The 121,896-nt window shown below is 35.6% G+C and overlaps 1 protein-coding gene across 2 annotated transcripts; it reads left to right on the forward strand.

Annotated features, from left to right (window-relative positions):
- The first annotated feature begins 25,915 nt into the window (after positions 1-25,915).
- On the forward strand, positions 25,916-121,693 carry PKIA (cAMP-dependent protein kinase inhibitor alpha). 2 transcript variants are annotated; one of them, XM_068526010.1, is made up of 4 exons: positions 25,916-26,058; positions 88,257-88,383; positions 114,692-114,869; positions 118,219-121,693. In XM_068526010.1, the coding sequence occupies exons 3-4, from the start codon at positions 114,719-114,721 to the stop codon at positions 118,296-118,298; spliced, it is 231 nt and encodes a 76-aa protein (XP_068382111.1). In that variant the 5' UTR covers positions 25,916-26,058; positions 88,257-88,383; positions 114,692-114,718; the 3' UTR covers positions 118,299-121,693. The 2 variants fall into 2 exon arrangements, with proteins under 2 accessions (XP_068382111.1, XP_068382112.1); XM_068526011.1 differs by lacking the exon at positions 88,257-88,383.
- Positions 121,694-121,896: the final 203 nt, after the last annotated feature.

Below are 121,896 nucleotides of genomic sequence, written 5' to 3' on the forward strand. Positions count from 1 at the left end.
AGGTTTAATATAATAGTCACATTTAAATGGCCCATAGTCTTTTTCCAGGTTTATTGAGATATTATTGACATATAGGGTAAGCAAATTTAAGATGTGAAATGTGATTTGATGCATGTATATATGGCAAAATGATTACCACAATAAGGTTAACACCTCTATCCCCTCACATAATTACCATTTTTTTTGCGTGTGTATGTGTGTGTGTGGTGATAACATTTAAGTTCTACTCTCTTAAGTTTCAAGTATATAATACAGTACTGTTCATTATAGTCACCATGTTGTAATTAGATCCCCAGAAATAACTGGAAGTTTGTACCCTTCCACCAACATCTTTCCATTTCCACCCCACACCAAGCCACTAGCAACCACTATTCTACCCTCTATTTATTTGTGATTTCCACCTTTTAGATTCTGCATATAAGTGATATCATACAGTATTTGTCTTTCTCTGTCTTATTTCAGTTCCCATAATACCCTCAAGGTCCATCCATGATGTCACAAAAGGCAGGACTTCCTTCTTTTTGATGGCTGAATGATATTCACATTTTCTCTATCCTTTTAGATGACATGTAGGTAGTTTCCCTATCTTGGCTATTGTGAATAATGTTGCACTGAACATGGGGTTGCAGACGCCTCTTCAAGACAGTGTTTTCATTTCCTTCAGCTATATGCCCAGAAGTGGAATTGGTGGACTCTATGGCAGGAGTCAGCCTGGTGCTGGGCAGCCAGCTCTGGGGCTCAGGGTAATGTCTGGCACTCACTTCACTCTTCTTCTCTCTGGGTGGTATCTCTCTCCTCACTGGCTGCTGGGGCTTGGGAGAGAGGTAACGTGAGTCGTGAACCCATCTTTCCTACCACCTTCATTGTATCCTTTCATATTTCTGTGCTTCACCCAGGTGCTGTAATCCCTTACCTGGAATCCTTGGCTCTTGTGAAGGTATTTTCTTGAGCAGATAGTTACTCAAACTGATGTTTCTGTCAGGGGAGAGGGGAACTTTGGAGGGATGGGGACAGGTAAATGAGTGGTAGAAATTCCTACCCCACCAGTTTTTAGCCCACACTTTTAAATAGTCCTCGTTTTGAAAGCTGGAGAACTAAGGTAGCAGCTAGAACACAAACTACTTCCCGCTGCCTAACCAAACTCTAACACTTTATTCAATTCAAGATATATTCAATTTCAAAAGCTTTTTTTTAATATGACAAGAATTTTGAAGTGAGATCTTGCTTTTCATCAAGCTTGTCTCTTCACCATGAAGTTTTGGCTTATTCATTCTAACTCCATATTCCTTTTAGTCTCGGTTTTCAACCTGTGAGTTTGTCTTACGTTATCCAATTCTGAGTGGGCAATAGCCTGCTTTATCAGGTTTACTGAATTGAAAAATCAATAAAATACACAGTGGTAAATCTTCCCAGACAGGATAAATTCATAAACCATCATAGACTCTCTGCCCCATGAGACAGCCCCAGCACAGGTCAGTAATAAGAACCACTTATACCTGAATGCAATAAAAACATTTTTACTGACCCTACACAGCTCAAGGCCCTTCTATTTCTTCCACTATAAGTGAGGGTAAAAACCTGAGCCAGATAAATTCATAGGAATTGAGAATTTCAACACATCTTAGAAATCATTAATTCCAGCCCGTTCATTTAAAACAGAAAAAAAAAAAAAAAAAAAAAGAAAACAGTATCCAAGAAATTAAGCCACTTGTTCAGTTCTGCCAAATAATTAGTGATAGAATGGAATCAGACTGCAAGTCTCTCAGTTTCCGGGCAAGCACATTTTACTTTTTCTGGGTTTCCTCTCCACAAAAACCTCTTTTACAATAAATAAATAAATAACAAATTTGTTTTTTTTTAACTTATATTTGCTTGTGTGTTTTTTCTTGACTTGTATATATATTTTTCATACATTCACAACAATTCCCTCACCAGTGATAAAAAGGTTCACTTGCCATGGAATTATTTTATTAATTGCTCTTCAAATAACTCCTCTAAAATTGCTTTAAAGCCATTTCTGCTATTAGAAGGTGTATACCTCTGACTATAAAATAGTTTTTTTTATTCATTTATTTGACATTATTGAGAACCTACTCTATGCTACATATTGCAATTGGTGCTTGGTGTTCAGGTAGAAACAGAGAAGTGGTGTTCACCCTTATAGTAATGCAGGTCAAGTGAGGGAAACAGATAGATACCAAAATAATTATCATAAAAGTAAATACATGTAATAAAGAGTCTGACTCCATTTTTGATGTTTGATTGCTGGCAGCTTTCAAGACGACCACTTCCTCTTCCCTTTATGTCCCACATCTGGGCAAACAGATATGAAAGCTCCAGTATTTCCTCCTTTCTTTGATGCCAGTGTGTGTGTGTATATATATACATATGTATATACATATATATGAACCAGTGAAAAATATATACATATATACATGTATATGACTCTATAGAGGCATCTATATTATTTATAAGTATTTATATAGAATAAAAAGTGTCAAAAAGAGAAATGGATTTAATTTTTAGCAACCACTCAATTATTCCAGAATATTTACTGAGTACCTTTTATGTGCTAGAGACAGTACTAGATATTTTCAATTAAACAATAAACAAGACAGATGTTGCCCATACCCTTACACCCATTCCCACACATTTTCCCCAGATTTCCACTTGTATAAATTAGAAAACTCAAGTAGTTCTTTTGGAGTGTAGCTACCTTTTCGTGGGTCACACTCTACCTCACCACTAAGGGCCTGTTGGGACTCGAGTCTAGTTATAGGTCTAGAAGCAAAGAGGGACGGTGAGGGTGGGTTTGAGGAGAATCAGCATTGTCTTGGATGGCAACTGTCTCAGGGAGGCCATTACGTTCCCTCAGGCAATGCAGAATTAATCCCCTCAGACAGAGGTGGAAAGATGCAAACCACTGGGGGAGGGATGCCCCTTGCCATTGAGGATGGGGAGGCCTCTCCCACTGGCACAGAAGACTAATCATAATTTAGGGCTCAGCTTCACGAGGGTCTTCCCACAGATCCCCAACACAACTTGAAGAATCCCATTTTTTCCCAATCAATGCCCTAACTTTAACAGTAGACACCTTAGGAGGCTGGGAGCTCAACTTGAATTTCAGCAATTTCAGCCCTGTGGTTGTAGGAGATAAGGGTCTCCTTCAGAGCACTCATGGAAGCTCTTAGGTCATTTCTGTGGCTTGAGTTGGGAAGTCAAATACCTGAACTCATTCTTTTGTTTCACCACTTTGTCCAGTGGCATTAGTAGCAACCAACTAATGTCACTGTATTACTTAGTTTTCCAAAATGCTCAAAAGTATCATATATGGAGTTACTTAGCTCCTTGCTTCTTATAAGTGGTTGATTAGGAGTAACCAAAGCAGATATTTTGCATATCCCTAAACAATTCAAGCCAAGGACTCTCAGTGCTCTCTGCTACTGGAGATAGAGTCATTAGCATCTAATCAGATTAGAGAGCCAATATATCATACTATTACTGAATGTCTTACTCTTTGTGGGTATATTACATTCCTCCATGTGTCTTCAAAAGATTCTTAATTATAACAGAGTCAATAAAATTTTGCAAACCTATTTCACAAGGTCATCAGGAAGTATTTATTTAGTTATTTATTTATTTGGGGCTGTGTTGGGTCTTCGTTGCTGCGTGCGGGCTTTCTCTAGTTGCAGTGAGCGGGGGCTACACTTTGTTGCGGTGCGCGGGCTTCTCATTGCAGTAGCTTCTCTTCGTTGTGGATCACGGGCTCTAGGTGCGCGCGCTTCAGTAGTTTTGACACGTGGGCTCAGTAGTTGTGGCTCACGGGCTCCAGAGCGCAGGCTCAGTAGTTGTGGTGCACGGGCTTAGTTGCTCCTCCGCATGTGGGATCTTCCCAGACCAGGGATCGAGCCGGTGTCCCCTGCATTGGCAGGAGGATTCTCAACCACTGCGCCACCAGGGAAGCCCCAAGAAGTATTTAAATTACAGTAAAACTATAGACAATCAAAGGGCATGATAAGAAGTTTGATAAAAATGTTAAACTCTGTTTTCTGTTGAATCAACAAAGATTTGTACAATTGTTTGTTGTATTGTTTACTTTGCTGGTCCAGTGAATTTGGCAGAGAAACAGTAAACAAGAGATTTTTATTCATCTATTTATCAAGACAGTAATGAATTCCCTTATTGCTTCAGGATGTAAAGCACGTTTCCTGTGAAGGATTCATTAACAAACACATGTATGCTTTTCTGCTCTATTGACAAGCTTTTAAACGTAAAGTAAGAATTGTCCTCTAACATTTATGCTTTGATTTGACAAAGAAAAATAAGCTATTTCAGGTTAAAATTTAAACTTATTTTCAATGATCTTAAGGTCAGCACACATATCCATCTAAATGATACTGTGCTTGTCCATTAGGATAAGTAGGAATAAAATATAATATATGCAAATATTCACAATTAAATCATATATATTTTATATAGATGAGCACAGTTTGAAACAGCATAATAAAGGAAAGATAGATAAAAGATGGTAAAAATTATTTGTCTACAATAATGCTATGAGTTTTATTTTCCATTAATTGTTTCATGTTAAATAGGAAAGTGTTTTAAAGTTTTTAAGTTTGTTAAAAAAGCAAGTCAATACAAGAAAACAATCTTAATGTAAACCCCAGATGGCAATATAGATAATAAAAATATAAATAAGAATATAAAAAAAGTATAATATGAACCTCATAAAAATTTAACAACATACAAATTTATCATATAGAGTCTGTTCTATACCAAAAAATTTTAATGATTGGAAATTGAATAAACATGAATTTGAATCCATCAGGACATATAGTTAAACATCCCTTGGGCAGAACAATAAACTTTTCTTAACTTTATTTATTTTCATCATCCATACAGTGATATTAATCACTCCAACCTTAAAAGATTGATGATTAAAATACATAATATATATCAAACACCTGATTGATAGTAGTCACCTAACAGGCATGGTTCCTTTTCATTAATGAGGATACAGCATGACTCAAATATTTTAAAGTAGAGAGTCCATTCTCTCTTGTATTCATAGTCATTCATTCTTTTTATCATCCATTCATGTACTTATTTACTTATGCACAGGTGTTTCTAGAGTGCCTATTATGTGTCAAGTCCTATCAAAGACACTGTGGAACCCTGCAGTGTAGAAATGCATTCAATATAAAATTTGTTGACATATCCTAACATGCCCTAAAATCACATTGTGGTAACCCTCTAGAACTAGAAAAGAGGAGGAAAAAGAATAAAATTATTCAGATGAATATAAGATTTTAATAAATGAGATTCATATAATATGCTTTTTAAAAATATTTGTCTCCAAAAGATATCAAAACTCTTTAAAATATAATAACATAGTACAAATAATTTTAGTGGTGTGAAAAATGCATAATATCAGCTGAAAATATTAGGGAAACTACAGAGCCAACATAACCTCATGTATTTTCATATATTTCTGTATAAAATTTAGTATAGATTCAGCCACAAATTGTAGAAACCTCAACTCAAACTATCTTAAATTATAAGGAAATTAATTACTTTACATAAGAGGAAATCCAGAAATATGGCAGCCTTCTAATTTGATTGACATATTGGATTAACAATGCGATCGAAGAACGTAGTTATTTCCATTTTTTGACTCTGTCATTCAGCCAGTTTTTACCTGTTGACTGTCAGCAGACCTCTGCACTACCTTGGTACTCCACTCTGTGTTGCAGGGGCCTGGAGGCCTCAAACTACATTTCTAAGGTACCTATGTCAATTGGAGCCCCTGATGGGAGATTGTAAAATGGGAAGAGAAGGAAATTGATGTGTCTTCTGACGTTGTTTTTTGCTGTAGCAACATCCGTGAGTGTGCTTTGAAGACAACTGACCAGTGCAGAGAATTCCAGGCTTTATTGGCATTTGTGGGGTTTTCAGCAGTGAGGTCAACAGCACAGGCTCTTGTGTTACTGCTCTGTGGCATTAGCACTGCCTTCAGCAAATGGCTGGGAGGTGTAGGGTCGAGGGCTTCAGCCAAAGGGTGAGAGCAGCATTCTGATATGCGTTCCCACTTTCTTCTTCCTTTTGCTCCTCCAGCCTTGCTCTTTCTTTCTTTGCTATTCCAGTCTTTCCAATGACTTGCTAATTAATTTCCTGCATTAAATCCTCCTCTGTTTGAACACCTTGAGTCACTTCCGTTTTCCTGACTGGACTCTGATTCACAGAGCCAGCTTCAGGGATGACTTTGTCCTTAGGCTGCAGCAAGATGACGAGAGCAGTTCCAGGCATCACTCCGGATATGACAATCTTCACAGTTAAAAAAAAAAAAAAGCTCTTCCTGCAGCTCTCTTAGGATCTTAGGAGTGAGGACCTTTTTCCCAGAATATTCATACCAGATGGCCCTTCATGACACACTGGACTGGACTGAGTCTCAAGCTGTGTGAGAGTAAATTATGCTTCATATAACAGACCCAAAATACATAATATGTCTCTAGAGGCAGATTTTTTTCTCTCTCTCACTTAAGCATTCAGATGTGGACAGTTCAAGACTAGTACAGTGGCTCTGATGTTGTACAAGACAGACTCTAGTTCAGCTTCTTACTTCACTGTGCCTAGGATGTGACTCTGATCATCATAATCTGACATGACACTCCAACCTTCATAACCATATTGCACCAGGAGAGAGGAAGTGGAGAGAAAAGAGCATCGTCCTCACTTTAAGGACACATCCCAGAACTTGCACAAGTCATTTCTGCTTATGCGCTATTGGCCAGAACATAGGAAAAGATCTTTATTATGAGTATATTTGTGCCTGGGTAAAAATGGGGAATTCTATTAAGGTATAAGAAGAGAAGAGATATTGTGGGAAAACTATTAGTCTCAGCCAATCTTCCTCTTTAGCCATTCAAATATCAATATGCATCCTTCTTTCTACCAAAAAGAACATTTTCAGGGCTTCCCTGGTGGTGCAGTGGTTGAGAGTCTGCCTGCCAATGCAGGGGACACGGGTTCGAGCCCTGGTCTGGGAAGATCCCACATGCCGCGGAGCAACTAGGCCCGTGAGCCACAATTACTGAGCCTGCGCGTCTGGAGTCTGTGCTCCGCAACAAGAGAGGCCGCGATAGTGAGAGGCCCGCGCACCGCGATGAAGAGTGGCCCCCGCTTGCCACAACTAGAGAAAGCCCTCGCACAGAAACGAAGACCCTACACAGCCATAAATAAAATAAATAAATAAACATAGAACAAAACCTGTTTTAAAAAAAAAAAAAAAGAACATTTTCACTCCTTTCCTGAGAGAAACAAGCACCAAGCCCTATGACAGTAGTGCATTCACCAAGAAATCCAGGATCCCTTCGTGATTCAGTCATCTCCACAAAGTGCAAATGTAACTACTCACGGGCCAGTAATCTGTAAACTAAAGCTATCTGCTGCCAAAACAAATAATGCACAGTAAAAGTTCACATTTGGAAAAGTTCCACAGTAATTTTAACCCTGCTGGGCAGTGATAACAAACACGCTCTTCTCTGTTAAGTAGAATCAATTCCTTCATTGACTCCTTTCTCTGCAAAGAACTTTTTGTTCATTATCCTCCATAGTCCTACTTGACATGAACTTTAAAGAGAAGGGTATCCTAGAGACTTTCATGGGCCATTTCCTGCTGGTGCAAGTTTAGGGACCAGACAGTATTTCAAGTCAGGCTTGGGGGTTCTTTGTGAAACAAGCCCATCAAAAACTCGGTAGAGTTGAGGTTTGTTTCCTGCCAGCCCCATGTGTGAGTTACCACTGCCAAAGTTTTCATCTAGTTATAACTATTCAGCCTCACAGCTGTGGTTGTGCGCTGACTGATCTCTGTGTGGTGCTCATTCCATCCTATCTCAGCTCTCGGGGAGCCCTCTCAGGGTACGGGTTTGGGTGGTGCTTTAGATGAGGTCACCCTTATACTTAACACAGAGCCCACAAGATTCTTCTGTGTGCCAGTAGTTTATTTGGGAGGTCTGTTGGCAAGGAGCAGACATGAGGGGTTGGAGACTGAACAGGGGAGAAAGGAAAGTGGTTTCACTAGAGGCAAGGCCAATGACTGGTTTTATGTGTGACTTTCTAAAGAACCTCATGAAATGATTCTCAAAACTTTTCAGTCTGAGGAGACATGGAGAAGCATTCAACAACTGGCTCACATCTCCTATTAGTTTAAGGTCACCCAAATTTCCCCAAGTTGTAAGGCTGAAGGGGCTGCCGCTAGGGTCTCATGCCAAAGAGTTAGAAAAGCCCTGGGGCAGGAAAAGAAAAATACCCTGTACATGCTTTGAGGTAGGGTACTGTCAGGCAAAGAGAGTTAAAGCCTGCACAGGATTTTTCACTATAGCTTTGGCTATAGTCAGAGGTGAAGTTGAGAGGAGGTAAGGCGAAGTATAGGAGATGACTGGGCACGTGGGAATGTATTGTCCTTAATCTAGTCTTTGACGCTGGAGTGGCTTCCACTGTGTAAAATATAATAAAATATAAAGAAAGATGCTTGAAAGAGACTCGCGGTCACAGTCAAATCTCCTGTAATGGCTGCTGCTTTGCAGCCATGTCTTGTCACCACTTCCGTTTCAAGCAGAGAAACAGTTGGATTTTTCTACCCTGCATGGTCCTAATTTACCATAGTCTCAATCAGTTTAGATTACAGGCCACAGGAAATAGCACCTCCATTATTAAAGCAACATTTCCTTTCATCTCTGTTTGCAGGTTGGCTAACTCTAGCCTGAGTTCATCTCTCTTCTAAAGACTATACTGATAGCAGCAAGAAACAGCATTCCGAAATTTCCTTCCATATAGGAAATGCGGGTTAAGCCGGTCCATGGCTGCCCTTCAAAATATGGGTAGCAATAGTTTTACCAAGAACGTTGCCTCAGCACAGCAAATCTTACCAACTGTCCAGGAGACCGCACGGGTTACGCAGAGCAGGATCGCCGGGTAAAGAGAAGAGGTCTTAACGTCTGGAAGAGGAAGAATGTCCAGTATACGAGACTCAGATAAAATGATTAGTGAGGCCAGAGGAAAACTAGGAATGGGGGTTGTATCAAAGCAAGTGCTTCAAGGAGGGAGTGATTGTGTCCAGTGCTCATAAGAGGTTGTAAATTAAGTACTGAAAACTATTGGGCACAGACGAACATGAGGGATAGTGATGGGAAATACTTCTTCTGAAAATAGGTGCCTAGACTTCATGTTTTTCAGAGAATTTCCATCTTTCCCATAGAAACTTTCTACACAGTCTCCTTAAAAATAGAAAAAAAAGAGCCCTTGCTTTTTAGCATAAAGGGGATGATTTGGAACAAACAGCACTAACTGACAAGATTAGTGAAAAAATAGGTCAATCCTCAACCCTAATGGCCTTATTTACTTAAAATATAATTTCAAAAGTTTCATATATTTAAAATAAAACTATTGTTTACTGAAGCGTTTTGAAAAATAAATATGTGCAAATAATGGGAAAGAGCATCAACTTCTAACTGTTAAAATTATAAAATCATTAATGTAATCTAAATAAATGTCACAAGAACCTTGTCAATACTCAGAAAATAGGAGTTTTAGTAATAAGTAATTTTGACAACTTCATGAAGAAAGTCAATGAGTCATCATGATCCTAAATTCTAATTTTCTAATATTCCTCTAAGTTCCTCAACCGTATTGTGATATGCACAATCATTTATTTCACTTCAATTAAAAATGACTATCACCACTCAGTATTTGGAAAGGAAGGAGAAATATGTCACTACAGGGAGCCTAATCAAAGAAGTATAGATAAGATTTCTTGTTGATGTTATATACATATATAACTGTACATTACATTCAAAAATTACATATATAATAACAAATTATGGCAGACTTTGAACTGGACCTTTAAATGAGTATGATTTAGACAGTAGAGCTTCCCTACCAAATGCAAATAACTCACTTGAACTCTCTTTTTTGTAAAGGACAGACCAATTCTTCCAAGGGGAAATCTTGAACTCATTAGATATGTGATATTCATTATAATTAGTTTCATTTAACACCACAAAAAGGACTTGATCAAAGGCTATTTTACTCTCTTCTTCCTCACTGGATGATTAGATAGGTTCATTTTTAAATGGAAGGTATACTCTAGATATTTAAATGTAGGGCATCTCTTCCTTTCAAATCTCAGAAAGAAAGGTGTGCTTCAGTTTCCCTACAGAAAGCTCTAGTATCTTGCCCCTCTTTTGAAAGAGGAACTAATCCTTCTTTCTCTATTCTTCTTTGTCTTCTTCCCTTCATCAGCAATGAGCCTCTTTGTCATTTTTGTCAGCCCAAAGAATATTTTTTCTCTTTCCAGGCCATTCAAATATTGTACACTACAAAGTAAATGGAAATAGCTTTATTTATAAAAATAAAACAGCTATGGCATTAGTTCTTAAAGAGTATAAAATTTTGATCCCTCATTCCAACAAAAAGTCTTCTTAGCATTTAGGGTTCAATGAGAGGCAATAAACAAAAATGTTTTGGTGACTCATTTGACATCTTTACTAATAGGTTTTAATTCATAATGGTGAATATCAGACATATTTGTGTTAGGCAATTAAAATTAAATTATATCTAGACATATTTTAAATTACCATATTAACATTAACAATTAATCTTAGAACTCATCTTGAAGGTAAAAGGTACTTTTATACTTTATAATGAAAAAATCAATAAAATGTGCCTTTATGCAGAGAAAATGTAATTATAATACCAATTAATGTTAACTGGTCACTTTTTTATTGAAGTATAGTTGACATACAATATTATGTTAGTTTCAAGTGTTCAACATAGTGATCCAACCTCTAAATACATTTGAATTGGTCACCATGATAAGTCTAGTAACCATATATCACCATACAAAATTATTACAGTATTATTGACTATATTCCTTATGTGGTATATTGCATCCCCATGACATTTATTTTATAACTGGAAATGTGTACCACTTAATCCCCTTCATCTATTTCTCCCAATCCCCTATCCCCCTTCCCCTCTAGTAATCACCGGTTTGTTCTCTGTATCTACAAGTTTGTTTCTGTTTTGTTTTCTTTGTTTTATTTTTTAGATTTCGCATATAAGTGAAATCATACAGTATTTGTTCTTCTCTGTCTGACTTATTTCACTTAGCACACCTAGTACTCTAGGTCAATCCATGTTGTTGCAAGTGAAGATATTTCATTCTTTTTTATGACTAAGTAATATTTCATTATATATATGTGTATATATATACACCACATCTTCTTTATCCATTCATCTAGTTATGGACACTAGTTTCTTCCTTATCTTGGCTATTATAAGTAATGCTCCAATGAACAGAGGGGTGCATACATCCTGTCTTATTAATGTTTTTGTTTTCTTTGGATAGATACCCAGAAGTTGAATTGTTGGATCATATGGTACTTCTATTTTTAACTTTTGGGGGAACCTCTGTACTGTTTTCCATAGTGGCTGCACCAATTTACATTCCCACTAACAGTGCACAAGGGTTCCCTTTCCTTCACATTCTTTTCAACACGTGTTACTTGTTGTCTTTTTGATGATACCCATTCTGACAGGTGTAAGCTGATATTTCATTGTGGTTTTGATTTGCATTTCCCAGATGATTAGTGATATTGAGCATCTTTTCATGTGTCTTTTGGTCATTTGTATGTATTCCCAAAGCAATGTAACCCCTATCAAAATACCAATGGTATTTTTCACAGAATTAGAACAAATAATCCTAAAATTTGTATAGAATCATCCAAACAAACAAACAAAAAACCTCCAATAGCCAAAGCTATATTGAGAAAGAAAAACAAAGCTGGTGGTATCACATGCACTGATCTCAGACTATACTACAAAGCTATAGTAATCAAAACAGTATGGTATTAGCATAACAACAGACACATAGGTCAATGGAATAGAATAGAGAGCCCAGAAATAAACCCACAGTTATGTGATCAATTAATCTACGACAAAGGAGGCAAGTACATACAATGAAAAAAAGACAGCCTCTTTAATAAATGGTGTTGGAAAAACTGGACAACTACTTGCAAAAGAATGAAACTGAATTATTTCCTTATACCATACATAAAAATAAATTTAAAATGGATTAAAGACTCACATTTAAGACCTGAAACCATAAAACCCCTAGGAAAAATACATTGGCATCGGCCTTAGCAATATTTTTGGGGGGTCTATGTCCTCAGGCAAGGCCAACAAAAGTAAAATTAAACAAGTGTGATTATAGCAAACTGAAAAGCTTTTGCAGAGAGGAGAAAACCATCACAAAATGAAAAGGTAACTTACTGAATGGAAGATTTTTGCAAACGATATATCTGATAAGGGGTTAATATCCAAATTAACTAAAGAAATCATACAATTTAATATCAAAAAACCCCAAATATTCCAATTTAAAAATGGGCAGAGAACCTGAACTGGTCACTTTTTAAAGTGTTTGATACAGTATTTAGATGCATTCTTTTTTCATTAGCCTTGAATATCAATACTCTTAACATCTCCATTTATAAATGAAGAAATTAAGGAATGGAGAGATAAATGACTTGTCTAAGGTACAAAGCTTATAAAAAACAAGATTATATTAAACCAGACCTCTGATTCAGATTCCTATACTTTAATCATTATGGCATACTGAAGAAGATTAGAGACAGAATTTGACATTGAAAGCTTAGATTCCAGTTTCTAATGAGACTTCTTCACCATGCCTTTATGCCTAAGGGAAAAAATCTGGTCTGTACTGCCATTAATGATAATACTACTTTAGAGAAATGTTCTGGAGGGAAAGGATATTATTCAAATTTATTAAAAAAAAAATTTTGTTTTTGGTTTGACTTTGTGTCTTAATTTTCTCATGCTAGGATGGGAGGGCAAACAAAGCCTAAACTAACAATACCAAATGTACGTGTGTGTGTGTGAGTGTGTATGTACTTATAAGTATGAAAATACAACTTACAAGAAAAGGCAAGGCCAGAATCCATAAGGCTAAAGATTTTGACTTTATCTTAGATGCAAGAGAAAGCAATTAAATGAAAAGATAGTTTCATTTAAAAGATAGTTATGTAGATACTAGGCTGTTCAAGTAGAACAAAGGAGAAATGGTAGTGGCTAAGATGGTGGAAATGAAGATAAAGAGAAACATTATATATGTGATGAGAGAGAGAGAGAGAGAGAGATGAGATTCCAGAGGACCTAATGATGCAGTCTATGCAGAAAGTGAAGAAAAGTAAGGAATTGAGGATCATTCCCAGGTTTTTGCATTGAGTTAGTTATTGTGTGAATCATGGCACCATTCACTGAGGAAGAAAAGATTTGCAGGATGGAACAGTTTGGAAGAAGGAATAATTGAAGTTTCATTTTAGACATCTTAATTGTAGAGACGTCAAGCAGTGTTCCTCAAATTTCTCCAATGAAAAGAATCACCTGGGGATCTTATTGCACATATGTATTATCACCTTTTCTGCTAGAAATTCTGGTTCGGTAGTCTGAGTTGAACACAAAGTACTGGATTTTCTCACACTGCAGAAGAAAAAAAACCACACTGAAGGAGGTGGGAAAGAGCTAACTTAAGTCACTTTGGAGAACAGTATTTTAATATACTGTAATTAACCATGCACAATATATACTGAAAGGCTAAAGACAAAAAGAAATGTACACAAATATTGAACTTGTTAGTAAATTTATTTTTCACACGTGTACAGGTTAATGATTTTTATATATTTTATGTGTATTCCAGAATTGAGCAAATGAATAAATAGACTGCAAATAATGAGAATCAGGTTTCTAATTGTTAAAGAAAAGAGTTACAAATAAGGAAAGGGTAAGGGAGGCTAGAATAAACCCTGTGGTGTTGGATTGGAATCAAGGTATCAATTTGAATTCATATATCAATTTGAAGTTATATATATATGTAGGTAGATAGATAGATGATAGATAATGTGTGTGTGCACACGTGTGTGTGTATGTATACACACACACACAGATAGATAATATGAAAATAGAGATATTTGTATATTTGTATGTATTGGTATATATATTTTTAGCTCTCTCTGCTGAAAATGCAATGAGGTAGCTTGGATAGCAATGGGTCCACCTCATACCAAGATTCTGGTTTCTGAATACCATTATTAATGCAACAAGAACTCCATGGAGAAATGACTGATTCAAGGCTGAGACAGAGGAAAGTAAAAGATGGGTCTGGAGCATTTTGTGGTGCCAGAAAGTAAGATATTACTCCAAAAATTGTATGGCCATGTAGGAAAAATATAGGAGACAGCTTGAAGGAAAACCAATGACCAAATACAGAACACTTTGAGAAACAAAATAATTAATGATAGTAATAAATTTTAACCCATAGAATAAAATAAATATCCACAAGTTCACACTGATATATGTATATATATATAAACAAATAACCAGATAAATACATAAATGAAGGAGAAGAACAGCTCTTTCTTATAGTCAAATTATAGTTAATAAATGTAGAGGGAATGATGGGAATAGAAAATGAACAATCATCAAACACCACAGTAATTGGTGGAGCCAAAAATTATTGATGGTTGCTAAAATTAGTATGGGAAAATTAAACAAGAAGCAGAATATTTGAACAATCTCAAATAATTACAAAAGGAAAAATAGTAGTTTTGCAGCTATCATTATAACTAAGTCATCAAAGTTAGCATCACCAGTAGTGAGACATACAGATATTTTTGTAACTCTAATATGTACTGAAAATGGCATAACATCTCTCCTGAAGTGTTCTTGTCAAGAAATACATATCCTCAGTCTAACCATGAGAAAATATCAAACAAACCTATTTGAGAAAAATTCTACAAAATGACTGGCTAGGATTTCCCATTAGTTCAAGGTCATAAAGGACAAAAAAAGACTGAAGAACTATCCTAGATTAGAGAAGAATGGGGAGATAAGACAAGCAAATGCAATAAGGGATCCTAGATTTGAATCTGGACCACAAGACAATAGGCAATAGTTGAATACGAGTCTATAAATCGTTAGTAGCATTGTGACAATGTAAACTTTCTGGGTTTCAATAATTATACTCCAGTAATATAAAATGTTGACATTTGGGGAAGCTGAGTAAAGGGTATATGGGAACTCATACTGCTATGTTTGAAGTTTTTTTGATAAATAAGATTTGATAACACAGTTTTATAAAAACTTAGTTTGGGCATTTCTGAACCTCTTTTTTGTTTCCTTATGGAAGAAAGCTGCTTGTTTAGGGTTAATACTAATTCAATGGGGGTAAGATTTACACAGGACCAACCCTAACATTCATAGTGTGTGGCACAGGAAACAACTTTGAATGGCCATTTCAAGGAACAATATACTTAAGTGTATACAATGAGTAAAATGGACGAACTACACAAATTTATGAGTTGAAAAACCATAGAATCATAGACTTTTCTCACTGTAGAAGGCTCTTACTTTTCCAACTGCTTAACTTCAACCTCTGTTAAAGCACTTCAGTAACAGGGAGTTCTTGAGTTTAAAATGCAGTCGGTGGGCCTCCCTGGTGGCGCAGTGGTTGAGAATCTGCCTGCTAATGCAGGGGACACGGGTTCCAGCCCTGGTCTGGGAAGATCCCACATGCCGCGGAGCGACTAGGCCCGTGAGCCACAATTGCTGAGCCTGCGCGTCTGGAGCCTGTGCTCCGCAACAAGAGAGGCCACGATAGTGAGAGGCCCGCGCACCGCGATGAAGAGTGGCCCCCGCTTGCTGCAACTGGAGAAAGCCCTCGCACAGAAACGAAGACCCAACACAGCCATAAATAAATAAATAAATAAAATTAAAATGCAGTCGGTCCATTTTATAGTTGAAAGGTTCTACTTGTCAAAATATTTATCCTTTTATCAACCTAAGCCTGTCTACTTGGTCTAAAATCTTCAGTGTGGGACAGTCTAATCCCTTTTTCATAGGACAACTCCTAAAATAGTTTAGAGCGACCACCTACTTCTCTCCTGGTCTTGCTTCATCTCATCTATTCCCAGTTCCTTCAGTTACTTCTTATATAACAATATTTTAGATTCCAGACACTTTACTGAATTCATCACTTTCTTCAGTATAACTCATTTGCTGAATGTGATACTTTAAGCCTAAAAGGATTTGTTTACTGTTTTCTGTAAAGAATTAAAACATAAAATGTCCAATCAACCAATAATTCTTCACCTAACATGATTCATATACACCAATTGATAAGGAAAATTTAAAAATTCAAATTACTTCATTCTTAAAGAGTGATCATAGTATATACTTATTTATAATGTGCAGGAAATATGAATTTTCTTTCTGTGCCTCTATAACATTGCCCTCTTGCAGGGTACAGAGGATACTCCATTGATGCTGCCTAATGATGTGTATGTGATATCCTAATATTTACTAAGAAGTTAGACATTCAAGAGGATTTTTTGTTCCCAACAGACATACATATATGAATCTTTATTCTCTATTTTTTGTTTGTTTCTCACTTTTATTATTCATCTATTGGCACTTAAGTGCATTCACCAAACTGCATCATAAACATCAAAGCAGATTACTTCACTTCACCTTTTATGAGATTATTATACTTATCAACCAATATTTGAGCCCTTAATATGGGCAAATCATCTTAGCCTGTTAAGCACAGAGGTACAGAGCATGGAGTTGAAAGGGCACACATCAAGATTTGAACAAATTACTTAATCTCTCTAAGTCTTCATTTTTGTATGTGAAAAATGAGAATAATTACAATGATTGAACTCATAAGGTGGATGGTAGAAAACATCTAGGTGCTACATGTAAAGAGCTTGTTTGACTACCTGGCAAAAATATCCATTCTTTATTAACATGATGGTGATGATGATGATGGTGATGATGATGATGATGAAGCTACCAGCAGGTGCCCTTATTAGGTCAGTAAGAATGGTGAATAAGCCACAAGATCATGTCTGTGAACATTTGCGTTCTAAGACTACACTGCCTTTGCCTTCCCAACTCCGGCTCCACTCCTCATTTGTTTAAACATCTCCCAAGATAGCTCAGGTCTTCTCCTCTCTGAAGCTATTCTGAACTACTCTTCTAGAATGAACTTAAAATACATTGCTTGCACTTATATTAATTTATATCAAGTACAAACTTCTGCAGTGGAATGTATTACGCTTTACTGCAATTTTTGTCTCTATATCAACTTGCAACTCTTTTGAGGAAAGAAACTGGGTCTTATTCCTAGAAACTAAAACAGTGCCAAGCACATAAGTCATAAATGTCTAGTTCAGCACATTGAAGTTATTTTCTCTAGAATGTTAGGGAAAACACTTAAGGGAAAGTCAGATTCATTGTTGTTCACACAGTCCTAAGAATGGATTTTCTCATAACTTGTATAATTCTGTATGACGCAAGTGAAGATTAATCAATGGCAGGTTTTCCTTTATTTATATTTATATAGTCTTAAACTAATTTAAGAAAAGCCATCTCATCCTTCTGAGTTAAGTTACAAACATTAAGCATTGTAATATTTAAGTAAGAGTGAGACTAGCTTTCTTCACAATACTGTGTTCTCATATTTTAAAAGGATATCAAAATTTAAACTTTTTTGACTATCATCTTCTTCCAGATTCAGTTAAAGTGTGGTTCTTAACATAATCCCAAGTTTTGAAGCTAATGGAAGAAGGTTAAACATCTAGTGATTTCAACCTCTTTTGGTCAGCCTCAACATTTCTTCAAAAATAATTCCCATTGACCACAATATCTACACTTTCAGTCTATTTTTCCCTAATAAACACAAGGAAAAATTCATGGTGACAGTTCCAGATTCATCCATGAGGGGGCAAACATGTCTCATACACACAATGAAGGGAAAACTAGTAATAAACTAGTTACACTGGGAAAAAAATGGACATGGTGTCAATAGCAAGATTTGGCCCATATTAGAAAGAAAACAGTGATACATATCTGTTTGAAGATAATATGTTTGTTTAATTTTTACATTTTACTCCTATTTTCAATGCCAGAGGAAGAACACCTGAAGGATGGAGCTAGGTGTAATAGTCAAACAAATGTCTCTTTAGAGAAAAGCAAAGCACTTGAAAACATTGCAAGCTCTGTTAAACTTATTTGTAGTCTAACAACTTTAAAATTAAAAGTAGTCTTGTAAAATGCATTTCTGAAAGACTTTATCAAAAATACATACCTCTAAAAAAAAAAAAATGCATACCTCACCTCAGATAATGTCACTGAATTCAGGATCAAGAAATTACAGACAGGAATTCAGCTGAAAGAAACATGGAGAATTCCTGTGTAACAGGGTGAAATGTGGAGGTTCTAGCTGTGTTTGCTCTTACCATACCATTATCAGTCAAGATTTTGAGTTTTGTGTTCCAACATACAGTTAAAATCAAGTGCAGTGCTCAAGGAGTAATTCCTCAGTTCTCTGCTTACCCTGATTAGAGCCCATGGTCTGTCATTAGAATCACTCTTGCATAGACACTGTGAAGTCCCTTGGCCCTCACTCTCAGTCATATTGGCGGTACAAAATGCCAGCCCTAGTGAAATAGAACTTATGCCGATTCAGCATCTGGGCCAAACAACTAAACATGGCTGGAGAAAAAAACGAGCAACCTTTCTAATTTGCCTCATTTAAATTCATAATCATTTTACCCCATGTGAACTCTTAGTACTTACTCGAAAACCGATCGCTTAATCAATTCTCTTTTCTTCTGTCCTAGAGAACAATTTCATAACTCCCCTTTCTTTACATCTATAACATGTCTTCCTTTAAATTCTCAGCTGCTTCCTATTTCACTGAGAATACAGGAGGGATCAAAATAGAATATCTGTGAACTCCAAACACCAAGTCTACCATCCTACCTGAAACCACATGTTCTGCCTTCCTTCTTCCTTTGGCAGAAGAAATGTTTGTCCTCTGTTCTAAGGCCAAACCCTCTACTCTGCACTGGATACCTCCCCTCTTGCCTAATCAGGGATTTCTCTTCTACTGTGTCTCCTCTTCCCTGTATCTTCCATTATTTGCTCTCTACCAGATGTTCTCATTATCATGCAAAGATCGAATACCTCCCATCTTAAAGGGAAAATTTCTTCCCATATGCAATTCTAATCTTTGCCCCATTGCTCTGCTCCTCTTTATAGCAAAACTACTCAAAAAATATAGCTCTACTTAATGTTTCATTTCTTTATCTCCCACTTACCTATTTTTGTCCTCTCCACCTCATAGAAACTATTCTTCTTAAGGTTATTAGTGATATCTATTATATGTTGCCAAGTCCTATATTAAATTATCAGTTCTCATCTTAATCTACTAGTAGGATTAATAATAACTCCTTCTTCCTTCTAACACCTACCACTTCGCTCATGAGACAATTCCTCTTATCTCCCTGCTCACTTCTTATATCCTTTGCCACATCCTCTAGATAATGGAGTGTCTCCTGGCTCAGTCCTTCAACGTCATGTATTCTCTGCCTACACCTACTTATAAAGTGATTTCACCTTTAAATCTAAAGACTTTAAATACCATGATGATTACCTATTTTCATCTACAGCCATGATAATCTCTTGCTGCTGAATTTCAGACTAGTATATCCAGTTGTCTATTTCACATGTCCACATATGCCATCACAAATTTAGTATGTCCAAAAACAAATTCTTAATCCTCTAAAGTTCTCTCTTGACCATTGCCTAAAAGACCCTAAGTGATTTTTCGCTAACCTAGCTTTCTAACCATATCTTCTAACAATTTCCCCTTTGATCATTTCACTACAAACAAACTAACCTCCTAGTCTCTGGAACACATAAAGTATAAGCCCACCCACCTGCATACACCAAGCCTCTTTTTCAGTGTATTCATACCGTTTGCTCCCACGCTTGTTTCAAATCTCTGCTCAAATGTCCCCTGACCACCCTATATACTTGCCCTAAACCTTGCATCATTACGCTGCTCCTTCATGGTCCTTCCACTAACTAACATGCTATGTTTATGTATTTATGGTGGTCTCCTTCCACTGGAACATAAGATCCATAAAGAAGAGATTTATTTGTTCACTCCTAGAGCCTAGTGCTCTAGTGCCTAGAACAGTAGCACATATTAGACACTCCATCAATATCTGCTGAATGAATGAACATCAACTTGCCTGATGACCAAACACAGTTCATTGAAACTTACTTTTTAATCAAATTTAAATTTCTTCTTCTTATTAGCTTAAATTTGATTTGAAAAGTTGAATATTCATTTTTATAAAAAATGAATAATTATAGAGACATAATTCTTTATAAATACTATTTAATAATCTCTTCATTACAATACAAAAGTTTTCTTCAAAGTATACCTTTCTCCAGAAGGGATTTTTTGGTTTTCTTAGATTCTTTAAAAACTTAAGGTTAAAAAATTTAAAGAGCAATCCTTAAGTACATTGTTTTATTTCATGACTTTCACATGATGATTTTTTTAAAAAAGGGTTTATTTGAGAATTACTTACACCACACTATTGAATGTATCATATGCCATTTACCAAGCATCTCACTTAAGTAAACATACATTTCGCAATTAAATCTAGAGTTCCAATTATAGACTACTACCTACATTATATAGATCTGGTATTATATGTCAACTCCTTACCAGTTAAAACAAGGTGAATTCTTAGTGATGTCTAAAGAAACAGTTACTATTCTGTTTGTAGTCATTTCCCTTCTTCCATTTTTGTATTTCTGTTACAGATATTCAATATGAAATATCAATCTTCATATGAATGATCATTTTTTGTACTCTTGTATCTGTGCTTTCATATTAATGCAGGAAATTTTTAGTCCAGCTATAATTACTTGAACGCAATTCTATTTCTATTACTATAGCTTTGCCATCCCTGGACTACATTTGTGCATATTTTACATGATATACTTTCTGGCCTCATTGAAAGGGTAGATGTTTGTCATAAAATTTTAAGATTTCTGTAGAGTATGATTAATCAACCTAAGCTGAGCAGCTACCACTCACACACACACATACACACACACACACACACACACACACACACACACACAGGTACTATTATTATAGAAATTCTCCTCCTACCCTTTCTCATAAGTCAAAATTATGTAAAACAATATTGATTGTCATGCAGTAAGTGCCCAATTCTTTCCTAGTAAACTAAGTTCAGCTTTAGGCAGACCCCTATGTAGTGAAGAGGGCAGGAGACCTGGCAGTCAGTGGATGACAGATGCCTGGGCCAAATCACCCTGACAACTCCTCTCCATAATAAATCTGAGAAGCTAATCTCTGCTAAATTGTTAATGGCTGCTAATCAGATACTGGATACATGGTTACCCTTCTTGATAGTATATTTGCATTTAAATGAGTCCTTTCTGGAAGGACTCCTTAACCCAAAGGAGTGGTTCTAATGCTGACAGCTTCAGGCACCCAGGGCCTTTTCATATTGTCCTTTGCAGAGACCCATGGTATCATTAGGCCATTTGATCTCTAATTCCAGAATATCAGAAAGGAATTACGGCCGACCTCAAAGTCATGATCCGAAGATAGTTTTTTAAAAAAGGGCTGTTCAATGAAAAGTCATAGATTAAAAAACTGACCTAGTTCACCTCACCCTAGCCACTATTCATTAAATTAAATTATCTGGCATACTGGTGTATGTCAAGTTCCAAGCAGATAGATTCAAACCCTACGTGTTGATGTAAGACATTTCTCATTTCATTTTTTTTCTTTCTATTTCCCCTATGTCTCTCTCCATGGTATATAATCTGAAGCAGTTAATTCCTGCCATTTAATATCTTTAATTTTTGTTTTTTCCCAGCACCATCAACACTGATTGTCTTCTGTGAATAAAAAGCACCTGGCAAGAGTACTTTCATGGATGAAGGAGACTGAATTATCATGAGAAACTATCTATACCTCCAGTGAGTCTGGCTTCACAGAGTGAAAACTCTACAAGGAAGGACAATCCAATATGTTATGTAAATAACTGTTCCAAATCGCCACACTTAATCCCCACTGTCTCAAACAAATTGAAAGAAAAGATTAAACATCTACTTTCACTATTAAGGACAAGCCTATGTAATAGCCATTGTTCTCCTTATTTCAAAAATGAAACAAAGTCAGGCTGTGAATGGAAGGATCCAATCCCCAGTCTGTTCAACTACAAAACCCCTGACCTTCAGGGTCATCCTTGTCTTCCTCTCATCCTCCGTCAACCTTATATGGACCTTTACCTCCAACACTGATACCTAGCAAATCCTTCCACTAAATTATCAATTATTAACCATAAGGTTTAGCATGTTCTCTCTTCCAAGGTATTTAGAACTTTAAAGGAGAAAGAAGCCTGCCCAAGTGGACGAAGCTAACACTTATCAAGCATGAGCTCCCAACATTTGCACCAGACAATTTCACATCATCTCATTATAAACTGACAATAATCTTTGTGAGGTTGAGATCCTAACCTTCTTTTTACTGTGGATCCCTTTGACAATATGGAGCAGCCCATTTAAATAGTCTTAAAATAACACTTTTAAATTCATAAAATATAATATAGAGAATTTCAAAAGAAACTAGTTACTATTTTTTAAATGCAGTCATTAGAATATTTTAAAAACCAAATTTGTGATATAGAAACTAATGGCTATTTAAACTCATTAAATAACAAGATATAACAGAGACTCTATTAACTACTATCCTTAAAAATAGTGATGTTGGGGAGATGGGTTAACAATCCTGATACATGTGTACTGAAATTGAACAATTAAGTAAATAGATGGTGGATGGTGGTAGCCACAGTTCTCAATATTGAAGTATGAATTTACAGATAAACAAGAGGAGAGAGTTAAAATGATCTCAGCGTTAATGGATCACAGTTGCAGACATCAGTATACACTCAGCTCAATATAGATATAGTTATATATAGAAATATTTACTGATATGTGTATATACATGGGTTAGTATACATATATATTTCTTTGTTCTCTCAGTTAAGAGAGCCTAATCAAATAATACCCCATTAGCAACAGCACATCTAGAGCCCAGATCTTGGTTTCTATTACTACTCTCCAATAAAAGGAATCAGGGCTCCTCAGAGAAATGACTGATTCTAGGACTGGGGCAGGAAATACACAAAATGAGCCTGGAACATCTTGTGGTACCAGAAAGCCAGGAAGTGTTAAACACACACACAAACATGCATGCTAAACACATATACACACAGATACACACACATACACAAACTCACACACCCCAAAGGGAGTATGTCAAAGAAGCATAGGCACCAAAAGAAAAAGCTCCCGATGGCCAAAGCTGGAACAATTCAAACAACAAAATAAAATAGTATTGGATTATAACCCAAAGGATAAAATAGATATCCATGAGTCTATACTGATATAAATAAATATCAGTCATTGAATAATTTAATATTTAGGGGAAAATAGACAAATCTGTGCAGAAGAATTCCAAATGTTTTACGTACATACTCTGTCCTCAAGGAGGTAGAGCATAACTCTCCACTCTTTGGGTTTGTGCTTCACATAGTGACTTCCTTCCGACAAGTGTAGTGTGGGAGGGGTGGAGGAGTAACTTTACAGTGGAGAAGTCTGAGACACTACCTCAGCCAGGTTATCAAGGTCAACATCAACAGTCAAATCACGTTGATAGTATGTACCCTTGATATGATGTTATAAAAAAGGCACTTTATCTGGTTGTCCTCCCAATCAACCACAATCCCAGTCTTACCATGAGAAAAGCATTGGACTGGTTGTCCTCCCAATCAACCACAATCCCAGTCTTACCATGAGAAAAGCATTGGACGGATTACATTAGCGAGGCAGGCTACAAAACACTGGATCACTTCTCCTCAAAACTGTCAAGGTTATCAAAAACAAGAAAAGCCTGAGAAACTACCACAGCCCAGAGGAGCCTAAGGGGGCTTGATAACTAAATGTAATGTGCTGTCCTGGATGGAAGCCTGAAACGGAATTAAGGACACTAGGTGAAAGCCAAGGAAATCTGAATAAAGTACACTCTGATTAATATTATTGTATTAATATTGGCTCATTAATTGTAAAAACATTACCACACTAGTGTACGGTGTCAATAATAGAGGAAATTGGGAATGAGATATATAAGAACTCTGTATTATCCCCTTAATTTTTCTGTATATCTAAAACCATTCTAAAATATATAGTCTATTAGATAAAACAGAAAAGGTAATGATGATTTGATTGTAACATCAGAGTAGTGATACTTTGAGATATATATAAAAACTGCCTTAGGAAATTGTCTGTGACATCGGCTGGTGATAGAGTCACAGGTACTCCTAATATTATTGTGGTTTGTTGTCTGCATTTAGATTTAAAGGAAATGCTAAATACTCAATTCCAGTTAGAGGTTAGTGAAATTAAAGATGTAATATTCCCATCCAGATTCCACATACACTTTGCTACATATTAAGAATCCCCTGCTCTTTGGTGAGGTCTAATTTTATGAAAGTGAAACTCAGAGAGATGAATTAGGTTGTTCCAGCATTCAAAAAGCCCACATTCTAGGGTCAAGAATTCTTACTGAGTCTTGTTGAAACTATTTGCTACACTACCTCCTAATTTTGGAACTGCTAAACAGAGAGTTGGGAACTCTTCCTAGATTAAAAGTACTGCCTTGGCCTTGTGCAATTATACTGTTTAGTTTGCTGGACAAAACCAAGGATAAAACTGGCCTGGACCTAGTGATGGGTAATTCCAAAAGCAAGCTGAATGTGAGAAGTTCACTCACAGAGAACCCTAGTGTCAAAGAGCATCTCTACTTGGGAATGGCTCAACCCTGGGAAAATAAACCCTGGTTCAGCTGTAAAGAGGGCACATCCTTGGCCTTTTTTCCCCCTTAAGTCCGGAAACTGATGATCTGGTCAGCTTAGGAGAGGGAGGGAGGGAAAGAGGGAGGGAGGAAGATGAGAGAGAGAGAGAAACCTGTTAATAGCTGGTGCCAATTTAAAGAGAGAAGGAAAGGGCTTATTATATACGTATATGCTAATATTATTCCTAAAGCCAATTCTGATAAATCCTTCGGGAAAGAAAGAGATGCAGCCATCTGTTAATGTGGCTTCAGCTTCTTTGTTTCCAAATGTTACAGCTGTCACCAGACCAGCCATTCCACTTGGGGCGGCGCCAGGGGGTTAGAGGGGGAACATCTGTCCACTAAGGACACCACTAAACAGCAACAGAATCTTGGGGCGACCCCTCTCTCTTTCCTCAAGTGTTTTCGCTAGCCGGTCCTACTTCCCCACTCCTTTGGGAGTTTCCTGTTCCATTACGTAGGCAAGAGGGCGAGAGGTCCCAGCTTTCATAATTGTGAGTGGTTTGGCTGGGTGTGTACGTGCGAGTAACTGTGTGTGTGTGTGTGTGTGTGTGTGCGCGCGCGCGCGCGTGTTGGGGGAAAGTGGAGCTTGCTACAAGGGGCTTAGAAAAACTAGTCGCCAATTTAAAATATTTTCGGAGTGTTTGAATGATATCTTAAAAGCTAATCCCACTCTCAAATTCAGCGAAATGAACAATACAGATAAGGAAGATGAAGAGGGTGGAAAACCCACACAGCGGAATGGAGCTGTCCATGCCGCGGGAGTGACAGGGGAGCGCTCAGAGGAAAGGCGCTCTGCAGAGAAAGCCATTCTGGCTCTTCTCTCTCGGTCCACCAGCCGGCGACGCTTCTTCTGTAAAAGCATTCCTAGAAAATAACCCTAACACCGGGAAGGGTAGCGATCGTTGAGCGCAGTTTCCAGGAGCCGGTCCCCGCAGCCGGGAGAGGTCCCTCTCCCCCCCGCGGCTGGCGCGGAATGTGGCGATCCGGCCCGGGGCGGGGGATGACTTCATGCGGCCGGAGCTCAGCGGCGGGAGCAGCTGCTGCAGCTGGCAGGTGGGGTGGGGGCCGGCCGAGCTGACCACGCACAGACCCGGCGCGGCGGCACTGCGGCCCCGGGGCAGCCGGCGCCGGGGACATGCGCTGATTCGATCCCTCCGGAGAAGGTAAGCAGCCCGGCTATTATTAGCCTCGGCCACACTGCGCTGTGCTTTCTGCTTGGTTAGTAATGGGGTTTGTAATACAGAGGGAAGAAGGGGAATATCCCTGCCGCCTTCCGCAATGGGAAAAGGAGCAACAACTGGAATTGAAATGTTAATCAGCCAAGTGCTTGAGATTTATGGAGGAGCGGTGTTACTGGGCAAACAAAGAAGGCGGTCAGCCTCTGTAATCTTAAAATAATCAACCATTGCTATGCCACACTCGCTTAGAAATTGAAGAGGATTCAAAATGTAAAATAATTTGAGTTGCACTTTTACGTTGCTACCTTCAACCTTCGCTTGGTTAATTTCTGGTTTGCGAGCAGCAGGTTCTTGTCAGCAGCCTGGAGAAGTAATAGGAAATCTTCCCTCTCCTTTTGCCTTCCTCAGTCTTCTCCCTCTCCAGTTATCAGAATGGGTCTGCACATTTCAACGTCAAACACCCACTTCAATACTGAACCTTTAGAAAGAATCTCAAATTAGAGGAGAAACTTACCTCCTGGAGTTCAGCTTGGGTTGAGCAGCACTTGTCCCCACTTCTCCCTTCATTTACCATCTTCTCTTGTCAATCATTTCATTGATTTCCACCCCCCCACCCCGGGGATGCTGTGCCCATTCACAAGCCAGCTCTTGTCAGCTCCTGTTCACCACCTCTGTTCCATGACTGATTTTTCAAGGACCCAGAAAGGGCATTGCCTTATACCACGTTTGGACTATTATCTGTGTCCTTCCCCAAAATGCATGGCATGAAAAATCCTTTAAGCCCAGTACCAACATGGTTTCCGATAACTCCCTTCATTGTAGTCACTGCAGCTACCAGATGGGTTTCGAGGACAGCAGAATCTGTTGGGGTGTGAGAAAGAGGGCTATACCTACATATTTTGCTCCATGTGCATAAGAATAGGTGGAAGTAGAAATGCAAATGTCAGTCTATCCCGTTTTTCTTGAAGCTTTTTTAGTCCGGCTAGGTTGAGACACTGGGTAGGGTATGGGGCAAGTCCTCTTGCAAAAGCAAGCAGTGTGTTTGTCCTAGGATTCCCCCAATAACCTCAAAAGAGTTTCCAGAGAGGCTTTTCCCACAGGCAGTCAGAAAGCCAGGGGAGGTGTCCAAGGTAAACCTCAGGTTATTTGGGCATCCTCAAGTTAGTCTCCCCTTTTAGGGTTCTGACCTAGGATTTCCCCACAAACGCCTTGCTGCTGAGCTCAAGTGCCCATTCTTGTTGCCCACCTAGGGATGTACATTTGAATGATATTCTGTGAAATGGTGAAGATGGCTATGGTGGGGATTGCAAATGTGCCACTTCACCAACAGAGAACAGTTGCAATAAGCCAGACTGTGTGGTGTCTGTGTGCCAATATTCCATTTAAAAAGAGACTTGTTATCTTTAAATCTGAAATTAAAGAGACAGTTTGACTCAAAAGGCCATGGATTTTATTTTAACAAATTAAAATAGGAGATCAATGAAAAAGAGGGCCAGGATTTATAGCTAAAATAATTTACCTCCACTTACCTTCTTTTTTAAATACTGCTTTTAGACTAAGATACTGGTTCGAAAAATCATGTTACTTCTATTATATATCATTATTGTTTTTCTGATTACAAATTCTCTATTTATAAATACACTTTGGAAAGATTTGAGTTGGTTTCTTTGTCTCTGTCTTCAGTATATGAGGCAGAAGGAGTGGAGGGGGGTGGGCAAATCCCACTCCAAATGGCCCACTCCAAGAACTGTCCCCTGGACCATGCAAACCTTTGGACCGAAATTTTTTTGGCTTCTTGTTATTATTATCTTTAACTGTGGTTTGGGTTTGAAATATTAAATTTTCAAGATTCTAAAATTTTGACTCAGGCACACCAACTAGAAGAGAGAACAAAGAACAAGAATAGCAAAACTATTTTACCACCTTTCTTACCTAATTGTAAAATATTTAATTATATGAATAATGATTCTGAATAATAAGTGAAAAACATATGAAAATAATAATTCATTTTTAAGAAAGTAGCCCAAGGTTTATGAAATACAGCTTAGCGCAATTGATCTTAAGTATAGTAAAAATTTCTGTAATTTTAAAAGGTTTTTATGTTGAGTATTAGTACATGAAAATATGCTAATGATGGTTAGAAATTGAAATGTCTATTACTTGGTTTCTGAAGAAACTGAATTCTTTGGCAAGAAATGGGTCAGGATTAGGGGACTGGAGCTGCCAAAGCTGGCATCATACCTGCCAGTGATTTTATAGGTGAGATGAATGCATTAAGTTATGGATTAGGGCTGGAGAAACCTTTTGGGGAAGAAAGAAAACAAGATAGAAAATATAATTTGTTATTTTAGTGCAACTAAGATAATTAAATTTAAGGTATTTCAGAATTTGGACTTCATTATATTTAAACAATTTCTGAGGAAAGTTTCTAAATTCAAAGCCCTAGGTAGAAATAGTTGTATGATTTCCTAACCGAAACTGATTTATGACTCTATTTCCTTTCTTAAAAACGTTTCCCAGAGAAAGGAAAAATTAATTGCCCGGTGTTAAGGAGGAGGAATACCAAATAGAAGGATGTACACTATTAGATGCTAAATGAACTGTAGGAACTCTTTCGTAGACTTGAGAAGATAGAATTGAAATCAATCTGTTGCTTTCCAATCACGTAAAAAAAACATTTAGTCTGGTGGGTGGTCAGTGTTATCAGTAATTTAAGACTTGAGTACAGATTTAGGATTCAAAGTTGCCCTCTCCTTACAAAAGGCATTTTCTGGTGCTGCATTACTGCCATTAGCTACAATTGAAATAGACTTATCCTGAGATTTTGAAAAACGGAAAAAGAAATAGTAGGATTAATAAGGCTTTACCTCCACTGAGAATGGGTAGAAAAAGTGCTATTTTGAAAGTTATCAATGGCCTCTTAATTGCCAAATTTCTGCGCTGTTTCAACCTGTTCTTTATGTCTTTGTTTTTAAGTTCTCTTCTAAGTTCTTTTTTTAAAATTTTACTGCTTAGTGTTTTATTCACTAAAATAGCATTTTTAATTGAAGTATAGTGGATATATAATATTATATGTTACAGGTGTAAAATATAGTGACTCAATTTTTAAAGGTTATACTCCATTTATAGTTATTATAAAATATTGGCTATATTTTCTGTGCTATGCAATATATCCTTATTGCTCATTTTATAATAATAGTTTGTACCTCCTAATCTCCTATCCCTATATTGTTCTTTTTTAAAATTAAATACTTGTGTTTAAAAGTATTATTTTGGCTTCCCTGGTGGCGCAGTGGTTGAGAATCTGCCTGCCAATGCAGGGGACATGGGTTCGAGCGCTGGTCTGGGAAGATCCCACATGCCACGGAGCAACTGGGCCCGTGAGCCACAATTACTGAGCCTGCGCGTCTGGAGCCTGTGCTCCGCAACGGGAGAGGCCGCGATAGTGAGAGGCCCGCGCACCGCGATGAAGAGTGGCCCCCGCGTGCCGCAACTAGAGAAAGCCCTCGCACAGAAACGAAGACCCAACACAGCCATAAATAAATAAATAAATAAATAAATAAATAAATAAATAAAATTAAAAAAAAAACTTGATTCCTTTATAAAAGTATTATTAATAAGTAATATTTAAAAGAGATATCTCTGTATCTAGTTTCTCACTAATCCCCTTAAATTACCTCATGACCCGCCTAGAACAAGTGATATTTATTTCTAGTTTCTGCCGCATGATATCACGACTGTATGTCTTCATTTGTTCCTTTCACTCACCCTGCTACACGTTGAAACCTTGCTCACACCATACTCTGCCTCTTCCATGAACCCTTCCCCATACCCACCTTCCTTCTCATTTCAGATGTGTTTCTCCCTTGTCTAAATTCCTATGGCACTTTCTATTTTGGTCTATCCTTTAGTTTGAACATGATTTGCTGTTCTAAAGTAACCCTAGAGAGCAGAGTCTTTGACTAACAACTTTTTATTACCTGCAACTCATAATACAGTGCCTAGCTATGTATATGCAAAGTAGATGTTCAGCAATTTGATTTTAGTGAAGAAATTAGTTATTATTTTCCAGGGGTATATATCCACCTACTGTAATATCCAAGTTAGGCTCTAAATAATGTGTGCAAGTACATTTTAAAGTCCCTATATAATAATATAGTGAAAGTACATTCAAATAGTTATATTCAACAAAAGTTATTGTGAGCTTACATGCCCTTAAATGGATATTGGCTCATCCATATCAAAAAGCATAGTAAGCATTACAAAACAAAACTTTAAAGAAGACGTTGTACCAGCTTTCAGTATGCTTTCGTTCTATTGAAAACAAGTAAGCAGGGGAAGGTGTCTTGCATAAATAAGTACTAGTTTTAAAGCACTCTGCTAGGTACTTTCATCTATGGTATATAATTTCATCCTTCTACTATATGCTAATTTTACACTGAGACTCAGAGATGTTACCCAAATGGCAGAGATTCTTTCCACATTAACATGCTATTCTTTGAAGTGTTAATGAGTGAAGGAAAACTATAAAAACATAATCAGAGTAGTTTAAAATTGTTTTGTGATCAGGCTTTCCAGTGCTTTTTAAACTTTTGGGTCTTAACATCCCCTTTAATAATTCAATAAAGGCTATGCATCCACTCCCCAAGTACATACACAACACACACACATAGAATTTTGCCTATAATTGCAGGTGTTTACGGACCTAATAAAGCCCTCCTTTGCAAATGCTTTAAGGACATCTACTCTGGGCTCACTTTTTTTTTGCTTGTTCTATGCTTAATATTTATTTTTGTACCTGTTAAAATTAAACAAATTGTTATCTGTTATAGATTGAGATATAAACCTAAGCAGCTTCGTACTTTACAACTTTTCTTTTTGCATTTTTGTATTCTGTCCTCTCTCACACAAACATACAAATTTATATAAATGAGATCAAATAATACTTTTTTGTGATGAGAATGCTTAGAATTTATTCGTAGCGATTTTCTTATATATCACACGTCAGTGTTAGTTATAGTCCTCATGTTGTACATTATGTCCATAGTATGTATTTATCTTACAATTGGAAGCTTGTACCTTTGACCATCTTCCTCCAGTTTCCCCTCCCCTGACCCTCTGTCTCCTGTAACCACAGGTCTGATCTCTTTTTCTATGATTTTTTTTTTTTTTTTTTTTTTTTAGGTTCCACAGATAAGTGAGATCATATAGTGTTTTTCTTTCTCTGACTTATTTAACTTAGCATAAAGCCTTCAAGGTCCATTTCTGTTGTCTCAAATGGTAGGATTTCTTTGTTTTCTTATAGATGAATAATATTTCAGTGTGTGTGTGTGTGTGTGTGTGTGTGTGTATACATATGATATGTATATATCTATCTATATATAAAACAACCTCTTTACCCATTTGCCCATCAATGGGCACTTAGGTTGTTTCCATGTCTTGGCTATTATAAATAATGCTGCTATGAACATGGGGGTGCAGATATGTTTTTGAGTTAGTGTTTTCATTTTCTTTGGATATATTCCCAGAAGTGGAGTTGCTAGATATATGTAGTTCTAGTCTTAATTTTTGAGGCTCCTCCAGACTGTTTTCCATACTGGCTTTACCAACTTACAAACCCACCAACAGCACAAGGGTTCCCTTTTCTCCACATCCTCACCAGCATTTGTTACCTCTTGACTTTTTGAGGATGACTGTTCTAACAGGTGTGAGGTAATATCTCACTGTGGTTTTAATGCACATTTCCCTAATGACTAGTGGTATTGAGCATCTTTTCATGTACCTGTTGGCTTTTTGTGTGTCTTCTTTGGAGAAATGTCTATTCAGGTCCTTTGCTCATTTTTTAATTGGGTAATTTTTTTTTTTTTTTTTTTGCTATTGATTTGTATGAATTTTTAATTTATTTTGGATATTAACCCTTATCAGATATATGGTTTACAAATATTTTTTTCCCATTCTATAGGTTGTCTTTTCAATCACTTTGTTGATTCGTTTTTGTTTTTGTTTTTACTTTTCTTTGCTGTGCAGAAGCTTTTTAGTTTGATGTAGTTCCATTTTATTTTTTATTTTGTCATTTGTGTTTTCAGTGTCATATCCAAAAAGTCATTACCAAACCCATGTAATGAGCTTTATTCTTGTTTTCTTCTGGCAGGCAGTTGCATAGTTTCAGGTCTTACATTTGAGTCTTTAATCCAATTCAAGTTAATTTTGTGAGTGGTATAAGATATTGGTCCAATTTCATTCTTTTACATGTGAATATCCAATTATCCCAGGGTTCCCTTATATGTAACTTCTCAAAGAGAGAAAAGATCTCTTGCTGGTGTTAAAATTCTTTCTTTGTTTTTGACTTTTGACGATTTAATTGCAATGTGTCTCAGTGTAGCCCTATTTGAGTTCAACATATTTGGGGTCGTTTGGGCTTCATGGATCTGGATGTCCATTTCTCATCCCAGGTTTGGGAAGGTTTCATCCATTATTGCTTTAAATATACTTTTTTCCCCTTTCTCTCTCTCTTTCTTCTTCTGGAATTCCCATAACATGAACATTGTTTACTTTATTGTGTCCCATAATTTCCATAGGCTTTCTTCACTCTTTTTTATTCGTTTCCTTTTTGTTCCTTTCACTGGGTAATTTCTAATGTCCTATCCTCCAGTTGGCTGATTCTTTCTTCTGCATGGTCAAATCTACCTTTGAAACTTTCTGTTGAATTCTTCAGTTCAGTTATTGTATTTTTAAAATCTAGTGTTCCTGTTTTCTTGATGTTGCTATTTCCTTGTCAAACTTCTTGTCTTGTTCATGCATTGTTTTCCTAATTTCACTTAGCTGTCTGTGCTTTCTTGTAGTTCACTAAACTTCCTTAGGAGGATTATTCTGAATTCTTTGACAGTTCATAGATCTTCATTTTTTTAAGGTCAGTTATTGGAGTTTTATTACTTTCCTTTGGTGGTGTCATATTTGCCTAATTTTTGTCATCCTTGATTCCTTACATTGGTATCTGCATATTTGAGTAATTGGGCTCTTCCTCCAGACTTTACTGGGTATTATATTCAGTAGTAGTAGTAGATGGGGCTATGAATTAGTTTCCTGGCAGAGAAACAGGACAGGGCCCAGAGCCTGTATAGTTCATTGTTTGGGAACCCAAATCATGCCAGAGTGTGCACTTAATTCCCTGGTCAGGTGAGGACACTAGTTTTGCCCTGCAGATGGGGGAGACCACAGGCTGTGCTCTCTGTTCAAGTGCCACTGTATCTAGGGCTGTTTAATGGGCTGTACAGCTTCCCATGTTCTCTGGTTAGGTTCCCCAGTTGGACATGCTGAAGGCTGTATTCAGTGATGAGTAGGGCTATAAATTAGATTTCCTGCCTGGGTGCAGCAGGAGAAGCAGCTCTAAAGCCAGTAAAGCTCTTGTTGTCTTAACTCAAGCTGATCCACACCCCAAGTTCTGTGGCTGAACAAGGCCACTGGCTTTGCTTTGCAGACTAGCAGCTCTGCCTACCCTTCTCTAGGCTTGAGCACTGCTGGGCCACACAGTTTCTAGGAGTTGTCACCAATCCTTCTAGTCAGATGGGCCAGGAAGACACTCTCCACAGCAGATGGGATGGGGCTAGTCCCAGTTCCTTTGCCTGGGTGGGATGAGGAGGGGCCACTCCAGGCTACTCTTAATTTCTCAAACAGCCTCCCCAGTTGGGAGGAGGTGGAGCTACTCTCAGCCTTGGATATGAATTAATCTCCCTGCCTGTACATAGTACAGGATCCCTCCACACCTGGTACTGGCTCTGCTTTGGGGGTAATGAGCTCTGGCTGCCTGCCTCTTGGCTGGAGCACAACTGGGCCAAATAGCTTCCAGGATTTATTGCCAGCCCTTTTGGTCAGATGGCCAGAAGACACTCTCCACAGTGGGTGAGCTGTGACTCTGCTCTTTCCCTGGGTATGGGCAAACCAGGCTCAAGGGCCAGATGCGTATCGGGTGGATCTGTGCCCTGCTGAGTTCCCTGGTTGTAGTGCCCCGCCAACCTGGATCTGTAGATAAGCAAAGATGCCAGTTGTGATCACTACTTGGGCACTGCAGGTATGAATTCCATCTGTCATAATCCATGTGCTGGCTGCTGCATGCCCCTTCCCCCTTCATCACAGTCCAACTTTCAGTGGTCAAACCCTGCAGATTCCCCTGCAATCCCAGTAGAGCAGATTAGAGCATTGGCTCCCACAAAGCAACCGCAATGCTAGTGGTGGTGCTTGCTGTCCCCCAGTTCTCTTCTCCTACTGGAGGAACCAGAGATTCAGGGGAGACCTCACCCATGGTGCTCCACTGGCCTGGGGGAGGGGCAATGAAGTCAACGTTTAGCTGCTTCTCTCACCCTTCTAATGTAGTCTGTCTTGGTCTCTGTGGTGCACGGGGGTGCTTCAGCCTCACCTCCATGTTCTAGGATTCTCTCAAATAGTGTCCTGTTTCCAAATAATTGTTAGTTGTTCCTCCTGGGGGGGGGGGGGGGCGGGGGCGGAGCCAGGAACGACCTTGGTGATGTCACCCCACTCTGGGCTTACTTTGACAATATGTGTGTCCTTTATAGCCCAGACATTTCTGGTACTTGAAATGAGGTTCTCCTTTTATTGTTCTCCCTGCTTTAGGACCTAAAATGGGAGCGCTTCATTAGCACTGGCACAAAGGCAGCTGAGATGACTAGGAAGCAAGTGCCAAGGAGAATAGTGAGTCAAAGAACCTTGATTCATGGAAAAGGAATCCCAGAAGGAGCTCTAAACGTTACACATTCCAAATGATTTATTCAGGGTATTCCAATCAAAACCATTTTTACAAAAAAGAAACAGTTCTCAGACTTAGAGTACTATACTGCCAAGTATGTAGAAGAACATTGCCAGCAGTTGAGTGGTGTGGTCTACTTTGAAATATATTCAGTTTTCTTAGGATGGACATATGTCTACTTCAAAGTTACTATTTCTTTCTAATAATGCTGTCTACAGTAATATATTTGCTTTTGCCAAGTTAAGAAAACAATGACATCCCTCCCAGTTCTAAAACAGTTACCAGCATAAAAATACATTAAAGTTTTTAGCTGCTCCTTAAGGAAACCAGTACTCGCTAGCATTCCTACTGATGCTAGTATTCAAAGAGAGGTGTGACAAAACCATTAATCTAGAAAAAACCGGGTTGGAAAGATGGAGAGAAAGAACTCAAGAGGACTACTTAAGCTGTTGCTTTCTTTACATGTCACCAAATATGATAATAACCATATAAGCTCCTAAAATATGTGCAATTTTACGCAAACTTCATAATACGCCTAGTATGAGGTAAATTTTTACTTTATTTTATAGTATACTTTTATTTTTTATTTTGGTAAAATGTCCCATAACGTAAAATTTACCATTTTAACCATTTTTAAGTGTATCATTTATTGGTATTAAGTACATTCACAATGTTGAGCAACCATTACCATTATCCATTTTAAGATCTTTCTTATTATCCCAAACAGAAACTGTACTCACTAAACAATAACCTCTTATTTCTCCCCTCCCCTCAGCCTCTGGTTAACTCTATTCTATTTTCTGGGTTTATAATTTGCCTATTCTAACTACCTCATATAAGTGGAATCATACAATATTTGTCCTTTTGTGTCTGGCTTCTTTCACTTAACATAATGTTTTCAAAGTGCATCCATGTTATAGCATGTATCAGCATTTCATTTCTTTTTAAAGCCATACAATGTATAGTGATTTTTAGTTGCAAAACACTTTTGGTACATTGTGTTTCTATTATATTAATGATATCTAGCATATATCACTACCATATTACCTTTAGTAGATGCCCAGTAACGTATACTATGAGTGAGCCACAATTTCATTCAGTCAAAACCCATTGATAAACATTTATTAAGTTCCAAACAGTTTTATGATTTCAAGAAATGTGGTAAGGGACATAGAGGTTCATGTCTTTATGTGCTGGAGCTTTTACTTTTGATGGAAGAATTCTTGCAGTGGCATGGAATGGTATTGTTGGGTCAGAGATTATGCAGAAACATTTATAATTTGAATACATACATTGACTATTAAAAACCATAAACTTCTTCAACAGATAGTATTCCTGTATTTTACGTTACCATTTATGACTATCTTAAAAATGAATGCAAGTAATATAAGGGAATCCATTTAATGTGATTTGAGCAAGGAAACATTCTCACTTTTTTCGTTTCTAGTTCATGGAAGAAAATTCCTATACACAAGTATTGAAATATTTCAAGTCTCTGGATCACACATTTCACAATCATTTCAAAAATATTACAGAGTACATCACGGATGTCAGTCAAGTCTTGTAACAACAGTGTAGAAAACTAGTAACATTTATAGCTAGTTTTTTTTTAAGCTTCAGCAATGGATCATTTCTATCCAGCCTAATCTGAAATTTTAATTAGATTAATTTTTAAAATAAAAAATATTAATTTTTAATCTAAAACTATTTTTAGTTCATATTTATGTACCTGCATTATGGTAAATCTTTTATTTTGTTGGGTTTTTTTCTTAGTTTCTCTTTAGAGTATCTTTTACAATTTATTTTGAAACAGAATAATTAAAGCCCAAAGATGAGAGTGTCTCATTTAAGCTAAACTAAAGAATGCTGGAATAGCTGAAGTATGAACACAATTGGCAAAACTTTTCACTACCCTCCTTAGAAGAAGACTGTTTTGATTTGCATTGTCCAAGAAAGGAGAAACAGATAACTTGCTGGGGATTGCATCCTGCTTTACTTAAATTAGACATTAACAGGCTAAAAGGGCAAGGATGAAGCAACATGTTTATAACATATTTTTGAAAAGCTACTTAAAGGTGAAGGGTTGCAAGAACACAGACAGACACACCCTAGACATTTCACAACAATATTTTAAGGTATGCCTTCTCTTTGGTTGATAGGTATGGAGGGACCTATTAATAAACATTTCTCCTATTTACTTTTGTCTTTATTGCTGTCTGATCAAACCCTCATTAAAAAACAGACATAAAACAAATAAGCGTTCTGACTTTTGCCTGAATAAGCAACAACAAGCTCACATCTTAAACAATGGACTGCAATGGCTATGAGACAGGATCCTTGGTCATTGCAACAGTAGCAGAAACACAACCTGCTTTGTTCCTTCTGTTGTATACTGCAGAATCTGAGTAAATAGAGAGAAGTCAGTGATACCTTTAGTGCCATTTCTTACACTCCTCTCCATGATCTTTCACACTCAGGTTCTCTGGTAATCGCAATGTAGTGAAAAACAACCAGGATGCTAATACCATCTATCCATTCACAAAACTTAATGCTTCTGAGACTTGCAGAAATAATGTTGAATCTGAATTGGTGGTACCCAATAGAGTCACTAAGAATAATCCGTCAGACTCACCAAATCCAAATTCAGATTTAAAGGCCATCAAATTTTAAAGATTACGAAGATTTTCAGATTTCAATATTTGTTATATATGGTCATATGTAAAAATTTAGAAAAGTAAAATTATATGTATAGGTTTCTAATTATAAGCTATATTCACTGGAGAATTAATGCATTTTTAAAAGGATTCATTATGAAAAGATTACATTAGCACTTTTTTTAAACCACTACCCTCAAAAATAAATTGTGACAAAGCATTGTTCATCCAAGTTTATCTCTCCTCTCAAGGAAGTGAGTTGTTCTTGGGGAAATAGCTTTCATCTAATTTGTGCTTTCCTGCAGTGGATCAAGCTGAAATGAAATGGGGATGACATTCTTAACTATTATTACACGCCCACATTTACCAGAATTACCTAATGATCAGTACCGAAGAGTTTTATAATAAATAAATATGTATGTACTGAGAGTCTCCACTGATAAAAGTTAGTTGAGACATGGCTGGTGATCCCATAGAAGAGATATCTAGATTATATTTCTTACATCATCTCCATATTAGAAAGCAATCCAGGATTGCAAAGCAAGGCATGAGACAGTAGCGTTTGGTGTATTTTATAAATGTTTAGATTTCTAGGGAGCTTATTGGTATTATATATTATGGTAAGCACTCAAATGTAAACTGTTACTTTAAAATAGTAAAATATCAAGAACGTAAAAATTTCTGCAACTTAAATGGTCATTTTGGTATTTGGCTTTATTATAGGCATTTGCAAGATATTTATTAAACAACCAAATGAACCAATACCATTTAATTTTGAAAACTGCCTTCCTAATACAAAAGAATTGGTATTCTACACAAGTTCCTTATGATTATTTTTTGTAGGTGTGGTGGGAATGAATTATGGATGGCACTACCCTTTCTCCTGTTTCTTGTCTGAGGTTTTGGCAAGGTGGAAATTAGAGGTGATGGACCTTAAAGTTTGAGCAGTTCAAGACATTCAACCAAGCACAGTCCATTTACCCAGGACAAGAAAACATATGACATTACTCTTCTTTTTTCAACCACAATGGATTTGGACTTTTAGAAAATTCAAAATGCAAGATACAGATTTTATTTATTTATTTAAGTAATTTATTTATTTATTTATTTATTTCTGGTGGCGTCGGGTCTTCGTTGCTGTGCATGGGCTTTGTCTAGTTGCGGGGAGCAGGGGCTACTCTTCGTTGTGGCACATGGGCTTCTCATTGCGGTGGCTTCTCTTGTTGCAGAGCACGGTCTCTAGGGCACGCCGGCTTCAGTAGTTGTGGTGCAAGGGCTCAGTAATTGTGGCTCACGGGCTCTAGAGCACAGGCTCAGTAGTTGTGGCACATGGGCTTAGTTGCTTTGCGGCATGTGGGATCTTCCCAGACCAGGGTTCGAACCCGTGTCCCCTGCATTGGCAGGCGGATTCTTAACCACTGCGCCACCAGGGAAGTCCAAGATACAGATTTTAATAAGAAAATATTAGTCAACAGTTCTCTTATCTCCATGTCTTTTTCTATCTCATTGATTGTGAAGAATACAGTCATAGAGAAAGCAAACTCTACATCAATTGAAAATGTTTTCCACCTGCACGCATGTTATAGTGGATGTGTAACATCTTCACAGGGTTTGTGAAATCACTATTTCACCACAAAAATTAAATATGACACTAAAATGATCTGACACTAATTAGTCCACTGAAAAAGGGGAGGAGGATTGGCATCTTGGTTATCGTTTAGAAGAAAAAAAAAATCATTAACCTGTTAGGCAAAATACTTGTCTTTAAATTATCCCTTAATAAATATAATAGAGGGCTTCCCTGGTGGCGCAGTGGTTAAGAATCAGCCTGCCAATGCAGGGGACACGGGTTCAAGCCCTGGTCCAGGAAGATCCCACATACTGCAGAGCAACTAAGCCCGTGCGCCACAACGACCAAGCCCACACCCTAGAGCCTACGAGCCACAACTACTGAACCCCGCGCGCCTAGAGCCTGTGCTCTGCAACAAAAGAAGCCACCGCAATAAGAAGCCCACACACTACAACAAAGAGTAGCCCCCGCTCGCCGCAACTGGAAAAAGCCTGCGCACAGCAACGAAGACCCAATGTAGCCCAAAAAAATAAATAAATAAATATATTTAAAATAAATAAATATAATAGAAAATGAAATAAAATGGCAGTACAGTGTTATGAAAGGAAAGCAATTGGGTTGATCTCAAAGTGAGTGAGTATAAAAATCAATGTTTTTTGTTTAGTTTGTTAATAATTTTATTCTTAGAGCTCTCAGGCAGCTAGCTTTTGGTCATTTTTAAGATCAGTCAAAAAGTTCTAAACATTATTTTTAAGGTATGCTGATCACTAGGCCCTCCTCCCCTCCTTTCTCTCTTTCTTTTAATTTTTAAATTTATTTTAGAGAGTTTTGGCTACCATTTATGTTCTAATCATGTTTTTCAGGAAGTGAATTTGAACTTTCAACCTCACCTAGTTTGAATCCTACCTCTATTGTTTTCTATCTCTGTGACTTAGGGTAAGTTAGTTAACCACTGTGAATTGTTTCTGGATATTTAAAACAGGAAAATCACAGGGTTGTTGCGAAGATTAAAGAACATAACATAAAAGGGAACTTATTGCAGTGTTTGAAACATAGTAAGGGTTAGTAAATATTTCCAATTTTTATCTTTCTAATTCTCATGAGCAGTTTACAATGAGATCTCATTACCACAGATTTTCCCTAAAATTATGAACCTTTTCCTACCCCTCTCCATTTTAAACCAAACCTTGAAATGACTGAACCTCATAGGAAGATGTCTCAATGCAGGTAATCCCAGTAGCAGGAGAGGTTGAAGCTACCACAATGCAAAGTTGTCAGGCTCTGATCTGGCAGTAGCTGTGGGAATTAGACTTAGCTTCTATTTTTAACTCTGCAAGGAGGTGATTGGATGACCTGGGAAAACTCAGTTGGCATCTTATTTTCTTTCTGAATTTCCTTCTGTATCTTATTTTCTTTCTGAAATTTACCATTTGTCTAATCACTCTTTTCACTGACTCATTATCAGAAATGATATCAAGGTTGTTGAATAAGGGTGTTGATTTCAGAAGTAATGTTATAGAAAATGGGAATTGTTCCCTTTCTTAAAAGCAATAGCTGACAATTTTATTTTTTTCTGATACAGTGTTGAAGTTCCTGGGAGAGGGCAACTTTAATTTATAAGGAGTTGTTAACATTCACTTCCTCTAACAAAAGCCTTTAAAAGTAATACTACTAATTATCTGCCTTGTACCCCAATCTTTTTTTTTTTTTAATATGTAACTGTTGAAGTTTTTTAATGTTAATCAATATCATTAAGTTGTCCAAAAAGGAAAATTAATCTGTTACTCCATTGTACATCATATACAAAGGAATCTTCTTGGTATATGATATCTTTTTATTTTACTGAATCTCAATGAATTTAGAGAGTACATGTAAGAATTTTAATATTCAGAGTCTTATTCATAAATGTGCGCTACTGAGTAGATTCAATCACTAGCAACACCTTTAAACTGAAATCAAAAATAGAGCCTCAATTAACGTGAAAACTTTAGTACCAGAAACACCTGCCTACAAAAACTGCACTGTTAGTACACAGACAAGCTTTAGTATGATAACAATTTTGTTGGCCTTAAAAAGCACATAATTTTACATTTTTTTCTTATTTGACTTTTTATCATTATGTGGACCATTTAGGTTTAAGGAAACAAGTACAAAAACTGCCTAAAGCCTTCCATTTAATATGTAAGCCATAGTTGTCCACAAGAGAGAATTTTGTGGTGATCAACAACTCTAGCCAAATCGGCAATAATTTATTTCAGTTGGTAGAGTCTAATCATGTGTACCTAACTATGTTCTTTTAAGTAAAAAGTGTAAAACATTTTTAGTAGTAAGTTTGTCCTGAATTTCCAAATCAATTTTTTTAATCCCTGTTTGAATACTGAATTCATTAGCTATTCACCAAAGGCTTGAGGCATAGATTTTGGGCATAGTCTGCTTCTAAGATGAGACGTAGCAAACAGCGTAAATTCCTGTTTTAAATATACATGTGCACACACGTATACACGTATATTATACAAAAATTTATATACAGACATTTCCTGACTTACAACGGTTCGACTTAACGATTTTTCAACTTTACCATGGTGCGAAAGTGATACTCGTTTAGTAGAAACTATACTTTGAATTTTTTCAAAGTATACTTTGAATTTTTTCAAAGTATACTTTGAATTTATAGTAGAAACTGTACTTTTCCCAGACTACTGATATGCAGTATGATGCTCTCTTGTGATGCTGGGCAGCAGCAGCAAGCCACTCCTCCCAGTCAGCCACTCGATCACAACTGACACACCTACAACCGTTCTGTTTTTCACTTTCAGTACAGTATTCAATAAAACAAATGAGATATTCAACAGATTATTATAAAATAGGCTTTGTGTTAGATGATTTTGCCCAACTTTAGGCTAATGTGAGTGTTCTGAGCACATTTAAGTTAGGCTAGGCTAAACTATGACGGTCGGTAGATTGGGTGTAGTATAAGCGTTTACAATTTATGATATTTTCAGTTGATGATGGGTTTATCAGGATGCAATGCCATAGTAAGTTAAGGAAGATCTGTATTTTATGTGTATTATATATATTAATTATATTTAACCAGTTATGTGTGTAAATATATATATATGCATATGTATGCATGTATATATATCTGTTTTCATGAACATTTGCCTTCTATTTCAAATATTTGATTATATTTATTTTTTATTTTTATTTTTTTATTTGATTATATTTAAAATAAACAGACAAGTTCTTGGAGAAGCATTTGAAGAATCTTTTTTTTCCAGAGTCAAGTTTTGCAAAGAAAACTTATTTTTTCACTAGCTGTTTATTTTTCAATAGTTAAAAAAATATTTTTAAAATTTCAAAGTGATTCTTTAATATATGAATACGAATATGTATTTACTTCAGGCGCTATATATGTTATTTATACATATGTGTATTTATGTATATTTAAATGTTTTTTTTTTTTTTAATTTTTATTTATTTATTTTATTTATGGCTGTGTTGGGTCTTCGTTTCTGTGCGAGGGCTTTCTCTAGTTGTGGCAAGCGGGGGCCACTCTTCATCGCGGTGCGCGGGCCTCTCACTGTCGCAGCCTCTCCCGTTGCGGAGCACAGGCTCCAGATGCGCAGGCTCAGTAATTGTGGCTCACGGGCCCAGTTGCTCCGTGGCATGTGGGATCTTCCCAGACCAGGGCTCAAACCCGTGTCCCCTGCATTGGCAGGCAGACTCTCAACCACTGCGCCACCAGGGAAGCCCTAAATGTTTTTAAACCTGATCTTACTGGGTTATAACTACTATCCAATTATGTGAGAATAGTGATATTGTTGCCTTTCAGCTTGGAACATGCTTCTGTTTCATTTGATTATATTTTATCCATTAAGTGCTCTGGCCTTCCATTAGCTCTTTTGCTTTGAGGAATACATTTTATAGTGCATTAGAAATATTCTTCTATATTTCATGCCATAGTTTTCCAGTGTCTCACAAAATCCTAATTTGGAATGTTCTGACTTGAATAGTGTTTCAGAATAGAGACTTGCCCCTTTTGGAATCATCAGATCTGTTGGTTAGGTACAGTATTTCTTATTTTTTCTGTTGGAGAAAGGGAGGAACGAAACTGCACTATGGAACTTTCCAGTTTTTTTTTTTTTTTTTCTTACGCTTATACCTAAAAAATGCACTCTTCTAGTAAAACTAGAAACATGAGAGTGGCAGTTACATAGTTCCAAATTAGGACAACCTAATATACTGCAATTTTTTCAAGTAAGAGAATAACCCAGGTAGTATACTATTAACTAGATTTTTAAAAATAGCCATCTGTTGATTAATAATTCTATTTTTCTTCCATTCTTAGTCTCATAACATTTTTACACAAAGGTTTATATTAACAAATGCCATCAGTTGTATTGTTGGTTTCCTCCTGCTTTCTATCTGATTAGTTCTATAATTTAAAAATGCTTAAAGTCCAGACTTCTCAACTAGAAAACATAAGCGCAGTAAAAGCAGTGTTTTTAAAATTAATTCTGGAATATATTTCTCTTGATGGTAAAGACATATAAGATTATAGATGTGTATATGTTTGGATGCTTTATAAATAAAAGTAATATGATTAATCATATATTAATTTATACTACCAGAAATTCCCTCTAAATCCTTTCTAGGACACAAATATTTATGACATTTCTATATTGTTCTCATTTTATTATTTTAATGAAGTATTATACAGGTAGTATTTCATAAAAACACTGCATCAATTGTAATACTAGTTTAGGAATTTTAATTTGGTATGTAAATATACTAACTTCTGTTGAAATTGCCATAGCTTAGGGTCAAAATTAATTTGAAGGTTATTAGTGTTATTATTCTGGTTTTTATAAGCTGCTGTCTCAAATTAATCATAAAGACAAATATATCCCTGGCTTAGAGTTTCTGCACTATTAATGACATACCGAGATGTCTCTTGGGTATCAGTAAATGATATATTTTAGAGCATAACTTATGAAATGACTTGCCGGTTGGCAGACCACCTTTGACAATAAAATATATTTGATAGTCTACCTTTGCAAATTCATTGTACCACACAAATGTGATCTTGGTAATTGACATATGACTATTTAGCTTCAATCATTCTCCATAATATTCCTATTACCAATTATTAACAGAATAAAGGGGAGATAACAATTCTATAGTATTTATTCAGATTTTTATTTAAACTCAGGTATAATCTATATTCCTATGGTGCTTTTTTTATCTAACAAACACCTCACTTAAGTAGAAGGAAGTGTTCTAGAGGTTTGTTATCAGCTTTTAAATGAAGTAATCTTTAACTATCTTTTATTTAAAAATACTAAAAAAAGTTTCATGGTCTTTAATTAAATATAAATATTGGAATTGTCTATGAAACTTTTGAAATGGTCAATCACGTAAAAACAGGGATATCCTTTAAAGCAGGGGTCCCCACCCGCCCACCCTGTTGGTGGAAAAATTGTCTTGCATGAAACCGGTCCCTAGTTCCAAAACAGTTGGGGATCACTGCTTTAAAGCATATGAATTTCTAATATATTTATTTAGGTTATATATGCTGAACTTTTTTTTACATATAGCTCATAGGTAACCTTCACTATTAAGTATTTTATGATGCATAGAATCAGAAACAATACAGTAACTAACAAATTAAAATTGTTTTTTTGTAAAATGTCAAGTGAGAAGAGAAGAATGTTAAATAATAAATACAGCATATTCACAACTTGGTTTTGAATATCACACACATAGAGAAAAAAGACCCAAAGAAAATTTTAAAATTATTTAACAATGGTTAACTCAAGAAATAAGAGAGTCAGGGTGACCTTTACTTCCTCCTGTTCTCATTCTGTATTTCCAAATTCATTGCAATATGTATGTATTACTTTTAGAACTGTTTAAGAAGAAATGTGCCCGTTTGGATAATTTTTTTTTAACATCTAAACATTGCCGAGTGTTGTTAAAATGTTCAGCTTTTATGTAGCTTTCTGGAAGATCTAGCTGGCCATAAAAAACTGAATATATTAGAGGAGGGGGAGTTTTCCCTCATCTTGAAATAATAATGATAAATAATATTTTTAAAGCATTAAATAATTTTCAAAGCATTTTTATATACATTTTCTCTGCAGACCATCCTAACTCTCTAGAGTTGGTAGAAAAAGGATTATACTCATTTTGCCCAGGGTGGGGGGTTGGAGGGTGGGAATTGAAATTCATGAACTTTAGCAAATTGCCCATTTAAGCTGTGCACAGTTATTAAGTGGCAGGGCCAGAATTCTAACCTGTTTCATGCCATGGCCAATCTAGTGCTTTCCTCTATGCTGTAGGAACTGGACATATTTAAGAGGTAAGCACAAAAACGGAAATAGGTCTGAATCTTGCTCTAGTTACAAATCTGCCTATAGACCTCACTGGAGCCTGAACCAGGAAAATCTATATGAATTTCTTTCTTCAACCCAAAGAAATGGCCATGTTAAATAATTCCTAGGTTTAATTTTAAAAAATCTATACTGTCTTTTTTCACCATATTCCAGTTTGTGTATCTTGTGTCTATCAACTTCTCCAAAGAACCATGTTTCCTACCTAAAGGACTGCATTGCTTAATAAACAAACATTGACAATTCTGATGCTAACCTGAATTAACTAATATACCAATCATTTATGAGATCTGCCTTAGTATTTTTACGCTCCTGAAATATCATCTCCATAACCTGCTTTTTAAAATAGTCTGACACCTACCGAGTACTCTTTCACTTCCTACAAGAAATCAAGAAAAAGAAAGCATTTGTGTTTTTAATTTTAGTGAAGGGTTCTTGATTTAAGAATTAGTCATTTACTGTCATTTGAATTTCAAGTGTGCCTCAGGTACTTGAGGTCCTTTCTGTATGACTTCTCCAGAGTATTCACATATATATCATCATTAATTTCATCTTTCACTTGGGATTAGTAAAAGTTTTATTTACTACTATTTCTTAGTTTTCTTCATTTCAAATATTCAGTGCCTTGTCAAAAATAATATTATAGTCTTATACTGTTCATTGATAACAGATAATGCCAAGAAATTGTGATTCTGGTTTTCAGTTAAAAAAACAAAACGAGAAACTAAAGAAATAATTACTATAACAATTTTTTTCTCCATTTAGCTAATCAGATACTCACATCAGTGAGTGTTAGACTTTGAGACTATGAATCCCAATACTAAATGTTTTATATATTCAGAGAAGTGGAAAATAATAATTATTATGCTTCCTCTGTGCTAAATACTGTTTTAAAACCAATTGGAATCCCCCCTCACAACAATCCTAAGAGGCAGGTACTCTTATCACCTATTTTACAGATGGACAAACTGAGGCACAGAATGATTAAATGATTCATGGTCACACAGCTAGTAAGGCGCAGATACAGTATTTAAAATCAAGTCTGTTTTTGTGACAGTCCACATTCCCAACCCCTGTAATGAAAGGGTGTGACCCCTACTATTTGCTATATACCCATTTACTTGCTTTGTGGAAAGAAAGGGATTGAGGGAAGAGGAGGGAAAGGGACGGAGGCAAAGAGGAAAAGAAGGCGGAATGGAGGGAGGCAGGAGAATTGTCAAAATTCTGCCAGCTTATTGATACTGTGTGTTATTATTTCTTATAATAAGGTTGAAATTAAGGACTTGTAGAGATTTACATAGAAAAAATAATTTTAAATTTCCTTAAGGGAAGTCTCTGGTAATATTATCAGATGGAGACAGCAAGTGAATTTCTGTTTAATTCTGTTCATAATTAAAATGCTATAGCAGGCTCATATTTGGAACAAACACAGTTCTGGTAATTCTCATAGTAATAATTCTACATTTTCTTAAATTTGGTATCATTTTTTTCACCTTCAACACTCCCAGCTTATTTAATTTTAGTACCTACTCTTTTTCAAAAGTCCATAAATTTTAGTTAGGCTTAAATCATAGGAAAATTGAAGAAAGTTTAGAGCCTGTAACAGAAGGAAACCACCCCCTTCCCACCCCGAGCCCAGCTCTGTCCATTTCTATCAGAGCTACTCCACCAGGAAAGGAGGAATTATTCTGATTGGTCAGATATATGACACATTCTATTACATAGGGTGACTGTGTTTGTTTAGAGGTACACAGCAACAGTTCCCACATTTCTTCTTGTGCGTTGCCTGGTCCTGTGAAAGCAGGTAAGTGGAGTGAAGATCCTCAAAACCTAGACCTCAGTCTCTTGTTTCTGTTCCATTCCATTCACCAGGGTGAGCTTAATCCAGCAGAAGAGTGAGCTCTTCTGTGTTTCGCTGGATGTTTCCATGCAGATGAGTCAAGTTCCATTTTGAGCCTGGAAAATCTTGCATGCTCTCTCATCAACTTCTTCCTTTTCTGAGTATGTACTCAGAAAATGGTAACATGCCCCCAGTAAGCCTTTACCACAGCTCTGACTCAGGGTTATTAGGAAGTAATTCCAAATCTCAGACATGTTCTGTATTTTAATCAACAGATAATTTGTACTTATAGTTAACATTTACTCTGGATTATTCACATGTTCTTATGCAGTTGGAACCTATTTCTGTCTTCATGTGCTTAAAGCTAGGATGAGTATGGATTTTAATCAAGATAATTTAGAAATTTTATTAAGTGTTTCTTATGTGGCAGGCACTGTTCTAGGTACTGGTGATAGAGTGTTAAACAGAGTGGTTACAATCCACACTCTAAGAAAGGGTACTTAACATTAAAATTCAAATAGGAAAGATGTACAGAAATCATACGCAAAAAAACAAGAGTCAGTTTAATATGCATGGTTGGCATTTTGGGGATAGAAGAAGTCTAACACAAGGAGTTTTACAAGACTGATGATATATAGTCACTTCAGTTGAACTTTGTTTTATTTAAAACAAGCAACTATTTTTCAAACCAAGTAAAAAAATTATTGACAGTAATTGAACAACTTTATAGCTCCTTATTCAGTAAAGAGAGGGTGCTTTGACTTATGATATGAGGCAATTTCAGTATTTTGATAAACTAACCTTCAGCATTTTAGAAATTAAGCTTTTTCATTGATGGAAATTCTAATATTTGTCCATCAGTTTTATTTCATGCCTCCGAAATTAGATTAAATTTTCCAATTTTAAACTGGCATATTATCTGTTGACACTACAGTTCCAAGTTTTATCATAAGAAAAGGTGGGTGAGAGGAATCCCCAGCTCAAAATCCTATCCAAATTTGAATTCTGAAAGTCTTTTTTTGATTGATTAGTAGATGTTGGTATCACATTATTTGCAATGACAGAGGACATTGTCAAGTTGTTATTAGCATTCATTGCAGCACCGGCTTCTGAGAATGTAGTAGTTTTTTTTAAACCACGTTTTCTCCTCTTGATCCATGACTCCAACTCTAAAAATATCTTGACTCACTCATACATCATACATTCAAGAAATAATTACTGATCGCATATACTATTCCAGATACCAAGCTGGTCACTAGGGAGTCAAAATGACTAAGGCACAGGCTTGGCTGTCAAGGAGACCCCAATGTAGTGAACCTTTGCTTCTTACTCTTCAAGTGGCATTGATCCTGTGTAATCAGAAGTAATAGAGAATTAAGTAGCATTCATATCGTAATTAAATGTAGATTGAGCCAGATGATTTTCAAAAATCAGGTTTAATCAGAGGCAGCGCAAGAATGTTCTTTGGGATTTTTCCTTGATGAGCATAGTTAACTATCCTTGAGATGCAATAAGAGAAGTCAATGAGTAATTTATCAATTTGGTTTCCTATGGGAACCAAGATGAAGGACGTTATCTCCTTTAGTCATTGACTTTCTACCGAGATAGCGAAGGCGCTTCACCTTTCCCAGACAAGAAATCACCAGTAAACAGCAGTGATGGTAGATGTGGGTTATTTACTACCATGGGGTTGAGAATATTAGTGAGCTGCATTTTGACCACTTGTCAAACATTTTGACATCTTGGAACAGAAAGTGTTATTTAAATATAAAAAGCATTTTCTGTTGAATTGCTGTTAGTCATCCCTATGAGGAAATGACCTGTTAAGTAATAGATTGGGAATAAGATTGATTTCTGCTAAGGAGTCCTTAAAGTAGCTACATGTTTCAATTTGTGGGGGGTTTTCAACTATTTGTAAGTTACCACAGTAAAAACCCCATATAAAAAGCTATCTGAATTTACTTTCCAGCATTCTTTCCTGGGCTTTCTCTATCTTTCCCCCTCTCCCTCTCTCTCAGATCAGAAGGAGAGCAATGGGTCTCAAGCTTTAGCGAGAATCAGAAGGCTTGTCAAAACAATGATTTCTGGAGCCTCAGCTGGGAATTTGCATTTCTAACAAGTTTCTAGGAGAAACTTCTGCTGCTGTTACATATTTGATGAACCACTGCTCAAGTAAAAGGAATGGGAATTTAGGAAGTAGAAAGATCGAGAGCTATGAAAAGCTGAAGTCAGCCTCTGATCTTCTTCACCAAGCTGCCCAAGCTATTGGGAAGATAATCACTACTGCCCCAGGGAAGCGTATTGAAAGTCACACCGATTAGAATGGGCATCATCAGAAAATCTACAAGCAACAAATACTGGAGAGGGTGTGGAGAAAAAGGAACCCTCTTGCACTGTTGGTGGGAATGTAAATTGATACAGCCACTATGGAGAACAGTATGGAGGTTCCTTAAAAAACTAAAAATAGCATTACCATATGACCCAGCAATCCCATTACTGGCACATACCCAGAGAAAACCATAATTCAAAAAGACACATGCACCCCAATGTTCATTGCAGCACTATTTACAATAGCCAGGTCATGGAAGCAACCTAAGTGCCCACTGACAGATGAATGGATAAAAAAAACATAGTACATATATACAATGGAATATTACTCAGCCATAAAATGGAATGAAATTGGGTCATTTGTAGAGATGTGGATGGATCTGGAGACTGTCATACAGAGTGAAGTAAGTCAGAAAGAGAAAAACAAATATCGTATATTATCACATATATATATAGAATCTAGAAAAATGGTACAGATGAACCAGTTTGCAAGGCAGAAATAGAGACATAGATGTAGAGAACAAACGTATGGACACCAAGGGGGGAAAGTGGGGCAGGGGTGGTAGTGGTGGGATGAATTGGGAGATTGGGATTGACATGTATACACTAATATGTATAAAATAGATAACTAATAAGAACCTGCTGTATAAATAAATAAATTAATTTAATTTAATTTAATTAAAAAAATGTAATTGGCCCTCCTCTGAGTAAGTGATTGGCCGAGGGCATCATGTAGAACACTCTTGACTGTCCTACTCTTAAGCCCAGGTTTGCAGTGAATGAATCATTTAACCTCTCTTTGCTCCAGTCTTTCTCAGATTCAAAATAGTAACGGTAATTTCCCTTCCCTCTTGTTAAAAAACAAAACAAAACAAAAAATACACAAATCCTGATGGTGCTTTCCCTGTGTGGAAAATTCTTTGGATTTATCCATCTATTACTCTGATGTAGTAAAGAAGAAATTTAGCAAAATTTCTCTCTGTCCGTAAAGATTTTAGGCTTTTAAGCTTAACTCTTTAGCAAAAACTACCAAATGCCTATTCTCCACTGCCTGGGGCTAGACATTTCCTTGACTCTGTCTAAGAGGTGGGGAGCCACAAGGGAACAAGTACTTAAACAGACTCTAAAAAGCCCTATCTATTCTGCACCCCCTTCACCACCACCAGCTCTCCAGTTTATCCACTGCTCTTCTCACTCTTTCCACACCAGGAACACCAGCCTCTTAGCTTGTACTTTCAACACTCAGTGTTCTCCCATCCCAAGGCCCTTGCATTTACGATTTCATCTTCTGGAAATGTTCTAGAAAAGTAATCCATACACATATAAATAGAATATGATACAAGAGGTTACGATAATAGATAGGATATGACTACCTTCAAGTCTCTGGTCAAATGTCATCACATCAGTGAGACCTTGATCATCCTATAAAAAACAACTGTTGTGCATCCCCATGCAGGTGCACACATTAACCTACACATGCTCTATTCCATCTCTGATGTAGTTTTTTCCATATGTTTGTCCCCATCTGCCAAACAATATATCAATATTTTGGTATTGGTTTATTTTCTGTCTCTTCCCTAGGTAGAATGCAAATTCCGTGCAGGTAGAGTCATGGTTTTTTCACTGCAGAACGTACAACAATCATTGGCACATAAGAGTCACTCAGTAAATATTTCTAGAGTGAAAAAAAGAAAGGTGATATATCCTTACCTTAGATTATCCACTGCAAATTTTGGTATCTTTTGCATTACTTGCTCAAATGATCTTATACTCCAGTCATACTTACCTATTGGCAGTTCTTTAGAACCACCATTGCTCTTTATGCCCTCTTGCCTTTTTTAAAATTTTATTTTATTTTTTTAACATCTTTATTGGAGTATAATTGCTTTACAATGGTGTGTTAGTTTCTGCTTTATAACAAAGTGAATCAGCTACACATATACATATATCCCCATATCTCCTCCCTCTTGCGTCTCCCTCCCACCCTCCCTATCTCACCCTCTAGGTGGTCACAGGACATATATACACTCACTACCAAATGTGAAATAGATAGCTAGTGGGAAGCAGCCACATAGCACAGGGAGATCAGCTCGGTGCTTTGTGCCCTCTTGCTTTTTAAATCTTGCTGTAGCCTCTGCCTAGAATGTTCATTTCTGAAACTTTTTTGTTGTCTTTCACACTTCTACATTTCCTTCAAAACACAAATCAGGTGTCCTGTTCTTCAAAAGTATTTCATGATAAACTCGTTCTTTCTCTGTGTCCTCCTTCCCACCCTGGCACCCTGTCCTGGCACTTACCTACTCATTATGTTACACTATTCTGTCCAGTTGAAACTCCTCCCAGCTTTGCCAGAGACCACTTGAAAGCAGGGACTGCTTCTGACATCAAAAGCACAATGCCCCAATGCCTGGCATATGACAGCTACTCATAAATGATCAATAAATGAACAACAATCCACCTTATTCTTTTTTCTTATCCTAAGAAGCTACTCTTCATTGCTTTAAACTTCTAAAATTGCCCTGAGGGATATAATAGTAATGAGTGTTCCTGAAAATCAAGAGAATGGGCACTTATGATAAGTAGCTTGAAGATCAGCCAAGTAAAAACTGGAATAGCTCTCAAACAAGGAAAGGGAGTGAGGCATTCAAGCTCCTTTAGGAGTAGCAAGTAGCAGTGATGCTGGTGTTCACACTGCCATGAAGAAAACCACTGCCACGTGAGGCTCCTAACACGAGTAAATATGTAGTATCTCTGAGGTATGTGATAGTATGTGATAGTAGATCATGATAAAACTCTTCAGCAACCTTGTTTCTGGATTTTACCTCATCCAGCATCACTTGGTGTATGTTGAGGTAACGCACAAATTTTACTAGGTAGTTAGTCTAGGAATTATTCCTCTAGGGTAGAAAGATGCTATCATCTTACTCCAATCGTGTTGCTATAACAAAATACCACCAACTGGGTAGATTATAACAACAGCAATTATTGCTCACAGTTCTGGAGGCTGGGAAGTCCAAGACTGAGGTGCTGGCATGTTTGCCTTCTGGTGAGGACCTTCTTCCTGGTTCATAAGCTGGCACCAACTCCCTGTGTCCTCACATGGTAGAAAGGGCAGGGGATCTCTCTGGACCCTCTTTAATAAGGCACTAATTTCATTCATGATGGTTCCACTGTTACGACTCAAGCACTTCCCAAAGGTCCACCTACTAATACTATCACATTGGGCATTAGGGTTTCAACATAGGAATTTCAACATAGGAATTCAACATATAAAACATTCAGACCATAGCAGATACCTGGGAGTCGAAGCTTGTTCTAAACTTTATAGCCGGGAAGACTGTGTGAAGGTAGTATGTGTGGCTGAGTCATGCATGTTTGAAGATGATAAAAGACCCATCCCAGCAGAAAAATCCTACACACAACTGAGAAACCACTGGGCACTGTGAAAGACTGTATGCCTTGGCAGAAAGATGTTACAGCTGTTCCTCCTCACATCTGTGAGTGAATTATGCACGATGTTGCAAGAGGACTTTTTAAATATGGGCAATTTGGAGCAAAAATGACAGAAAAGAGAAGTGCAAAGAAACAAGGTGAGTGAGTGTTAAAAGGCAGAAGTGGTATATTGGTAGGCCTGGAAATCAACTGTGAGTAATTTAAATTCATTAAATGTAGCATAGAAAATGTACAAGAAAAGGTTGACGGGATCAAATTAACGGGCAAAAGAAACAATTTTCTCAACAGTAACATTTTTGCTGTATCAAAGTAGAAAGCAGTCCATAAGAGATTGAGAAAATGAGTATATTTCCTCATTCCTTTGTCATGTGACAAAGGAATAAAAGAATTCCTTTGTCACATGACTAGATCTAAGGTGAAAATTAGAACTTTATCTCAATATAAGGAGGCAGTCATTCTTAGGAAGTAACATTTAAATTGAACAAGAAAAAGGAGATCAGAGGCATGAACCAAGAGATAAGAACTTGTCTCACTTATTCGTAAACTATGGGGCCCAACTGTCGAACAATAATCAGTATCGAGGCTGCAGAGAACAAAGTTTTATTTGGGGTCTTAATAATTGCAGTCCTGGAGACACAGATTCAGGTAAAACCCAAAGATGTTCTTTGGAAGAGAAAGAGTCAGGGACTTATAAAGATAAAAGGTACAAGGTTGTTAAAGCTGTCTGGCAGGAATTATGATTGACGCTGACGCAGGAAAGGAAATATTTGTCCTTAAGGGATTTTCTGTCACAAGTTATTTTAGGGTAAGTGTCCGATAAGTATCTTGAGTTTCTGGAACGTGGGCAGATGCTCTGGATGCCTGTGTCAAAGCAATAGGTAGTCAAAGTTCAGATGCCATCTCAGCTGAGATGTGCCTAAGTCACACTTACTCAGCGGCTTCCTCAGAGGCTCCATTTGAGAGACCTCTCCCTACCAATACTGACTCCATTTCTATTTTCCTTTCACACAACTTACCTTCACTCCTCAGATCTGTTGGGAACTGATAAGCATATTCTCACCATAGTACTTGTTGTCGCTCACCTGCATTAAAGTGTACCATATCCAACATCAATAACTGATTATTGAGTTTTGTTATATTTTTCTCAAATTCAGAGTTATTTATTTTAAAGCATCAGTAAGCAAACTATGGCCTACAGGTCAAATCTATTCTTGGGCTAAGAATGGTTATTACATTTTGAAAAGGTTGTAAGAAAAGAAAAAGCAAAAGGAAAAAAAGAAAGAATATGTGTTAGAGACCTATGTAGCTCATAAAGACAAAAATATTTATTACCTGGAGGGCTTAAATTTAAGGGGATAAAGTTGATATTCACATTCATTATATATATATGAATATAATAAATATATAATTAATAACAACTGAATATAATAAATATATATAATGAATGCGAAGCTTTATATATATACAGTTAATTATAAGAGAACAATTTTGTCTTACACATTGTAGGATTTCACACCCTAAAGGGTGGGTTTCTAGATAAGAGAAAGAGAAGATATATATTTACCAGTTCATAGTTCATTGAGGACAAGAAGGAAGAGGATTGAGGCAAGTTCACTTCATTTTTGCAATTACAACATTACAGAGGAAAATGAAGTAAAAAATGTGAAACAGAAGGCTGATTGTGGAAGATGCATGAAGGGAATGAATAAGGCAATGAAAGGGTATAAACTACTTTGAGAGCTCTGACACCAGGAGGAAAGTGGAAAGTAGTAATGTATGTCCCTGCAGGTATTTGTAGATTGTCTTACACTCTGAGATTTCTCTGCTGCTGCCCCTCCCCTAAACAAGTGTCAGAGAGGATTGGAGCTCTATCTTCACAGCTCTTGCTGACTTTTCAAGAGAAACATTGTACAGATAGACCCACAAACATACTTAAATATATATCCACAGCTCTGTTGGATGTGTAGTATTTAGCTTCTTCGGTCTGTGTGTGAAACACTTCTAACATGCTTCCCCTACTCCAATGCCCACAGGGCCACCAGTTTTCAACCTGTTTTCTCTGTCCTGTTAAACACACCTCTTTTTCTAGAAGCTGAATGGGAAGGAGGACCCCCCTTTCAGTCGTTATCTTCCTCGAAACTGTTCATTCTAAACGAATTCTCATATTTCCCTTCTGAATCTATCTACCATCTCCCTGTATGTCCAAACTCCTCCTGATAGACAAATTTATTGAGCGCTTAAATGTATACCAATTACTGTTTGTCAGTGGCATTTAACTCTCACAAGTATTATCCACATTACACAGTTAAATACTGAGACTTAGAGAAAGGAAGAAACTTGCCAAAAGTTGCACACTTAACAAGTGACATGTCTAGGATTCAGGCACAAAAGATTTGAGCCCAGAGGCCACGCTCTTAACCATGAAGTTAAACCCTCTAGGAAGAAGTTAACACCTGTTCAAGGGAAATGGAGGGTCTGATACTAGCTCCCTTATTTATACCAGCCGCCAGAGGGGAAAGTTTAACAGAAAAGTGTTCCCATTTAATTTTTCTATTTCTTTAACCATTGAATTAAACAATAACACATCCTTCTTAAATGTAATCTCTCTTTGATTCAAGCTTTCTGATTATTTCAGAAACTTCAGTGAATAGTTTATATCTTCATAACATTTTTCTTTAATTTCAGAACTTTGTGGGAAGGATAATGCTATTTTCTTTTAACTGATTAGATAATTTGGTAATTTTCTATGCTAAAAAGTATACTTATAGATATCTATATCTATCTTTATACTATACTATATATAAAATTCTATGTATTTAATGTGTACTTTTGTTAAAGCATTGTAAAATAACTACTGAATTGTACTCAAATTAATACATCATTTTTCTCAACATTGACTTAATGTGCACTATAGTTCATATTTTTTTCTGATTAGTTCAGAATTATCAAATTAGAGAATTATCATTTTGAGACTGGTTTTTACTAACTCTAACTGCCATGTTCCTAATGAATAAACTAAGCTTTATTTATCCTTAATATTTTCTGACCTCTTCACTTCAATTGAAATCTGGATTGTTTCAAATGATTCCCCTACCATCTCCACCACAAATTTAGCTTTCTCTTTCTCTAGTATAAGAAGAGCCAGCCTGCTTCTTACATTTATGCCACTTTCTGATTATTAGTCTATAATCTCTGTATTCCCCTAATTTTAATTTACTGTTAGGAAGTAAAGTTGGCCCTCTCTCTATTCAAACCACTCCTGTATCCTCCAGAACCAGTGCCCACTTATACTTTCCTGAACGAGGTCAACTACAGTTCACCAAGCTTACCATTTTTTAATTTTAATTAATTAATTAAAAAAATTAATTTTATTGAAGTATAGTTGATTTACAGTGTGTTAGTTTTAGGTGTACAGCAAAGTGGTTCAGTTATACATATACATATATCTATTCTTTTTCAGATTCTTTGCTCATATAGGTTCTCATAGACCAAGTTTACCATTTTTATAGTTTCATTGCCTGTCTTCATCTATGCCATGACCTCATTTCTCATTCACATCTCAAAATTAAACTTTCAGAACCCTATTGCAACAACGATCAGTGGTCTAATGAACTTGTATAAGATGACCAGAAGTTGAAGTATTGTGAGCATTAGTAATATAAAAGTCCAACTACTGTCTGTTCTGCAAATGAATATATATTTAATACTAAAATTTGTAGTTTCACCATGGTAGTGTGAGTCTTTCCAAAATTTATTACATTCCTATTATATGCCAAGCACTGACTTACTCTTTGATTTCATTTTTCCCCCAATTTTGTTTTCCAAACACAGAATGACAACTTGGTGAAAAAAATCCTGCGGTATATACCAAATACCAAGATGTGCATCCTCTGCCCATCCTCATTTCTGTATTCCCACTCATCCCATTGTAATTAGATTCTGCCACTTTTCTCCTCAGCCCTTATAATAGTCTCATGTCTACTCACTTCCCATCTCTTCCCCATCTTTTAATCTCAAATACAGTTCATACATACAGAACATCACCTGAATGATGTTCATAACTGATGGCTGCTTGCTTTCTTAAGAACGCTTAAAAGATGCAGTGTTGGAAGAGAAAGCTGTCACCACCTGCTGACTTGTGCTCAAAGTCTCAGAGGCTGAAACTTCCGCTTTCATAAATGGGGAGGCCCAGCACACAAGTGAAATGAAGAAGTGCCATAAAAGAGCTTATTAGCCTTTTAAAGACTTCCCAGGAAATATACACACACACATACATGTACACAAGATGTTCAGTGTGATTTCAGAGGAATTCTCAGAGACCTCATATGTCTTGAACACTGAGTAAGACCTCTGCTTCCAGACATTCTAAAATCTACTCTTGAGTAATGCAACCCAGAGAGCTGTGTACTTGGACCAAATTACTTATATCCCTTATAGTATTATTTCTGGCAAATTACCCCATCCACTTTTGGCTTGCATAACAGACAATTACAAGAATTTCTTTTCTATCTATTGGTAGAGGTCCTCTTCCATCACATCCTTTATACAAAGACTAAATAAATGCACATAACGCCTTAAATATTATTTCATAGGGTTAACAGCCACTTGGTGTCCAATGTAGAATAACATGGACTATGGGCTAACAATGTTCTATAAAGAATAAAGTAGTTCTTTGTAAACTAGACTGTTTATATATTTCATACACACTGTTTCCCAGTTATTCTCTCTTATCATTTAATAAATTCTTTTGATGTCTTTTCTATATCATTTGTACTAAAGTGAAACAAAGCAAGATGTTTTTGATTGCTCCATACCTGGACAAAAGTGTTAGAATGGAAGCCTAGAGGCTGCTATGGTGGTAGCAGTCATAATGAAAATGAGAGAACCCCTAAACGGACGTGGTTTTCCTGCTTCAATTACCTGGAGATTGTTTTCCAGTGCTGACACCAGGATGTTCTGAATTTTGCTTTAGTGAAAGGATTTAGTGTTTCCTCTACAATTTTAATTATAATTTTTGTTTCCTCTAAAATTGCTATGTAATTTCATTGACCATTGAATTAATACAAAGTGAACTCCTTGGCCTGGCCCTCCAGGCACTTCAACTGTTCTAACCTATCACTGCAGCTCCATCACCTCCCCTTCTCCTACACATGGGCCTGTGCTGCCATCAAACTGCACAAACCTCTCTTCTCTCAAGTGCTGGGGAGTTTTCTAATCTCTGTGTCACTTTTCATTCTGCTGATTATGTCAGGAATTGGATTTTCTTAGATGCAATGCATATTAAACCTACTTTACATGTATAACATGCTTATATAGTTAATAAATTTGACAAAAAATTATTAAATGATACCTAATGATGACTACATTATAAAATCATATATATATATATATATATATATATATATATATATATATATGCTTTTTCATATATATTCATGTCTTTCAACACTATTGCAACAACGATCAGTGGTCTAATGAACTTGTGTAAGATGACCAGAATACATGATATTTAATGGATACAATCTATATTTAATTTAATCAGATCCCTATTACTAGCTATTTGTCTTCAACAAGCCACAGTCACACAACAGCTCTCCCAGCTCTCGTGCTACTCCCTTTGATCTACTGGTTAGAATGAAGGCTAATTACAGTCACCAGATTAGGACCCATTCTACATTCTCATAATACTTAAAATATGCTTGCTTTATGTTTTCCAGGCCATTGCATGTGGTACTATCTTTTCCTGGAGTTCTCTCCTTCCTCCGTACTTCTACTTGCCACCACTTCCCCATGTAATGACCCGATTTGGAGAAGACTTGTTTCTGCCCCTCTTATGGGTTCCCTTAGTACCCTATTCTAAGTTCTATTAATTCACACTGCATTGTAACTCCCTGTTCATCGTTGTGTCCCCAATGCCTATACAGCACCTAACGTTTGGAAAGTACTCGAATAAATGAAAGTTGGTGACATTGAAATACATGTATAACTGGTTTAGAAGAGTTAAATGATAATTGTTATTGAAAGTCGTAAAGATACTTACACCTTTGACCCAGTAATCCAGGAGTCAAAAATTCAAATGCTTTCAGGGTCAAGCAAGTAATCTAAATGTGCAGTGCTGGCCTGGGGGAAGACAATGGGGAATACAGGTTACTGTACTTGCCTCACCTAAACACATTCAGATTTACACTTTTATAAATACTGTCGATACAAGCCAAACAAACCATAACCCCTGGCTCATTCTAAAGAAACAATTCTGTAGAAGAAAAAAAATTCATAATAATGTTATTTGTGAATCCGTCTGTAATAAGGAAAAAAATGACGACAAATAGCTAGTAATAGGGATCTGATTAAATTAAATATAGATTGTATCCATTAAATATCATGTATTCTTTAACATTAAAATAATCCCCCAATTGTAATATATGAAAAATGCTTTCGTTATTGGAAATAGTGAAGGAATAACACAAAACCCTATGTTTGCTGTAATTGCAACCATGTAAAAATGTACATCCTTGTTTTAAAAAAAAAAAAGGATTATGCAAAATGAAGATAACTATGTTAGGGTGCTCAAAATAGAAATGATTTTTTTAAAGTTCAGCATTTAATAATGCCATCATTTTTCCAATCCCAGTCTCTGGAGAAAACTTTGGCAATATCTCTTGGAGTCTTAGAAGATGATACCTAGCAAGCAGAACCAGGTTACTTTGGGTAAAAGCTGAAGAATATGAATTGTGGGCTGAGCTACAAATAACATTGTCATAGCAACCTCCAAAGATTTCATAGAAGAGGCATGGCTTGGATTTCTCTTTTTTTTTTTTTTTAAGGAAAATGACTAACAAGATCCCTTTTGAAACAGTTCCGACATAGTGAGGGATAAGATACAATAAGTTTGATAAAGAGTTTTGTTGAGAAATTGGGATAAACTGGCATAACCTTGAGATCAGAAGTGAGACTCCCTAGTGTAGCCTTAGCACATTTTTTTGTGTGTGTGTCTTGATTAGTTTTCAGTGATGTAACACTTATGTGATGCCAATCTGCCTTCCCTGCAGTTAATAATTATTTATTTAATAATAAAATATTAAGAATAATATAATAATTCTATAATGATAATAATGATTATTATAAGTAAAAAAGTTCAATTCTCCTTGTTAAGAGACATTTAATATATTTCTCTGGTTCTTTACAAAGGCTTGATTATCTGTTCTGAGGGTTCTTCTGTGATACTATATATAACCTCCTGGAAACAGAGGACTGTGGAAATACTGATAGTTATCAATGGAAACCATTGTAACTTCTTCCTTGGAAAGGGCATATTCCATCAGTCTCACTGCCTCACTTGTTAAGCTGAATCGCCATCCTAAGTGACAGATCTTTTCAATGTCTAAACTTCCTGCAAGGATTTATGTATTAACCCCATTCTGTTTGAGCTTAGATCAGGAGTGTCCCTTAGGTTATTTTATGAACCCAGGTTTCCTGTAGTTTGCAAAAGCTGGCCCAGCCCAATGGCAGAAAATCTGCTTCTGATAACGTAGTCTTGTGGTAACAACTTTGGTATCTTGCACAAATAAGCAGTCTTGATATAGGTCCATGTGGTTATGGAGGAAGACACTGTCAGCTAATTACTTTTACGGGGGAAATTCTACTTAGCAATTTTTTTCCAGTTCGAGGTAAACATGTAAATCTGGGCTTATCATAAATAGCAATATATCCAAAGTATCATTCTCATACTACACACAAATTTTTGACTCTAGCTTTCTGTGTAACATTAAAAAAAACAAACAAACAAAAAAGCATAGTCAAATCACCTATTCCCTCAAAATAAGGAGCTGTGTGGCAGCATCAGGAAGCATAATGAGTTAAGCCAGAATTAACAAGTAGCAGGGCTGAGTGTGAAACCCCTGCAGTTCAGCCCTTATCATTGAAACTGGCACCTTACAAGTAACACCTGTTCACTCAGTTCTTGAAACAATCAAATATATACCATAAATATCATGGTTCTGCTAACCTCTTTTGTATGTTTTCGGAAGCCACTGGTAGAACTAACCTTTTTAACCATCTGCTGAGGACAGAAGTCACGTTATAAGTCAAATGGAACTTTGACTTCTATTTCCATTTCTAAACCTTTGACCACAAAATTAAACCTCAGATTCTTAAAGAAGAATTCAGTCTTCTGTGTAAGTGGGATCTGTCCACTTGTTCATTCAACATTTACTGAGCTGCTGCTTCATGTAGACTGTACAAGTGGGTTAAAAAATGTTTGAGGAGATTACTGTCTCATTAGCCATCCAACTAATCATCACTCATGCTGAAGTTTTGAATCAGAAAAAAAAAAAAAAGAGTTGAACCAATATTTGTTAAATTTTGCACACAAAGAGCCCTAGGGAGCACAGAAGGGAAGACTTTTTCCACTGAAAAAATGTATGACTTTTCTGAATAAATTAATATATATCTTAATTATCTATGTTTCAAATGAGGAAAAAATTAATTTAACAGAATCATTCTGTAAAACCCCTACTGCTTTGAATCATATGAAAACTTGTTGCTAATTTGAGGCTTTCAAATTTAAAGTCATAAGATAAGTTGAGCAATTAATAACCTTGAAATTTAGGAAAGTGACTGACATGGACTAGCCAGAACGTTTTTTGCAGTAATTTGATTTATAACTCTGCCCTAATCACTCTTAAAAATCAGCTAGACAGTCAAAAGTTCTCTACCTTCAAACCTCTTGATGAAGTTTTGCAGATTAATCTGAATGGGTTTAAAATGTGATGAAAGGATGGAGAGCATCTAAATTTAGTTTCTCTGGATAGCCACATGCAAAAGAATGAGACTAGACCACTATCTTATACCATACAAAGATATCAACTCAAAATGGATTAGAGACTCCAGTGTAAGACCTGAAACAATAAAACTCCTAGAAGAAAACATAGGCAGTATTCGCTTTGACTTTGGTTTTAGCAATATCTTTCTGCATATGTCTCCTCAGGCAAGGAGACAAAAGCGTAACTAAACAAACTAAAAAGCTTCTGTACAACAAAGGAAACATCAACAAAATGAAAACCTACCAAATGGGAGAAGATATTTGCAAATCATGTATCTAATATCCAAAATATATAAAGAAGTCATACAACTCAACAACAAAAAAGCTAACAATACAATTAAAAAATGAGCAGAGAAATTGAATAGATGTTTTTCCAAAGAAGGTATATAGATGGCCAACAAGCACGTGAAAAATGTTCAACATCACTAATTATCTGGGAAATGTAAATCAAAACCACAGGGAGATATCACTTCACACCCATTAGAATGGCTATTATCAAAAAGACAAGAAATAACAAGTGTTGGAGAGGAAGTGAAGAAAAGGGAACCCTTGTGCACATTTGGTGGGAATGTAAATTAGTGCAGCCACTATGGTAAATGACATGGAGATTCCTCAAAAAATTAAGAATAGAACTATCATATGATCTAGCTATTCCACTTGTGGGTATTTATCCAAAGAATACAAAAACACTAATCTGAAAAGATATATGCACCCCTGTGTTCATCACAGCATTATTTAGAATAGACAAGATATGGAGACAACCTAAGTGTCCACTGATGGATGAATGGATGAAGAAGATACACACACACTTACAATGGAATAATAGCCATAAAAAGATGAAATCTTGGCATTTGGGACAACATGGATGGACCTTGTGGGTATTATGTTAAGTGAAATAAATCAGATGGAGAAAGACCAATACCATATGATTTAACTTATGTGTGGCATATAAAAACAAGCAAAACAAAACGAATGAACAAACCAAACTGAAACAAACAAATAGATACAGAGAACAGAGTAGTGGTTACCAGAGGAGAAGGGGGTGGAGGGAGGGCAAGATGGGTAAAGGAGGTCAACAATATGATGACAGATGACAACTAACCTTTTGGTGGTGAGCACACTGTAGTGTATATAAATGTCAAAATATAATATTGTACACATGAAACTTACATGTTATAAACCCATGAAAATATAAGTAAATAAAAATTTAACAAATAAATTTATTTTCATTAACTTATGAAACAGCAACATACTTTGCCCAATTTACTTAGCTTCAGAATTTTCATTTGTACAATTTGAACCAGAAGAAGTATCTTTATTGGTCTATTTTTTTTTTCTAAAATTCTAAGACTAAATTGTTATTACAATGTCTTCAGAAAATTATGAATAGAATGCTTTCATAATTATCTCACATAAATATTTAGATAAATAGCTATGTAATAGCTGAATTTTCTCAAACTGTTGAAGTATTATTTCTAAAGGTATATTTCAAGTTAAGAAGGATTACGCTGCACAGATACAATGTTTAACGATATTTCTTAAGTGATAAGAACTTACTATCAGAAGCATGTAATATATTAGTACCCTCATTATGGAGTTCAGATTCTCTCTTCAGCAGAAAATGCTCAGGACATATGTGAGTGATGATTTATTTTTTTTTCTTTGCCTATATTCCTATAGCATTTCTTATCATGATCTGATTGTGTAACTGCATTTAAAGTGTGCTCTTAAGCATTTGCCAATTAAAGAAACTCAACATAATGACCCAAAGACCCCATCTGAGTTTGCTAAGTGATGCAGTGTTAATAAAACTGTGGCTCATTGGAATCTAGTGTGTTACGGGATTTTTTGCACACTTAGCTCTTCAACTGATTTGCTTTGGATTCTAGTCAAATTACTTGGTACCCTGGTTAAGTGGGCTTGTGAAAAATACCTGATGTATACAACCACTTCATATGGAGCTAATAGCTATGTGTTTGCTAAGTATTTTGTGAGAAGAAAAGATCAGAGAGCAAAGAAAGCTGGATTTCCTTAAAAGCACTGAACTGTCACATGTATGTAAAGACTGGTAATTACTGGGCAGAAACAGGCCTGCCAGTAAAAGCCAAATATATGCAACTCCCTTATTTTGCTGAAAATCTGTCCTAGTTTCATGTTAAAGTATATATTAAAAGAATACTGCATTTTTCTATAATGATGTTTTTATAATATAGAGGGTATGTTTCTGACCAAAGACTCTACATCCACAATATATGATAAAAGCAAAGGTATAATTATAAAATATCATACTCAACTCATTTAAGTAGTAAAGTATATTCTAAACCTCATAATGGACAAATATAGGCACTGTGAGGTGGTTATATAAGTCTCTAATATATTTTAAAAAGGTATATATCATGTTCAAACCATATTTCTACTATATCTTAAATTATAACTATATAAAATGAACACATTAACTTTAATTACCACTTATTTACACTAATATGTCTGTTCCCCAACAAGAAAGATGTACATATGTATATGGGTGTTTGTATGAGTTAGATAACTGGCATCTTTTTAAAAACTGTCCAAGAAAGTTTGAAGTAATAAATTTGCTTGTAGCATGAGGAGGTAATCAAACTCATTCTCCCATATTTCCTTAATTCTAAGGTGCCATATGTCGTATATGTCCTTAAGTTAGTGAAACTTTTTTTGGAAAGAAAAAGCAAGTACAGCAAATGGGCACATTAGAAGGAAAATTCTGGTTTTATAAATTTTATAATGAAAAAAATGAAAATGGAATACATATTTTTATTTACCTTAGAATTAAATTTGAACTTAAGCTTAATTTCTACAGTAACCTTTAGAAATTTTTATCATGCAGTCTTTCTTGATGATAATTTGTAATTTGCTATGATTGATTTAGAATTTCCAAATTTCCATCCCTTTTTAGAATTCAAAATTTTGGCTAAAACCATCAATTATTTGAAATCCTCTCTCAGTCTAGACTGTGCATCAGGCCAGTACCTGAGCTGATCCTCTAGAGAGCTTCATGGAGAGTATAATAAGGGGAGCCCTTGTTGAGTAATTTATAGTTGATTAACATCATCACGAATTGCTCCCAACTTTATTCATGATTCTGAACCCTTGAGATCATTGAAATACCAAAAGAATGAGTATAAAGCTATTAGGATGAGTGGATACTTGAGCCTACTCACAGTCTCTTTGAGGCAGAGGCTCATTTTGTGCATAAGTGTAAAGAAATATATTTTTGGAAAAATAATTCTAGTTCCAGTTAGAAGATGGTGAACTCAGAGATTTCATTTATCACTGCTCAAAGTGTTTAGAGCCATTGAAAACATTTCCCCCTAGACACTGACATGATGGACTTATTTTAAATCAGCAATTACAAAAGTTGACCAAGTGCCAGGCATCAGTGAGTAGATTATTGGGCAAAAATCAGTTTTTTCCCCTTGTACAAAACCTGGATGCATCCTGTCAAAGGACAGACTTAAACAGGCAAGGGAAAGTTTATTCAAAACTATTGCAATTGGAGAGAGAGATTGGACTAAACTCTGCTGAAACAAAAGGTGGGAGAGTTTATCAATTCTGGAGTGAGCTAGTGGATTGGTACTGGAGGACATTAGGAGGAGACTGGTTAATGTGATTAGGCCATCTGTGTTTGCTAATCAGCACTTATTGAAGTTAGACTCTTGCCCTCCCACAGAGAATGCGATGCTATCTTTCTTGATGATTACATTCTGAAAAATGGCTCCCATGTCCTTGAGAAAGACATTCCTGGGTTGTAAATCTGGCAAGATTACTAGAAGAAGATTTACGTGTCAAAGGGGTGAAAAAAGAATTTGCATGTTTTTTAGAGTAAATGTTCTAAATAAGGGGAGGTCAAGGGCCTATAATTCAGGAAGAAACCTGTCTAAAGTTTTATTAAGCTGAAAGGAATGTTAAGGCTGTCTTGGTCAATCTAAACCTTGAACACAGGTACAGATGTTTGCCAACTCTAGAGAAAAGCCTACAAGTACAGCAAGCTCCTTTACCTTTAATCTCCCATCCTCCCTAATCTGATTTAGATATTTCACTTGTGTTGTCACAGGCTTACCAGTATCACAGAATTTATCAGGTCAAATTGCAATTTTTTGTCTGTTTACTACTCTTGACACGAGACTATAAGGTACCTGAGAACAGGGATCCTGTTTACATTTGTAACCACAGGACCTACTGTAATTCCCCTTACCTCAATTAATGCCTGCTAAAATAAACTGAATTCTAAAAAATTAACAGAAAAGTAGCTGAGATGGGAAATAAGAATGTGGGAATTACAAAAAAAATAAGAGCCTTTAGTTTAGTAAAATGAAGATGGTAAGGGAATATGATCAGAAGCCATATATTCCTAGAAGGTATGAAATTTTCTAGTAAATCCTAGAAAACTAGAAGTCGGCCACACCCAGTGAAGACAGGAAAGAGGGCTCACATTTAATGTACACTATATGGTAGACACTATGTTAGCATATCAAATTTAATCCTTTATCTGTGAAGAAAGCACTGCAAACCCTATTTTATAAGTAAGAAAACTGATGCCTGGAGGGGCCATATACCACCTACAAAACAGTGAACCAAGATTTAAACACTCACCTTTATGGCCCCAAGTCATAAAGCTATTAAACTTGGCTGCCTTAAACATAAATTATAAATTATAATAGTTTAAGTTTTAGAAGAGAAAAATGATCAATACTTTTAACTTTGCATATGAGATGATATCCCTAAGAAGGGATCACCCTCAAAATATAAATAGAATCAATAAGTATCAGATGTATCTTTAAGTACTAGAGACAAGCAAGGTTGTAAAGAAAACTGGTGATGTTTGGGGGTACCTTCCAAAACTTTCGAAGGTGGTGTCACCACAAGGAGACTCTGTCTCTTGGTAGCACCATCAGCTCTGCTTCTGGATTGGATGGATATTGAGAAGACATTAGAAGTGCTCTTCTCTTGGAGTTGGGACATTCTCTGATTCTTTAGTAATGAAATACCTTTGATTCTTTGCTTTATCACCAAAAAAGATTGTGTAAAGGAACAACCTTTTTGTTTTTCCAGATACACACTGGGAATGCTATCTCCTAACTCTCACTACATGCTAGAGATATGATGGTAGTCCCCTTATATATCCCAGTATACCGTACAGAAAATATTAAGGCTACTGGCATCAGTCCCATATGGTTAAATAAACTATTTAAAGGAGGATATTCCTGAACTGGAGAGGGATGTCTGGGACAAGAGCAAGCAGGATGGAGAGGATTTAATCAACAATTTAGTTTCATCTGGAAGCCTGATAAAATTCAAATACCCATGTCTCGCTTACATGGGACTTATTTTTCAACATAATGGCTTGACAATTTTTCTTAAGAATTTGGGATGAGAAGGAAAAAATAATAATTTAATCTAGTCAATAAAAGGAATATTGATGTTCCTCATATTTCTTTGAAATCCTCTGGTAAATTTCTTGACTTGTAATCTGACTGATTTTTACCCTTTCCTAGAAAAAAAAGCATACTGGGAGGAAGTAAGACCTAGTGCTTTTCTAGTGTACTCTTGGCATTCTTCCAACTCTTCTGGAAAACATCATTCTATCACTTATATTCCTGTAGAACTGTAAGTTGAAATGAAGAACCCTCTTACACAGCCTCTTAGACAAAAGTATCACGATATTCTTAAAGAGACCCTATCCAAACAGACATATTTAAAATAATTATTAGTTCATCATCAGGCCCCAACAAGACTGCAAGGTTGCTTAGCAACAGAAGCAGGCACCCTTAACAGGAACATGCATGGATGGGAACAATGGTGAAAAGTGATCGAAATCTTACAAAGGCAAATTCTTTGAATTAAATCTTTGTGAAAAGACGTCATGGGGAAAATGAGTTTTTTAACCTAAGAATTGTTTCCTGAGATTGATACATTATTTCATAGCTAAACATCAACCACTTTCCATAGAATAGATAGAACAATGGAACTTTTAGTCTTTACATAATTTAGGGCACTTACAAAACATTATTTATCAGTGTTAGCTTGAAAATGAATATTTCCGTGTCATCCCATTATCTTTAAAACTGTACAGATTTATATAAAGAAAGGAAGTTACTTACAAAAATAATACTACAAATATATTTGATTAACCACATGTTTTATTTTTATGTCATACATAGTTAGACTATAAAAAACAAAATTGTATTCTTTTAAATTTGAACAAGATGTAAGTATATATATATATATATATATATATATATATATATATATATATATATATATATATATATATATATACATACATACACACAAACATGCATTATCTATCTAATTCCCATTTCCAGTGAAAAGAAAAGAAAAGAAAAGAAAAAGCCTACAAAGCATTGTCTCTTTGGGACTCCTAGATTGACTAATTTTTGACTAGTTTGACTGAATGGGCTGATTTTATACTACAATACCTGTAAAAGCACTAACTTGCTTCTATTAGTAAATGGAAGAAAATCCAGTACATATGGGCTCTCTTGATGCAATATGTAAACACCCAGCACGTTCAAAGAGTAAGCTCAACATCCTGGCAGAAAACCTCAGCTTTGACCCTAGTCCCATCTCCGGCTTGGACAATTCACTTAACCACCATAGACCGCATATTCCTCATCTATAAAAGGAGGCCTCCAAGATTATTTTCAGCTCTAAAATTCCTAAAGTTCATGTCCATCAACTCTAAGTAGCATCACTCTTTTTTCTCACAGAAGAATTGTTTGTTTTACTTAATTGGTTATTTGACTACTGTCTTTATGTAAATATTAGAAGTAGCAGGCTTGTTCGCCAATACATTCACGTATCAGGCAGAAAATTTTCAATACTGGCTTTTTGTTTGTTTGTTTGTTTCTTCATGTCTGATTGCATGTTGCAGAGCTGATTTTTAGTTTCTGGAAGTTAAAAACATGCAGGTGCAGATATAATATGCTGCAGCCATTTATATCACCAGCCATAATGTTTTAAAACAACTGGCTTTTTTGCGTAGTCTTTAGAAGAGGGTTAGATGAGCACTTCTGTTTTCCTTTTCTTGAGAAGTTTTATAACAACACCAAAAGGTCATCTTTAAAATGTCAGACAACATTAACAACAAAATCTTGGAAGACAGCCAGTCCACCAAGGAAACAAACCCAAAGGACTATTTACAGATGCAAACCTTAAATAAGCAACAGAACCTGAGAGCTGGGTGAGGGCAGGGGAGAGAAATACTTTGTAGCAAAGAAATACTTTCAAGAGATGCCTCATGGCATTGAACTGTTGGAAACCAGTAGCAGTAAACAAACCTGGCCCCCATCAATTGCTAAAGGGCACATTCATCAGGAAATTGGAAGCAAGAAGTCTAAGATCATGAGTCAGAGAAGCAGAATCATGAGCCACACCCACACTGGGTTCTATATGCTATTGTTAAAACAAAGAGAAGTTGATGTAAATATTTGAATTGCAAGGAATTGAAAAAGTGGTTCTTAATCCCACGAGTTGATGCCAGGCCAGGTTTTTGATTATACAACTGAGGATGTAGCTCTATAGTCCTGACAGCTGAGTAGTACAGAAGACGCTGTTTTCTTCCCACAAAAATACCACTTCTACTAACAATTCTAAAGGGAGAGAAAGCCTTTAACAGAGAACACATTAAAGGAGAGTCACAGTTATTTAAAACCAGAAACTTAGTATTGATGTAAGAAGCAAGTAGGTTTAGGAAGAGAGCAAGCTACAGAAATTGATAAACGCTTTGCACTTTTAGTTGAAATTTTTAAAATTATGAACAGAAATGGAGGATTCTCTGCAATTTGTATTTTATCCAGTATTCAACTAAGTGGCCTATTAGTTGAGTAGGATGAAAAGTATCTTGCTGGCAGATGTGGAAACTAATACTGAAACAAAATTATAAGGCAGAGACATATTTTTGTAGCAAAGGATTTCACCAGCTTTGTCAAGGTTGACACCAGAATCATATTACAGTTATACTTAATATAAATGTAAGATTATGAAATACATAAATGTATATTCAGGAGAAATAGTCAATAAATTGTACATAATGTACTACAGTAGTAAATGTTAGGTTCTTTTCAATGAATACCTTATAGTGTTTTTGCGATCTTTTTAAAGAGCCTAGTTTTTAAATAAATACTATTTCAAATTTGGGGAACGAGAAGTTTAAAATAAGATGAACCAGATTTCTACAATCCATTTTCTGATGCTCAAAGTGGGCAGACTACAAAATGGAGCATGGCTGAGGCCATGTGGTAATCTGTGTGTTCCTGGCACTGTTTGAATTATATTATACATCCGTAATATGCAGGGGCACAAATCACTCGTAGGTTATGCTTTTTAGGCAAACTTTTACACACGAATAACAACTAATTAGAATAGACCTTAAGCAAAACCGTGATGTTTGCTTGTTTCATCAAGCTCCACTTTCTGAGTTTCCCCTGGGAGTCTATTTATTGCTCTGTCTTCTCTATTCCCTAACACCCTCTGCAGAACCCTCATGCCCTCAAGTTCTCTTCCCTCTTACACATCATCAAAACTTGCTTTTGGATCATTCAAGCTGAGATAAAAATGACTAAGATCTTAAAGCACAACCAGTATTTGAATTTTAATGGGAAAAAAAGATTTAAGGTAAAGGGATGAGATTCAGAGATAAAGGGAAGAGAGTTGAGTGCCAACCATCAGTTAGTAGATGAGAAGACATTTTTAGGCATCAAAAACTTTTCTGCATCTCTAATCATAATACTAATTCTGCAAGCTATATGGTTGGAGAGATGCAATCATATGAAAGGCTCAAGATACCAGAAAATAGAAACAAAAACTATTTCTTCTTAGTTCATAAATAGGGTGTAGGTTTACTAAAGAGGGCATTAAAATTGCTCCCTGTTTCCTGAGCCCAATCCAGCCAGCAAGGGAAAGGAGTTGAATAATGTGGCATTTGAGTTGGTTAATGGCAGGGAGAATTCAGAGTGGAATTACAGATGTAAAATGGATATCAGGATGTTATTTGTGTGTATGTGTCCATTGTGTATGTGTATAGAAGCCACCTCTGTCATCTAGGAAAAGACATTTAAATCTTCCAGAGTTATTAATTCACTGAGAAGAAACGATAAAGTTCAGCATCATTTTGTTGCTAAATTGGGTCATATTTGAGGGATGAATCAATAACAATGATTTCCTTGAAAGGTCTCTCAAGGCTATTGATTTTTTTATGGCACTGGTATGCAAGGGCGTTGTTCTGAAAGGACACAAACAGGTAATACTATCTTTCAAGAATTTTGGTAGTAGTAGTTGAGCAAAAACTACACTATGATAGAAAGCACTTAGTTTTCTTTGTCTCATATACAGAGTTAAAACTAAAAAGTGAAAAGACCCTACATTTTATCATTTTATATTTAACACTTATCTACATAAGTGTTAAAACAAATTGATCTTACTACCCATTATGATTATTAAGGTACCAAAAAAAATTCACTTTGAAAACGATTCCTGAATATGGATACATTTTGTATTCAGAATCACATGGAAAAAGAAGCCTCTTAACTTACATGGGCCAGCGTCCCATAGTTACTGATAATTATTCATGGAAAATAAATTAATTTTCTAACATTCCATCATTTGCTATTTTTTTAACAAAAGAGGGATTTTATTGTTCAGCACAGGGAAATATAGCCATCTTCTTATAATAATTAAATGTAGTATAATCTATAAAAATATTGAATCACTATGTTGTACACCTGAAACTAATATAATATTGTAAATCATCTATACATCAACAAAAAAGAGGGATTTTAGTTTTCTTATCAGCTGTTCTGTTCTTTGTTAAGAAGTGAGGAAAAAACCACTTACTGATTCTAAGGAAGTCAGATTCTTGATTTGCCTGATGATTATGAATATGAAAAAAGTGTTCTCTACAGAACAGTAGCTCTTAATCAAAAAAAGGCCGGCTCTAACATATTCTACAAAGAAGAGTGTGCCAAGATATAGCAATCCTTTTTGATTTTTTTGAAGTTTAAACAAATAGTGTGCTCTGCATGAATTTTATCTTTCAACTAAATCATTCTACTGTGGAATTTATGATGCTATAGTACTAGTGTACGAAGAAAGTGTAGTAGGCTTCACATATCTCCATATCTTATATTGATGGCATTTAAATTCTAATACCAAACTGTTATTGTTTCATAAACTAGGAGAAAATTGCACTGATAACAAGCAGGAGAAGCTGGCAGAAACAATAGATTTTCCACTCTTTGCTTTCTATTGTTTGTAAGCCTAATTACCCTAGTTGACCAATTAATGACAACACATGACAAAATTTTCCTGACTGCTAATTAATTAGCTCTAATTCCACTAGTTTTGTTACTGCTAAGGCTTCCACTAATTCTACGTGTGAATGTCTTCTTACCCTACTCATCCTATTTTCCTCTTTGAACTTCCCCATATGTAGAGAACCCATTTGATTGACTTAAGAGTCAGAAGATACTTATAATCAGAGAAAAAGCAAAAAAGAATGACTATAATGCCAATTAGTATAACTATTAATTAGAAATTATGTTTTGAGGATTTTCAGACAGAAGAGACCCCTGTAGAAATGATAGAAATGATAAATGTAGAAATGATAATAGTTTAGTTTTAGGAAAGCTGTAGTACACAAATATAACCCCAAATCACACCACAGATAATTTTCCAGGAATTTAATATATCTGATATACACTCAATTTGTGCCCATGAATGGTGAGCAACTAGAATTAAAGGAGAATCACATAGTTACATTTCTGGACAAATCAGGTTATCAGATGACGTAATAATGGCAGTTTACCTCAATCACTTCTTAGGCTTTCTTATTTACTATGCTAAATGTTAAATGAGATTTCTGAGTAAAAGCATTACAATGACTTCAGCATTGTGGGACATGAAACACAGTGAGAACTCAGAGCAGGGAAGGAAATAAGTAAGGTAAGACGGAAAAAGAAATGAAAGAGCTGAAAGATGTATTACTTGGCTGTCAGGTGTTAGGAGAGTTTATTTGTGCTTTTTCTTAATCTTCATAATGCTCTTGTCAGAATGGTAGTAACATACCCATTTTTTTAGATGAGTGACCTTTAACTATAGGTTGCACTTGATTGTCTGCCAGGTTTTCAAGTCTGTGATGGGGACAGTAATGTCAGAAATTTCAATCCCAGTCAAATCAAGACCTGGTAGAAACACCATTATGGAAGTGCATAGTTTTGACCCAAATTTGACCACATTAAAGTGTTGTTCTTTCTTCTCCAGGATGATAGTCTATATTTCAAGAAGAATTGTAATTCTTGCCCCATAACAATTTCTCTGAGTTCTTTGTGCCAACTAAAGCCTTTGATTGATTTTCATATTAGCAAAGCCCTGGAATTATTTGCAAAATGCTAGGAATAGTTATCTACTTATCTAATTATTTTTAGCAAAAAGATGCAGAGCTGTTATCAGATTCTCAAAACTCAATCAGATTACCTAACAGTCTACATTAAATGAGGTAATGAATGCCCCTTCTGGATCCAAACATTATAATATTTTTAATCCTTACCGTGGTCCCTGAAACGTCTATCATCTCTAATTATCAGTAAGGGAACTGAGGCGTAGTAAAGTCTAAGTAAGTGAGAGGTCTGGAATTCAAATCCAGGTCAGTTTCAGTCTTGAACACCACTAATTCTATCGCCTACACTGCATCCCATACTCTCACTGTAGATAATCAATAAATGTTCATTTATTTCCTTTACCCCAGTTGGGGGACAAAGAACATGGGTGTGTGAAAGAAAGTACAGATTAGTTTTAATGTAAATGATATAATAATAATGCTAGTCAGCAGTTACAGAATATTCATATTGTGCTAGGAGTTGAGCATTAAGTACTTTACAGGCCTTCTTTTAGTTAAAATCTCATATATATAATACCTACCTTAGGAAGTAGGTAATATAAATGTGCCAAGGTGATTGAAATAACGTGGTCATGTACAGGCAGTGAAACTGGGGAAGAGTTTTCTGGGCTGATGGCTGAATTTTGGCCAAGACATTAAGGGGAGAAGGGATGAGCACTGTTGGGGAGACTGAAAACGTATTCATCGTAGGGAGAAAGCACTGGTGTGAGCATTGTACTGCTTGCTTAAGAACTGTTACCCTCATAACCGGAAAAGTGAGGTTTTGCTGAAAGCTGAAGGCAGATTTCTGGCAGTGTGAAAAAAAAATTGACTGATAGCTATTCATCTCTTCATGTTTGAACATGACTGTTTTGCAGATTTGTTGAAATGACTCAAGTTCTCTTTCAGATCTGGACTAAATGTCTGTATCACAGCATTAGGGCCCATGGAGCAGCATTTGAAAGCCCACACTCACCTCCCCCCTTTTTAGTGTTCTGCACTCTGGAAAAGCAAACAACAGCAACAACAAAATCTTATTTCCTTTTATCTGTAGTTATTATTAATCTTGTCAAGAAACCCAATTTGATATATTTATGCTAAAATATAAATGAAATTTTTCCAGTTTTATTGAGATTTAATTGATATATAATATTGTATTTGTCCAAGGTGTACAATGTGATGACTGATATATATATATATATATATATAGAGAGAGAGAGAGAGAGAGAGAGAGAGTGTGAAATGATTACCACAGTAAGTTTAGTTAACCTTAATTCACATAATTACAAATTTTATTTTTGTGATGAGAACTTTTAAGATCTACTCTCTTACCAACTTTCAAACATAAAATACGGTATTGTTAACTGTAGTGACCAAGCTGTATATTACACCACCATTACTCACTTATCTTATAACTGGAAGTTTTTATCTTTTGATCATCTTCACTCCTTTTTCTCACCACCAAGCCCCAGCTCTGGCAACCATCATTCCATTCTTTCTAACATGAGTTCAGTATTTTAGATTTCACATATGAGATCACAAAGTATTTATCTTTCTCCGTCTGACATTTCATTTAGCATAATGCCCCCCAAATCCACCCATGTGGTCACAAATAGCCAGATTTCCTTCTTTATCATGGCTGAATAATAGTAGGTTGTACTATGCACCCCATTTTCTTCATCCATTCATCCACAAAAAAAAAACACTGAGGTTGTTTCCATGTCTTGGCTACTGTATTGGGTTGGCCAGAAAGTTCATACAGTTACTGAATACACTGTTCAATAAAACTTGGTGAAAATGAAAAATGTGTCTTTTATTTTTACTTAAAATAAATCTTTGACAAAGCCAGCTAGGCATCCCTTTGAGTAATGACTTATATCACATTGAAATATTTTAAACATATGAACAGTAATAGCTTAAATGACAAATGTTACTAATATTGACACAGTTTATCAAGGAGAATATGTTAGAATATGTTAAAATGCAGATGGACAGTGAAAGAACGAATATAACTTTTAACTAAATATTGTCTTGATATTTAGACCATTGGTTAAGAACATGATAACAGGTTTCATCCATTTCAAGAAAGCAGAATATTTGCAGATCACTTAACATTTACTAGGAATGTTCTCAGTCTGGAAGGATATATTTCATTTACATGTGTCATTTAATTTAACCACATCCCTCTGTAATAGATAGTGTTATCCCTATTTGCAGATAGGAAACAGGCTCAGAAAGATTAAGAATGTTACCTAATTCTAGTAAGTAGCCAAACCCAAACTGATCTAATTCAAGGGCAAAGCTCTTTCTGACACATCAGTGTGGGTCTTTATCTCTTTGAGAATTGTTGAACACTAAAAGCCTTCTTCCAGGTAAATGCATAAAGAAACAACATGAGCAATGATATAACAATACAAGTCTCACTAAATAATTGGTGTGTTTGGCCTTGCTTTTGCTGATAGATCTTTTTGCAAAATTGCTTTTCTCTGAGATAGTGGACTTTAAATATTTTCTTTGAAGACTTTCCTAAATTATACCTATCAGAAAATTACTTTGCTTTAAGGCTAAAGAAAAATGAAAGCTTACTTAACTACACTTGGGTGCCAGGGTCATACTATGAACTCTACACCTGCCAAGATTCACGCTAAGATAGGGTGGCTCCGCAAACTGTCCATAGTACTGTGATTTCTTTCTGATATTTTGAAGTAGAAATAATTTAATAACTATTCACAAAAGAGAGAAACACTGTTTCTTGGTCCTCAATATCATACTGCTGTAGGCTAATTCTCTCTCTCTTTTGTTGCCCCTTAGTACAGAGGGTGTGTTTTGGGGACCCTCCTTCACAATCTTCTCCATTCCAAGAGCATCTTAACATAAATCCAGGACTTCTCAACAGCCAGTTTTGCCAGATGGTCTTAGGGTTGGTTGTACCCATATATGTATAATCCTGAACTTCTCAAGTACGGTCCTTATAGAGCATAATGGCTAAGAGAATTGGTGCTGATACCAGACCTGAGTCCAAATACTGCCTATGCCCCTAACTAGCTGTGTAACCTTGGAGAAGTAACTTAAGCCCCTTAAAGGGATCAGATTTCTCACCCGGAAAATGGTATGATAAATGCATCTACCCCATATGATTAGTGTGTAAATTAATGTAACTTGAGATGGTGCATGTTAAGCATTAGCACAGTGCCTGTCTCTTGTTAGTAATACCTGCTTTTATTATTAATTATTCTCTTTATATTCCCAGTTTCAGCTAGGTGCCTAACATATGATAGTTGTTCAGCAAGTATTTACTGGATTGAACTAGCTCTGAAATTTAAGCATTGGGTCAACAGCAAAGTAGTCACCCCACCATCATTTCTCTCACAGAAAGAGAGAATAGATGGAAGCCAGCCATCATACTTTCTTTTCTTATTCTAAACTTCCCATCCAGCCCCAGCAATAAAATAATCTTCCTGAACCCCAACAATTTCGAGAATTTTTCAAATCATACTGTTTGAAAATAGTTGGGTTTCCCTAATCTAATATGTCCCAGGACCCCAAGGTCACCAAGCTTATATTAATGAAGTCTAGTTAAGATAAATGATTAGTTAGTAAACCAACTGCTTATGAGCTCATTGGGCTTTTTAAAATTTACTATCTGCACTTCATAGAGACACAAGTATTTTGCTTTTGTAGGACACTCAACAGTCAAAGTAGTCTTTTAAAAAGCACAAATGAGATGCTATTATTGCACTGCTTCTAACCTCTAAAGGCTATCTATTGTTAAGAGATTAAATTTTCAACTACTTAGCCAGGCTCACAGAGACCATGTGCTCTGGTCACTTACTAAATCTTTCCCTGACCTTCATGGGGTTCGAGGCACAGTTGTCTTTTTCAGTCCCTCAGATGCAACAAGCTCTACTTCTTGCTCTCCCAGCTTTAGATTGGCTAATCCTTCTACCCAGACCAATTTCCCTCTGATCATTAAGGTCTCGGTTCAAACGCCACCACTACTATCTTGACCAAAGAGACCTGCCTCCTCAGTGCCTCTCCATCCCACTGTCCAGTCGTATGTCTGTCACTGTACAAAATTTATTTACATGTTTACTCTGCCTTCCTCCACCACTGGACATTTGCTTAAGAGCAAGGACTTTGTGATTTGTTGCTCACCACTGAATCTTCCAAGGCTTGCATAGAAGGTGTGTAGGAAATGTGTGTTTAATAAATGAATAAATATGTGAATGAAAAAAAACTGTGAAACCCTAACACAAGAATATTTTTCTTTCAAAAGAATAATGAAAGATAGTTTCATTCAATAAGAGTCATTCTTAGTTACTGATACATGACTTAGTAGTTCCCATTCAATTTAAAATGTTCCATTTTTTTCTGATACTTCACAAGTCATTAATTAAATGTTGCTCACTTTTAAGGCCAATCTGTGAGACATTATTTAACTTGTCTACTCTAAAGTTCCAGCATTAACTCAGGCAGGGCTTCACCAAGTACTGATCATGTGACCTTGGCCTCTCATTGCCTCAGTTTTCTCATTTGTAACATGAGTATAATAATAGGCTTATTTCATAGGCCTATGAGGAGGAAAACCTCACATATATGTGTGTGTCTATATATATGTATTTAAACAGTGTCAGAATAGTGTCTGGCACATGATAAGCATTATAGAAGTATTGACTGCTGCTACTAGTACTGTTATTATGAGAACTAACTGTTGAGAATAATCCTTCATATAGTGGTTTATTCCACTGAAGATAAAGGAAACTAATAGAATATTTAGAAATCAGATTAAACACAGAAAGCCAGTAAAATATACCAAGACAGAAGACGATGAGAGTGTAAAAGCATAGAAGAAAAAAAAACGGTTTTTGTTTCTGTTTTTCTTTTTCTTTTTTAAAGGAGGAAAGAGCCTAGAAATAGGACCAAAACTATTCCTTGGCTACACTGACATGGAGATCGCTGGTGACCTTCATAAGTAAAATTTCAGGACAGTGGGCAAAGAGATTATGGTGAGACAAGTCAGATGGATGTAAATTATAGAGTAAATGGGACGTGAGGAAATGGAAACAATATATGAAGATAACAATTTTGAAAAGTTCAGACATGAATTGGCTAAAGAAGATATGCAGGGATTAGGGGAGGAGGGAGGCTTTCATGTTACACGTATAGTTTTTAACATTTTAAGTAGGAGTTACTAGTCTAGAATGAGGTTGAATTTTGGCAAGAATCATTCATAAGCAGTAGATGGGTTGTAGAAAATGCAGTGCTGTGAAGTACTTGAGAAGATGAGAGAAAATGAAATGCTATCTGTAGTGCACATGGCCTTTTAACTTTAACTCCTGTAGTAAAAGGGAATACAAAGATCAGTGCAAATGCTAATGAATTAATGGATTTGGCAGTGGACTATTTACTGACTTCTATGTTCTTAATGAGTTATGAAGCACCTCACCAGCTCAGAGTGAAGGAAGTAGAGAGGATGGAGGAAAAGTTGAGGAGGGTAGGTAAAGCTTCTAAGAAAATAGTCCTTAAGGAGAATTAGAAAGAACTTACTGTAAGTCAGAGCAATATTTCCAGTCTTGAAAACCCATTTGAAGTTAGTGATTATTAATTTATTGGAATACCAATTTGCCCTGCCACATGATTTTTCTCCAGCTACCTGGATATAAGTTACACAGAGGCAGAGAAGAGTGAGAGATAACAATTGAGGGAAAATACAATTAGTGTTCTTTTTACCTTTTTCCACTTCCCCGCTCCAACTCTGGGCAGCCTTCACGGACATGGCTTCCCTCCCAGCCTCCAGGAGCACTCTGTTATCAAAGAATTCAAAGAAATGGAACATAGGTTTCCAACTTATTAATTTAGCAAGATCGAAAATTATATATAATGTCTTCTGTTGTCAAAGATCTTTGCAATATAATTTGGTTCCATCTTTTGACAAGTAATTTGGCAATGTCTAGCAAGATTAAAATTTAATAGCTTTTTACACATTAATTCTAATTCTGGAAGTTTATGCCAATAAATAATTTATAATCCAGAAAATTATTATATAAAGATGCTCATTGTCATGTCATTTGTAATAACAAAAAAATTGGAAACACCTTTAATTGTTAACAATAGGAAAACAGTTTAGGAAATTATATCCACTTAGTAGAAAATCACACAGTTACTATATTATAATTACAAGACGATGGAGCAAAATAGAATAATGCTTAATAAAGAAAGAATGAAGAAAGCCGACCTAAAATTGTGTCTTCCTTATGACAGTAATTATGTAAACATATGAATAGTTATTAAAACTTAAAACCAAAATAAAGTTTTAAAAGCTCTGTACCAGTAATGGGGATTTTATGTTTGTTTCAAAATATTTTTTAACATGACTCTTATAATTTTGTTTTTTCTACTCCTTTTAGTAAGAATTTCTGATTATTACCTAATTTTTCACTTCATAGTTTCAAATAAAGTCAGCAATTTTATCATCAGAGAAGATTAGACTTATTTGACAGTTCATAATTCCAAGTTATTTGGTATAAAAAGACCATATGCACTTGTAGGTGCTTTCAAAATAAAATTTCGAGAATTTTTTTTTTTTGCTTAGTCTTTCCTAGTATGGAGATTAAGCAAACTACCTAAAATTGCTAGCCATTCTTTTTTCATTTTTCTCATTTTATTCATTTATCTTGCCCTTCACAGAAATGATAACAAATGAGTCTGCAGTTGCATCTGCCAATTTCTTAAATCCTCTATTATCCACATTATGAAATCATACTAATATGAATGCTTCCAGTATTTTCAGAGCTCTTTAGTTATTATACTTTAGCATTCTGTATGAAGTATCTTATGTAAGTGTAAAATTTAGACTCAACTTCTGGAAGCTTTTGATTTCTTAGTTCAAAAGTGAGAGATCCTTAGTTCAGCCATATGATTAACAATTACTTGTATAGTAAGAAGCTCCTAAATTATTGTTTTATGGATACTTGGCAGTTTTCTTGCCATTTCTCAGAAGTTCTCTATTAAACACATTCTCTCTCTTCTCCCCACCTCGCTGTCACACACACACACACACACACACACACACACACACACACACACACACACACATTGTGATTAAAAGCACAGACTTTGGCATTATGAAGTCTAAGGTTCTATTTCCAGTTCTGTAGTTTCTGGGTCACTTCACTTTAGGCAAGTAACCTAATGTCTCTGAACCTTGTTATTTTCATCTGTAAAATGGAGATTACAATTATATCAGACAATCCTCAAAACATCCGTAATGATTTTAGAGTTTCAGAGTCAGGTACAAGCAGGCACTCAGTAAATGGCTAGTGCTTTTATTACTTTATTATTATTTAGGTCTTGGTTTTCCTTGAGTCTGTGAGTCCCCATAATGAAATGTAATTTCCAGTAGATTGAGTAACACCTGTTTTCACCAAAAATTTTAACTGAGTTCATTGCTTTCTGTGCAACCCAGATTAGTTTTCTGCCTTTTTTTCTGTGCCATATGTAGGTGTTCAATAGACTTATTTAATAAATGTATGGATGCATGAATGTGTAGATGAATTTTTAAATGCTTCTTTTTGAGAAGGTAGAACAAATGTGACACAGTAGAACAGATAAGAAAATAGTCCATGGAAAAAATGGCAAAGTCACGTATGTGCCCAGGGCCAACCTAAGAAGAATTGCTTTTTTTTTAAGGAAAAATGTGTTGAATAGCTTATTTTAATTATTTTTAAAAGTTAAGTACAGGGATTTCCCTGGCTGTCCAGTGGTTAAGACTTTGCCTTCCAATGCAGGGGTTGTGGGTTCAATCCCTAGTCGGGGAGCTATGGTCCCACATGCCTCGCAGCCAAAAAACCAAAACATAAAACAGAAGCAATATTGTGACAAATTCAATAAAGACTTTAAAAATTGGTCCACATCAAAAACAAAAAGTTAAGTACAAAAATTTGCTGATGATTTCCATATTTAGCGCCAATAAAAATAATGTGAGATTAGCTGTACTAAAACAGAATGTTGAGCTACATTCACATTAAGTGACATTATATAGTCTAAATTTATGGAAAACTTCTGAGATAGCTGATAAAAAGTAAGATGGTGAGTGACCTTTGAGCAGAAAAAGACAGAAAGAGAAATGGCCTTTTCTACATTCTATTGTGCCTCTAAGTAAAATGCTTGGTAATCTAGCTACAAAGCTATATGTCGTTTGGCTTTAGGCACCTACTGTGATTTACCTTGTGAAGATCAGATTTTGCCATGGAGAGGATTTGTAAAAGTATCACATATTCCAGTACCATTGGCAACCACAGCTACCAAAAACTCCAATTTAAATTGATGAACCTAATATCAGATGATAGTATCATTTCCTTGTGGGTGTTTTGGGAAAAGGTGGGTAGGAAATGTATAAAAGTGAATCCTTTATTGACTGAAATAACAATTCATCATTTTGAAAACATAAAATACATTAAAGTTGTTATAGCATCATGTATTAATATTTCACTGTACTTAGACATTGCCTACAATCAATGTTTTCTGCCCTTTGAAACAGAATCATGCTTGTGGTATGCATTAATCATATAAAAGATTAAACACTGAAAAGAAATTCAGCCTTTAAAGACAATTTGCTTTGATTTATTCAGTGGGTTCTTCCAAAAAGTTAATACCAAGAATTCTTGCTTGTTGAATTGGAGTTACAAATTCTTTCAGAGTTACTTAGTATTTTCTTTAATATCAGTATCAAGGAAGGTAAAGCAAATTTACATATTTATTAGGAAATACAGGCACATAATCATAAAACAAGAAAACACAACTTTTTTTATAGACTTTAGTTTTTAGAACTGTTTTAATTTTACAGAAAAATTGAGAAGATAGTATAAAGTGTTTCCATATACACTATACCCATTTCCCTCTATGATGATCAACTTATATTAGTATGTTACATTGTTATAATCAATTAACAAATATTGATACATTATCATTTACTATAGCTATACATTAGTCCAATTCCTTAGTTTTTACCTAATGTCCTTTTCCTATTCCAGGATTTCATCCAGAACATCACATTATATTTAGTTGCCATGTTTCCTTAGGCTCTCTTGGGTTTGATAGCTTCTCAGATTTTCCTTGGATGACCTTGACAATTTTGAGTAGTTAGGTTTTTGTAGGATGCCCACTACTGGAATTTCTTTGATGCATTTTTCATGATAATATTGGGATTATGTGTTTTGGGGAGGAAGACCACAGAGTAGAAGGGTTATTTTGTCAGATCACATCAAGTGTACAAAGTATCAATATACATTATGAATGCTGAGGTCGACCTTGATCACCAGGCTGAGGTAGTGTTTTTCAGGTTTCTCCATTGTAAAATTACTGTTTTCCCTTTTTCATACTGTACTTTTTGGAAGGAAGTCAATATGCTCAGCCCACAGCTAAGGAATAGGGAGTTATGCTTAAGATGGAGTACTACATAAACTATTTGGAATTCTTTTGCACTGGAGATTTATCATTTCTCCCTCATTTATTTACATATCCAGTTATTTATTTATATCAGAAGAACTCATGGATTTTTACTTTATACTTTGGGTTATAATCTAATTCTACTTTATTTACTTTGTTCCTCAAATTGCTCTAGTCCTGACCCTTGTGAACTCTTTTCAGTTGGCTCTTGTGCCACTCTGATGTATCCCCATCCATATATATTTTTTTGGAACTTCCTTACTTTCTGACACTATAAGATGGTCTAGGCTCATCTTGTATATTTACTGCCCCAGTCCTAGAATCAGCTATTTCTTCAAGGATAACTAGGTCTTTTTAGTGGAGAACGGTATCAGACAGCAGGATCTGGGTGTGGGGTGTGCTAATTGCTGCTCGGATGTCATTGCTTCTAGATCTCAGCTGACAGAGCAAAGAGATAATATGTGTGTACATTACCCATGTATATGCACATATCTATAAGTATCTCTCTACATAACCATGTGTATTAAGGTAATATGAAGCAATATTAAGCTGAACATGAATGTATATTGATGTTTCCAACTTTAATCCGTTACCACATAGATCATTTTAGCCTCATCTCTTGCTTATCTTTAAATTTCAACTCCAGCAAAACACTTGACTTTTAGAAGTATGAAAATCAAATTGTAGCAACTTTGGGAAGCCACATCATCTAGCAGAATAATTCTTAAAGGGAAAGGTGTATATCATCAAATTTTAATTTACAGTCAGCAGTACTTTTTAACATCAATAGGCCTCCAGACCTCTGCTTCCAAGAAGATGAAGTAGCCCACTTCTCCCAGGTTCTCCCACTTAAAACTAAAACCCTGAACATAACAACAAACAAACAGAGGAAGACACTGAAAGGTGGAAATGAGAAGGCAGACTTAACTAGGGACTTTGGGACTTGAGGAATAACATGGTGATGAGTCCCCTGTGTTTCCTGTTGCTTCCCATACATCCTGGAGAGGGTATTACAGGAACCCCCAATCAATAACCACCAACACAACAACAGACAAAAAAGCTTCAAAAAAAACCCTGTTCCCCCTAGCCAAAGTATGAGGAAAGGGGTTGCTAAAGACAGAAAACCATTTGGGCAATAATATACACACTACTCGAGCCAAGTGCCAGTGGAATATTGCACCCATCCCCTACGTCCTGTGGTTTCAGTTGGACCAAGCTAGGATTTGATCTTCCACACCACCCCACTCCTGCCCTCCAGAAGACGCAGCGCTCTGATTCCCCACCAGGGTTGTTTCAGTGTGGTCCAGTGGTGAGCTGAGCCTCCACCCCTTTCCATTAGCAAAGAGACTTTAAAAGGTGGTGCCTGACAGGCTAGTTAACACTGGGCTGCCCTCACACAGTCGTGGGGTCCAATGGTGGGACTTAGCCTCCATCTCTCCCTGACATCAATAATAACAGGATGTTACAGGTTGGAGGGAGTAGACACCCCACTAACCCTCAACACATGGTGTCAGTGAGACCCAATGGGGTGCTGAATCCCCATAACCATCCTGAGGCAGTAAGACAGAATGAGATGGCACAAGCAGAGCTAGACGGCAGTTCTCTTCCTCTTACCCTGGTGTCAGTGGGGCCAGCAGGTAGCTGACCCTCTACCCATACCCGGCATCAACAAGATGGAATGAAGTGGGAGGAAGGACAGCAAACACTTCACTTCTCCCCTCCCCTGGTGTCAAGAAATCTACTGGGGAGATGAACTTCCACTCCTACTAAAAGGCAACACAATGATATTAATGTTCCCACTTTTGGGGGGAAGGTGTCAGAAGGGCCAGTAGGACAGCTGAACTTCTACTTGATCTGTCTGCAGGGAGACAATGTAAGTGCCCACTTTTGCTGGGGTATTGTCAGTAGGGCCCAATGGAAAGCTGTATGTAACCCCCCAGTCCTCATACTACACCTCAAATAGGATGACTTCCTGCCAAAAAGTAATAATAAAATTAAATGGGATACAGAGTCGTATAATAACTCATGATGTTTAGAATACAATTGAAAAATACTCATGACACCAAGAACCAGGAAATCACAGAATAAATGAGAAAAGACAATGAACATACACCAACACTGAGATAAAACATCTATTGAAATTATCAGACAAGGATTTTAAATAAGCTGTCACATAAATGCTTCAATTAGCAATTATGTGTTCCTTGACAGAAATGGGAAAAGTAGAAAACGTAAACAAAGAACTAGAAGTTATAACAATTAAAACAAATGAGAACAGTAGAACTGAAAAATACAACCATCAAAAAACTTTGCTCAAGAGTAGAGTAGAGATTACAAAGCATAGAATCATGAACTTAGAAGAGATCAATACAATGTACCAAATCTACAGAGAAAAATAGACTGAGGGGTAGAGATGGGAGAAAGAACAGGATCTCAAGAACCTGTAAACAGTAACAAAAGCGCTAACATTCATATCATCAAAGTTCCAGAATGAAAAAAGAGAGCAAGTAGGACTGACAAAGTATTCAAAGAAATAATGACTAAAAAGTTCCCAATTTTTTAGAAGACATAAACACAAATCCAAGAATCTGAGCAAACCCAAAGAGGAAAAACACAAAGATATCCTTGCCAAGACGCGTCATAATTAAACTTCTGAAAAGTAGAGGCAAAAAAAAATCTCGAAAGTGGATAGGCAGAGACAATGCATCACTTATTGAGAAACACCAATTCCAACGACAGTATATTTCTTGTCTAAAACTATGGAGTCAGAAGCGCTGACATAACATTTTTCAAGTACTAAAAGAAAAGAACTCTCAGCCACAAATTCACACATTTTATATCCACTTTCTTGTTTGACTTATATTAATGGACTACTAACTCATCTTTCTATATCCGGGACTGCCATCACCCTTCTCCAAAAATCTAGTCACAGTATTTCCAGAGTGATCTTTCTGAAAATGAAACAAATTTTTCTTATAAAAATACCTGATTGTGTTATGAAACTTTTCTCTCTTCTAAGTTACCAGTTAAAAACCTTCAATGGATTCCCATCTTTCTTGGAGTAAAATCTCACATCCAAACTCTCTTTGTCCTTTTGGGCTGCTGTAAGATTATACTGCAGGTTGGGTGGCTCATAAACAACAGGAATTTTTTCCTCAGTTCTGGAGGCTGCAAGTTCAAGAATAGGGTGCCAGTATGGTCAGATGAGGGCCCCCTTCTGAGTCACAGACTTCTCATTGTATCCTCACATGGCAGAAGAGCTTAGGGAGCTCTGTGGGGTCTCTTTTATAAGGGCACTAATACCATAATCATTTCCCAAAGGCCCCACCTACTAATACTATCACCTACGGAAATTAAGATTTCAACGTATGAATTTGGAGGGGAACACAAAGACTAGACCATAGCACCTACTATACATACATGGACCATTCATGATCTGGCTTCTACCACCCTCTCCATTGTCTTCTTTTCTTACACTCCAGTGAGCATTTCTTATACTGATTATGAATGGAACTCCTTTCTGGACTGATCCTTAACCATTCATTTTCTGGCAACCATGAATTTATCTTCTCTTTTCCTCAAAAATTCACCCTTCCTTCGTGTTACATATCCATTTCAATTGCCTTCTACAGGAAGCCCTACTGATATCCCCCATATACTACTGTCCACAGCATGAATTAAGGTCTTACCGTGTCTTCCTATAGCACTCTGTAATAATTTTTACGGTAACTATGGATTTTCTTATTTGAGTGTCACAATACATTGAATTCTAGGTGGCACGATAATGATTTTAGTAACAGTAACACTGGTGCTTAGTTTAACCCATGGCATACTTTAGGTGTTCAGTAAATGTTTGTTGAATGAGTGAATGAATGAATGAATGAATGGTCAATTTGAAATCTTAATCATGTTACTTTTCAAAAATCTGTTAAAAGATACCCACAGTTTTCCAGAAGATTAGGGACTTAGGATCTTAAACTTGATTTAATAGAGGAAATTTTTACTCATGCATCATGCTTAAATACCTCAAAGTAAAACCATTAACCCAGGAATTTAAGGTTATCCATTTGGACTTGCAAGCCAGTAATTAATATCTCCTGCCCCGACTGTATTAGATGGTTTCAATGCTCCACTCATATCTCCCCAGCACTCATCATTCCAGTATATGCTGATAGAATCATGCGATCACCTGCAATTATCCACCTTAGGGCAGGCCAGAAGTGTACAGGAGTTAATGTATCTGGGTGTAGCTTTCAACCAAAGACAGAGGGGACTGGAAGATAAGTACTTCAAGTTTCTCACCGATTCTTGGGATAACTGAGACATGTTCTATAGAGTTTCACAGAACTCCCCTGAAGTACTGGCAGCAGTTCCCTGCAGGAGTAATTTGTTCAGTAATGCACCTCTGTTGGCTTCCTTCCATGCCTCCAATTCTCAGTTCCCACTCCACTTCTGAGTTTTCTGGAAGCACCTCCCAGATGAACAGTTTGCATTCAAATTATTGCCTCAGGTTCTGCTTCTAGGGGAATTCAATTTTTAGCCTCCTAACAATCCAGTGCTCCTTACAGAGCCATCACTGGTACAAGCACCAAGGCATGGCACATTATGTATCACTCCTCCTAAATCCTAATATTTTTAAACAGATAGGAAAGAGCATGACCTTGAAGAGAAAAATAGTTTATATGAGAATGGCCAATGGATAAAGGGAAGGAGAGACAGTGCCATTTGTTTTCCATTAATGATAGTGTGAAATTTATGGGCAGATGGTCTAACAGGTGTGACTATAATTTGAGAAGCCTGCTCCCTTGGTTACTCAGAAGACTGCTATTGTTATTATTATGGAACCACAACCTCATGACTTTATTGCTTCACTTGATGTAGCTTTTTCCTTTACCCTTAAATCTTTCTAAATCACTGAATCGCAGCCAATAGATTTATTTTCTCCCTATGGCTCCATCACAAAAAAAGACACACATGTGCACACACACACACACACACACACACACACACACAGTTTTATGTATGCCAGTGCTAGAAAAGACAAGCTCATGGTGCATGTATGCAATGGATATTGTACATTACAGGTCTCTGTGAAATAGTCTTCTGCAGGTTCCTATGTTTATTTTATGAATAATTAACTTTAGTAAAGTTAATTTCCTGAAGATCTTGATGAAGACTGAAGAAAGGAAGTAAATTTTAAAGAAAAAGACTTAGAAACTTGCCCTTTTTGCCCTCTCTTTATGTCTTAATGAACAAAGGATAACTGGGCCTTTTTTGAAGTCTTTGCTTGAGTTGAAGACGCAAAATGCAACCTGTACTCTTATCATAATATGTTCAGTTTATGAGTACACAAACTTATAAACTATGAATTTCCCTAAAGTTATTATACCATTTAGAAGATGTTTGCTTGGACGTTTACTTAAAACCAAACAATTGAGGTCTATGTGTCCAAATAATTTCCTTCTGTCTTGCTGTCTCCATTTCAGTTTCCTGAGTTTCTGGGAAGGCCTGGTTTCCCCAAAGGAACGATTTCTGGTAGAAGTCTGAAGGTCTGACCCAAGAAAAAAAATCCAGTATAGCCAATGAATTGAGGACAAGAAGGTTTCCAATCAGGTAGGAACATTTAACCTCATACATTACAATCACCTTAAGTAAGGTGTGCTGATAGCTGGATATGATTTAACTGCTTGGAAAAAGATGCATATATAACCTACCCCACAAGGAAGCTGTTCTCAATTCCCTTAGAGGTTGTGGTGTTTATCAGAGAGTGCCTTGGGGGAAAATGAATACAATAACAGTATGATGCTTTTTTTTTTTCATTTTTAGCTCATTGTTGCCAAGTACACTTGGTGATCTTGGTGGCTGTGGTTTAATCCCAGGAGGTTAGGCATGTGGAACAGCACATTAACCCTTTTTAGTATTTTCTCCCAAGACAAATCATTTTTATAGGTTGTCTCCATGATCTTCTAGTTGCTTATCAAAATTAAGCATCAAGTCTTCTAAGTGAGCAATAGCCCCAGTCAGTGTGAGGAAATCAGCTTGGTTCTTATTGGGGAACATCTTGGTCTTGGCACAAAGTGAGTTCACATAGGGAGTTAGAAGGAGGAGAATGGGGCATGCGAAAGAGGAGTTCTGTGCTCTCATTTACCTATGCATGTTGAAACTCCACTAACAGTTTTATTTTCATTAGCAATTTGTGATAAAAACTTAGGGTAAAGGGAATAATGAAGCTGTCCCATTATATGGCAGGACAAAAGATAGTAGTGACATCAAAATCAGGGCCTGTCCCTCTCATTTGCAGTTATATACTCAGTGTTTAGCATAGCATTTGACCCCTCATCAGTATTCAATAAGAAGACGTGTGTTGAATGACTTAGGGATGAATGAATGAATGAAAAAAGTTAATATGGTAGAAAATGTGTTTTATCCTTGTATTTTCTTATGTGTTGACTTCTGTATTTCAAGACCCAGCACTGTAACTGACACATAGAATATAAGCAATAAAATTTGTTGAAAGAATGAATGAGTCCCCACAATTCTAAGAATAATTTTAAGACCAACACAGACCCCATATCTGCCAAGGTCTATGACAGAAGTATCCAGAGATGAAAGCCTGGATCTCAGCTAGTGGTAGAGCTGACAGAATTTATCTAGTTTTAATAATTTACAGCTCATCCCATTACATTTAGGCATAGTACCTACATGAGCCATACAATTAAATGTTGACTGAAAAAAAATGTACAACCTAAAAGTTGAGAATTATGTTTTATCTGGAGGACATACTGAGGACTTAAGTCAGGAGACAGCCTCTCAGATAGCTCTGAGGGACTGTTCTGAAGAGGTAAGGGAGGGCACAGGATATTTAGGGGTTCTTGCAAAAAAAAAAAAAAAAACAGGTAGTTGGAACATCAAAAGATTACTGTTAATTAAAGAAACTAGACATCTTAAGTAAATAAATTTAGCACTTTTCTATATATGGTGATGCAAGAATCTGGTCTCATGGAAATCATTCCCTTGATATGCACTTTAATTATCTAGGGCCAGTCTCCTGTTTTCTCCATCCTGAATCCCCTCAGGGTGCAGCTTTGGGGGTGGCTTCAGTGGCTGATGGCTTGATGGCTGTAAGGTCCTTTGTTACTGATATGGCAGGCTACATTCTTTGTCCACATAAATGACTTGAATATGGATAGTAAATCTGTGGATTTGCAAAACGTAATTCTTGGAGCATTTTTATAAGGACAAAGTTAAGGGCAATTTCAGAATCACTAGCAGCTAAAATTGATATTTATACTTTTCCACAGGTAGGTAGTAATCTGCTGTTGCTATCTTCAGTATTCCCAAGGGATAACAAAAGCCATTTAATTCAAGAAAGAAATGTAAAATTTAGCACAATGCAGCTTCCACAAAACCAAACACACAAACACACACCCAACTCTCGCAGATATGAAGTAATAATCTAAAATAGAATCCTGGAACTAATTGCAAAAAAAGAGCAAATGTACTCATATTGGATAATTTTATTCTTTTATTAATGTTTGATATATATATGTATTTATTAACAAAATTCAGAGTTGCTATATGGAGAAATAGCTTTGTACCAATATTGTCTTTGTATGTGTTTATCAATAATGTATGAGATTGCCTTCTCTGCTCCTTTTCCTTTATTCTCTTGCAGGCAGTAGATGTAGTTATCAGTTGTTTTTAAAATTTCTAGGCAGCCAAAGGACTAGTATCACTTAAATAAAGAAGGCAAATTGTCCCAAAGTAGGAACCATTTTCCTTCATTACGGAACATAAAGTCCTCATATGAAGGGAGAAGAATTTCATAGCTAAAAGGTTTCAACTACAGAAGATTTATTAGTAACTGTGTATGTTGTTTCAAAGTGGACTCTCTATAATTAATGTCTAGGGGTTATCTTTGGTATATAATGGATTTTGATTTTTAAATATTATTAGATAATATACAAAAGAATATATTTAATTGTATGTAAGTTATGAGAAATAATAAACTCGTGCAAACACACCACCAAAACTAAGAACTAGAATCAAAACTGCTGAGTCTTCTCTCTGTTCTCTACCCTGATCCCACCTTCATGCTTTCATCAAAGAAATCACTCTGATCTTGGCTTTATGTTCAACATCCATATAATTTTTATCTCATTTTGCTTATTATTGAGATTTATAAAATTGATATCATACTGTATTCTTCTGTGCTTGCTTTTTTTACTCAACATTACGTTTCTAAGGTTCATCCACTTTGCTTTAACTAGTGTTCATTCATTTGTACTACTGTATAATATTTTATTGTATAAATACAAGAAAATGTGTTTATTATTCTATTAATGATATTTGGGTTGTTTTGGACCTATTACGGACAGTACTTCCATGAACATTTATTTTAATGTTTCCCGGTACACATGTGCAAGATTTAACATAAGTAAAAGAGTAGACATACTAAGAGAAGAATTGTTGAGTTGTAGGGAATTCAAATATTCAACTTTAAAAAATAATGTCAAAATGTTTTCCAAAGTTATGGAATCAATTTTCAGGCCTTTTGCTCTATAGCTTCACCAGTTAGAACGGCCAGTCTAGTCTTTTGTTCCTTGTATTAGTCTGCTCAGGTTGCCCTAGCAAAATACCTCAGATTCAGTGGCTTAAAAAACAAGAGATTTATCTTCTTACAGTTCCGGAGGCTAGAAGTCCAGGATCAAGATGTTGGCAGTTTGGGGTCCTCCTGAGGCCTCTTTCCTTGACTTGCAGATGACCACTGCTTTCTTGTTATGTCCTCACATGGCCTCTTCTCTGTGTGTATGCATCCCTCGTATCTCTTCCTCTTCTTACAAGGACACCAGTCATATCAGTTAGGGCCCCACCATTATGACCTTATTTAACCATAATTATGTTTTTAAAGGCCCTGTCTCCAAACAGCCACATTGGGAGATGGGGCATCAACATACGAATTTTAGGAAACACAATTCAGTCCATAACAATTTTAATTTTTATTTCCCTAATTACCGATAGGTTGAGAATCCTTTCATTTGTTTAATAGTTGCCTATGTTTCCTATTCTGTGAAAGTCCAGAGAGTATCTTTTGTCCATTTTTCTACTGTTTATCTTTTTCTTACTTATTTCTATTGTTCTTTAAATACAAGCAAATAATCCTTGGTCAGCTATATATGACACAAATAAGTTATGTCATGCCTTCTCACTTTTTTAATGTTGTCTTGTGATAAATAGCAGCTCTCAATTTTAATGAAATCAAATTTATCTTTTAGCTTAGTGCCTTTTTGTTCTACTTAAAATGTCCTTCCCTAGTTTAATGCTACCCAGATATAGTAGATTTTCTTCTGAAAGTTCTAGTGTATCTTTGTTTTATATTCAAGCCATTAATGCACTTACAATCGACTTGTCTGTATTATCCAATTTCTTTGTTTTCTTATGAATAATTAAGTTTTCCAGGACCATTTTGGAATGAATGGATTTTTTAGGTGTGTCTGAGCTGTTCTTGACCATTCACATAAATTTCAGAATTGGCAATCCTGTAAAACCTCTATTAAGTATTTTTATTGTAATTGTATTGTATGTATAAATTAAGTTGGGGAAAATTTACATCATTATGATGAGTCTTTTCTATCCATAAACAAGATGTATCTCTCCATTTATTTAAGACTTCTTTAATATCTTTCAAGAAGGTTTTATTTTCTCCATAAATGTCTTGCACATCTTTATTTAGATTTATTCCTAGGTAGTTTTTTTTTTTTTCCATTTTAAATAATTTTTAAGCTCTCTCTTTGTTCCTGGATTATAGAAATCCAATAGTTTTTTGCATCTTGAGCTTATATCTAGCCATCTTGCTAATATTGTTTATTAGTAAGAGAGAGGATTTTCTTAGCAAAGAGGAATAAATGTAAAATTAAATAAAAATGTTATGGGTCAGCTCTGGTCAATAGAACGTTCCATGATAATGGAAATGTTCTTAGTGCTGTCAAAAACTATAGCCATTAGTCACATGTCTTTTTAAATTTTTAAAAGTAAATTCAGTAAAATTCAATAAAATTAAAATTTCAGTTCCTAAGTCAAACTTGCCCACATTTCGAGTATTTAATAGCCACTTGTGACTAATGGACACTATACTGGACATTGTAGCTCTAGACTATTAGAATGTGAAGCCATGCCGTCCCGGGATTTTATCTTTGTCAGTGGCATAGTGAGATCTTTCATGTGACAGTTATTCTGTTATTAAAAAGAGAAGTTACTTAACCTAGTCATCCCTAACTTTTTGAAATAATCCAACATAGCTTTCACCATCCAGGAATTTCTTGAATCATATTTATGTTTCTAAACTATTTCTTGCGTCAAGTGTTCACTTTGTAGCAAGTTCATTGTCCTAAAATGGCACATACCAAAGTATCAAGAGGTTCCCTTATTCCTGATAAGCTGTGATTGGATGAAGAAGACCTTGTTACCCTGCCTATATGATTTTTATTATAATCAGATGTTAATCTGTATCAGTCTTCATATTCAAAATTCACCTTCAAAACTATATGTTATTCACATGATGGTTGTCTTTATTTCATTTAGCTAGTATCATGACCTTATAACTGCAGTTTTGGTCATTTTCTCCTAAAATTTCATATTTATCCGTGTGGAAATACATCTCCTACTTCTTTGCCCTCTTATAAACTCTTCCTGTAATTTAATCCTCATGAGCTTTATTTCCCCTAATTTTAATTACTTAATATTTTTTAAAACATTTAAGAGATCACCGGTACGCTCTTTTTTTCAATCATCTATACATTTAAACAGTGTGTTGCAATAAGAAATAGTACTGGTAATCAGAAGACCAGAGTCCTAGTTTTACCCATAAAAATGAACTATATGTGCATTTAAATAAGGTTTATATAAGGTTATATAAGGTTTATTCTGATTCTAAAATTGTCATGATTATTTAGAAAATTATGTTTGAAATATGACATTATTCAAAACCAATAAAGGTTTGAAATCTATTAAAAATCTACAAAGAATTCAAGTATTTCACCTTTTCCCCTGATTTGATATTAAACTGTAATCCTTCATCTTTCACTTACAGCATGCTGTAGCTGCTATTGACACAAAGACAAAATATAATGTCTAAATATTGTGTACTTGTTTTTTAAACGAATACTTTTGTTTGAAATTGTCTTTTACATGAATTCTTGATTCCCTTTTCACAACTTTTCCATTCCCCATGCTACTGCAATCAATCACTCATGATAGAAAATTATTCTCTTTTCTGTTTGCTAAAGCTCTTTTTAAAATACCAAGTTTCAAATTATCATCAATTCAAGAAACTTTGGAAAATGAACTTCATAATTTCCAGAATGAATATTTTGTTTCACTGGCTACCAGGAGACCATCCTCTCCTAGATTTCTCCCCTCCTCACTCACCATTCCTTGGCAGTCTCCCTTGGTGATGCCTCCCATCCCTCAACGTCTGTTAGAATGCCCTAATGCTCATTCCTGGCCCCCTTCACTCTCCATCTACCCTCACTACTCATGAGTTTTAATCTAGTCCCATTACTTTAATGGGAAGATGACTTATGACTCCCCAATTCATACTTCTAGCCCTAACCACTCACCTAACCTCCAGACTCCTAACTCCAATTTCCCACTAAATATCTCCAATCTATGCATAATAGACATTTCAAACTTAGCAAATAAAACTAAATATTTTGCTTTGATCCATCCATTGCACTCCAGTTTTTCCTGGTTCCATAACTCATCCAGTTGCTCAGGCCAAAAATGTTAGATTCATCCTTAAACTCTCACTTTCCCACAATTCCTATGTCCAGTCCATCAGAAATTCTTGCCAGCTCTAACTTGAAAATACATTCTGAATCCACCTACCTCTCACCTTACTCTTGCCATCTTTACTTACTCCAAGACATCATTGCTTGCCTCATGTAATGCAATAGGCAGCCTCTTCCACGACCTCCTTGCTTCTTCCCCTCTTGCCCCAATCCTTATAGTCTATAACCAATACAATAGCCAGAATAATCAAAAAAAAAAAAACACCATAAATCATATCACATTATTTCGCAAAACCCGTTGCCATCACTCTTAGAATAAAAATTAAACTTTTTACCTGTCCTACTTGCTTTATTCAATGTTTCTTCTGCCCTACTCTCCAAACTCGTTTACTACTATTATTCTCTCACACACACATCCAGATTTTCTTTCTGCAGTGGCTTTCCCAACATCAGGGCCTTTGCACTTGCTATTCCCTAAAACCTGGAAGATTTTAAAAATCTGTAAGATTCCTCCAAGCAAGATCTTAGAAGGTATTTACATTTCATTTTGTAGAGACATTTGGTAGAAGACATTTTTGCAAAAGATAGATACATTTTACTTTGGCGGCTATTCACACATCTAGCAATTTCCAAGTTGGTTAAATAACAAATGTGAATTAATGAAGCTAAAATAAAAGAACTGTAGTTGGTGAGACCTATGTGTTTTAAACCGTGAACTTTGAGGAATTGTAGACATGCAAACTACACCATGGTTTCAGTGTTAATGTGTGAGAATTAGCTAAGGTATTTTCCAAATACTTATTACTCTCTAAAGAGCTTCTGAGCAGGAAATCAAAACAGGGCCTGTGGACCTGAATTTTATCAAGTACCTCAGTTGATTCTGTTGCAAATGGTTTTCAGTCAGCCCTTTGAGAGACACCAAGCTGGGGTATTTGCCCAGATATGATTACCAATGGTCATTCAAGTCACCAATGAGATACAATCGAGAATCAACAAATGACTGAAAAGAGTGACAAAAGAAGAAGAGGATCCAGTAAGGACCAGTAGAGACGCTATCTCAAGCACTCTTGGCTAGGAGTTTTACAAATCCATTCATATAAATGGACTGATAGTTAACAGCCAAATGGCACTGCATATTTTTTTAAGTTGCTGAGTATTAAAGTGTATGGCTAAGCATCATAAGTTTTGTTAAATTATATTTTGGTTACTATAAAAGTAGGTGTACATTGTGTGTCATAGGTGTAGGGATATAGATGTGTAAATACATGTTGTCGTTTCAGTTCTTCAGCTGATTCTTCATAATGTCTTTGTAACTTCTAAATGAAGGACCTCTTCAAATATTGTTTAGAAAAAAAAGATACCTGTTCATGCCTGTCCACCACCCTTTCTTCATCCCCTTCCTTGTCCCTTCCCTTCTTTTTTTTTTTTTTTTTTATATCTTTATTGGAGTATAATTGCTTTACAGTGTTGTGATCTCTTCCCTTCTTGAACAAATTAGTCCATTAAGTGAGGTAAAATAACCCTTTGTCAGCATGGGGGAGGTGGGCATTCAAGGAACCACATGACTTGGCATTGGGTCTCAGAGTCTGAGAAAGGGGAGAGGATGTCTGCATAAGGGAGCCTGGAGTTGACTGCTGAAGTCTGATTCGTGTGAAAGGGCATCCACATGAGGAAGTGGCCTTGGCAACCACTCTGTACAGATAGTCATAACCCGTGCCAGGTGGAGAAAATGTGTGGGATGGGAAAGTGGCAGCTACAAGAATTTACTTAAATACAGGAAGATTGATCAAATAAGTAAGGATATTAAGGATATGGTAATCAGTGTTTTTTTAATATCTGTGGAGGGAGTTAAAATATGAAAAGGGCAATGAAATGAATGAAAGGGTGTTGAAAGGGAATGGAGGATGTTAATGTGAACACATGATTTTCAATATAGAGACATTATAGAACTAAACATAGACAATATGTATGCATATGTTTATGTATATGTGTAAATGGTTATGAATATGTGCTTTCGTATGTGTGTATGTATATATGTACATAAATCCCCTAGCTCTGCCTATTGAGAGTACCTGGGACCACTACTTCCCAAGAGCAATGAATACACCTAGTGTCCAGATCTTGGTTTCTAAATACAGCTCTCCAACTGAAGGAACTAAAGCTCTTTGGAGAAATGGCTGATTCTAGAGCTACTACAGGGAAAATATAAGATGACCCTAGAACATATTATTGTTTCAAGAAGTAAGGGATCAGCCATAAAAAGAAACGAAATTGAGTTATTTGTAGTGAGGTGGATGGACCTAGAGTCTGTCGTACAGAGTGAAGTAAGTCAGAAAGAGAAAAACAAATACCGTATGCTAACACATATATATGGAATCTAAAGCAAAAAAAAAAATGGTTCTGAAGAACCTAGGGGCAAGACAGGAATAAAGACGCAGATGTAGAGAATGGACTTGAGGACACGGGGAGGGGGAAGGGTAAGCTGGGACGGTGTAAGAGAGTGGCATGGACATATATACACTACCAAATATAAAACCGATAGCTAGTGGGAAGCAGCCGCATAGCACAGGGAGATCAGCTCGGTGCTTTGTGACCACCTAGAGGGGTGGGAGGGAGGGAGATGCAAGAGGGAGGAGATATGGGGGTGTATGCATATGTATAGCTGATTCACTTTGTTATAAAGCAGAAACTAACACACCATTGTAAAGCAATTATACTCCAATAAAGATGTTAAAAAAAAAAAAAAAGAAGAAGGGAGATATCAAAGAATAATTGGGAAACATCAAAGGATATAGAAGCCAAACTGAAGGGGTTTCCACTGGACAAATCTTGAACAATCTAAGCCTCAAAATAAATAATGGTAGAAACATATTATAGTCAATTGAATAAAATAGGAGTCTATGAGTTCATACTGATTTAAACAATTAAATTGAATAAATTATGTTTGATGAGGAACAGGATATTTACATAATTACAAAGTGCCTTACCACAAAAATTATTAATAATGAAGGAGAAAAACATAACTTTACAGTGGAGATGACTGGGTGATAAACCTTAATCAAATGAGTAAAATAATATTCCAGTAAGGTTACAAGTTAAAAGTTTGCCGAAATTGTTTGATAGGAAGCAGTGAGAAGAACAGAGCTTCACCACTGTGTTAATCCTGCCAACTACACATATCCTGAATAATCATGAGACAAATACAAACAGCTAAATCCTACAAAATAACTGATCCATATTCTTTAAAATTTTCTAGTTCATGAAATTCAAGGGAAGCCTGAGAAAATTTTCCAGATTAAAAAACTAAAGAGACAGGACAACTAAATGCAATATGACGCTGGGCTGATCCTTTTATTATGAAGGACATGATTGGGATAATTGACAAAACTTGAAAGGGGTCTGAGGATTAGTAGCACTGTAGTAATGTGTCAGTGTTAATCTCCTGATTTTCATGATTGTATTTGGATATATGTTTGTAGGAAATACTAGAGGATTTGGGGGAGACATTGCACATTGCATTGTGTTGGCAACTACTCTCAAATGGTTTGGGAAATAAATTATTTTTATTGCCATTACAACCTTTCTTTAATTTTTGAGATCGTTCAAAAAAGGCAAAGAAAGAGGAGAAGACCCATGAGTCAGGTAATCCTCCTTTTCCTGGCGACTCACATAGTTAAAAGCTCAGTTTACAATGGTGCTCAGCTTTTCAGTCTATTTGTGCTAATTTCTGTTACTAACAACATAGCATCTTATTTTCTATTTGAGGTTTTTGGATTTTTCCTAATTATGCTTTTGTTTTTTACTCTATCAAATGTCTATGAATTTGATAAAGTCCTCGGTATTAAAACAAAATCAGTAAGATTCATAAAAATAAAAATCAGTTCTTGGAGAAATTTATAAATTTCTACCTGCATTCAAATTGGAGTAAGTTGGCAAGAAATTTATAAGGGGAAAATACTATAAGGAGCACTCCCATTCAGAAACTCAAAATGGTTGCATGTGTTTATCCTGTAAGAGGTCTGTGATGAAACAGCAGGATGAAGGCTATATGTCCAAACTTAAATGCAATCTTTTAAATCACCTTTCATGTCAGGCCATGTAAGAACTGGGTAATTCAATAAGTAAATTAGAACAATTCTTATTTTCAATAATTTCTTAGGTCAACACTTAGAATAATGAAAAACGTATCTTTAACTCCAAGAAATCTGGACAGTTATTAGCTAAAGCAAATGTGTTGTCCTACTGGCCTACACCTGGTTATAAACAGCAGTACGACTTCAGAAAACCCTGGACACTGAGTGGACTTTCTAAATATAGCTTTTTCTTTCTATAAAGATGTTTTACAAGAATGCTATCTTTTGTGAAAATGTGGCCTTTATAAAGGGTACACAGACACTAAGGTCTGTGACTTTTAGACCTAGAAAAGATTTGAAATATTTTCTTAGCCTGGGAATCCACATTTTAGAGGCATAGAAAGAGAAACCTAATGAAATTAAATATTTTGCCCACCATCAAATGGCAAAGAAGTAATAACGACAGCACTCAAGACTCTGTCTTCTAAATCCATTGAATGCAGCATAAATAGATTGCAATAACTGCTTATTTTCATTGTCCTCAACATCACATTCCTTCTGTGCCTTATCCCTCTTCTTTTAAGAGGGATGACAACATTATCTGCAAACTTTATCTATAACTAATTTTTTTTTTTAATTTTGCTATTTTGTAACTCATTTTTGAAAAATTCTGTTTCTATGTTGAAAATGTGTAAGGACATTTACCTTCTTTCTTGAAACACCTCTGCCTGCATTTATCACATTTTATTGTTGAACTATTGTGTAGCAATAAGTACGAAAGCACATCTAGTAGAGGAGATAATGTCAGAGGCAACAAGGTGTGTGTATGGGGGGGGGGGCGGGGTTAGAGTTGACATACCTTAAAGGGAGATGAGGAGAGAGGGAAGAGAATAGAAATTTTATTTATTTGAAAAAATATGATGGCAAGTTAGACAATGTTTGGCTAAACTTAATACAATATAGCTTTCCTTAACTTAAATTTCAGGTTAACTTCCACTCTTTACATTGCCACAGACTAGGGAATAAACAAAGCAAAAAGATTTTTGTGTACCACCATTTTGTGTTAATTTCATAAAGATTTCTACAAGACTTTTTAAAAATAAATTGAAAAACGAAAGTCTTGTCTTTAGCTTATTTTCCCTGCATGCTTGCACTTTAATAGGTTGATAAATGACATTTAAACTCAATAGTTATGATTAATTCTGTCCCACAATTTTTAAAAGCACTGGGGATTGTGTGCGCATGCATGCGCGCACCTTTACAACCAGTAAAATAAAGTTCTTGATCAAAAAATTATTATCATTTAGACTACTGAATAAAATCAGATATGATAGAGGGGCCAGCTGTTGGTAGGTTTAAAAGTCACCCTAGGTGATTAATTCATGCAGCAGTGTTGCAGGTCTCTCTTTAGATGAAGCACTTAGAAGTATAACCAAGCATGGCTCTAATTTCATATCTGAGACCTGTTTTATTTAGAGTTCTTTGGCAAGTGCTTGCTCTATGTGTTTTTATAGTCTTTGGTTGTGCTATAAAAATATCAAAATTATGAATTAACAGATATGCAAAAGTGAAATCCTAGAAGATAGGATAAACATGAAGTCCTCTAATTATCACTCGAATAAGTTTCGTTGACACAGAACTGGGAATCAGATAAAGACATTAATAATTCATAATGCTGAAATTAAAATCTTCTAGTTACAGTACAAAAGAAATCCTAATTTGTACCACAAGGTAATGAATTCAGTATTTTTCACTTGTTAAACATTTGCTTATTATCCTGCACCGTGCATATAACACTGTTCCAAAATTTGGAGGACAAACAGGAAAAACAGAAACTCTCTACCCTCAAGTTGTTTATACTGCAGTCAGTGAAATTTCTCTACTTTGAGATCTTTTAATTCCTCAGTTCATTGTAACATCTTCTTCAGATGAATTATTTTTTATTTGTTAAAACCAATGTTTAGCACTTTTAAATAGTTTCTTCAATGTTCCTGATGGTGAAATAGAGTCATAAAGCTAATTTCCAATACTAATTATAGAGTTGATAGGAGAAATGCTCAAGATTGATAGTAAAGTGATTTCGATAATCTACAAAATGTCGTGAGGTTTCCCAGATAACAACTTGTCTCCCAGACAAAAATGCACTTATTATTTATATTCCAAGCTTATAAAAATTTTTGTATTTTAATCATATAGAGACTTTACAACATCTTTTAATTCACATTTTAAGATATTTTGTTCAGTAGATTATCTCATTTTAAACTATTGATTTATATATACATACTATGTAAATATTAGTGTATATATCTCAATGGCTAGATTAGTGCTTTCTTAACTACTTAAATTTGTTTAATTCATATTGTTGTTCTTCAGCATTTCTTTTACTCACTGGAGCCTATCCTACTGACTTCAAAAAGCCTGAAAAATCTGAAAATCCCATTTAAAGTAACTGTATGGAAAATCTTTAAAATAACATATAATAATGGTAGAGAAGAAGAGTATTTCACATTGTGCTGAAGATCATTCCATTAATAAAGAGATTAATCAATAATGCTAACATTCAGACATATAATAAAAATGAAAAACATTAATCATAATACTGAGCAATGACACTTTCAATAAAGGGAGATATTAAATATTGTATAGGAAACTAGTATCTGCAAAGCAGATAAGTTGGCAATGATTATACATATATTTAAAATATGTTGAAGCAGTCATAGACACAGTTTTTCTTTTTGGCTGAAAAGAGGCATATTGAAGTGTTTAAGCACTACTTCAACTGGAATAGATATTTAGACACTCTACAGAAAACACATGATTGCAGAAGAGCAGATATTAGCAGGTGTGTGAATGTGTATGTCTTTAATTAATGCATTTTCATTCATTCAAAAAGGAGAAGAATGCCAAATTTACTTTAAAGGTGGCATTGTGTTATGTTAAAGTTCCATTCTTAGACCTTTGCTGCTGTTGCTGTTCCTTTAGTATTCACCAAAGAGTACCGTCCTGTCATTTATCCAAGTTAGAAATCTAGAAGCAATCCTAGGAGTCTCATTATAGGGTCCCCTACCTTCATGCTCCCCACTCAATAAGTAACAAATTCTTGGCTCTCCTATATAGGAAAGCTCTCTCCAATGTACGCCTGCTCTGTCACTCTCCAGGTCCAGCATCTCTGCCTCAGCCTCCCACTGAAGTCACTTCTAGTTCATTCTGTGCAGGGCCATTTTTAAACCTTCCTCAGTCCTAGGCAATTGCCCTTTTAGAAGCTTTACCCTAAATGTTATCAAATGCATTAAAATGTGCCCAAGTCACATATCCAATATAATTTATAGATAACTATATGAAAGCTGAGTAACATTGCTGTTGTAGTAATATTAGTTGAAAATATTAATTACACAAGTTTTTATCTCAATTTTGCAGATTTTTTTTCATATTCTGGAGCCATTTTTGTCAGGTGTCAAACAATTTTCTAAGTCTTTCTCAAACTCCTATTCCCTAGTGAGTGTGCTTTTACTGTCACAGGGTTGAACAGCCCAGACAGCAAGATGTCTGAAGATGAAGACCATCACATGGATGAGTAAATCAGATACGTGGAAGTTGGAATGCAAAGTGTTTGTAGAAAAAAATATACAAATCAAGGAAGAAATTGCAGTGTCAATTAATATGATGTATATCAGATGATAGTATTAAAAAGCCAGGTTCTGCAGGGATGTCAATAAAATATCACCCTACACAGTAATGTCTCAACACCACAGTATGTGAACTGCTTACATATTAAAAAAAAAAAAAAAAAAATAGGGATGGCAAACCATCAACAAAAAATTAAGTACAGTATGTTCCAAAATGAATGTTGGAAAATGGCAACTGGTTTTGTAAGTGGTTAAATCACCTATCAGTTTCATGACAATATTTCTAAACCTTTAATATTCCATCTTTCAAACTGAGATAATGAACATTCCTCTTTGATAAATTTGTTGATGAATTTAAACTATACAATTCACATAAACTTCTTAGTGTTGTATCTGGCAAATACTTGATATTTTTGTTATTATTGATAAATAATTAGTAAACAATAGCTGTTTTGTTATTATGGTCATTATTACAACTTAGAACAGACCAGACAATATTACTGAGATTGATTTGATCTTTCATTGTGCTTTTAAAGATGGAAAAGTTAATAATGGGTTATTTTGAGAAGAAATGTGTCGATGTTCTAATGTCCTTGCAAAAACTAAATATTTATTGGATGTAGAAAAAATAGTCTTAGTTTAATGAGAAGGTATAGATTTTAAAAGTATCTTTCCTCCTTGGACTCATAGAGAGCCAGAAAAGGAGATTAAACAAAGGCTTTAGAAAGTATAACATAATAAAGAACAGCACCAGCTCTGGACTCTTAATGCTTTTGTGCTTTTGATGTGAATGACCCCAGGTCCCCATTCTGACATCAGTACTACCACTCACTGCGGAAGACATGGTCAAGTCGATTAACCTCTCTCTGCTTTAGTTTCTTCAACTGTAATGTGCAAGTAATATTACTTGTCAGTTGCCAACCAGCAGTACTTCTTCAGCTAATTGACTGTCTGAGCAGGGATGCTGCAAAGATTAGCTAATAAGTGATTTATAAACCTTTTGAAATATTAAATAAATGATGTAAAAAGCCTTAACAAAAGAAGGACAGAACAAATCATTCCATGCATTAATTCGCTACTTTAGTCATATATATTTTATAAAAAACTTAAAAAGAGGTAACCTTCCATAAAGTGAAAATAGGATAGATTACTTGGAATTCTAGAGTGCTTTTTGTTGCTGTTATTTTTAAAAAATCTTCTGTCATAATTAAGAATACACAGAAGAAAAAGTGTATTAGAGGAAATGATTACAGTTCATCTCTTTATATTGATGATAAGTATTATGAGACAGGAAAATGAAATGAATAAGAATAAAGAAACATGCTTTCTGAGCTATCAATACTTTTACTATTGACAATGCGACAACCTTGACAAATTTACTTTACCAATAAGGATCTTGAGTATGATGATTAAAAATAAATCTACAATATACTTTTTGCAGATGTAAGAACAACATACAAAATCCTGTGCCAAGCGTTCTGAGGGGACTCAAAAATCAAAGACCCAGATCTCAAGGAACATATAATATAGGAAGAAGAGCAACATGAAAATAATTAATTCTTGCATAGTGCCAAATTAAATACATATTATAATAAAGTTATTCATTTTACCTGGAGATGGGGAGGTGTTGTAGCTTATAAACTGGGCTTGAAAGATGAGGAGGATTTTGTTGTCATTGGGAGAGAAGGTCACTACAGGTTGAGAAAAACAGCATGAGAAGACCAATAAGAGAACACCAGAGATATAGCAAGTGTCTGCTATGATCTAACTTAGTATACATGGGAGAGATAGTATAGGGAAAAAAGCTAGTAAATTAGGTTGGGTTCACATTCCCGAGGGCCATGAAAATAAAGTTACAACTATGTTTTGAGGGTTCCCAGGAGCCACGGAAGATTTTTGAGTATTTTATGTTTAATAAAGTTAATTCTGGTGAAAGTGTAAAGGGTAACTTGGAAAAGAATGTTTAGATAAGTAAGTAGCTAGCCTATGATTGCAATAGTCAAGAAAGAGATGATGAAGGGAGTGACCAGACAAAGAACGGAAATGAAGAATATTTAAGAAGCATTGAATGGATAGAATTAAAACAATGAGGTTTGAGAATTGATTAGATGGGAAGAATTAGTGAGATGGAAGTAACTGAACACAATTCTAAGATTTCTATTAATATCATGGATACCTAAGAAAATAGTAGTAATATACACTAAAATGATAAGGATAGTAAATAGTTTGGGGGGTGGAGGTAGAGATTCAGCAAAGAGATTCCATTTGAACTTACTGAATTTGAGTTTTTAAGGACAAACATGGGGGAATATCCCATAGGTAGTAAAAATTCCCAAGCTACGCTTCAGAAAAATATCAGGCCCCCAAATTATAGATTTGATAGCCATCTATACACAGTTGGAAATTAAGACAATTGGGGTAAATGGGATTACCAAACAGAACATAAAGAACAAAGGAGAGAAAAAATATTATTTAATAGTTAAGTGAGGGAAAGAGCAAGAAGAAATATAAGAAGATTATGAGGGAATCAAGAGTACAGTAACTATCAGAGCCAAGGGAGAAAGATGTTTCAACAAGAGAGGAATAACAATGTAAAATGTTGTATACAATTTGATATAGATGATTACTGTGAAAAGCCTATTGAATTTTGTGATTAATCTGTAATGGTTTTTCTCTGAGAAAACAATTCTGGTAAATTGATAGATATGTAAGTTAAATTGCAAAGGAATTAAAAATAAAGCATTGTAAAGGATGCAGGAAAATTAGCATCTACTCTTTTTCTGTAAGTTTGAGAGTAAATGAAAGTAAAAGGTGAGTGACAAAAAGAACAGAGCTAAAAGATGAAATATATTTTATAACAGGGAAAATGTAAATAATTTTATAGCCATTGGAGAAGCAGGGAAAAGAAAGACTCCAGAAGCACAAGGCAGGATTGAAGGAAAAATAATAGGAGAGAAGATAGAATCAAGAGCACCAGTCAGGTATTAATGTTGGCAAAAGGACTCAAATAAAAAGATGGCAACTTTGATGTGATGATAAAGAAACAGCAATTGAAGGAATTTATGTAGGATGACCTTGACATTCTCCATAAAGTCATTAGGCAAGATTTTCTATAGAGCGTAAGCAGATGAAATACAAGTGAGACTTAAGAAACACAAAACAATGAAGAAACTGCTGTTTTTAAGGATGGTGAACGGGTCAGCCAGAAATCAAGAAAGGAATTTATGAATAGCTTTGAGGTCACTTGTTGCCTAATTAGACAGTGAAAATATTTTCTTAAGATAGCCTGTGCTTCTGGCTTTATAACATTTTTAGGCTTAGATTTCTCATTACAAAGTTTTGATTTGTTAAGCACTGTGGAAAGAAAAAACAAAAAAGGATTTGAATCTGGGCTAAAGGAAGTTTCAGAGAAGAAGTTACGTAATAATACAATTGACTAGGTCATGAATTTTCAAAAACAATATGAAAATGCGCCCATGTCAAAACAAGGAAAAATATATATATAATCTTGAATGAAGGCATAAGGATCGCAATTATCACATAACTGGGGATCAGAGATGAATTGATGAATAGAGAGAAGATTGAGAAGAATAACCATTAGTATCAAATGTTAGAAATTTTTGAACTTGAGAATTTTTATTATACACTGAAAATCAGGGAAGAAGTGAAGAACTCCCCCCAACAAATGTAGGTGGGTTATTATTTCTAGTAGTATTAGTCAAAAACTTACTGTGAAAACCATCAAAGACTGCCTATTTTTTCTCATATTAGGCAAAATTTATTCTAGCAATATTTTGTGATTAAAAAAGTCAGTGCCTTGGATTTAGAACAAAAGAGGGTTGGACTTCGCAGAGTTAATATGTGTTGGCATCATTCTGTGATACAACTCAGTATATGAGATTACTTTTTTTTAAGTGTGCTTTTGATAGGACACTATTCAAACTCTTCTAAAGGACAATACGTGTCCCATTATACCAAATGGCATTCTAGAGCCTGCAATGTCATGATCTGGCACAGGATTTATAATTATGCCTTAACAGAGGAGACTTCTGTGGAAATTTTCAAATGGTTGCTATTAACAGGGTATGGTTCTTGATTTCTTCTTTGTTGTCACTTACTCCAAAATGTGACTAGAATATAGCCCAATTCAAGGAAAAGGGGAACTAAGGTAGCATCAAGTTCTGGCACCCTGTCCTGAGCTCATGAGACTTAATTTGAAGCCCTCTGATTTGTGAGATTGTGGGGGTTGTTCTTAGAAATAAGCTATTAGATTGTTTGTAAGCCTGAATTAGATAAATAAGTAATATTCTTATACAGGAAAAGAAAAGAGAAAAAGATAGGTAGTATTGTACTTAGCATGGAAATAGCTGATTATTTCCAGAATATTTTAGGAATCAAAAACTTGCTTAGTTAAGTTCTTTACAAAAGGGTTCCCTTCTCTAATCCGTAGTGTTTGTCGGATAGCTTCCTGTTACTGTGTAGATCAACAGTTCTCAAAATTTGGTCCCCCCAACTCCTGCATGTCCCCAAAACCCTTTCAGTCATTCCCTGAGATACTTTCAGTGGATTCACAAGTTTAAAATAATTTTCATAATAATACAGATGCTATTTACCTTTTTCACTTGGCTGCCATTTGCACTAATGGTGCAAAATCATGGTGGGGAAAACTGCTGACACCTTAGCACGAATCAAGTCAGTAGCAGCAAACTCTACTAGTAAGCCTGGTATTCTTCACTGCCACACACTCAGAGTTAATATTTTTAAAATGCAAGAGGTACCTAAGAATGTACTTGATTAAGGAGTAAAAATATACTAATTTCGTCAAATCTTGACCCTTGAGTAGAGGTCTTTTTAATATTCTGTGTGATGAAATGGTAAGTCAGTGAAGATGTACCAAATTGCATGGTTGTCTCAAGTAAGTACTTGTGTGACTGCTTGGGTTGAGAGCTAAATTAGCCACTTTTCTCATGAATCACCATTTTTACTTGAAAGAACAACTGACAAGCAAACTGTGGTTTTTTCAAACTTGGATATTTGGCAGAGATTTTCTTGAAAATGAACAAAGTGAGCTTGTCACTTCAAGAGAAGCAAAATCCAACTGTATCTGTTGCCAATGATAAAATCTGAGTTTTCAAATAAAAATTACAATTTTGGAAAACTTATTATCGGCCCCTGTGAACTTGTCAGTTTCTCAATTCTTAAAGAATTTTCTGTTGCGATAGGTGGCATTACTAACAAATGTGATATTGTATAATGAAATAAGCTACTATTTGGAAATTTTGCATAACCTAGTGAACCAATATTTTTCCAAGTGACCAATACCTGATATTTTTAAGAATACACATGGGCAAAAGATCCATTTAAGGTGCAAAGTAGACAATAGATTTTAATTAAACAGTAAGGGAAGCATATTGATATGGTTTTAGATTCCACATTGCAAAATTTAAAAATCCATAATTATCTGAAAAAGCTATTAAAATTCTCCTCACTTTTCCAACTGAGAAATCTGTGTGAGGCCAGATTTTCTTCATATACTTCAACTAAAACAACATATTGAGACACTGAATGCAGAAGCAGTTATGAGAAACCAGATGTCTTTTATTAAGCCAGACATTTGCAAAACTAAGCCAGAGAATTTCAAAATGTAAAACAATGCCATTCTTGTCACTATTTTATTTTGGCTTTGGAATATATATTTCATTTCACTAAAAATATACTATTTATTGAAACGTAATGGGCTTGTTATTTATATTTTAAGTGAATTAATAAATATTTAAAATTTACAGTCTTCATTTCACATATGGTAAATATTGGCAGATATAACTATATAAACAAAATCTCATTCGGGTTCTCAGTAATTTTTGATAATGTAATGGATATCTGAGACCAAAACGTTTCAGAAACACTAATGTAGACCAAGTCTTAAGCACATAGGAAACTACTCAAGGACTTTTAGCAAACTTCACATGATTTCATAAAGTAACAATGGAGAAGTCATGTAACTGCATTTGTAATAATGGTAGAGGAAGAACTTTCCTTCTCTTTTAAAAAAAAAAAATCATACCATTTATATTAGAGAGAAGACTTCAGTGCCTGCTGATGACATTCTCTCCATTCTTTCTTCCAAGTCTGTGAGTCTCATTTCATGTGTCCCCATTTACAGGAGTAAAATTAGCATGTTATCCAGTCACCATTTGGCTCATGACTCAATGTCACTATAAAAATCATTTAAGCAGCTTCCTAGACCCAACTTCTTTTAGAATACATCTATGCGGACGCTTCAATTTGTTTAATACAGGAGACGTAAGTACATACTTTTTCTAGCCTCTTGCAGTCTATCTAAATCTATAAATTATGCTAGGGTGAAATCTGGTTTATTCTCTCAATTTGTGTAAATGATATTTAAAAAGATAAAGGGCATAAATAAGGGAAAGACCAACACAAATTATGAATCTCAGTTTAGAAATCCATTATACAAACAAAACAATTTTAGAATACCAATATACTGTTTCCTTTGTTAAAGAGGGAGAAAGTGAGACTTTTTTAAGAAGGGGGAAAAGAAAGCAAGGTTATTTCTTAGTCATGAATTTTGATTGGATTTTTAGATATCAATATTTAGAAATGTATGCTTAAAAATTTAATCTAATTTTAAATAGTACAGTACTTAAATAATAAAATGTCTTTTCCTCCCTCTAATCAGACTTTGAATATTAGTATAATTAGCTCTTGTATATAACTAGATACAAAAAATAGCACCATATTATCTTGTTTATATCCAATACTACCATTTTGTCATGTCTAGAAAATTCTAATTATAGCAACATAAGTAGGAAGCTTTAGTGAAGAGTCAAAGCCCACTTTTGGTAAATTTTTCCAAGTTTTATTCTGATTAGTTTATTTTGCATAAGGCCAGAATGTGTGCTAAGTGCTACTCTATTAAATCTCTACCAGCTGCTGACACTTATTAGACTTTGTTTTTGACTTTTGTCATTTTTGGGTGAACATCTGTCAGCCATAGTCATTTGGCAACAGTTTCCCCAGAATTTCTAAGCTAACTACAAGTCATTATACAGTGATTATATTGGTGTAAAAGTTATTTCCAGTCTCTGGTAGTCATATCAATAAATTGAAAAGCTGTGTCAAGATATTTAGCTGAAAGGAAAAAAACATAGCTGCCATGCATGTAAAAATTACTGTTTTTGAGCACCTAATGGGAATTCATTAAGGAAGTATAATCATGGAGAGAGAGAAAAAGATACAGAGTTTATAACATGTATATGTTTTGTTTCAAAATGTAATTATATTCTTCATGCATGTATTTAAATATGTGCTATTTGTCAGCTATCTTTCTTTTTACTGAAAATTAAGTTTATTGTCTGGAGAAAACAAATCTAATAAAAGTGAAATACTACTTTATAATAATAACTATTATAATAATAATTATAATGGCTACCATAATTGAATGCCCAGTACTTTCTATGTTACCTTAGAGGTTTACAATAAGATGCACATCAATCTAGCAAGTATATTTCATAAATGCTTAAGAAGAAAAGGAGTTTACAGAATAACCTATTCTCACAATTCTCATTATTGTCTTTCACTCAATCCAGTTGAAATCTAGATACACACATTTCAAAGGTGAACACAGCATACACATACATCTCTCATAACCCTGTTTCTTCTTCCATGTGCTCATTACTTAGGAGTACCCTAAATGAAAATGCAAATTAAGTTTTTGGCTCCCCTCTTATAAATAGAATTACCACCGTCACAGAAATTAACATTCCCAGTTATACAAATCATAACACAGTACTCCTTTTAATTCATATCTTCTCATGGAAAATGTCACCACTTTTTTCTCTCTCACTCTGATATTTCAAATCTTCTTAAAACTATTATCAGCAAAGTGAATTAGATGTAAACTCCCACATACACGAGTATTATTATGACAGTCTACATTTTAAAAAATGATAATGGCAAAAAACAAGGAACTTTATTGCAAAATACAGTGTTCTTTATGCAAAACCCACAGACCTGGGTTCAAGTCATAGTTCCGTGTGTTATTTAGCAGTCACTTAACATCTCTGACTTATTTTCTTCAAATGAAAATGAGGATATTTTTGCCTACTTCATAACATTGTTATCAGATGAGAAATAATAGCAGTTGTGCTATTTTTAAAGCCTATGTTTTAAAAAGCCATAAAGAGACTAAGAATGAAAGACAATAACAATGACTTTGAGATGAGCTTATTCCTGTAACCTACTTCGCCTTCTTATCAGATATATTTGATAGATAGAAGAAGGTCAATGACTGATTCTAAATTTCCACAAAATGTGCCCTTATTTCAAAATGTGACCATAGAAAGAAATCGGTAAAGATATCCAATTCTAAATCTTTAAAGTAACATAGAAACTAAGTACTGCGTTGGTTAATGGTAGTGGAGTAGGTAATGAAAATATCATTATAATAGCACCGAATTCCTTCAAGGTCAAAAACTTTATGCAAATTCGTAGCTTACTCACAGACAGGCAACCTGGTAAAACAGGAAGAGTGGACTGAGATTTGAAGACCTTCATTCCAACCACTTAATTAATTAACTATGTGAAGATGGGCAGATCACTTGAACTATCTGGTCCTCAGATTTTTCACCTATAAAACCTTCCAGAGTTTTAGGATTTGGTGATTTAGTATAACCCAGGGATAGGGAAATTCTCTGTGGCTACTGATGAAAGGTGATTAATGTATTTCTTCCTCATTGTTCAGTTCTATTCAACATACTTTTATTCAGCACTGATTATGTGCAGAAGGCTCTACTAGGAATTCTATGTAGTTAAAATATTAACAAAATGCATTTCCTGTCTTGTCAGAACTTGTGATCTGTCTAGAAGGAGAGGCAACCATGATGCCAGTTAGAATTTTAACGCCTTGTACCGGCACAAATCAAGGCCTGTGGGAGTGCTAGGTGAAGAGATAGGGGAAAGAAGACAAAGAGAAGATGGCATTGGCTGAATTTTGAGGGCTAAATCCATTTCAACAAGCAAGTTTGTCAGGAGAAGGCATTCCAGGTTGAATAACAGACTTGAGCAAATGCACCATCAGAGAAGCTCTGGGGAAACACTGTGCATTTTTCTGTAGCATACCAAGTATGAGAGTGAGTGGTTAAAGTTAAAGCAGCAAAAGTGGGTTCTTTTCAGATTGTGGGAAAACTCAGCAATAATCCTGGTAAGAGTTTTTTCTATGTTTTACAGAGAATAAATATGAGTGACATCAAATAGAAACCAACATGACCTGGCAGATGATTAGACATGGATATCAAGTGAGAGAAATAAGTCAAAATATGCCCCAACACAGCGTATTAATGAAGCCAGTTTTCTCTATTTATGTGTTTTGTTGTTGTCTTACTTTGTTTTATCGAATTTGAAATGTTTGTGCAAAACCAAGTGGAAGTCCCTATTCAGCAGGCAGTTGCTCTTGTGTGTGAGGAGCTTGGGAGAACACTCTAAATAGCAGATGCAGACTTTTGTATTATCCATAGTGAGGAATTAGAAGCACTGGGATTAGATGAGTTATTCAAGTAAGTAAGTAAAGAAGGTCAATGACTGATTCTAAATTCCTACAAAATGTGCTCTTATTTCTAAAGGTGACCCTAGAAAGGGAAGTCTGTAAAAAATACAAAGGTCAAATGGGATGGAACCAGGATAGTAAGGTATCATGAAAGCTAAGAAAGTGACAGTTTTTTTTTTTTTTTAATCAGTACTTACCCACCATGTGCCAAACACTGTGTTAGTCTCTTGAGATACATAATCCAAGTAAATTCTCATAATCTTGAGAACTAAGTATATTTATCACAATTTACAGATGAAGAACTGAGCACAGAGGGATTAGACCTAGCATAACAAGTAAATGGAAAGTCTAGATTCATATACAGATAAGTCTGATTCCTATAATTAACTTTAATTAATTAATTAATTCCTATAACTTTTAATATATGCTAGGGGAGAGTTTCAAGGAGAACGTAGCTGGCAGTGTCACGTGAGCTCAAACAGGATAGACACTCACAAGAACATTTCACACTAAGCGGTTACTTAATGTTAATACAGATCATTTCAGTGATCTATATGAAAGTAGTCTCTGTAAAACATACTATACAAAGGCCAATAGAATAGAAAAATTCTAAAGGTTGGTTCAAGAAAAGTGAGAAAATAAAAGTAGTTGAACCCTTCTGAGAAGTTTAATGAAGGAAAGAGAAGGTAGTGCAAAGATTTATGAATGTTGAGGAATGGGTATTTGGTTGAATGGTCGGTTCATTTGTTTTTTTAGTAAGGAAAGACTTGAACATGCTTATAAACTTAAGGGAGAAATCCAGAGAAGAAAGAAGACTCAAATTATTGAGAAAAAAATGGATGGAGAAAGGTCCTACAGGAGGTAATAGGAAACAGAATCAATAGCATGCCTTAAAAAGAAAGCAGCTAGTTTATCTAGAAAAGAAACAATAGTGATTTACAGAGAAATGTACTTGAGAAAGGAAGAAATGTAACAGAACTTGCAGCAGATGTCCTATATCTTCTCCAAGAAGGAAGATGCAAAGTCACCTCTTGAGGCAGGTAGTGTCCGGTTGTGTGGACTACAAAGGGTTTGGAATCCTTCCCACAGAGAGAAGCCATACGGAAGATTCAACTAGAGGTGAACAAAAGAATTTCCGTTCAACTCAGAGTGTATACTAATAATAGAGTAAAAATGTTTAGTTGAGCCAATTGGCACAATTTTGTGACTTTTTTGGTAACACTTATCCACCCAGTAATGAGATCAGAGAAAGTGTACCGTGCTGTTTTCCAGGTGAGGCTTAGGAAAGTCAAGGTGACGGTAGAGCAAAGGGACTTCTTGATGCTAATGAGAAGCTACACGAAACGGTGGGCAATTGATCCAGACTGGGCCTAGAGGAAACTAAAACAAAAAGGGTTAAAGGAATTGAAGATATGACCAGTGTGAAGAACAGATTCATTGTGAGTAAGAGGAAAAGAAAAAAAAATTGGTGGTTATGGTCACAGAAGGGAATTTCCAAATCCAAGATTCTAGAAATGATATAGTTTTGAGTGATCATTGTTTTTACACTTTCACTTAAAGTGCCATTAATGATTATGTCATCCAGCTGTCCTGCTTTACTTATTAGAAAATGGAAGGTCAGGAGGTCACGTGATATTCTGTCACTCCATGACCCAATGTCAGGGGCAGGATTAAATCCAGGATCTTCTGAGGAGCATTTGGAAATTTTAAGTAACATGGTAACAACCATTAAATCATATTCCCATAAAAAAGAATGGTGGATATAGTCAAGTGATTGGAACCATAATACAGTCACCGTAAAGCGTGCAGTATTCATATATTTCCTATTTCAAAACTTGTATTGTGCTATTCCTCCCTCTTTCCTCTTTTAGCTTCCTCTTACAGAAGAGAGAGTATAAAAGTTTTCCCCAGATTAAATTAATAGCTCCCTCATTATGCACTGGGAGAAGAACTAAGCTTTAAGGAAAGTGCTACTGACTGCCATCCTGGATTTCACTGTAAATGGCATCAATTTATTTCAGAGTGACAGTGTGCATGTCCATGATAGTGTATGGGTTCTACCATTTTAGCTTCTTCCACATTTCGTATATTTTGAAAAGACTCCTTTCCCTTGATTATTGGCATGAGTTTTTAGTCTTAAACTATAGTAAAATTTAATTGGAATGTTTAGGAATAGGAGGGAAATTGTGCTACTTTAAAGTTCTGTTTAAACAAAATTAATCCAACAGAAATTCATTATTCATATCTTAGTATTCATCCCTCTTTTGACCTTCAGGAAAGAATATGAGTTTTTAACATAGAAAAAGAAATTAAAGATTTACATTTGACGATCTTTTGTTATTACATGTATCTCATGTTCTACCTTGAAAATATTTTCTTCATTAAGTCTTTAATTAAGTATGTGTGTTACCAGGTTTGTTTGGGGAAACTCACTTTCATTGAGTCCTTTGTAATTTTGAAGATTTTATTTCAAAGTTTCAGTCAAGAAAGATTATTATTCCTCTCAAGGAGGAATTCCTCACCAAGGAGGCAACAAGGGAGCTGTCCTCCTGGACCGGGGGCAGTATTTGATCACTGGCATTGTTTAGAATTGCTGGTGCATGATGATAATAAAAAGCAAACTGGATTTTGGTCAATTTCATTTTCGTTCTTAGGTTCTCTGCAAACAATGCCCTTGCTTACTGCTTATCTCTAGGATGGAGCACTTCCACTCCACCTCCCACCACTTTGGTATGCTACTGAGCTCAAGTTCTTCTTTCTGGAGTTGAAGACTCCATATTATAGGCCAGTAATTTAACAAGTGTCTTTGTTAAATGTTTACCGTTGACCAACATTATATTTACCTATTAATTTTTCTCTGTTTTGTAGCTCCTGCTATGTGGATATTTGTTAGCAATGACTGATGTGGAAACCACATATGCAGATTTTATTGCTTCAGGAAGAACGGGTAGAAGAAATGCAATACATGATATCCTGGTTTCCTCTGCAAGTGGTAACAGCAATGAATTAGCCTTGAAATTAGCAGGTCTTGATATCAACAAGACAGGTGAGTCGTTTGACATCCATCTCTATGAACATGGAATGATTTGCAGCACTTCGCTAAGTAGGAGTAAGTCATGAAAAAACACCTTTGAAAGTAACCTAATAGAAAGAGTTATAAACAGTCTAAGGCAAGATAAAAGGCAGGTACTAATCTCTTAATCACTCCCACTCTGTTTTCAATGACTGCACCTTACAGGGTTTCCCACTCAAATGCAGAATCCTTAATCTGATTTTACTAATGCAATCAATAAAACACATGAGTTTTTTTTTTTTTTTTTTTAATCCTAATCTCTATAAAAGCTCTGAAATATCTTATGTAGAACATTTAACAAAGTTGGAGCTCCTACCTTTGACAGTTTGGCCACCTGTAACATTTAATAGCATTAGATATTTAACAAGATTCACAGATGAGTCTGACGGATCTCGATTCCAAGAACCATTTCAAAATAAAAGGGTCGCCAGGACCATTTTTATTGAGAATGGAAGTAAAATAGTCTATTACATAAATAAGTCTTAGGTAAGAAGTTCTTTTAGTTTTCCTTTCATGATAGACTGAGTTTGAAAAATTTGTCTTACTATTGGGCGTTGAACTCCTACCCACCAAATCTAACTTTACCAGTGAAAAAGTAAAATAAGTTTGACATGTCAAAGTACTTCTGAATCCCCTGATGGTTCTTCCATCCATAGCTTTTGCAAATATCAAAGCTGAATGTACTTCCCTGAAAAACACTTGTGCAAAAAATAATCTTTAAAAGTAAAAAGGAGTTCACAATTAAGGAACCACAATGTTATATATGTGAAAAACACTGATCAGTTTCTGACTCATGGTAACAGCTTGATAATTCTTTGCTATTAGAATTTTCAGGGCAAAGCCTTCCAGTTATTGGAAAACTGAGTCAGAGTATATATATATATATATATATGTTAATGAGTATATATATATATATATATATATGTTAATGTTATATATGTTAATATGTATATATATATATGTTAATTAACATATATATATGTTAATATATATATGTTAATATATATATATATATATGTTAATGAAATAGCTCAGCAACATTACCTTAAAATACCTACTGACAGAACTTTATTCAATGACTACAGATCAGCAGGTCATAGATTGGTCTTTTAAAACTCAGGTTGAAAATAAAACTTTAATAATCACTTCCATGGAGTATATAGACTGATGTATATTTTAGGTTTCGTTGTTTCTCTGTTACTACCAGGAGTTAATTTTCAAAATAGCTCTGAGAAAAGCTATAGGGAATTATTCCAATTTGGTGGCATGAAGTAAGTAAATATATTTTTTCTGCAATCTTTGAGAATTTACTAATCTTTTTCATAAAATTTGTATTTTATATGAGTACTCTATTTTAAATAAACTGCATTAATTTTAGCCACCCTTACTATGAGGACATTTTTATTCATAGTGTAGTTTAATTTCTTCTTTTTTTGTTTTCACTGAAATTAAGACTCATTAACCTCAAGACCTTTCTTATACAAGAGACTATAGTATCTTAACATAGTCTATTAGACTATGTTAAAATTTAAAAAGGTTGACATTTTATATTAATAAATAATTGTATATTTGATATTAATATGTTATAATTAAATAATTTTAAATAATTCAAATATCTTTATGCTTCCGGATATATTCTTTTTCAAATATTTCTACATGTTAATTGCAATTCTGTAGGCCCTGAAAGAATTTTCTGTTTCTCTTCAAATCACAAAATCCAGAATAAGGCAAAGTATAAATAGCACTGACTTTATTTATTATTCTAAGTACAAAGAACTAAAAGTAATAACTGTACAATCAAAAGTCTAAAACATAAAAAAAAAGAGAACTGTACAATGGCAAATTAAATATCACTAGCTGAGAATAGTGTGGGACTTCCTTTGTAATTCCTGAGTATTTCAGCTTCTATTTTAGTTTATGCTCAACAATATTGTTGTCCCATGTTTATCTTGACTTGTTAACAAGCATCTATTTAGCCACAGCTCTGTGTTTGCAGCATTATTCTGAGCCCTGAGAAGTATCCCTGGATACCTAGAAAGTCCCAAGCCCCATGGGAGTTAAGATACTCATCTTGTATTTATGCCGTCACTTTCATCCTTAATATTCTACTGTCTTGCATCTGCCCTAATATGACTTCATTCCTTTGGTTGACAAGAGCTTCTCCTATTTATCAAGTTCTCATTTCATGCTAATCTATACATCTCAGATTCAGGCCATCTGCATACCTTGGGGGCTTGTTCATTTCTCTAATAGTGAAGGTAGTACATGAAAATTCTATACAATGCATCATGATATTCTTGGAACCCCTTTAGAACAGAATATGATTTTTATGTGGAAAAACTGCTTTTAATTTCCCTAAAATATGGTGCATGGTGAGGTGTCTTGTGTGTACTTGTTAAGCGTAAAGGAGAAATTACCTTCAACATTTCCATCTAAATAATGGACAGCCTACTTATCTCAATTAATTTGAATTATGGTAATAAACTCTTAGCAAAATTTAATATAACACACATTATTGCAACACCCCCAAATATTTTGTCCACTAAGCCATATTGGTCACTTAGTAACAAGCTAACACATGCAAATATTTGAATCTTTGAATCAAGAATTGCCTGCACCTTGCACCCAGGTAAAGTGACCTAATATGGAGAGAAAGCATTGTTTAATTTTAGTGTTGCTATGGCTGAGATTGTTGCTAAGGGTGCAGTTATGAAAGTGGTTTTATGGGATTTGTACATATGTTCTGTAAGGGCAGGCCAGAGGCCATCATGACTATTTGACAAGGGACTAACCAGCTGACATAATGTCCTTCCACTGTTGCTTTTAATTTAAATTAATTAAACCTATGAGAAGTCAGCTAGGTTATCATCAAGTGTTCAGAATAATGTACAATGTAATTTTAAAATATTTCTTAATATAAGATAGTCAGGCATCAAAAGGTAAACTTGTTCCCTACTTCTGGTTTCTTCCTAAAGACACATATGATTTCTGCAACCTATGAAAGTACAAGTGCCATGCCATGACCTGGCCATGAGATTTCCCAGCTATTTATCAGAAGCATAGAGCATCACTAACCATTCTAAAAATTCAGTTATTATTTTGTTTTTGAGCCATGCTGTTCCAGAACCAGAATTAGTCAGCCCTTGAAACACTTAAGCTGTTTTCTTGATGGGGAATTGATTACCAAGAAAATATACTTGTCTCTATGAGAATTTCAGACTTGAGTATTTCTGAAATTTCCAATATGATATATATACTGAGAGTCAGTAAATATAAGCAGTCATTTTTATTTTGCCTTTATCCTTTTTTATGTCCCTAACAGAAGGTGAAGAAGATGCACAGCGAAATTCAACAGAACAAAGTGGGGAAGCCCAGGGAGAAGCAGCAAAATCTGAAAGTTAACACTCCACTTTGATCGATCTTCATCAACACCTGACAATGTCTCAAATCTCCAGGCCTGGCTGGAATGCATTTATTTCCAAGAGTGAAAAGGGGGAAAAGAAAATGGCTGTGCTGCATTGCAGGAACCTGCTTGTTATGTTAAAAATGGGGGCAGAGGCTGTGGCTGCAGACAGACTTTTCTCTACCTCTGGCATCAGCAATGGTTGAAATCATGTGGCTTGTGTTTGGATGTCATTTTTGTACGGATCCTTTCACTTGACCATATGATTAAATGCTTGTAGAGAGTAGCACCGACCTAGATGATGATTCTTCCTGTAGCATCTGGCCCCTCACAATGTCAGAGGATTTAATTATGTCTAATCGCAAAGGGTTGGTTGAACCCCAGAGTTTAAATATCTCTGGCCCAAGTATTCACCCAGTAAAAGAACCATCCAGAAAGCACTGTTTTTAGCATTATGTATCTGTGTGTTCCTGCTGTGTTATTTACACTGTTTTGTATTATACAATATAGATGCTCAGCACTGCCCCCTTCTTTGATTGCTTATGAAAAACAAAAATGATGTACGTTACTGTGAATTTTTATACTACTCATTTTTAAAAGGGCTGCCTAAAAATTCTGCTCCATAGTGTGGTGGTGTGCACAGGACAGAACACACATTTTTTAAAACTTAATCTTTCCCCTTAATTCACAGCTGATGAATTAAGTCTAACAGATTCATCAAGGCTCCTTTGCTTATTATACAGGCATTTGAAAATATCCATTAATGTGAATATTACCTGAATTCAGTCTGTTTGGTGTCTACACAGACCAGAATTCAAACTGCAAATTTTGTCTTATTCCCAAGTGGAGAACTTTTTCCAACGAATATTTTTATTTACAATTATGAGGATTTTTGAGAATTGGGGAGGTGGGAAAGAGAATACAAGATAATACTAAGCATGGGAAATATTTTCTTCTATGGAATCAAATTTATCACAGTGCTGTATGATACTATTAAAATTTGGAGGACAACTTATCTCCACGGAGCAGCAAAAGATGTAGAAAATGATCTTTCAATCATGTGGACGCCAATCACAAAAGTAAAGCCCTTGTGTTGTGTTTTTCATGTCTTTTTTCAGCCCTATCAGATCCAAATGTTATTATGCACTTTCTAATGTTTGTAAACTTTTACTAATAATTAGTGTGAATTACATTCTGATACAATAATAATCATCATTAGAAGCTGACAAAATCCTCATTAATACTGTTAGTGGCCTCTGCTGTGTTTTGACATCATGGTTCTTATATGGAAAGTTTCTATGAGCTGTGTAATCCCACTGGTCAGTATTATGAAATTATTTCTCAGTGGTAATATATAAGGCACAAGTAATATGCCAATGGCTCATGAATTACTGGACAAATGGCAGGCAACAGGAAGACCCTTTGCAATAAAGACCCCACTTAACTGTCCTTGAGGTCTTAGATACAATCCCATGTGAAGTAGGTTAAGCAGCGTTTCAACAGATAATCTATATGGACATACCAGGAACTCAGCCCTCCTTTGTAGTTACATAAAGGATGAAAGGTAAGTCTGCCCTCATCTCCCTTTACAGTACTTTTTGAATGAGTGGAATAAGGGCATGGGTATCACATGGTCCTCAATCACATATTACTAGAAAAAATGTTAACAGTGTGAGTCTTTGAGACAATAGGAAAGATTAAATTTTAGAGTACTTCCTTCTGCTTAACCCAGTAGGATCCAAAATGTCCAGTTAACATTCAAACAAATCCACCTATTAATAGACTCGCAAGTGGGAAAAGAGGTTCCTGGGGCTATTTTAGACAGTTTCCGCTAGACTATTTAGCACATCCAACCCATACAATCACTTTTTAATATCCTTATTTATTATCCTCATAGCTTTCTTGTGATTCTAGGTAAAGTTCTCTTCATCCTTAAAATTGTGGAATTCCAAACTGATTTCATGTGATTCTGTAAAGTTTAGGACTAGTGCTGAGTATATGTGGAGGATTTATATTCCTGTGTGATATACTATTATTAATGCATGTGGTATCATGCCTGTCTTTGAATATATAATAGTTGCTAAATTGTGAAGTCATATGGAGCTTTTGAATTATTTTTGACCTCTTACTGCTACTTTGTCTGCTATATTCAAATCCAGAGGTATTCCCAAGCCAGAAAATAAAAATCAGCTTTCCAAAACATTCACATCCTACAAATGTTGCTCAGCAAAAGTTCATAGTATCTTCCAAATTTTATCATAATATCTTTTACTTGCAAGTCAGTAACATACAAGGAATTGAATTTTTAAGGAGAGAAAGAAAGAGTAGAAAACTAAGACACTGATTTGATAATACACATTGAATTCCTGTTAACCAACTGACTTTATGCTATTCACTTCACAGCACATACTATCCCATTTAATTCTCAAACAATTCAATTAAAGAGGTAGCGTTATTCCATTTCACAAATAAGGAAATTAAGGCTCAATAAGGTATAACTTTTACAAGCTTGAAAAGCTAATAAATGATGAATAAAATTTGAAACTGTGTTTATCTGTCTCCAGGGAGGTTTCTACTGCACACGCCCTAAAGTTGAAGCCAGTTACAGAGCATGTTTATCTGGAAGGGAACTTTTAGAGATGGACTAGATCAGCCTCCATATTTTAGAGGAGGAAACTGAGTCCCAGAAAGGGCAATTGTTTTTCTCAGTGTTACCTAGATGAGCAATGACACAGATGTGAGTAGCACTTTTATCTAAAAAATAATAATAATAAATTTAATTTCAACTTATTTTTTTGTGGTATACTTCCCAGAAGACATTTTTCTGACATGGAGCCTGTAAACTTAGCATGGTTCAGACTTTTTATGTTCCATGCTACTCATTTTGTTTAATTAACTAGAAATTGAAATTTTCCGTTTTTCAACTTACTTGCAACAAGTGTAAACTTTTCAAATTTACCTTTTATCAATTGTAAGTATCCTATGCTGACATATTGATATCATAAATTCATAGAAATGTTTTTCCAACAGATAATAGACAGGCAGCCTCCAATTTTTAGGCAATATCCCCAAAGCTGTGTACTGTAAATGCCCAACACTTGAGTCTTACTCAGGCACAGTGGAAATACACCGTTTTAGAAGATGACTGATAATGGCTATTTCTCTTCAGAGAAGCATTAAGGGGTAAAGAAATGTAACTGCGGGCAATAGGGTTTCTGAGTGAAGCCAGTAGTAATAGGGTGAAAATGTATAGCCATAGGTGAAAACAGGAACGGATCTATGTTTATGATGTCTTAATAGGGCCTAAATTGTTCTTTAATTACAAGTGGCAGTCTCTGAAGTCATTTGTGAGCTTGTATGACTTTTGTATTTAGCAATGTTGCATGCTCACATAATTGATATTAAAAGTAATACATTTTTCTGAAATGTACACAGTCTATTAAGAGTATTTATTGAACACACACTATGTACTTGATGCGCGGGAAAGTGTTGCAGGTAATAAAGGAGAAAGCCAAAGCTCAGCCACCCTGTGGTGGACACACCCAGCATTCCAGCCTCATTTTTCCCGGCCTCTACTCCAAAACTTTTCACCTCCGT

This window comes from Eschrichtius robustus, chromosome 17 (assembly GCF_028021215.1).
Source record: "Eschrichtius robustus isolate mEscRob2 chromosome 17, mEscRob2.pri, whole genome shotgun sequence".
NCBI lineage: Eukaryota > Metazoa > Chordata > Mammalia > Artiodactyla > Eschrichtiidae > Eschrichtius > Eschrichtius robustus.

Excerpts from the sequence above, each read along its gene's own strand:
- PKIA (XM_068526010.1), top strand. The coding sequence starts at position 114,719 with ATGACTGATGTGGAAACCACATATGCAGATTTTATTGCTTCAGGAAGA. Across the intron at positions 114,870-118,218 it reads TCTTGATATCAACAAGACAG|AAGGTGAAGAAGATGCACAG; the intron begins GTGAGTCGTTTG and ends TGTCCCTAACAG.